The sequence below is a fragment of the Hibiscus syriacus genome, unplaced genomic scaffold, assembly GCF_006381635.1.
Source record: "Hibiscus syriacus cultivar Baekdansim isolate YM2019G1 unplaced genomic scaffold, ASM638163v2 tig00111088_pilon, whole genome shotgun sequence".
Classification (NCBI taxonomy): domain Eukaryota; kingdom Viridiplantae; phylum Streptophyta; class Magnoliopsida; order Malvales; family Malvaceae; genus Hibiscus; species Hibiscus syriacus.
In genome coordinates this window covers 1114102-1221858 of record NW_024062978.1, presented here as the reverse complement: position 1 = coordinate 1221858, position 107757 = coordinate 1114102, and the positions used below count along the sequence as shown (strand labels likewise).

The 107757-nt window shown below is 35.5% G+C and overlaps 15 protein-coding genes and 2 pseudogenes across 18 annotated transcripts; 10 read left to right on the top strand and 7 right to left on the bottom strand.

Moving 5' to 3' along the window:
- Positions 1 to 27152: 27152 nt before the first annotated feature.
- Positions 27153 to 28673, top strand: LOC120152174 (naringenin,2-oxoglutarate 3-dioxygenase). The gene is made up of 3 exons (XM_039164443.1): positions 27153 to 27603; positions 27681 to 28109; positions 28175 to 28673. The coding sequence occupies exons 1-3, from the start codon at positions 27244 to 27246 to the stop codon at positions 28484 to 28486; spliced, it is 1101 nt and encodes a 366-aa protein (XP_039020374.1). The 5' UTR covers positions 27153 to 27243; the 3' UTR covers positions 28487 to 28673.
- Positions 28674 to 30723: 2050 nt separating this feature from the next.
- LOC120152187 lies at positions 30724 to 32933 on the top strand (annotated as a pseudogene).
- Positions 32934 to 34227: 1294 nt separating this feature from the next.
- LOC120152177 (ferredoxin--NADP reductase, leaf isozyme, chloroplastic) lies at positions 34228 to 46808 on the top strand. 2 transcript variants are annotated; one of them, XM_039164447.1, is made up of 10 exons: positions 34314 to 34415; positions 34489 to 34723; positions 35011 to 35144; positions 35264 to 35342; positions 35582 to 35673; positions 35807 to 35884; positions 35992 to 36054; positions 36138 to 36372; positions 36479 to 36647; positions 46795 to 46808. In XM_039164447.1, exons 1-9 carry the CDS (start codon positions 34314 to 34316, stop codon positions 36544 to 36546), a joined length of 1086 nt encoding a protein of 361 aa, XP_039020378.1. In that variant the 3' UTR covers positions 36547 to 36647; positions 46795 to 46808. The 2 variants fall into 2 exon arrangements, with proteins under 2 accessions (XP_039020379.1, XP_039020378.1); XM_039164448.1 differs by lacking the exon at positions 46795 to 46808 and having other exon boundaries at positions 34228 to 34415; positions 36479 to 36546.
- LOC120152362 (NEP1-interacting protein 1-like) lies at positions 41913 to 45981 on the bottom strand. The gene is made up of 6 exons (XM_039164595.1): positions 45698 to 45981; positions 45066 to 45244; positions 44533 to 44616; positions 44292 to 44453; positions 42547 to 42691; positions 41913 to 42001 (listed from the first exon to the last, which is right to left on the bottom strand). The coding sequence occupies exons 2-6, from the start codon at positions 45222 to 45224 to the stop codon at positions 41913 to 41915; spliced, it is 639 nt and encodes a 212-aa protein (XP_039020526.1). The 5' UTR covers positions 45225 to 45244; positions 45698 to 45981.
- Positions 46809 to 51512: 4704 nt separating the features above from the next.
- LOC120152178 (probable prolyl 4-hydroxylase 10) lies at positions 51513 to 52708 on the bottom strand. Its single transcript, XM_039164449.1, has 4 exons — positions 52535 to 52708; positions 52243 to 52430; positions 52020 to 52115; positions 51513 to 51654 (listed from the first exon to the last, which is right to left on the bottom strand). The coding sequence occupies exons 1-3, from the start codon at positions 52555 to 52557 to the stop codon at positions 52042 to 52044; spliced, it is 285 nt and encodes a 94-aa protein (XP_039020380.1). The 5' UTR covers positions 52558 to 52708; the 3' UTR covers positions 51513 to 51654; positions 52020 to 52041.
- A 6788-nt stretch (positions 52709 to 59496) lies between these two features.
- Positions 59497 to 61079, bottom strand: LOC120152462 (phosphoserine aminotransferase 2, chloroplastic-like). Its single transcript, XM_039164681.1, has one exon. It carries the CDS (start codon positions 61032 to 61034, stop codon positions 59772 to 59774), a length of 1263 nt encoding a protein of 420 aa, XP_039020612.1. The 5' UTR covers positions 61035 to 61079; the 3' UTR covers positions 59497 to 59771.
- A 797-nt stretch (positions 61080 to 61876) lies between these two features.
- LOC120152203 lies at positions 61877 to 66046 on the bottom strand. The gene is made up of 10 exons (XM_039164473.1): positions 65912 to 66046; positions 65661 to 65797; positions 65429 to 65501; positions 65291 to 65336; positions 65069 to 65178; positions 64727 to 64834; positions 64586 to 64636; positions 63963 to 64024; positions 62969 to 63281; positions 61877 to 62751 (listed from the first exon to the last, which is right to left on the bottom strand). The coding sequence occupies exons 1-10, from the start codon at positions 66029 to 66031 to the stop codon at positions 61909 to 61911; spliced, it is 1863 nt and encodes a 620-aa protein (XP_039020404.1). The 5' UTR covers positions 66032 to 66046; the 3' UTR covers positions 61877 to 61908.
- Position 66047: 1 nt separating this feature from the next.
- LOC120152204 (poly(A) polymerase I-like) lies at positions 66048 to 66948 on the bottom strand. 2 transcript variants are annotated; one of them, XM_039164474.1, is made up of 4 exons: positions 66801 to 66948; positions 66605 to 66692; positions 66407 to 66511; positions 66048 to 66196 (listed from the first exon to the last, which is right to left on the bottom strand). In XM_039164474.1, the coding sequence occupies exons 1-4, from the start codon at positions 66864 to 66866 to the stop codon at positions 66066 to 66068; spliced, it is 390 nt and encodes a 129-aa protein (XP_039020405.1). In that variant the 5' UTR covers positions 66867 to 66948; the 3' UTR covers positions 66048 to 66065. The 2 variants fall into 2 exon arrangements, with proteins under 2 accessions (XP_039020405.1, XP_039020406.1); XM_039164475.1 differs by having other exon boundaries at positions 66407 to 66521; positions 66627 to 66692.
- Positions 66949 to 68673: 1725 nt separating this feature from the next.
- LOC120152360 lies at positions 68674 to 69474 on the top strand. The gene has a single exon (XM_039164594.1). The coding sequence runs from the start codon at positions 68674 to 68676 to the stop codon at positions 69472 to 69474; it is 801 nt and encodes a 266-aa protein (XP_039020525.1).
- Positions 69475 to 70845: 1371 nt separating this feature from the next.
- Positions 70846 to 71696, top strand: LOC120152359 (annotated as a pseudogene).
- Positions 71697 to 71868: 172 nt separating this feature from the next.
- LOC120152455 (rab escort protein 1-like) lies at positions 71869 to 76544 on the bottom strand. The gene is made up of 9 exons (XM_039164674.1): positions 75804 to 76544; positions 75566 to 75688; positions 75339 to 75438; positions 73977 to 74015; positions 73618 to 73864; positions 73457 to 73532; positions 72841 to 73078; positions 72460 to 72540; positions 71869 to 72267 (listed from the first exon to the last, which is right to left on the bottom strand). The coding sequence occupies exons 1-9, from the start codon at positions 76487 to 76489 to the stop codon at positions 72169 to 72171; spliced, it is 1689 nt and encodes a 562-aa protein (XP_039020605.1). The 5' UTR covers positions 76490 to 76544; the 3' UTR covers positions 71869 to 72168.
- A 7200-nt stretch (positions 76545 to 83744) lies between these two features.
- LOC120152233 (HMG1/2-like protein) lies at positions 83745 to 85122 on the top strand. Its single transcript, XM_039164498.1, has 7 exons — positions 83745 to 83926; positions 84057 to 84155; positions 84261 to 84318; positions 84426 to 84470; positions 84608 to 84688; positions 84777 to 84854; positions 84959 to 85122. The coding sequence occupies exons 1-7, from the start codon at positions 83880 to 83882 to the stop codon at positions 84971 to 84973; spliced, it is 423 nt and encodes a 140-aa protein (XP_039020429.1). The 5' UTR covers positions 83745 to 83879; the 3' UTR covers positions 84974 to 85122.
- Positions 85123 to 86632: 1510 nt separating this feature from the next.
- Positions 86633 to 88292, top strand: LOC120152229 (cancer-related nucleoside-triphosphatase-like). The gene is made up of 5 exons (XM_039164495.1): positions 86633 to 86731; positions 86835 to 87013; positions 87400 to 87484; positions 87752 to 87908; positions 88077 to 88292. The coding sequence occupies exons 1-5, from the start codon at positions 86690 to 86692 to the stop codon at positions 88193 to 88195; spliced, it is 582 nt and encodes a 193-aa protein (XP_039020426.1). The 5' UTR covers positions 86633 to 86689; the 3' UTR covers positions 88196 to 88292.
- A 3352-nt stretch (positions 88293 to 91644) lies between these two features.
- Positions 91645 to 93304, top strand: LOC120152289 (WUSCHEL-related homeobox 13-like). Its single transcript, XM_039164545.1, has 3 exons — positions 91645 to 92036; positions 92393 to 92848; positions 92932 to 93304. Exons 1-3 carry the CDS (start codon positions 91829 to 91831, stop codon positions 93015 to 93017), a joined length of 750 nt encoding a protein of 249 aa, XP_039020476.1. The 5' UTR covers positions 91645 to 91828; the 3' UTR covers positions 93018 to 93304.
- A 330-nt stretch (positions 93305 to 93634) lies between these two features.
- Positions 93635 to 95606, top strand: LOC120152276. 2 transcript variants are annotated; one of them, XM_039164531.1, is made up of 3 exons: positions 93635 to 93838; positions 94267 to 95253; positions 95326 to 95606. In XM_039164531.1, the coding sequence occupies exons 2-3, from the start codon at positions 94353 to 94355 to the stop codon at positions 95397 to 95399; spliced, it is 975 nt and encodes a 324-aa protein (XP_039020462.1). In that variant the 5' UTR covers positions 93635 to 93838; positions 94267 to 94352; the 3' UTR covers positions 95400 to 95606. The 2 variants fall into 2 exon arrangements, with proteins under 2 accessions (XP_039020462.1, XP_039020464.1); XM_039164533.1 differs by having other exon boundaries at positions 94207 to 95253.
- A 2461-nt stretch (positions 95607 to 98067) lies between these two features.
- LOC120152358 lies at positions 98068 to 98679 on the bottom strand. The gene has a single exon (XM_039164593.1). It carries the CDS (start codon positions 98677 to 98679, stop codon positions 98068 to 98070), a length of 612 nt encoding a protein of 203 aa, XP_039020524.1.
- An 89-nt stretch (positions 98680 to 98768) lies between these two features.
- Positions 98769 to 100147, top strand: LOC120152268 (exosome complex exonuclease RRP44 homolog A-like). The gene is made up of 3 exons (XM_039164524.1): positions 98769 to 98880; positions 98986 to 99085; positions 99649 to 100147. The coding sequence occupies exons 1-3, from the start codon at positions 98833 to 98835 to the stop codon at positions 99810 to 99812; spliced, it is 312 nt and encodes a 103-aa protein (XP_039020455.1). The 5' UTR covers positions 98769 to 98832; the 3' UTR covers positions 99813 to 100147.
- Positions 100148 to 107757: the final 7610 nt, after the last annotated feature.

Below are 107757 nucleotides of genomic sequence, written 5' to 3'. Positions count from 1 at the left end.
ATGCCTTCTACTACTTTTGTATGCCGGCTTTTTAGGCAGAGAGGCCAGACAACCTATTCCTCAGGAGCTAATATTATTGGTAGAGGACCTAAATGCATGGAATCTGTTTCCGTGGGGTTCGTATATATGGAAAGCTACCTGGACTAAGTTGTCGTCTGCCTTTGATGACCGCAAAAGTTTGCGGGGCGATGGGTCGAAATACACTTTGTCAGGCTTTGTTTGGGCCTTTAAGGTAAGAATTTCTATATAATGTTTTCAAAATTATAATTAATTATTTAACAATTACTAATGTTTGTTATTATATTGTTTGTAGATTTGGATATTCGAGGCTTTCCCCAGCATGCGGACATATGCATTAAAATCCTCAGATGATATTCCTAGGGCCATTTCCTGGAAGAGGAAACGTATGTTGGATTGGGAAGACTTAATACCATATGCGACAATAAATAATGTAAGTTAACACAAATACTATCATATAAACAAGTTATTAATAGTAGACGTTTAACTTTGTTTTAGTTTTATATTTTTAGGAGGCCAACACTCCATTAATGAGACTGACACCCACGGAGGCTGAGCTTGCCACTGATTGGTGGCAAGCTAGTCAACGTTTTTTTAATGGCACGAATGATGAGCAGCCTCCACTTCCTCCACTTCGAGAGCCATCACCTCACCCAGAGCCATCACCTGATCGACCCGACTATACACCTCTACAACGAGAGCCATCACCTATCCCGTCACATCATCGAGTCTCTTCTCCACCATCACCTCATGATAGGCGACCGACAAAGATGCCACGACTTCTATCTCCCTGTTCTCCACCTCCACGGGATGAGTCAAGGGAGTTACGTGATGAGGTCAATGCCTTGCGTGAGGAGATCGGTACTCTACGCGATAACGATGGTGCATGGCGTGTGGAGGTGTCTACTTTACGTGGTGAGGTTGCCGCTCTACGTGAGATGGTAGTATCGTTGCAGAATGAGGTTCATACTCTACGCAACGAGGTAAGTTTAAGATTTTCCATATTTAACTTGATGATAAATTTACTCGTAATTTCACTTAAATTAACCATTTCACTTAGATTGCTTAGTAAATTTATTCGGTTGCTGCCAAAACTGCTAAACTTTTTACTTTAACACTGTGAAGTTAGTATTTGTCTTTGTTTTGTCTTTTGGTTGAAAGTTTGAAATATATTTATCTTTGTTTTCACTGTTTAAATATCATGTCTGTTTATTTACTGATATTTGTATTTTTATTTAGCGGACCGATAAGGTGGATGCTTTACGTCGGGTTTTTCTTGCACGACAGAGTTCACGCATCAGACGACGTGCACGTGCTATTAAGTCTCCGTATACCCCAATAGTGCGAAGACACCGCAAGAAAAAGCCCGACTCGTCTATCATCCCTCAAGAGTCCACTTCTATCGTTGAAGAGGCCCCTATCATTCCTCGAGAGTCCCCTCCCACCGTTCAAGAGGCCACTGTCATCGTTGAAGAGGTCCCTCCCACCATTCAAGAGCCCGATTCACATGGCGTCATATGTAGGATTCTTGAGAAACCCTCTGATGTGCCGGACATGATGGATTCAAGTTGGCTCTCGTATGAGTTACCGGCCAGTACCATACCGGTATCTGAAGAGGAGAGGAAACAACTACCGGACACAATTCTGGATAACACCCTTTGGGCTAAGACCGCAGTTGATTTTTATCTACATGAGCGAAGCCAGGGGTGTTTCACTGACATATGCAAGCTCAATGATGATATCTATTTGTTGCTTGACCGGTCTTGGTGGGGCGTATTATTAGGGGTCGAAGACAATGGCTATTTTGATGGAGGGGTAAGTCTTATATTTTTCTTATATTTTCATTTGATTATTTTTTTTTGTAAATTTATGTAAGTTACTAATATATGTATTTTTTGTAAAACAGCATATTGATGCGTGGGTGTCACGTCTTCTAATAATTAGGAAGCTTAAGGAAAATAAAAGAAATACACGGTATACAATTATGCCGACGTCTTTTAACGCCGTTCACTTGAAGAATCAACGAGATGAATCATTTGCGTTGGGCAATGGACAAGCTAAACTTTATCCTGCATGGTGGGAGGTCGATAAGGTTAGTGTTTATTTTAGATTGAGTTTAAAGGTATTCATAAAATAAGTGTGCAAATGAATGAATTATTACTTATGATTGCAGGTGTTTATCCCTGTTTTGGAACGTAACCATTGGCTTCTCGTCGAGCTTCAGATCCCATCCCTTAAGGCAATAGTATATGACAGCATGATAAATTACATATCATTGGCTGATTTAAGAGATATTATTAAGGGATGGAGCTCTTATTTGGCTAAATACTTGGATGCGATAAATTATTGGACTCGTTCTGGAAACAAGAAGCCAAAGAAGCTCAATATTACAGTTAGCAGAGACGAGACCGCACCACAACAAACGAAAGGACCCAGAGGGGATTGTGGTCCTCTCGTATGCTTGGCGTTGGACCGTTTGATCACAGGAAGTATAAAAGTATCTACCTCCCACCGATATAGATAGAGCTGCAGTAGGCTTGTGGTTTCGACATTATATGGCTAGATCGATATATACGAGACGCTGCCTACCTGCATTCGCGTTATAAAAATGTCCATAAACAATTGGTATGTTTATAGGCTTGTGGTTTGAAAATGTTTGGTTAAGTACCTAGAATTCAATAATTTGCTGTTTGTAGGTTTTAGATGTGTAGAAAGTGTTGTTTGAGCAAATGTTTGGTTTATGCAGGTTAATCTCAGAAGTGAGCTGCGTGAAAATGATGTATGACTGCAAAAGTTGATTCAATAGTAGAAGTGTTATTTTCTCTAATAATTATTGCTTATTTTTTGATTGTTTAATTGATTTGTAAAAGGTGATTTGTAAAAGTTGATTTGTTTAATTGATGTTAACATAATTCTTATTTGTGCTTGTTTAATTGATTGAAATGTAATGGTTGATTTTGTTGATTTCAATCTGCATTATGTTGAAGGCAAAAAGTACTATCGCAATTCGAAATGAAAATCGCAACGAGAGAATCGCAACGCGAAATTAAATTTGCGTTGCGATTTTCATTTCGCATTGCGATTCCCTCGTTGCGATTTTCATTTCGCATTGCGAAATTAGCGTTGCGATTTTCATTTCGCATTGCGAAATTAGCGTTGTGATTTTCATTTCGCATTGCGATTCTCTCGTTGCGATTTTCATTTCTCATTGCGATAGTAATTTCCGCGTTGCGATGGACATTAAGATGATTGCCTATTAAGTGATAACAAATGGAACAGATCATAGCAATTTTCAAACTCAAGTTACTAATACATGCCTAACTGAAAATGTTAAAAGTTCACACATAAAATCTACATAATACAACGTTTGCATTTAAAAATCACCTAAGTTAACAGTCCCAAAAGGTGAAGCCAGTTGTTATTGGGATTTTAAAGATGATTGCGATTTTGATTGCCTTTTTCTTGACACCATATGAGCTTTGGATTTTGATGATGATCCATATTTTGGTAGAGGAAAAGATGATTGTGATGGCACTGGGGATCCACATGTCAACCTTGTATGACCACTTTCCTTGCACCGACTACATGTCGATCTCTTCTTCTCTTCACCCTTAGACGGTATACGATCGTGACTTTTTGGTCGGCCAGGTAGCCTTCTGTCCATGGCTGGTGGCAAAACTGTTTGTAAGTCATCTGGTATGTCCCACTCAGAAGGATGTGAAATAGGGTAGACAATCTCGGCATATGTCTGTCGATATACTTCTATAGTGTAGCAATCCATAGCGTATGTGCTTGAATCATCTTGGTTTGGATGAAGAGCAACTTTTATAACATGGCCACATGGATAACCAGATGTTTGCCATTTCATACAACTACACGTCCTTGCATTTAGATCGACAAGCCCATTTAAGTTATTATCCAGTACTTCAAACAAAGTGTTTGAACATAGTTCAACTCTCCATGACGTTGACTTCACAACACGTTTCGTTATCTTTTTTTCAGTCCATGGTGTAACACGATGTTCCAATGTTCCTGTAAATTTAAATAAATAATACTTAGTAAAATATATGATAAGTTACGAATTCAAAGAAATAATACCTGCATGGTTTCTTTTCTTGTAGTACCACTGTTGAATAGAGGCTCGAAAAAACTCCATTAACATAGTAATGGGTAATTTCCGGGAATGACGACTTAGAGCGTTAATTGATTCTGCACTATTAGACGTCATGAAACCATATCTTGCTCCAAGTTGATGTACTCTTGACCATCTTTCAAACCCGACATCTTCTAGTGTTTGAGCACACTGAGGCAAAACACGTCTTAAACAGTTTATATGCTTATTGAAATCCACTTCCCGATAAGCCTTTACAGCCTTCCAGTATGTCCATTTGTGCTTTTTTATACCAGCAGACCTTGATTTTAGATTTCTATACAAATGAACACCACAAAGTCCATGAAAAGCATCTGGGAAACACCTTCTAACAGCGTTGTCAATTGAGTTTGCCCTATCGGATATGATTGTCAGATTGCTAATAGGACCTATGCAATCCCTAAGATGCCCCATAAACCATGTCCATGAATCAGAGGTTTCAGATTTGCCAACCCCGTAAGCTATTGGCAATATCCCATTGTTAGCATCCATGGCTACTGCTAATAAGTTTACTCCAAGGTATCGACCTTTCAAATGTGCTCCGTCAACTATAATAACTGGGCGCATGCAAGTAATAAACGAACGAATCTACAAAATAATATACACAAAAAATATAATCATTTAAATGTGAAATGCATGTAACTAACAGAAATGAGTCAACAGAATTATATTGATTTACTAACCGCAGCACCAATGGCGATAAACAACAACTCAAAGCGTCCATCTCTATCTGTTTTGATATGAGTTACCGACCCAGGATTTTTCAGCTTTAAATTGTGACAATAAGCCGGCAGTTGGGCAAACGATGCTTCTGGCGACCCCCTCAACAATTCCAAGGCATAACATTTGGCTCTCCAAGCTTGAGAATATGATATACTAATCTTGAACCGAGCATTCATGTCAGTCATAATTTCATGTCCCCGATATACCCTGCCATTCAAAAACATTAACTCAGCCAGAAAACCACCCAACACCTTTTTGTTTGCCTGTCTATGGTGAGGAAAAACTTGGGTTCTTGAACATGTATGTTTATCAATAAAAGTCCTAACTTGAAACATTGCGCAATCTTTTATCCTCTTTGCAATCATACGCCACGTACAGTTTTTATCAATCGTACACCTTGTTTCGAAACGATCTTTGCTTGATTTGTTAACTTTTAGTTGATAGCCATCTTCCACACATTTCGTATACAAAGCTATCTTCAAGTCTTCCTTTGTATCAAAACAATCATCTTTCTTGATACGAATAACTTTTGTGTAACAATCAACTGCTTTCTTTGCCAACTCTTCTTCCGGTAACTGAAGTAATTTTGGCATATTCCAGTTATACTCCCGTGGCATTTTCTTTTCTTCGGGGACTTTTTCTTCTTCTTTTTCTTCTTCAGGATTATATGAATTACAGAATGGATGTTCAACATGTTCATTCACAGTCGTAACTTCCTCCTCATTATCATCAACAACATCTTCCTCGGCAACGGGTGTTTCATCATCAAAATTCGGGTATTGACCAATATCAAAATCATTACACGCAGGGTCTGTTTCTTCTTCTGAAACATCATCAAAATCCGTGTATTGACCAATATCAAAGTCCGGGTATTGACCAAGATCAAATTTCGAATACTGACTAGTACTCACAATTTTTTCTCTTGGCTCATCATCGTCTAATTGGTCAATACGAAAACCGGAATTTGGTGCTGAAAGTTGATTTGGATTTGGATTAGAGAAAGGCTGTGGGTTTTGAGACCCACTTAGTTGATTACTACCCGCTACTGACCCAACAATACTACTTCTAGGTTCAACAACATACAATGTAACATCATCACTTGAAACATTAATGTAAGCAATGAATCGTTCAACATCTTCATTGTCGGTTAACAAATAAACTTTACCATTTCTCTGATAAGATAGCCTAAATCCACTTAGGGGCTCTAAATTCAATTTCTTTGAAACACGTAACATTAGGGTTGCATAAGTTAACTTCTTTAATGACAGTTTTAGTTGAAGATTCATGGGTAAAGGCATATATTGTAAAACACCATGAACATTCACCCATGACCCTCCAAAACACAAATCTATCCAAACATGATCAACATTAGATGATTTCATGGTTGTAACTAAACAAACGAGATGCGAAACTAAGACCTGTTGCCGGATGGGGAAGGATGTCGTTGGATATTGGAACGGATGTCGCCGGAGAGAGTGATAGATGGAGATGGAATGAGTTACGATTTAGGGATTTAGGTTATGAGTTGTTGCTGCTGCGTATATATACATACACAAAAAATTTGGCTTGCGAAACTAAAACCTGTTGTGAACTTTGAAACTCGCATTGCGATTCTGTATTATCTCGTTGCGAAAGTCAGAATCGCGTTGCGAAAGGCAATCATTTGACCATCGCAATGCGAAATGCAAATCGCAACGATAGAATCGCAATGCGAAATGAAAAAGGCAACAAGGATTAACATGCATAAACTTTTAACAATTATTATTGAATTCTAGGTACTTAACCAAACATTTTCAAACCAAAAGGAGTATATATGTTAACAAAACTTGCATTATGTGTATTTTATGTGTGCACTTTTAACATTTTCAGTTAGGCATGTATTAGTAACTTGAGTTTGAACATTGCTATGATCTGTTCAGTTGTTATCACTTATTAGACATTCATTTGACTATCGCAACGCGAAAATGGCTATCGCAACGCGAAAATGGCTATCGCAACGAGAAAATCGCAATGCGAAATGAAAATCGCATTGCGATTTTCTCGTTGCGATTTTCATTTCGAATTGCGATTTTCATTTCGCATTGCGATTTTCTCGTTGCGATAGCCATTTCGCGTTGCGATAGTCTGTTTTGCCTTCAACATAAAGCAGATTGAAAATCAACAAATCAACTATTACATTTCAACACAAATTATGTACACATCAATTAAACAAATCAACATTTACAAATCATCTTTTACAAATCAATTAAACAATCAAAAAATAATAATAATTCTTATTTCTTCATCAATTATTGAATCAATGAATCAACAACTTTGTGACCCCGTACATCCATTTCACGCAGCTCACTTAAGGATTAACCTGCAGAAACCAAACATTTGCTCAAACAAGACTTCCTACACATCTAAAACCTACAAACAGCAAATTATTGAATTCTAGGTACTTAACCAAACATTTTCAAACCAAAAGGAGTATATATGTTAACAAAACTTGCATTTGACTTACCAATTAACAATGGACACTTTCATAACGCGGATGCAAGTAGGCAGCGTCTCGAATATATTGCTCTAGCCATATAATGCCGAAACCACAAGCCTACTGCAGCTCTATCTCTATCGGTGGGAGGTAAAAACTCTGTGCTTCCCGTCGTCAAACGCGCCAAGCAAAGGCATACAAGAGGACCACAATCCCCTCTGGCTCCCGGCGATTGCTGTGGCGCGGTCTCGTCTCTGACAACTGTGACATTGAACTTCTTTGGCTTCTTGTGTCCAGAATGACTCTAATACTTAATCCCATCCAAGAATTTAGCCAAATGAGAGCTCCATCCCTTGAAAATATCTCTCAAATCAGACAGTGATATGTAATTGATTATGCTGTCATACACTATTATCTTCAGGGATGGGAGCTGAAGTTGGACGAGAAGCCAGAGACGACGTTCCAAAACAGGGATAAACACCTGCGATCATAAGTAATAATTCATTTATTTGTGCACTTATTTATGAACACCTTTAAAAAATTTAAAAAATAAACACTAACCTTATCGACCTCCCACCATGCAGGATAAAGTTTAGCTTGTCCATTGCCCAACAAAAATGATTCATCTCGTTGATTCTTCAAGTGAACTGCGTGAAAAGCCATCGGCATTATTGTATATAGCGAATTTTTTTTATTTTTCCTAAGCTTCCTTATTATTAGTAGACGTGACACCCACACATCGATATGCTGTTTTACAAAAAAATACATATATTAGTGAATTACATTAATTTTTAAACAAATTAATCAAAATCATATATAAGACAAATATAAGACTTACCTCCCCATCCAAATAGCCACTGTCTTCAACCCCTAATAGCACACCCCACCAAGACCGATCAAGCAACAAAAACATTTCATCGTTGAGTTTGCTGATGTCAGTGTAACACCCTTGGCTCCGCTCATGTAGATAAAAATCAACTGCGGTCTTAGCCCAAAGGGTATTATCCACAATTGTTTCCGGTAATTGTCTCCTCTCCACTTCAGATACCGGAAGGGTACTAGCCGGTAACTCATACGAGAGCCAACTCTCATCCATCATGTCCGGAACCGGTGGGGGTTTCTCAATACTTCGATATATTACCCCATGTGAATCGGGCTCTGGAATGGTGGGAGGGACCTCTTCAACGATGACAGTGGCCTCTTGAACGGTGGGGGGGGAATCTTGAGGGAGAATAGGGGCCTCTTGAACGATTGGAGGGGACTCTTGAGGGATGACCGGTGAGTCGGGCTTCTTCTTGCGGAGTCTTCGCACCATTGGGGTGAACGGAGACGTAATAGCACGTCCACGCCGTCTGATGCGTGAACTCCGTCGTGCAAGGAAAACCCGACGTAAAGCATCCACCTTATCGGGCCGCTAAAAAAAATTAATACATAAATCAGTAAATAAACAGACATGATATTAAACAAAGACAAATATGTTTCAAACTAGCATTGTATTCACCCAAATCATTATTCTATCATAGTTCACAAAATGCTCAGATAACATTCCAGAAGTAAGCACTTATATAAACATTTAAAAGGACAACATATATAAACATTCCAGAAGAAGAATAGTTTACTTTCGCAACACGAAACTTAAAATCGCAACGCGAAATGACTATCGCAACACGGAAATGGCTATCGCAATGCGAAATGAAAATCGCAACGACAAAATCGCAACGCGAAATGAAATCGCAACGACAAAATCGCAACGCGAAACACAAATCGCATTGCAATTTTCATTTCGCGTTGCGATTTTGTCGTTGCGATTTCATTTCGCATTGCGATTTTGTCGTTGCGATTTTCATTTCGCATTGCGATAGCCATTTCCGCGTTGCGATAGTCATTTTCGTGTTGCGAAAGTAAACTATTCTTCTTCTGCAAATTGAAACTTGAATGGATTGCATTACTTCAACCAAAAGACAAAAACAAAACCAAAAACAAACACTAACAAAAACAGTTTAGCAGTATTGGCAGCAACCGAATGAATTGCGATAGTCATCTCGTTGATTCTTCAAGTGAACTGCGTGAAAAGCCATCGGCATTATTGTATATAGCGAATTTTTTTTATTTTTCCTAAGCTTCCTTATTATTAGTAGACGTGACACCCACACATCGATATGCTGTTTTACAAAAAATACATATATGATGTTTTACAAAAATACACATCGAGGTAAGTTTAAGATTTTTTATACTCGTAATTCATTCGGTTGCTGCCAATACTGCTAAACTGTTTTTGTTAGTATTTGTTTTTGGTTTTGTTTTTGTCTTTTGGTTGAAGTAATGCAATCCATTCAAGTTTCAATTTGAAGAAGAAGAATAGTTTACTTTCGCAACACGAAAATGACTATCGCAACGCGGAAATGGCTATCGCAATGCGAAATGAAAATCGCAACGACAAAATCGCAATGCGAAATGAAATCGCAACGACAAAATCGCAACGCGAAATGAAAATTGCAATATGATTTGTGTTTCGCGTTGCGATTTTGTCGTTGCGATTTCATTTCGCGTTGCGATTTTGTCGTTGCGATTTTCATTTCGCATTGCGATAGCCATTTCCGTGTTGCGATAGCCATTTCCGTGTTGCGATTTTAAGTTTCGTGTTGCGAAAGTAAACTATTCTTCTTCTGGAATGTTTATATATGTTGTCCTTTTAAATGTTTATATAAGTGCTTACTTCTGGAATGTTATCTGAGCATTTTGTGAACTATGATAGAATAATGATTTGGGTGAATACAATGCTAGTTTGAAACATATTTGTCTTTGTTTAATATCATGTCTGTTTATTTACTGATTTATGTATTAATTTTTTTTAGCGGCCCGATAAGGTGGATGCTTTACGTCGGGTTTTCCTTGCACGACGGAGTTCACGCATCAGACGGCGTGGACGTGCTATTACGTCTCCGTTCACCCCAATGGTGCGAAGACTCCGCAAGAAGAAGCCCGACTCACCGGTCATCCCTCAAGAGTCTCCTCCAATCGTTCAAGAGGCCCCTATTCTCCCTCAAGATTCCCCCCCCACCGTTCAAGAGGCCACTGTCATCGTTGAAGAGGTCCCTCCCACCATTCCAGAGCCCGATTCACATGGGGTAATATATCGAAGTATTGAGAAACCCCCACCGGTTCCGGACATGATGGATGAGAGTTGGCTCTCGTATGAGTTACCGGCTAGTACCCTTCCGGTATCTGAAGTGGAGAGGAGACAACTACCGGAAACAATTGTGGATAATACCCTTTGGGCTAAGACCGCAGTTGATTTTTATCTACATGAGCGGAGCCAAGGGTGTTACACTGACATCAGCAAACTCAACGATGAAATATTTTTGTTGTTTGATCGGTCTTGGTGGGGTGTGCTATTAGGGGTTGAAGACAGTGGCTATTCGGATGGGGAGGTAAGTCTTATATTTGTCTTATATATGATTTTGATTAATTTGTTTAAAAATTAATGTAATTCACTAATATATGTATTTTTTTTGTAAAACAGCATATCGATGTGTGGGTGTCACGTCTACTAATAATAAGGAAGCTTAGGAAAAATAAAAAAAATTCGCTATATACAATAATGCCGATGGCTTTTCACGCAGTTCACTTGAAGAATCAACGAGATGACTATCGCAATTCATTCGGTTGCTGCCAATACTGCTAAACTGTTTTTGTTAGTGTTTGTTTTTGGTTTTGTTTTTGTCTTTTGGTTGAAGTAATGCAATCCATTCAAGTTTCAATTTGCAGAAGAAGAATAGTTTACTTTCGCAACACGAAAATGACTATCGCAACGCGGAAATGGCTATCGCAATGCGAAATGAAAATCGCAACGACAAAATCGCAATGCGAAATGAAATCGCAACGACAAAATCGCAACGCGAAATGAAAATTGCAATGCGATTTGTGTTTCGCGTTGCGATTTTGTCGTTGCGATTTCATTTCGCGTTGCGATTTTGTCGTTGCGATTTTCATTTCGCATTGCGATAGCCATTTCCGTGTTGCGATAGTCATTTCGCGTTGCGATTTTAAGTTTCGTGTTGCGAAAGTAAACTATTCTTCTTCTGGAATGTTTATATATGTTGTCCTTTTAAATGTTTATATAAGTGCTTACTTCTGGAATGTTATCTGAGCATTTTGTGAACTATGATAGAATAATGATTTGGGTGAATACAATGCTAGTTTGAAACATATTTGTCTTTGTTTAATATCATGTCTGTTTATTTACTGATTTATGTATTAATTTTTTTTAGCGGCCCGATAAGGTGGATGCTTTACGTCGGGTTTTCCTTGCACGACGGAGTTCACGCATCAGACGGCGTGGACGTGCTATTACGTCTCCGTTCACCCCAATGGTACGAAGACTCCGCAAGAAGAAGCCCGACTCACCGGTCATCCCTCAAGAGTCCCCTCCAATCGTTCAAGAGGCCCCTATTCTCCCTCAAGATTCCCCCCCACCGTTCAAGAGGCCACTGTCATCGTTGAAGAGGTCCCTCCCACCATTCCAGAGCCCGATTCACATGGGGTAATATATCGAAGTATTGAGAAACCCCCACCGGTTCCGGACATGATGGATGAGAGTTGGCTCTCGTATGAGTTACTGGCTAGTACCCTTCCGGTATCTGAAGTGGAGAGGAGACAATTACCGGAAACAATTGTGGATAATACCCTTTGGGCTAAGACCGCAGTTGATTTTTATCTACATGAGCGGAGCCAAGGGTGTTACACTGACATCAGCAAACTCAACGATGAAATGTTTTGTTGCTTGATCGGTCTTGGTGGGGTGTGCTATTAGGGGTTGAAGACAGTGGCTATTTGGATGGGGAGGTAAGTCTTATATTTGTCTTATATATGATTTTGATTAATTTGTTTAAAAATTAATGTAATTCACTAATATATGTATTTTTTTGTAAAACAGCATATCGATGTGTGGGTGTCACGTCTACTAATAATAAGGAAGCTTAGGAAAAATAAAAAAAATTCGCTATATACAATAATGCCGATGGCTTTTCACGCAGTTCACTTGAAGAATCAACGAGATGAATCATTTTTGTTGGGCAATGGACAAGCTAAACCTTATCCTGCATGGTGGGAGGTCGATAAGGTTAGTGTTTATTTTTTAAATTTTTTAAAGGTGTTCATAAATAAGTGCGCAAATAAATGAATTATTACTTATGATCGCAGGTGTTTATCCCTGTTTTGGAACGTCGTCACTGGCTTCTCGTCCAACTTCAGCTCCCATCCCTGAAGATAATAGTGTATGACAGCATGATCAATTACATATCACTGTCTGATTTGAGAGATATTTTCAAGGGATGGAGCTCTCATTTGGCTAAATTCTTGGATGGGATTAAGTATTGGAGTCATTCTGGACACAAGAAGCCAAAGAAGTTCAATGTCACAGTTGTCAGAGACGAGACCGCGCCACAGCAATCGCCGGGAGCCAGAGGGGATTGTGGTCCTCTCGTATGCCTTTGCTTGGCGCGTTTGACGACGGGAAGCACAGAGTTTTTACCTCCCACCGATAGAGATAGAGCTGCAGTAGGCTTGTGGTTTTGGCATTATATGGCTAGAGCAATATATTCGAGACGCTGCCTACCTGCATCCGCGTTATGAAAGTGTCCATTGTTAATTGGTAAGTCAAATGCAAGTTTTGTTAACATATATACTCCTTTTGGTTTGAAAATGTTTGGTTAAGTACCTAGAATTCAATAATTTGCTGTTTGTAGGTTTTAGATGTGTAGGAAGTCTTGTTTGAGCAAATGTTTGGTTTCTGCAGGTTAATCCTTAAGTGAGCTGCGTGAAATGGATGTACGGGGTCACAAAGTTGTTGATTCATTGATTCAATAATTGATGAAGAAATAAGAATTATTATTATTTTTTGATTGTTTAATTGATTTGTAAAAGATGATTTGTAAATGTTGATTTGTTTAATTGATGTGTACATAATTTGTGTTGAAATGTAATAGTTGATTTGTTGATTTTCAATCTGCTTTATGTTAAAGGAAAAATAGACTATCGCAACGCGAAATGGCTATCGCAACGAGAAAATCGCAATGCGAAATGAAAATCGCAACGAGAAAATCGCAATGCTATTTTCATTTCGCATTGCGATTTTCTCGTTGCGATAGCCATTTTCGCGTTGCGATAGCCATTTTCGCATTGCGATAGCCATTTTCGCATTGCGATAGCCATTTTCGCGTTGCGATAGTCAAATGAATGTCTAATAAGTGATAACAACTGAACAGATCATAGCAATGTTCAAACTCAAGTTACTAATACATGCCTAACTGAAAATGTTAAAAGTGCACACATAAAATACACATAATGCAAGTTTTGTTAACATATATACTCCTTTTGGTTTGAAAATGTTTGGTTAAGTACCTAGAATTCAATAATAATTGTTAAAAGTTTATGCATGTTAATCCTCATTGCCTTTTTCATTTCGCATTGCGATTCTATCGTTGCGATTTGCATTTCGCATTGCGATGGTCAAATGATTGCCTTTCGCAACGCGATTCTGACTTTCGCAACGAGATAATACAGAATCGCAATGCGAGTTTCAAAGTTCGCAACAGGTTTTAGTTTCGCAAGCCAAATTTTTTGTGTATGTATATATACGCAGCAGCAACAACTCATAACCTAAATCCCTAAATCGCAACTCATTCCATCTCCATCTATCACTCTCTCCGGCGACATCCGTTCCAATATCCAACGACATCCTTCCCCATCCGATAACAGGTCTTAGTTTCGCATCTCGTTTGTTTAGTTACAACCATGAAATCATCTAATGTTGATCATGTTTGGATAGATTTGTATTTTGGAGGGTCATGGGAGAATGTTCATGGTGTTTTACAATATATGCCTTTACCCATGAATCTTCAACTAAAACTGTCATTAAAGAAGTTAACTTATGAAACCCTAATGTTACGTGTTTCAAAGAAATTGAATTTAGAGCCCCTAAGTGGATTTAGGCTATCTTATCAGAGAAATGGTAAAGTTTATTTGTTAACCGACAATGAAGATGTTGAACGATTCATTGCTTACATTAATGTTTCAAGTGATGATGTTACATTGTATGTTGTTGAACCTAGAAGTAGTATTGTTGGGTCAGTAGCGGGTAGTAATCAACTAAGTGGGTCTCAAAACCCACAGCCTTTCTCTAATCCAAATCCAAATCAACTTTCAGCACCAAATTCCGGTTTTCGTATTGACCAATTAGACGATGATGAGCCAAGAGAAAAAATTGTGAGTACTAGTCAGTATTCGAAATTTGATCTTGGTCAATACCCGGACTTTGATATTGGTCAATACACGGATTTTGATGATGTTTCAGAAGAAGAAACAGACCCTGCGTGTAATGATTTTGATATTGGTCAATACCCGAATTTTGATGATGAAACACCCGTTGCCGAGGAAGATGTTGTTGATGATAATGAGGAGGAAGTTACGACTGTGAATGAACATGTTGAACATCCATTCTGTAATTCATATAATCCTGAAGAAGAAAAAGAAGAAGAAAAAGTCCCCGAAGAAAAGAAAATGCCACGGGAGTATAACTGGAATATGCCAGAATTACTTCAGCTACCGGAAGAAGAGTTGGCAAAGAAAACAGTTGATTGATACACAAAAGTTATTCGTATCAAGAAAGATGATTGTTTTGATACAAAGGAAGACTTGAAGATAGCTTTGTATACGAAATGTGTGGAAGATGGCTATCAACTAAAAGTTAACAAATCAAGCAAAGATCGTTTCGAAACAAGGTGTACGATTGACAAAAATTGTACGTGGCGTATGATTGCAAAGAGGATAAAAGATTGCGCAATGTTTCAAGTTAGGACTTTTATTGATAAACATACATGTTCAAGAACCCAAGTTTTTCCTCACCATAGACAGGCAAACAAAAAGGTGTTGGGTGGTTTTCTGGCTGAGTTAATGTTTTTGAATGGCAGGGTATATCGGGGACATGAAATTATGACTGACATGAATGCTCGGTTCAAGATTAGTATATCATATTCTCAAGCTTGGAGAGCCAAATGTTATGCCTTGGAATTGTTGAGGGGGTCTCCAGAAGCATCGTTTGCCCAACTGCCGGCTTATTGTCACAATTTAAAGCTGAAAAATCCTGGGTCGGTAACTCATATCAAAACAGATAAAGATGGACGCTTTGAGTTGTTGTTTATCGCCATTGGTGCTGCGGTTAGTAAATCAATATAATTCTGTTGACTCATTTCTGTTAGTTACATGCATTTCACATTTAAATGATTATATTTCTTGTGTATATTATTTTGTAGATTCGTTCGTTTATTACTTGCATGCGCCCAGTTATTATAGTTGACGGAGCACATTTGAAAGGTCGATACCTTGGAGTAAACTTATTAGCAGTAGCCATGGATGCTAACAATGGGATATTGCCAATAGCTTACGGGGTTGGCAAATCTGAAACCTCTGCTTCATGGACATGGTTTATGGGGCATCTTAGGGATTGCATAGGTCCTATTAGCAATCTGACAATCATATCTGATAGGGCAAACTCAATTGACAACGCTGTTAGAAGGTGTTTCCCAGATGCTTTTCATGGACTTTGTGGTGTTCATTTGTATAAAAATCTAAAATCAAGGTCTGCTGGTATAAAAAAGCACAAATGGACATACTGGAAGGCTGTAAAGGCTTATCGGGAAGTGGATTTCAATAAGCATATAAACTGTTTAAGACGTGTTTTGCCTCAGTGTGCTCAAACACTAGAAGATGTCGGGTTTGAAAGATGGTCAAGAGTACATCAACTTGGAGCAAGATATGGTTTCATGACGTCTAATAGTGCAGAATCAATTAACGCTCTAAGTCGTCATTCCCGGAAATTACCCATTACTATGTTAATGGAGTTTTTTTGAGCCTCTATTCAACAGTGGTACTACAAGAAAAGAAACCATGCATGTATTATTTCTTTGAATTTGTAACTTATCATATATTTTACTAAGTACTATTTATTTAAATTTACAGGAACATTGGAACATCGTGTTACACCATGGACTGAAAAAAAGATAACGAAACGTGTTGTGAAGTCAACGTCATGGAGAGTTGAACCATGTTCAAACACTTTGTTTGAAGTACTGGATAATAACTTAAATGGGCTTGTCGATCTAAATGCAAGGACGTGTAGTTGTATGAAATGGCAAACATCTGGTTATCCATGTGGCCATGTTATAAAAGTTGCTCTTCATCTAAACCAAGATGATTCAAGCACATACGCTATGGATTGCTACACTACAGAAGTATATCGACAGACTTATGCCGAGATTGTCTACCCTATTTCACATCCTTCTGAGTGGGACATACCAGATGACTTACAAACAGTTTTGCCACCAGCCATGGACAGAAGGCTACCTGGCCGACCAAAAAGTCACGATCGTATACCGTCTAAGGGTGAAGAGAAGAAGAGATCGACATGTAGTCGGTTCAAGGAAAGTGGTCATACAAGGTTGACATGTGGATCACCAGTGCCATCACAATCATCTTTTCCTCTACCAAAATATGGATCACCATCAAAATCCAAAGCTCATATGGTGTCAAGAAAAAGGCAATCAAAATCGCAATCATCTTTAAAATCCCAATCACAACTGGCTTCACCTTTTGGGACTATTAACTTAGGTGATTTTTAAATGCAAACGTTGTATTATGTAGATTTTATGTGTGAACTTTTAACATTTTCAGTTAGGCATGTATTAGTAACTTGAGTTTGAAAATTGCTATGATCTGTTCCAGTTGTTATCACTTAATAGGCAATCATCTTAATGTCCATCGCAACGCGGAAATTACTATCGCAATGCGAAATGAAAATCGCAACGAGAGAATCGCAATGCGAAATGAAAATCGCAACGCTAATTTCGCATTGCGATAGTACTTTTTGCCTTCAACATAATGCAGATTGAAATCAACAAAATCAACCATTACATTTCAATCAATTAAACAAGCACAAATAAGAATTATGTTAACATCAATTAAACAAATCAACTTTTACAAATCACCTTTTACAAATCAATTAAACAATCAAAAAATAAGCAATAATTATTAGAGAAAATAACACTTCTACTATTGAATCAACTTTTGCAGCCATACATCATTTTCACGCATCTCACTTCTGAGATTAACCTGCATAAACCAAACATTTGCTCAAACAACACTTTCTACACATCTAAAACCTACAAACAGCAAATTATTGAATTCTAGGTACTTAACCAAACATTTTCAAACCACAAGCCTATAAACATACCAATTGTTTATGGACATTTTTATAACGCGGATGCAGGTAGGCAGCGTCTCGTATATATCGATCTAGCCATATAATGTCGAAACCACAAGCCTACTGCAGCTCTATCTATATCGGTGGGAGGTAGATACTTTATACTTCCTGTGATCAAACGGTCCAACGCCAAGCATACGAGAGGACCACAATCCCCTCTGGGTCCTTTCGTTTGTTGTGGTGCGGTCTCGTCTCTGCTAACTGTAATATTGAGCTTCTTTGGCTTCTTGTTTCCAGAACGAGTCCAATAATTTATCGCATCCAAGTATTTAGCCAAATAAGAGCTTCATCCCTTAATAATATCTCTTAAATCAGCCAATGATATGTAATTTATCATGCTGTCATATACTATTGCCTTAAGGGATGGGATCTGAAGCTCGATGAGAAGCCAATGGTTACGTTCCAAAACAGGGATAAACACCTGCAATCATAAGTAATAATTCATTCATTTGCGCACTTATTTATGAATACCTTTAAACTCAATCTAAAATAAACACTAACCTTATCGACCTCCCACCATGCAGGATAAAGTTTAGCTTGTCCATTGCCCAACGCAAATGATTCATCTCGTTGATTCTTCAAGTGAACGACGTTAAAAGACATCGGCATAATTGTATACCGTGTATTTCTTTTATTTTTCTTAAGTTTCCTAATTATTAGAAGACGTGACACCCACGCATCAATATGCTGTTTTACAAAAAAATACATATATTAGTAACTTACATAAATTTACAAAAAAAATAATCAAATGAAAATATAAGAAAAATATAAGACTTACCCCTCCATCGAAATAGCCATTGTCTTCGACCCCTAATAATACGCCCCACCAAGACCGATCAAGCAACAAATAGATATCATCATTGAGCTTGCATATGTCAGTGAAACACCCCTGGCTTCGCTCATGTAGATAAAAATCAACTGCGGTCTTAGCCCAAAGGGTGTTATCCAGAATTGTGTCCGGTAGTTGTTTCCTCTCCTCTTCAGATACCGGTATGGTACTGGCCGGTAACTCATACGAGAGCCAACTTGAATCCATCATGTCCGGCACGTCAGAGGGTTTCTCAAGAATCCTACATATGACGCCATGTGAATCGGGCTCTTGAATGGTGGGAGGGACCTCTTCAACGATGACAATGGCCTCTTGAACGGTGGGAGGGGACTCTCGAGGAATGATAGGGGCCTCTTCAACGATAGGAGTGGACTCTTGAGGGATGATAGGCGAGTCAGACTTCTTTTTGCGGTGTCTTCGCACTATTGGGGTATACGGAGACTTAATAGCACGTGCACGCCGTCTGATGCGTGAACACTGTCGTGCAAGAAAAACCCGACGTAAAGCATCCACCTTATCGGTCCGCTAAATAAAAATACAAATATCAGTAAATAAACAGACATGATATTTAAACAGTGAAAACAAAGATAAATATATTTCAAACTTTCAACCAAAAGACAAAACAAAGACAAATACTAACTTCACAGTGTTAAAGTAAAAAGTTTAGCAGTTTTGGCAGCAACCGAATAAATTTACTAAGCAATCTAAGTGAAATGGTTAATTTAAGTGAAATTACGAGTAAATTTATCATCAAGTTAAATATGGAAAATCTTAAACTTACCTCGTTGCGTAGAGTATGAACCTCATTCTGCAACGATACTACCATCTCACGTAGAGCGGCAACCTCACCACGTAAAGTAGACACCTCCACACGCCATGCACCATCGTTATCGCGTAGAGTACCGATCTCCTCACGCAAGGCATTGACCTCATCACGGGATAGGTGATGGCTCTCGTTGTAGAGGTGTATAGTCGGGTCGATCAGGTGATGGCTCTGGGTGAGGTGATGGCTCTCGAAGTGGAGGAAGTGGAGGCTGCTCATCATTCGTGCCATCAAAAAAACGCTGACTAGCTTGCCACCAATCAGTGGCAAGCTCAGCCTCCGTGGGTGTCAGTCTCATTAATGGAGTGTTGGCCTCCTAAAAATATAAAAACTAAAACAAAGTTAAACGTCTACTATTAATAACTTGTTTATATATGATAGTATTTGTGTTAACTTACATTATTTATTGTCGCATATGGTATTAAGTCTTCCCAATCCAACATACGTTTCCTCTTCCAGGAAATGGCCCTAGGAATATCATCTGAGGATTTTAATGCATATGTCCGCATGCTGGGGAAAGCCTCGAATATCCAAATCTACAAACAATATAATAACAAACATTAGTAATTGTTAAATAATTAATTATAATTTTGAAAACATTATATAGAAATTCTTACCTTAAAGGCCCAAACAAAGCCTGACAAAGTGTATTTCGACCCATCGCCCCGCAAACTTTTGCGGTCATCAAAGGCAGACGACAACTTAGTCCAGGTAGCTTTCCATATATACGAACCCCACGGAAATAGATTCCATGCATTTAGGTCCTCTACCAATAATATTAGCTCCTGAGGAATAGGTTGTCTGGCCTCTCTGCCTAAAAAGCCGGCATACAAAAGTAGTAGAAGGCATACTCGGACAACATCGACGTCATTCATCTGAGTAAAACTATCTTTCTTATTAAACAATTTCTTCATGTCGTCGACGTGTAAGTTCGGCTTCTTTATTGACTCATCAGGAAAAACCCTGGATAACCATGATGGGCGGGTGATATGACGAGTGTACCGGCCTACATCATCGTGTCCGAATCGTAGACCAGTGATTAAGTAGAACTCCTTCCGCCCAAAACAAGTATACGCCGGTGGAAAATGAAACCATATCTCTTCCTCACCACGTTGTATACTGTCGGGTAGATCGCTAGTCATGGTCTGAAGCCACAAATGGGTCAAACTAGCATCTCCACCCGGATGCTGTACTCTCAGCCATGGCCCGAAGCAGGTTTCTTCAAACAATTTTCTTTGTGCAGGTGAAAGCTTCGAAGCAATTGTAGTGGCTACGCTAACTTTATTCCTTAATGTCAATGAAGCCGAAAAAAATTTCTACAAAAAAACAATAAACATACCAAGTTAGATATACCAAAAATTACACTGTCAAGATATACCAAAAACAAAACAATAAACATAAATAGTAGTTTATTCTTGAAACTAAAATTTGCAACATTGTTTTTGTCTTTTGGTTGAAATGAAAATCGCAACGAGATAATGAGAATCGCAACGCGGAAATGACTATCGCAACGAGAGAATCGCAACGCGAAATGACTATCGCGACCAGACAATCGCAACGCGAAATGAAAATCGCAACCGCGAAATAAAAATCGCAACGCGAAATGAAAATCGCAATGCGATTTTGGTTATTTCCGCGTTGCGATTTTCATTCTCGAAACTATTCTTCTTCTGCATTACTTCAACCAAAAGACAAAGCAAAGACAAATACTAACTTCACAGGCTAAACAGTTTAGCAGTATTGGCAGCAATCGAATGAATTTAATAAGAAATCTAAGTGAAATGGTTAATCTATTATTGAAATTACCAGTAAACTTATCATCAATCTCAATATGAAAAACCTAAAATAATGCAAAAATTTCAAAATAAAAATAAAAAAAACTAACCCTCGGAGGTTGATTTTCCATTTCTGAATGATTGTGAGGGATTTTTGACTGTGAATGGTTGTGAGGGATTTCGCCGGCGATGGGGACGGAAATCTTCGGAGATGGGGACGGATTTCGCCGTAGAGAGTGAGAGATGGAGATGGGACTGAGTGTTGTGTTTTTGGGTTTGAGGTTATGAGTTGCGATTACTGTGGACGGTTCAGTTTCCGATTTATTAAGAAAAAATTCGTGTTTGGAATTTGAAAAAAAAAATACGCGTTAATACGAATGACGCTATGTAAATCGCGTTGCGAAAGTCAGTATCTCGTTGCGATTTTGTATTATCGCATTGCGATAGTAAGTATCGCATTGCGATAGTCAGTATCGCATTGCGATTTTCCCAATTCGCGTTGCGATTTACTTATTTGCATTGCGAATTGGGAAAATCGCAACGACATTGTATACCATCGCAACGCGATTTCCAACTATCGCAACGCGAAATGCAACGCGAATTTGCGATAATGGAGATCGCGTTGCGAATTAGCGATCGCATTGCGATTTTGTTGGTCATTTTGGCAAATCCGGAAAAAGTTGGTTAAAATCGTATATTATATGGGATTTTTGGTCACTGAGGTTATTTTCTCTAATAGAAATATAAGTGTATGAACTTTGTCTTGAAAAATGTTTTAGTGTTTAAAGAAATTTTCGTTAAAAATAGGTGTTTAACGTTTTCTCCGTGACCGTCGTTATTTTTCGTCGTTTCTAGTTGATCCCGACATCCATAAGCCACGTCGTCACCACCATTCGAACCACCACGCGATTCCACTCAAAACCCATCCTCGTCGGTGCTCCTCTGGCATTCCATCGTGGAGATTAAGATTTTAAAGTTTTAGGAATTTGGATAGTGGGGATTTTAGAGATATAGGGGATTTGGGTGACGATAAGGGTGAAGATTGATTGATGGGTGGACGGTGATGGGTGGGTGACTGTTCGACGATGACGATGGTGGTCGGAGATGGCCATCGACAGTTGGTAACCATGTTGAAATGAGAGATTTTATTTTTTTAGAGTTTTTTTTTTATAATTTCATTAAAATTTTGAGTTTCTTTTGTAAATAAATTAAGTTTTTTTAATTTTTCTTTTCTTATTAAAAATACTTAAGAAATGTCTTAAAACAAAGTAGATATATCATAAACATGTATCGATACAAACACAAATAATTAAAATCAAAAGAAATCGGGCTATCGTGAGCTGATCCAATGGGTTTGGCTTTATGTGAATATCATAAATTACGCATTATAGTTTATCGTAAATACTTTTAAGTTATAGTCTCATGATAATTCGACAGAGCCCATAACATTCCCAATATTTTACCTTCAAACTCATAGATTCGTGTTATATTTTCTTTAAATGCAGTAAAAAAAAATATAACATATTATTCATAAATATAACATATTTATTATAAGACAACTCTTCGAAAAAAGAAATAATAATAACAACAACAAATAAATAAATTCCCAGTAAAGAAAACGCTGGAAAAATGTATTCTTCGTTGATGAGCTAATAAAATAGTGCATTATTTTGGTGGGGGGATAGCAACATGAAACTTGTACAAGTGGAACATATTCATGGACACTTGGGAACATTGTTGTGTGTTCTTAAGTTGGCATAGCAAGGGCAGGCTTGATGGTTGCCAGCAGTCCCCGGGGGAACACAGAGGCACCTCGCACAGCAACTCCCACACGACCTTTTGCACAGATTCTTCCTCTTCGACAATCTGCATCTTCCTTCACATGCTACTCCGCAATCTGAATAAACAATGCCAATTCCAAATTATAATGCCAAATTCAAGTTCCATTTAGTAGTTTATTTATACCAATTGGTTGTGCCATTGGTGAAGGGCTTGGAGCTCCATCAAAGCTCATCTGCACAACATAACAGATCATATATATATATATAGTTTCAACAACAGATATAGCTAGCTAACTCTTAAATGTTTACCGGTTCTTCGGCTTGAGCGAAATGGAGCAGCAAAAGATAGAAAAGAAACAGTGAAGCAACAGTCATGTTTCTGGAAACACTGTTTCTGGAAAGAGACATTTGATTTGACTAAGATTTGCAAAGAGCGATGTTAAGTGAGACATGGATGTAGCTTGAGAAAAAAGGGTATATTTATATTGCGGAGAAAAGGGACATTGTCTGCAACTTGCTTTTAAAACACTTTATTAAGAAGCTATCCAGCTATGGCGTCGGGCTGTATCATGATTAGCATCTTATGAAAAAAAAAACACCATGTGAATTGTCAATTTGGAAGTATTGGGGGATGTCCCAGTTCTCATGTTATCGAGATCGATAATCGATTTTTAATGTCACTAATTTGACTAGTTTTTTCAATGGAAGATGAAACAGCAGACTGGAATCAGTTCCCATATTTATTTTTAAATAACATCTTAGTAGTTACAACTCAATGTGGTCCAAGCCAGCTGGGCTTTAATCAGTGAATTGGTTCTTGAGACGTTCTTTCTCTCTTTGTTGGTGTAATTTGAGTGCAATCAATTTCACATTACTTACGTATATCAAAACCGAATAATATAATCACATATGATTTGATGTTAATTACACTCACCTCAATTAAATACAATTTAGGGTAAACTACTTAAATGACCACCCAACTATGGCTTTGGTCTAAAATTACCATCATTTTCAAATTTGCATGAATATGATCACTAAATGTCACATGCCGTTAAAATTTAACATAAATTTGCACGACTATGTAAATTTACGTATTCGTGGCGATGACACTCTATTTTATTTTCTTTCATTTTGGTCACTACTTGTGACACATAATTTATTATGTAAAGTTACATAATTTATTAAATTAAATTAATTAAATTTAAATAAAAAATAAAAAATCATCTAATCAAACTGTGACACATAATCTTGGTGCTCAAATTAATTAATTTTAAAATATAGGGATTTAATCTATAAATTTAATACATGGCTAGAATAAAAGATTTTTAAAGTTAATGCTCAAATTAAGGCATTAGACAAATTAAAAACATAACCAGGATCAAATTGCATTAAATGAAAATCTAAGGAAACAAATCATATACAAGTAGTGACCAAAATGGAAGAAAACAAAGTAGGCACCGCGAATACATAACTTTACAAGGACTCGTTCCCTAATTATACTAATTTTGTTAACCGCCACGTAAACAATTTTGTTAAATGTTAAGGACAGATGGCTATATTGAAATCATTTAAATAACTCAGTGGTCAAATTGATGTAAATTTGAAAATAGTTGTCATTTCGAAACCAAACTCAATTTAATGATCTAACTCAGGTTATTCTCCAGTTCTTAGAGGTTTTCACCATATTCAAGTTTCAAAATATGTGTAAACACATTACTATAACAATATCAATAATTATATTTTAACTATGCATGTAATTAACATTTAGAGGTTGAATAAGTTGTTACTCAACTTAAATTTTGAAATCAAAAGCACTCCTTGATAGCTTAAGATTGAAACTTCAATAATTTGACCATAAAATTATATTCCACTAACTTATTTGAGATAATTTCTAACACTCTCTCTCTAGATTTTTAAGGGTTCATAAAGGATACTAAAGAAAACTGGAAGGAAATGTCTCTCTCTAATTCCCCTCTTCAATCCGATATTTAGGGAGAAATTAATAGAAATGGTGTTTTCCCCGCTTATTTCTCACTACTATTACTATTATTATTATTAGGCTTAATGGCCACATTTGTTCTGTAATAGATTCAATTTATCACTTTTGTCCATATCTTATTTTTGCATCAATTTAGTTATTGAAGTTGCTCAATTGTATTATTCTATGTCCTACCATTGACTTAAAACCCTAAATTATAAACCCTAAGTGATGATTTATGTGCTTTAAGATTAAAGGAAAAATGGGTATACAAACTTTAATATTTATATTATTTCAATTTAGTCCCTGAATTTTCAATTAACACTTTTTGATTTTAATCGAGTCTCAAATTGAATCGTGTTTTAATCCAACTAAAATTCGTACTTTAGACCAATCCAAAGGTTTATGTTTAACAAATTAATCTTCAAAAATTAATTTCTGATCATATGAATCGATTTTTTATTATAAAATTAAATTATTTATCCCATAATTGAATAATCTCATTATTATTTTTATTTGTTTAATATTATAAATAGCTATATATTTCTATACTGGGCTTGGGCCAGGGGAGTTGAAATGGAGCGAAGGTAACAAAAATATATAGTGGTTGGCAGGTTGGGTGTTTCTTTATGTTATAATTTTAATGGGATGTGATTATTTTTTTTATAAAAGTTGTTAGTTATATTAAAAAGATAAAATATTTTGGATTATAATGAAATTTATAATTATATTATAATTAAATATATAATTAAAATATTTTTGTAATTATACAAGAAATTAACCATTTAATATTATATTTGTCAAATTTATAATGGAAAACGATATATATTTTATTTTAATAATTAAATTTAAACATCAGATAATAAGAGACAATAAGACAATGAAAGTAAATTTCAACTGTATTATTTTTAAGTAATAATCAAATTTTAAATTTATTTAAATCAATACTTTGTTTATGTAGTTTTTAGTGCATTGATTAGCTTCTTAATCCCATACAGTAAAGAAAATTGCCTTCTTCTCCTCCCAGAACAATTGAATGCAAATAAATTAAATTAAATAATAAATATATTACCTGAATTAATGAAGTATGAAAAAAAAAGACTGTTAGGCACATCTATATCATAAATAATAAGGTACGTTAGGTGAAGGCATGTGACAGAGAGACTTGCAACAATGTGCAGACCAAACCAACCTAACCCTTCTTTGATTATATACACATGATTTTAATAAGATTAATTTAAATAAGAGTCAGCAACCTCCAGTTTGAGCAAAACTTCGTATTTTAATATGATTTTGGCAAGACTATGCCTTATACGTACCATGAAAGTCAGTCAAAAGTCACCACTTCGTAGGCACGCACTAAAGGTGGGGCAGACATAGATTTAGTAATCTTAAGTAGACGTTGCTCCTTATAGATATATACAAGGACAATTGCTTCTGAATACGGGTAGTGACTTGAACTATGACCCGAAAAAGTTATAACTTGGGTTTGAATCTGCTTGGCTTCTAGAGGGCAATTGTGAATTAAAAGTAAAGACTCTATGGGAGAATTCAACGGGGGAAATTCCATATCGTCTCAGGCAGGTTCTCACTGACCTCGATTGCTGGTACAAACGAATCAGAAAAGAGAAAATCATTGTGCAAGGGCTCCAAGAGAAAATCAAGCAATGAAACAATCTAAACCTTTCAGATGATGTCTTGTGAGAATAGTTATAAACTAAAGTGGCTTTAAACCTTAAGATTGGTAGAGAAGAACTATACTAGGATCAATAGATTAATTATGATATTTTTGAGGTGGTGGCAATCAATGATTTTTGAGGTGTTAGGATCAATCGATATGCCCCAAGAATCATCCATTTACTTTTAGATCCACCAATTTTAATGGTTTTGATCATAAAGTATTTACAATAAAATCTAGTTAATTTTAATTTGAATATCGAAAGCAATAACCAAAATAAGTTGAATTCAAGATGACTTGAATAAACAATACAACATAATTTTACTTGAAAATGTAACTAAAAATGAATAATTTAAATCTAAATTCTTAAAAAGAAATAAAAGGCAAACAAATTTGGTCTAAATTTAACATGATACAGAACCAAAAACGTAACACAATCCCCCAATGGTAGAAGCGAGAAGAGGAAAGATCGGTAGCTGACAGTGCGGTCACCCACGAGTCACGAGGCGAGAGAGGTAGTTAGAGCTGCTCAACGAGGATTGAGGAGCCGAGTTTTCACCTTCTTCCATTTTTATATAAACCCTCCATATTGTTTCCCAAACGTATACGACCGTTCTAAAACAAAACTTAAAAACACTCGTTTAACGCTCTCTTTTTAAGCAAAGGGGACACGTTACTCAAATCTCATCAAACATCAATGGCCCCTTCAACTCTCACGGCTCTTGTGGAAGAGAAAACCTTACAGGCAAGCTTCATTCGCGACGAAGATGAGCGTCCTAAGGTCGCTTACAACCAATTCAGCGACGCAATCCCCGTGATCTCCCTTGCCGGCATCGATGATGTCGACGGAAAGAGGGCTGAGATATGCAAGAAAATCGTCGAGGCTTGTGAGGATTGGGGTGTATTCCAGATTGTCGATCATGGTGTCGATGCTAAACTCGTTTCCGATATGACGCGTCTTGCTAAAGAGTTCTTCGCTTTGCCTGCCGAAGACAAGCTTCGGTTTGACATGTCTGGTGGTAAGAAAGGGGGTTTCATCGTCTCCAGCCACCTTCAGGTAAATTGCCTTTTAATATAACAAGTTTTCATAATCATACCCATTGCGTAAAATGATTGATATGTATGTACTTGCAGGGAGAAGTAGTGCAAGATTGGCGGGAGATTGTGACCTACTTTTCATACCCATTGAAGAACAGGGACTATTCAAGGTGGCCTGATAAGCCAGAGGGTTGGATTGAGGTGACAAAGGAGTACAGCGAGAAGCTGATGGGTTTAGCATGCAAGCTTCTTGAGGTGCTGTCGGAGGCCATGGGTTTAGAGAAGGAGGCTTTGACCAAGGCGTGTGTGGATATGGATCAGAAAGTGGTGGTTAATTTCTACCCGAAATGCCCACAACCAGACCTCACTCTCGGACTCAAGCGCCACACCGACCCGGGGACCATCACCCTGTTGCTTCAGGACCAAGTCGGTGGACTTCAGGCCACCAGGGACAATGGCAAGACTTGGATCACCGTTCAACCTGTTGAAGGCGCCTTTGTGGTCAACCTAGGAGATCACGGCCATGTAAGTTCAAACTGATCAACTCCATTTTGTCCATCTTATCCATGTCTTATTGATGTCTTGTGCAGTATCTGAGCAATGGGAGGTTCAAGAACGCTGACCACCAAGCAGTGGTGAACTCGGACTTCAGTAGGTTGTCAATAGCAACGTTCCAAAACCCAGCACCCGACGCGACTGTGTATCCATTGAAGATCAGAGAGGGAGAGAAACCGATTCTGGAGGAGCCCATCACCTTTGCCGAGATGTACAGGAGGAAGATGAGCAAAGATCTCGAGCTTGCCAGGCTGAAGAAGCTGGCCAAGGAGCAGCAACAGTTGCAGGAGATTGAGAAGTCCAACTCCAAGCTCGAAGCCAAGCCCCTCGACCAAATCCTTGCATAATCTTCGTTGTTTCTGTTAGCATCGTGTTGGTAATTGCTAAACTTTATCGTGGTGGTGCCCGTTTCGTCCTTTTCTTTTTTACTTTTTGTCATGTCATGTTTCCCACATTCAAGCTTGTTGTTTATATATGCTGAAGTATCTGGCAGTAGAGGAAGAATAAATTTCCAGAGCCTCGCTTCTAATTTTATTTTTACTTATTTGTTGTGTGTACTTTTTATCTATTTTATACAGAACAAAACACATCATAAAATTATTATCTTAATCCAGGACGAATTTAGTACATGTAATTAATATACAATACTAATATTAAGATATACCGTAATAAATATTTTTTAAACAAAATCAAATTCATCTTTAACGAGAAATAAAATAATTAAATGGTTGTGTAAAAATTAACGACATTGTTGTGGTGGGTGTTGTTGCTTGGACCATAAGGGTCGGGTTTTGGGTGGACTTACCTAAACTACAAGTGTGGTGTCCGATCCTATTTTAGTCGAGGTTCACGCGTTCATTGTTGTAATGAATTTCGCCATATAGAACAAGGTTTGATTAATATTCATTTGGAATTTGATTATACTGTCATGGTTAATAAGTTCCTTCGCGACGAGGAGGATATATTTACACCGACGGTGTATCTCCAGCAAACCAAAGATCGTTTTAAATCTTTCCCGATTTTCATATTTCTTTAGTTCAGTATTTTACTAATGTGCTTGCTGTTGCTAATTGTTTAGTTAAATGGAAAACAACACGGTTTGTCCCGAGATTGTCTCTTCAGAAGCTTTGAACGATGTAATATTTATTTAATTTAATCTAACTTGAGCACTCTTTTCCTCTCATAAGACCAACACTTTGATATTAAGTAGGAGAAATTTTTAACTAAGTCTATTTTCTTAAAAAAAAGTAACATAACTTACTAAAATACACTTACGATGTACAAAAATACATTAGAAAAGAAACTCGTTCAATGTCAAATTAATTTCTTTTTTACCCATGTACTTTGATTGGTTAAAAATATTCACGCTAGTTAAAGGAAAATTATTTCATGATACTGGTTCACCATATCATTCATGATTTGAATGAATTACATCTATTAATTTTAAAAATAAATTTTAAATAACTACTTATTCTTTATTTACACGTAAGAAATATATAAAAATTCACCTTAAAATATGAGATGAAAAAAATATTATTGGATGAGACCACAATTAATCAGATCCATCTAATAATTTATTTGAGTTCTGCGCATAATTAAATATAGTTATGACTTAAGAGAATGTAAATATTATTTTTACTTATTTCTTTATTGTGGAATTTAAATTTGAATTAATTTTTAAATTAGGATAAATAATTTTAAAATTTATGATAATGGATATATTTCAACCTGTGGGCCCAATCATAAATCTCATAGGTAGTGTCAATTGGTTTCCTTTCCCCACTTAAAAATTGAAGTTTAAAACATAAGCAGCTTCTCGAAGAATACGATACCTATAACCTATTAATAGCGTAATACATGTTTCAGTTAATTATGTTTTATTTTTTTTCTTTGTTTTTATTTTTCGAGCATGATTTTTTTTGTATTGTTACTATTAATAGCAATGAATGCTAGTTTTGGTTAATGCATATGACATATTTTTATAAATAAATATTAAGTACAAATTAGGTTATCTCGATAATAAATGAATTGATCTTATTAATTAAGAATTTAGGTTTAAATACTATAGATGTTAGGGAGTAAATGTTTAATAATAAAAAATTAAGATTTTTTTTAAATAGATATTTATTTATTTATTTCAGATTAATTAAAAAAATATTAAGGTTTAAAGTAGGGGAATCTTTGGATGCAATTTCCATAAAAATATAGAATCATTCCGTAAGTAAAGTTCGAAATGGGTTTTCAATAATAAAAAAAAAAAAACTGAAATTCAAACCCTAAAAGTTTAAATAAGAATGAGAGCGACATTTCTATTTGTGAATTCAACACTGTCCCATCTCTTCAATTAAGAAAAGAAATCGATCTAATTTTATATTTTGATATTACAACAGCAACAGCAAGAATCGTGAAGGCTATTTCCACCTAGAAAAATGTCACATAGACAAGAAGATGAAAGCGCGTTTGACCTTGTAAAACTCGTCTGCCATGAACGGCGGTTGACCCTTTACAGCCAAAAGGCCGAATTCCCCCGTAGCATGATAGCATCTAAAAGCAGCAGTTAACTCTGCTAAATCTTCTTTCCGTGTCCGCCGCTCGTCAAGCCGTTTGCAAGAAATTTCCCGTGGGAAAAAACCAAACGAAGATCAACCCTTTTCTCTTCAATTTAGTTTATTTATATTTTGATCCCATCAAGTTTGCGTTTGTTTTTGTTTTTGTTGGGCTGTTGTGATGGCGGATATGGTGAAGCAAATATTGGCAAGGCCCATTCAGTTAGCAGACCAAGTAACGAAAGCGGCGGATGAGGCAAGTTCGTTCAAGCAAGAGTGTTTGGAGCTTAAGTAGAAGACGGAGAAACTTGCTGGCTTGCTCCGACAAGCGGCCCGTGCGAGTTCCGACCTTTACGAACGCCCTACGCGCCGCATAATCGATGATACCGAACAGGTCCTCGATAAAGCTCTATCTTTGGTCTTCAAATGCCGTGCCAACGGCTTCATGAAGCGCGTGTTCACAATCATCCCTGCCGCCGCGTTCCGTAAAATGTATTCTCTGCTTGAGAGCTCGGTCGGCGATGTTTCTTGGCTTCTCCGTGTTTCGACCTCCGCCGACTATCGCGACGATGAGTACTTAGGCCTTCCTCCGATCGCTGCAAACGAGCCGATTTTGTGTTTAATTTGGGAACAAATCGCGACTCTTTACACCGGTTCACTCGAAGACCGGTCCGACGCAGCGGCTTCGCTTGTATCTTTAGCCATAGACAATGACCGGTACGGGAAACTGATTATCGAAGAAGGAGGCGTTGGTCCGTTATCGAAATTAGTCAAAGAAGGGAACATGGAAGGTCAAGAAAATGCCGCCAGAGCAATTGGCCTTCTGGGTCGGGACCCGGAAATCGTGGAGCACTTGATCCACGCTGGTGTTTGCACATTGTTTGTGAAAATCCTCAAAGAAGGTCCGATGAAAGTTCAAGCCGTGAAGGCGTGGGCGGTGTCGGAACTGGCGGCTAATCACCCAAAACCCCAAGATTTGTTTGCTCAGCATAACATAATCCGGTTACTCGTCAGTCATTTGGCGTTTGAAACCATTCAAGAACACAGCAAATATGCAATTGCTAGTAACAAGGTGACGTCAATCCACACGGTGGTTATGGCGAGCAGTAATAATTCAAACATGAATAATATTGTCGATGACGATCATCTGAAACCGATTCCACATCCGATGGGGAAGCAAATGCCAAATCAGATGCATAATGTGGTTACCAATACCATGGCAATGAACAGAATGGTGAAAGCGCCACAAAAGCCGAGTAATAATCATGTTAGGAGTAACAGATAGGGTAATGCCAAGCAATTCCATCAAATTTATCATCAACAACAGCACCAGAATGGTTCGATGTCCGGGGCTAATTTGAAGGGAAGGGAAGCAGAAGACACTGCTACCAAGGCTAATATGAAGGCCATGGCAGCTAGAGCTTTATGGCATCTAGCCAGGGGAAATTCAACCATATGTTGGAGTATCACCGAGTCTAGAGCGCTGTTATGTTTTGCCGTTTTGTTAGAAAAAGGAAGCGATGAAGTTCAGTTTAATTCGGCTATGGTACTGATGGAGATTACCGCTGTAGCAGAGCAGGATACAGATTTGAGAAGGTCTGCTTTTAGGCCGAACTCTCATGCTTGTACGCTCGTTGTAGATCAGCTGTTCAAGATAATCGAGGAGGCCGATTCGGAACTGCTAATTCCTTGTATCAAGGCTATCGGTAATCTGGCAAGGACGTTTCGAGCAACAGAAACAAGGATGATTTCCCCATTGGTTAAACTTCTTGACGAAAGCGAAGCCGAAGTTTCCAATGAAGCTGCCATTGCTCTTACCAAATTCGCCTGCACCAACAACTACCTACACCTCGATCACTCCAAGTCAATCATAAGTGCAGGAGGTGCAAAGCATTTGATTCAGCTCGTGTATTTCGGGGAACAAATTGTTCAACACTCAGCATTAGTTCTCCTATGCTACATTGCGCTCCATGTACCGGATAGCGAAGAACTCGCCCAAGCTGAAGTGCTAACGGTGCTGGAATGGGCATCCAAGCAATCCAACATGACCCAAGATGAAACAGTGGACAAAATTCTACCAGAAGCCAAAAGTAGATTGGAGCTCTATCAGTCTAGAGGTTCAAGGGCATTTCATTGACTCAATCGTTTTTCCCATCATGGCTCCTTGCTTCGGAACAACATCCCATCATTTTTCTTTCGAAATTCATCATTCTAATGTGGTGTACAAACAGTTAGCAGTATTCTTCCGTGGCTGTTGTAAGGCCAGAATGTAGTTAGTTCTGTTAGAGGAATATCATGTTTTCCTCATTTTCTTTATGTTTCTTTCGAATGAATCACAACTGTATGTTGATTTATAAATTAAATTTATTCGTTGTATATTTCTAGCAACAAAAAAAGAATGATCCGGCCTCATAAACGAGGGGTTTGGACTCTTGCAAGCCAGTTGCCTTAACTTACTAGTACTACTTTTCATGGTTTATGTCAGCTCAGCCGATTCCATCAGCAAACTAGAAACGGCCTGCCTAGGTTGTCACCCACAAGGAAGGTCAGTCTTGTTCTGTTCTGCCATGCATTTTCCCTAACCCCCACTGCAAATCTGACTGCATTTATACCTCTTAGGAGCAAGTGGTTTATGAGCAAATAAAAGTAGGTCAAATTTGTGATCACGTCCTTTTCTACTGTATTATTCAAAATGCTTTCCGCAGTCAAATAAGAGTGGCTCTACTGTATTATTGGCCTCTTTTCATTCTTTGGTTCAACCCAAGGAAAATGGAAGAATGAATATATAGAGCACACATTAAAGCATCCTAGCATGGACTGTTCCAATAAGCCTGATAAGCTATTGGTCAAAATTTCTCAGTTCCAAAACATATTTATCCCATTAAGAATCCCCACCTTTTTTATTGGCTAAAATTCAATCAGATTTTCCACCTATCAAGCTTGAATTTTGTTTCATGTTGCTTTTCCTACATGAAATTAAGCAGCAGTTGATAATTGGTGAAGACAACAAAATGAGTAAATAAAGGTATTAGTGGAGTGCTGAATGAAAACTTCTAAAGTGGGCTGAAGATTTGTCCATAGATTTCTTATGTGGACTCATATAAGTTAACCCAAAGTCATATTTGGATCCCCTATTTCATCTTCCATTTTCATAGAGATTAAATATGTGTGTCATGGACAAAGGAGGGTCTTTCACTAAAATTTTAAATTTTTATATATTTTAAATAATATATTGATATTTTTTTTATTAATAATTTGTTCTCATCTTTTAAAATTTTATAAATTTATCTTTTTAAAATATTATATGTTCATCAATCCTAACATAAAATTTTGTATCGATGCATGTGGAGTATATATATATATATATATATATGTGTGTGTGTGTGTGTGTGTGTGACAGAGAGAGAGAGACGTACATTGTACACATAGACTTATCCTCATAGAGGCCACTGCATTAGCCTTCAAATCTCCTCCACTCAATTCATCATCCAAACCCAATCGAATTGAGAAAAAAAACCAACCACATCCTTTTAGATTTCCTCATCTCATCTAACTACTTCACCAACAACTTGTACCCATCGAATAACATTTCCTCCTCTACTTCATTCTTTCCTCGTCATCAATAGCCATGGCTGCTGTAACTGCTGCAGTCTCCTTTCCATCTACCAAGCCCACTTCTCTTACGACTCGAACATCTATCGTTTCTCCTGAAAAAATTACGTTCAAGAAGGTAATAATAACTTCTCGTGTTTCTATTGTAAAACTTCACACATGTAGTTGGTGACCTTTTCTTTTTCCTTTAGGTTTCGTTTAACTACAGAGATGTGCCAAGTGGAGGGAGATTGGTTTCGGTTCGAGCCCAGGTTACGACTGAAGCTCCTGCAAAAGTTGTGAAGGAATCCAAGAAGGCTGATGAAGGTATTGTAGTTAACAAGTTCAAGCCAAAGGAGCCTTACATTGGCAGATGCCTCTTAAACACTAAGATCACTGGTGATGATGCCCCTGGAGAGACTTGGCATATGGTCTTCAGCACCGAGGGTATGCTATACTGCTAAAATTAAATCCTTGAACATATTTTCATGTATGTCTATGTGAAAAGAAGAAGAAGAAGAGAGAACGTTGGATGATGTTTTCTTTTGTTCCATGTAGTAGATAAAGGGATCCAATGCTAATGGAGACTTGGATAGCTATGAAATCATATACATAAGTACTATGCTCATTTACCAACTTTCATGTTAAGTTTTGGTGATGAAAGGTTTCCCTTTGTGTTTAGTTAAAAAATAACTCTTTTCTTCTTCGCTGATTGGCTGGTTTGATTGGATCAGGAGAGCTTCCTTACAGAGAAGGGCAATCCATTGGGGTGATTCCGGATGGCGTCGACAAGAACGGGAAGCCTCACAAGCTGAGATTATACTCTATTGCTAGCAGTGCTCTTGGTGATTTTGGGGACTCTAAAACTGTGTGTTTGCCTTTAAATCTTAATTTTCTTTTCAGATGAAGATGCAAATCAAGTGCAGCTCTTCTGGTTTTTGTTTGCTTTTTCGTTGTGTTGTTTATGATCTCATTGTACTATTGCAGGTATCCCTATGTGTGAAACGTCTGGTATACACCAACGACCAAGGAGAAATTGTTAAAGGAGTCTGCTCAAATTTCTTGTGTAAGAATGCAATACCTTTCATGTTTCATCATGATATGTTACTATTGTTTTCAACAGCTCATGTCAAATGATGAACCTGGAGCTTAGTTCAATTAGTTAACGCAGTCATTCTTAAGAGATGATATCCAGTAGATTTCGAAGTTCAAAAGATTTTAACACCCATTACAGTTACGGAGGATTTTGTAATTGATTTACAGTACTGAACTACTGATGCTATACGTTTTAATGTTCATCTTCAGGTGACTTGAAACCTGGGGCAGAAGTTAAAATCACAGGACCTGTTGGAAAGGAAATGCTTATGCCGAAAGATCCGAATGCTACAATCATCATGGTTTGTATATTACCAAGCTGTTAAAACACTACTAAATCTGATTATCATTCATTCATTGCAGAATGCATAATCCATTATATTGATCAACTGCTGCTCCAAAACAGCAATTTTACACTCAGTTGCTTCATTGCAGCTTGCCACCGGAACTGGAATCGCTCCCTTCCGAGGGTTTTTGTGGAAAATGTTCTTCGAAAAGCATGACGACTACAAGGTAAAAAGGAAACAATCGCGCTATCTTCATATTAATGCCTGTTATAACCTGTGACATTAACTCAATAGCATGTTTGGTATACTAACGAGTGACTTGAAAACATGTAGTTCAACGGTTTGGCATGGCTCTTCCTCGGTGTTCCTACAAGTAGCTCATTGTTGTACAAGGAGGTAAGCATTGAAGCTAGAAAAAAACCCTGATGGTTTTGCATATTTTAAGTTGGATGACATGTCCAAATGCTGTTGTTTAACAGGAATTTGAGAAAATGAAGGAGAAAAATCCAGACAACTTCAGGCTGGACTTTGCTGTGAGCAGAGAACAAACAAATGAAAAAGGAGAAAAAATGTACATTCAGACCCGGATGGCTGAATATGCAAAAGAGCTATGGGAGTTACTCAAGAAAGATAACACCTTTGTTTACATGTGTGGGTTGAAAGGCATGGAGCAGGGGATTGATGACATAATGGTCGCACTTGCTGCTGCAGATGGTAAAAGAAACCAGAACCCAGTTTTTCCTATCACATCAATAGCTAATGAAACTTCATGGATTATATATATAACTATGATCTAATGCTGTATTGGAAATGATTTCAGGTATTGATTGGACTGAATATAAAAGGCAGTTGAAGAAATCTGAGCAATGGAATGTGGAAGTCTACTAACTGTGGATTGCATGTACAAATCAACCCCTAATTCTTCCTCCTTTTTCTTCTTCTCTTTTTTTGAGCACCCACATAGGATTTCCACTGCGTTATGTAGAGTGGTTTTTTTTATGTCATATCAATGAAATAAATGGTATTTTATAGCCAAAAACCTACAAATCTTATGGGTGTGGAGTAATAAATGAATCTTATTATCATATCATAGATGGACGCATGATTTTATATTAAAAAATAAATATATAAAATTTATATGATCTTATATTAAGAGAAAAGTATGTAAAGTTTTAGAAAATGAAATAAATTATCAATAAAAAATATAAGAATTTAATTTTTTTTGGATAAGTAAGAATTTATTATCCAGAAGAAGAGTACAACAAATCGTCCCAAAAGAGAGTATAAACACTATTTACAACAAAATATTGGTTAGTCTATACCCCAATTACAACATATGTTATAATTAATATAATCATTTCTATTGGTTTTTTTCCACTAAGCTGAATCCGGGCAATATCATTGATGGTTGACAGTAGATGTGCAACTTCTCTAGCTCTTTGCTTGAAGATTCTTCTATTCCTCTCCTCCCAAATCGAATAGATGTAGGAAGTCCATGCAATTTTCAATAAGATGGAGATTAAATATTTACCCCTCCATTCAACACAAACCCATTCTATCATTTATTCCCAAGATAAATGAGGTTTATACAAATGTGCCAAGTTTAAGATAGAATTCCACAGAGATTTGGCAAAGATGCAGTCAGCAAAAAGATGTTCCTAGATTCAGTAGCTTCATTGCAAATAACACATTTAGCATCAATGACTATGCCCATCCTTGACAGTTTATCCCTAGTTGGAAGTCTGTCTAGGATGGCCATCCAAGCAATCATACTAAACTTAGGAATATGCATAGGGAACCAAATGATTTTATGCCAAGATACCTTACTCTTTCTATCACGGACTGCTTCCCAAATATCTTTAGTGTAATTCGTTCCTGAATTTAGAATGGGAAGAGCACTATGTTTCAATTTCAGAAGCTTTTTGATGCTCCAGCTGTGAGCATTACTTGCAACCATGTCACAGTGGGTATTATTCTTGAAAACATAACAGTTCAACCAAGCTACCCAAAGGGATCATTCTCCCGCCAGAATATTCTGAATTAGCTGAATCAAGAAAGCAATGTTCCAGGATTTTAAGTTCTTTAGACCTAATCCACCTTCTGATTTAGGGCAGCAAATACTTGACCAGCTGACTCGTGCCCCAGAAGCTGCCTGATCGGTTCCTTTCCAAAGGAAACAAGAGCAAAGTTGATCAATATGGTTAATAATAGATTGGGGGAGCATGAATTGTCTACACCAGTAATTGGCCACGCTGAAAAGAACTGTTTTGATTAACTCAAGTCTACCAGTGTAACTTAGAAGCTTACTTGACCAATGGTACAACTTTAATTTGATTTTATCCAGAAGAGGCTTGCAGTCAAGTTCAGACAGCTTTTTGGTGACTAATGGAACCCCTAAATACCTGACAGTAAGCTGACCATGCTTAAAGCCTGAAATGCTTTGGAAAATTTCAAGATTTCTAGCTGAAATACTAGCAGTAAAGAGTTCTGTCTTGCTAACATTAAGCTAGATTCCAGACAGATAATAGAATTGGTTTAAAACATAAATGATTCCAGCAATAGATTCAAGATTTCCTTTGCAGAAAATAAGGAGGTCATCAGCAAAAGAGAGATGGGTTAGCCCATTTTTTTTGCATTTAGGGTGATACCCAAAGATCCCTTTAGAAGCTGCAAGATTAAGGATTTTGGAGAGTATGTTCATAGCAAGCACAAATAAGATAGGGGATAAAAGGTCACCTTGTCTGATCCATCTTTGACCTTTAAAATAACCAACTAAGCTATCATTAAAGGATATAGAATATTTGGCTTCTTTGAAACACACCTCAATCCAATTTAAGAAGATACTTGGAAGACCAATGGCCTTGAGAGTAACAGAGATGAAATCCCAATGGAGAGAGTCAAAAGCCTTTTGAAGATCGATTTTAAGAGCTAATCTTGGACAGATTTACTTCCTTCCATAACCTTTTACAAGTTCCTGAGCTAGGAGAGTGTTGTCGATAATAGATCTTCCACGAATAAAACCAGACTGGTTAGGAGTAATAATAGCAGGCAGCAGTGTGGTCAGCCTTTTAACAAGGATTCTGGAGATGATTTTGTACACCACATAGCAATATGAGATAGGTCTATAATCATTGACAGTGCTAGGATTATTAAGCTTAGGGATTAAGGCTATAATCATGGAATTAAAAGCAGGTAGGATGAAAGCTTCTTAAAAGAAAAATCTGATTGCTTTGGTAACATCTTCTCCTACCACAGGCCAAGCTTTTTTGAAAAATAGAGGAGTAAAGCCATCTGGGCCAGGAGATTTGTCATTTCCTTGGCTGAAAATGGCATCTTTAATCTCATCATTGGTGACCTTTCTAATTAAGTCTGAAGAAATGTCAGTAAGCATGTCGAATTGAAGGAGATTTTTCAAGAAATAAGGATCAATTTGCTGTAAATTAGGATCAATAGAACCTAGTTGTTGCTTGAAGTAATTTAAGACTTCAGAAGACATATCTTCGAAAGATTCCATCATTTTACCTTGAGCATTAATAAGGACCCTAATGGTGTCATTTTTATTTTTAGTTACAATAACATAATGAAAGTATTTAGTACACTTGTCTCCCTCTTTAAGCCACTTGGCTTTAGATTTTTGCCTTAAAAACATATTTTTAGCTTCCTCTAGTGCAACAAGTTCATTTTGAACAGATAGTTCATTCTCAAGAGGACTGGTACCTTTAAGAGTAGAGATTTGGACTTGCTCTAGCTCTGCTTTCTTGAGTTTGACTCTATCAGATAGATTATTGTAGAAGTTCTTGTTCAAGGCTTGTAAACAAGGCTTAAGTCTTTTAAGTTCGAGAAAAAGAGCTTGCATAGGGTTACCATGAATAGATTGCTGCCATGATTGACTCACTTCATCAAGAAAAGAAGGATGGTTGGACAAAAATTGAAGAACTTAAAAGGTTTGGGTCTGTTGGTATGGGCTTCTTTGTTCAACCATGTTAGAGCCATACAATGATCTAAAGGGCTAGGGGCAAAAAATTCAACATAAGACTTATTGAAGGAATTGACCCAATGAGAGTTTATGAGAACTCTATCAAGTTTCCTTGCAATGAAGGCTTCTTTTTGTTTGTTACTCTATGTAAAGGTAGGGCCAAAAAATGGATGGTCGTGAAGGAGGAGGTCTTGGACCACTTCAGTGAAGTCATTCATATCAGTGGAGAGATAATGACCTAATAGGTCAGAGTTAGAGCTTTCGTGGTAGTGGAGGTAAGTGTTAAAATCTCCTCCGAGAATCCAAGGGAGATAATGAAACTGAGAATTAAGACTTCTAAGATTATGCCATATATGGCAGTGAGTAAGAAAGGGGTACTATTGAAGTGGCACTTGACAGAGATACTTTGGTCAGAAGAATTACAGAAGCTGATATCAATTCCTTTTTTCCAGAGCAGCCAAATTCTTCCATTATAGGCAAAATCATAATTGGTTAAAGCATTCCAGCTCCCAAACTTGGAGTGTAAGATGTTGACAGAATCATCAGACTTTATACGAGTCTTCATTAAGCAAATAATATCAACTTTATAAAGCTGGGCTCTTTGGAGAACTTTTATTTGCTTAAGAGGATTGTTTAATCCTCTGATGTTCAAAAAACAAATAATCATTGGGAAAAAGGTTTTGAGGTTTCCCCTTTTTCTTTGTTGAAAGGGGTTTTTACTTTAACAAGTTGTTCCTTATTTTTTGCTTTAAGTTCCTTAAGAAGATTAGCTACTCCAGAAGCTGCTGGTCTTGTTTTCTTAACTTGAACCTCAACAATTGGTGAGTCTTCATCAACAGCACTAAGGATTTCAAATCTGTTAGCTGATCCCTTAAGAGCTATTTTAGATTTGAACTTAATTGGCCTACCTCTACATCTTTTAGGGATAGAGGTAGGCTCTGGATCCTTATGAGAATGAGAGAGAGGCAAAGAAAGATTGTTATCTTTGTCAGATTTTCCACTGTGGAGTATTGTTGAGGACTGATTTCCTTCACTAGCAGAAATGAAAGGAGGAATTGAAGAATCATCTTTTGGGGAATGCTCTGTTAGGAAAATTTGAGTAACTAAAGCCTCTCCAGAGTGAGTGTCCTTAGGGACAGGTTGTTCCTTTAAGGGAGGAAGTTCATGTTTTAAGTTCTGGAATTCTTCATGACTAACCGAAGTGTTAGCTTCTGAGTTAGTACTAGAGACAACCTTTTTCCTCCACATTTTCATTATTGGAGAATCTGTTGATTGTTTATAAGGGAAATTCTTATCAGAGTGTCCAAAAGAGACACATTTACTACAACTGCTCGGAATCTAGAGAACTTCAACATAGATGAGAGTACTTTGTCCGTTAGCTAGTTCCACTTTAATAGTTTTAGGAATTTTCTCCTTGGCTCCAATCTCAACACAAACTTTAGCAAAGTGAAGTCTGGTTTTAGAAGAAGTTATATAATCCATAGAAATTGGAGTTCCTAGAGCACTAGAGATGTAGCTGAGACCAGCTTGAGTATATAATTCAATAGGAACATTAAAAAGATGAATCCAAATAGGCAATCGGGCTAAGTCAAAATCTAATCGTTGCATATTAGGTTCCCATTTTCTTAAAATTAGAGGCTTGTTGAGGATGTGCCATGGCCCGTTTTCAAGGACCCAGTCTCTATCAGCATCAGAATTGAAGGAAAACACATAAAGATTGTTACTAGCGAGACTGACCTGGACTTGTGCCTTTCGAATGGTTGTTCCACATATTAGCAACGATCCTTTGCAAAACAGAGAAATTTGGCGCGACCCCAAGGAACTGACCTATTAGAGATGATTTCCAGTTAGCAATACCTGCCTCGAAGACCTCTGGTGGCGAGCGGACAGTCGGGGAATCATCAGACGATTTGGGAGGAAAATAGGTTAACTTTTGATCTTCTTGGCATTTGAATAGCTTCCTCCAATCCATGATGAAAGATGAAATATTGAACAAATAAGAGAACATATAGAAGAGAATGAATGAATGACATTAAGAACTCCGACGATTCGACGAGAAACTCAGGCTCCATCAGACCTGCTAACGTGAGCCTTGAGAGCGTCGAAAGCGTGCGCCATTACCTTTATAACATGTCCAGAATTTAAAATTTTTGGAGACTCAATAAATTATCAATAAATGATTTTTCCTTTATTTTTGATGGAAAATAGAAAACTAACAAGAACGAATTGAAACTAAATTAAAATATATATATAAAAAGAACATAAAAACGATGAATCTTCACGAACTAGCTTCTTTGGGTATCTTGGCGGTGTATGCTTGCAAGATGAAGAAAAACCAAGTGATTCTCTCCAAGAATCGTCCCAAATCTGATATCAATTGATAGAGATGCGGAAACAAAAGAATGAATGTTTCTCTTGTCGAATAATCAAACCTAGAAAGTTCTAAACTCGATTAAATAATGAGAGGATGAGAATGGATGGTGTCAGACGCAATTAAGGTTTAAGGGAGCTTAGGTTTGATGAAAAATTGGATAAAAAAGTAAGATGAAGACAATAAAGATAATGAATAAAACAAAGACAACGAATGTAATAAGATATGAATAACTTAGTCAAAATTAGGGTTTTAGTGGTGATAGACAATAATGGTGATTTTATGATGAAGATGTTGATGGTGATGATGATAATCGATGGATAATTTTTCTATGAACCTCCTAATTGTAATTGACTAGGTAAACTCAATGATCTTCAATCTCAAATCTTTATTTTTTTTCTCTCAATAACAAGCAATATTTCGATTCTAAATCCCTATGAATCATCGTTAATCCTTGTGGACTGCGTGATTTGTCGCACCACCACCACCGTGTCAGCGTCAGAGTACCTCATTTCCAAAACGACCAAATAAAAACACTCACCATCAGAGCAGAGCTCAAATTCTAAGTGAACGTCACTTTGATTTCGTAAATGTCGTGGAGGTCGATCACGTTCGGATGCGACGAAACGTTCTCGACGATCTTTCACGAGGATTTCGTTGGTCAACAACGTGTCAGAAATGGAAACCTAGTATTGTGTCGTCAATAACGTCAACATTGAAGAAGTTCTAGTTTTCTCAGCTCGAGAAAGCGACGTTGTCATGGTGGTGAATCTTTTCAAAGTTTTAATGACAAATTCTTTACATTTTCCACAATCTTCATTATTTCTTTTTTATACATTTTCTTACAACTGAGAACCCACCTAATTTGACTTCATATAATTACAACTAATACTTAGAAATAAGAAGGCTAAGAGAAGAAGCCGGGATAAGATGAGTAATATTGGGGTTGGGGAGAAAAAATATTTAAAAAATGGGTAAACTGAAATGTTGTCCATAAACTAATTTGAATGTACAAAAAGGCTCATAATCAATATTTTATCTAAAATTTAGGGGTTAAAATAAATATGAATTCATTTTAATAACGGGTCACGTCATTAAACTAACAACATTCAACGTCTAAGTGACCAAAATTTAATAAAACAATATCTTAAGTAATCAAAACTTAATAAAACGATAACGTAAGTAACTAAAATTTATGTTTTTTTAAGGAAAATCACCAAAATTCAATCCGCGTATTATCTTCATAGAAATGATCTAATTTTAATTTTATATATTTACTGCGTCTCATCATCAAACCGTTAAAGGTTTAATAACCGTTAACATTGAGTGACCACATCTTAATTAAAACAAAACAAAATTGACCAAATTATATGTTTTTTAAATTCGATAAAATAATTTATAAAACGCAAACAAAAATGATTATTTTTATAGTTTACGCTAAAAGAAAATTAATGTCTCACCTGATCCAACTTGGAAAACAAAACTTCTAACGCAACGCACACGGCAAAAGTTATATGTCGATAATAAGTAAAAAAAACACAGTTATATAAACTGAACTAATTCAATACATGCTCTGACAGATAAGATTGATGTCCAAATTTTTTCCCCAATAATTAACATATTAAAATTTAAATTTAAAATAAAATTCCGAAATCAATGAAGTTAGATCTAAGAAGAAGAAGAAAACCCGACCATGTCTAGTGGCCATATAATTCAATACACTGTTTTTACTAATCTGATGTTCAGGCAACAGCTTCCATACATATATTTATTGCAACACCCCGCAATTTCATAAATGAGACCCAGAATTAGATCTCGTCATACTTTAGTATCTCATCTAACCTTTGCATGATTGATATCCGCACGCCGTCGGCGGCCGATTAACCAATAAAGCAACACTATCAAAGAACAAGCAGATCATATATGCAGGCACTGTAAATCTATTCAAGATTGAAGTTCCTGAATTGTGAATCAAAAAACTTGTACAAAGGGCTGATTCGACTAAGAAGCATGCCCCGTCGAGTAGCATCGGTATGACATAAACTATGAGGAACTATTCTAATTGTATAATTTACAAAAAAATAGCGAGATTACAGGTCTCTTCTGCACAATGGACAAGAACCATGACTAATAAGCCACTTATCTATGCAAGACAAGTGGAACATGTGATGGCACTGTGGCAAGCTCCGGACCATTTCTCCGAGCTGAAAGTCCTGCATAAAGGTTCAATCTGGTAAGCTTCTTATGCAACTAGTTTTACGAAAAACGGGTACCGTATGTTTATACCTGAAGGCTAACGGAACATGAAACTTTCTCCCCGTCGGCATTGTTATTGTTTTTGATTTTGATCTTTGGGATCTTTTCAACCAAATCTCCATCCAATCCTTTGGTACCACCGATGTTGAATATGTTCTGGAAATCCTCAAAAGTTGTTTCAGCAGCTCCCATCTGGTAGCAGAAACTGAAAATCATTAGCGAATTGCTGTTTGATGAAAGTGATATCAATTTGCAGTTCAATTCTTCTTACCTGGCTTTGGACCGCGCTCAGCATCGCGGGACCAATTCGTTCTCGGACAAGCCTCCCACTTATAAGGATTGCAATGACATCAATCTGGAAATTTGCAGTAAAACAAAATTGATTTAGATTACATAGAAGAATTACTACAACCGAAGTAAATTTATGCAAATGCTTCCAGGACTCGCCGAGCCGAGGTTAAACAAGTCCAAAGTCTGGGTATGCACAGGTCTCATAGAAGGCTAATTGTTACTATTCAAACTAGGTTCAAGACATGCCACAGGCATCGAATTATGATACTTGCCAATACGTTAACGAGTACTCAAGTTCCTGAACCATTTTTCCATATCCCTTCTTAGAAAGTAGCAACTAAACACATGGATCAACCAACGGGACTGGCGGCGAAGGTCGCCCTGAAAATTTTAAATTTTATTATATTTTCTATTGATAATTTGTTTCCATTCTATTAAAATTTTATAAATTCGCTCTCTAACGTAGTCGCTGACTAAACATATAAAACCAGGGCAATAAACAGGAATGCTCACCAAGTAAAGCAAGCAACCGATCCTGGATTCATCAGACTGCCAAAGAACCAGAGACGACTCGAAGACTTCGATCGAGAAAACTGCCCCGGAGATGGCCCCAACTGCAGCGCCCCGAACGAACCCACTCTCTATTTCTTGTCCTATCAAAGCCCCCGTCATGGCCCCTAGCAAGGTGCCCACTGCAGATGAATTTCATTAGCAAAATTCTAGTGTAAAAAGGCTTAAAGAATTCTAAGAATCCAAACAAGAAGTCTTTAACTCAAGGTGTATTTTGGTCATAAATGTAAGACAAATTACTTCCGGAGTGCTTTGTCGAATTGTCGGCACGCAAAATCATTTTTCCATCCATTGCAATCCACCAAAAATGGAACAGAATCTAAATTCGATTCATCTTTTGTGCATATAATAACAATGAGGAAATGATAATAATTACTATAAAAGAACGATAGTAAAAATTCAATAGAAGCTGAATTCAATTTATAGCAAGCAATGAATAGAACAAGAACCAAATGAGGTTCCAATGAAAATAGTTCTAAATTATATCATCAACGAAAAGTCCAAAAAGAAAAAGGAAAGAAGCTTTTGAGGAAACAATGAAGCATAACATAGGACAAGAGAGAAAAGGAACCAACCTAATGCAAAGAAGAAGGTTAAGATCGCAGAGAAAAACTTCCCAATGATGACAGAAACAGCGAAATTGCAAGAAAATTTGATCTTTTCAATGAAATCTCCAAACAAAGACGATGAAGACACTGAAAAACGAGATGGGTATGCGTAACATCCATTCCTTTTTCCCTTTAAATTTTTGAAATCAAACGAGAAACGAAATGAAAAAGGCTTTCTGGTGATCAACTAATCACGGGGTTTAAGAAGAAGCTTATATATAGTGAAAAAAATAGGGAAAAAAGAGAGAGGTAGGTTGGGTATGCTTAGTGCCCATGAGAGGAAAATCAACCAACTCGCATTTAAAGCTTCAATATTTTTATGATGTACGAGGGATTCAAATTGCGGTCATGATTGTGTTTTTAGTTGCGTTATGTTTATCACGGTCGTAGATATAACGGATGTTATTGTGGTCACTGCGGGTATCATGAACGTGAATTTATTTTTTAATTTGCACAACTTATTACAAAATATAATAAATTATAATTATAATTATAAAAAATCAATTTTAATGATATTTAGAGTGTTTTCTAACACTTATGAACTAAAAACTTGTATTAATATATGATCATAATTTTTACCATCATTAATTATTCTTATATTTATTTATAAATTTCTTAAAAAATATTATACAAGATACATACAATTAAAATTAGAATTTATAAATATAAAACAATCCATTACTTCTATTATCAATAATATAATACAAAATATAATAAACATTTACTAACACTAAAGAAACGTAAGTTTATTGCATAAATTAATAAATAATAAAAATAATTTAAGTATATAAAATTTAAATTTAACATTCAATCTCTTAAAATAAAATAATCACTTAAAAAATTAACTCATAAAATTATCTATTATTATTCACTTACCAAAAACAACATATTAAAATTTAAAACTCACAAAATTAAAATAAACCCAACAAAAAAAACCCATAACATAGTAACCCAAATCTTATTAATTTATTGAGATTTCTCTTGGTCCAAACCCAAAATATTAAAACTAAAAAAATATTTAAAATCTAAAACATAAATAAAATAAAAAAATTTAAATCCCCAAGCCTCTTCTTCTTCTCTCTCGTGAGAGAAGGGAGGCAGAGATACACAACAAAATCAGGTATGAGTTCCCATGCTCTTTCTTTGTTGAAAATATCAATTGGAACATCGGGTGTTTGGGTGTCGCTAGATCGCTGCTATCATCAATTGAAAATCAAGTATGGATTCCTCTGCTCTTTCTTTGTTGAAAATCATCAATTGAAACATCATGTTCCCATGTTTTTCTCTCTTTGTTGTCCAAAAAACAGGTATGGGTCTGGTCATTTTCCTTCTTTTTTTTCTTTCTTCCAAGCTTTACTCTTCCCCCTGAAAACCTAGAAAATTTGTGTGAGTTTTAGTAATTGATTTGGTGTAACGGGAATAGTGGTTCGTTATCACCGTGATCGGCTGTTACCCATTAAGTTACGACCGCAATCGACCGCTATCAGTGTGATTCTGCTTCATACTGGTATTTTGGATAATAGCGGTATCAGACGACGGTGCTACCACGAAATAGCGGCCGCTATCACGTTTGCGCTCCGCTATTTAAAATACTGATGCATATCTCATTTTCTCTCTCTACCTACTTTAGTTGAAACATGAAAATTTCTGTCTTTGTGGACGAAAGAAAATATCTTCCCTATTTTCTCTCTCTATGTTTTAAGTTTTTTTTATTAAATGGGTGATTATAAATTTTAATTTATTTTAAATATTTTTAATCATTTAATAATAATAATACTCAATCATTCTATTATAATTATTGATGTTTAAATTTAAAACGTTTAAATATAATAATTTTTTTATGTTTTTATTTAACAATTTACTTTCGATCTCCTATAATTTTATAATTTTTTTCTTCTAAAAATTTTAAAAATTTGTTCCTTAGTATAAGATTTTGCGTCTGTCTAGACTGAGAAGGAAGATATATGATTTTTCTCGTTGCATGGAAGAACGAAATTAGAAAATAAATATGAACAAATATAAATATTAATGAATTAAAATCTAGTCATAAATTTAAAATCTAAAATGAAACTAGTAGAATTTAATTTATTTAGTTTTAAAATTATAGATATTTAATAAAAATAACTCAAATCAAAGCTACAACTTTATTTTGATCCAATCTACAAGTGTTTTTTGGTGTTTCAATGTGTAATCAAAATATATTATTTTTTTCTTCTTGTTCTCTTTAACATTTAAATTTGAAAGAAAATACTTTAACATCGGTGAATTGAGTCGAGTCCAAAAAAATATAAACTAATAGGAAAATGTAGAGTTCTTTTACATAAATTTAAAAAAAAAATGCACTAAAGACTTAAAGATCGAATAACCTAAAAAACGAAATCCAAAAGTAAAAATAATAAAGTTGGAAATTTTAAAGCTTACATAGACTAAACATATAGTACTTTATATATATTCAATTTAATTATTCGATAAGATTAAAAATTCGAAATTTCATGGTCTGCGTGTTTTCATGTGAAACCACAATCAAGTATAGTACTATACCACCAAACATTTTAATTATGTATGATTTGCAGTTCAATATAATATTTTTATACATTTTCCTCTACGTCCAGAACTATCAGAAATGAAATTGAAAACCACAATTGGACTACCAACAGCTTGGGGAGTTGGTGGAAAGATTACAAAGATATTCATTGTTAAGAGCATAATTAATAAATTATATTTATATATAGTGGGTTACGTATTGGCAAATAAGCATTGCATCGGCCATGCATGCAGGTCATTATTTAGCTTACCCACCAACCAAAATTAATAAGCTTACCGATTACGTTATAAAAGGGATTCGATTATTGTATAGTCACGATCGCTAGATTTTCATTGGAAGGAAGCAGACTTTTGAAGAAAAAGAGAGAACCCTTGCATCAGCAGATCTTCTCATTGTCCATAATCAACCCTATCTTCGTGCTTTACTTTAATTTGATATTAACAACTTGATTAAAGAAATAGTGAGAATTAATTGATTATTAATTCTATCAAGTTCCAGAAATCTGGATTTTCTTTTTGACAGGTTAATAGATTTCTGATTTTGCATTACAGCAGATGGAATCATCACATGGCTTCAGGAACTCTCGAGCCTTATTGACGACTATATTTTCTTATCTCTTTCATTGTTTGTCTGCATTATTACTAATTTCCATCAACGGCATCGCCATCTTAATTTTAAAGACGTGCAAGCTTTTAGTAGTTGTGTTTCGTTTTCTATATGATAATGTTCATGGTACATATATTCATATAAATTCTTATTTCTTTATATTATATGGCTTCATGATTTCTAATACTTTCAAACTTTTTGAAAAAAATAATTTAACATTTAATATTTAAGTAAGTTTTTGAATCTAGAAAACTAATCAATGTGATCTTTGATCGACGAAAATCGTCGTTTATTGATACAACGTTGATGTGATAATATACGACGTTGATTGATAATCCATAATGTTGATGCGTGTTGAAAGTCAAAAATAAAATGACAACATTAATGGGGCGGCTGATTTTCTCCAAGATGGCAGCATTAATGGGGCGGCTGATTTGCTCCAACTTGGCAGCATGATTTTGTTGAAATTGGTAAGGGAAAATTATCAAATTTAGTCCTATACTTTAGTGTATTTATAAGATTAGTCCTTAAGATTCAACTATAAATACTCTAACCCATTTTGCTTCAAAATCACCCCAAATCATTATAGCTTTCTCCCAATATTAGAGAATTTAGAGAGTTTTCTTGAGAGTTGTTTTCTCCTTTTTATCAAGAGAGAATTGTTATTGTTTTCTCCTTGTTAGATCGAGAGAAATTGTAATTCCTATTTTCTCATAGTGAAATTCTTCTATCTTTGTCCGTGGTTTTTACCCTATATTATTTAGGGGTTTCCATGCAAAATTTGTGTCTTCTTTATCTTCATTTTTTATTTTCTCAAATTATTAGTTGCGATTTTGCTCTGTTCGATAGCCATATTCCGCAACAATTGGCATCAGAGCCAGATTTGAGTGTGTAATATCTACTTATTGTCTTTGTGGTTGCTACCACAAGGTGGATCATCTAACATAAGAAAGTAAGAAGGTATTACCCATTCTTTGAAGGTTCCAGAGAACTATTCACGATAGTGAAATAGTGAGAGCTATCCGTAATACAAGCTATGACAACGAAATTTGATATTGAAAAGTTCAATGGGAGAAATTTCTCATTGTGGAAATTGAAGGTGAAGGTCATCCTGAGGAAAGACGGTTGTCTAGCAGCTATCAGTGAAAGGCCGGTAGATTTCACAGATGACAACAAATGGATCGAAATAGACAGGAATGTTATGGCAAACTTTCATCTAACATTAGCAGATGAAGTATTGTTAAGCATCAAGGAGAAGAAGACAACTAATTAAATATAGGATCATCTCACCAAACTGTACGAGGTCACATCGTTGCACAATAAAAAAATTTTTAAGAGGAAATTGTACACTCTCCGGATGACATAATCTACTTTAGTGACGGAGCACTTAAACACACTGAACACTTTAACACACTGAACACTTTGTTTTCTCAAGTTACATCCTTAAGATGTACAATAGGAGAACAAGAACGTGCTTAACTTCTACTTCAAAGTCTATCTAATTCGTATGATCAACTCATCATCAACTTGACAAATAGTAATGTTACCAGTCTAGTCTTCGATGATGTTGCAGTTGTTGTTCTACAAGATGAAAATCAGCGCAAGAACAAGGAAGACATACAAGTAAATCTTCAACAAGCAGAAGCGTTGACAACGATGAGAGGGAGATCAACAGAACGTGGCCAAAGCAGCCGTCACAAACATGATAGATCAAATTCGATTAGCAAGAAGAATTTAAAGTGCTACAACTGTGGAAAGAAGGGTCACTTGAAGAAGGATTGTTGGAGTCTAGGTAAAAACTCCGATCCACAAGGCAATACCGCAAACACTTCAGATGATGGATATACTCTATATTGTGAAGCGTCAACCACCGTGGAAGGTAAAAAAAGATTTGCAGATATATGACTCATTGATTCAGGAGCAACATATCACATGACCTCAAGAAGAGAATGGTTTCATCATTATGAACCTGTCTCAGGAGGATCTGTGTATAGTTGCAATGATCATGCCTTAGAGATCATTGGCGTGAGAATCATCAAATTGAAGATGTATGATGGAACAATTAAAGTTGTTCGAGATGTGCGGCACGTGAAAGGCCTGAAGAAAAATTTATTATCCTACGGATTGTTGGATAATAATGCAAGCAAGATTGAAACACGGAAAGGAATCATGAAGGTGTTCCGTGGAGCGCTTGTGGTGATAAAAGGTGAAAAGATAGCAGTAAACTTGTACATGCTGAAGGGAGAGACTTTGCTAGAAGCAGAAGCCTCTGTTGCCTCATATAGTTTAGATTCTTCAATGCTATGGCATCAGAAACTTGGACACATGTCAGAACAATGAATGAAAGGCTTAATTGATTCTTTTAAAAATAAGGTCTTATTTTTATACACTTTACCATGTGTATATTTTCAATTAAAATATATTACGGTTAATTGCTCTAACATCTCTAAATTACTTTTATATGATTTTTTTAACAATATCTACCTCAAGGAGAGGGAAGGAAAATTTTTGCTCTTAGTGAGTATTGAATTCACATGCTAGGAGTGATGAAACGCGTCAACTGAAAACTTAATTATTTTGACATCATTTTTTTTAATCATTGAATAAGATTAAAATTACAATTGTTACTAGCACTACTACCACTACATGAAAAAAGGAGGGAGGAAAGGAACAGGTTGCGCTCCACCCTTGGAACACAAGGGTGGTGGAGCTCTCGGTTTAACTTTCCAAAGCATCATCCAGGATAGTAAGTAATCTAAGTAAACCCTGCCGACTATGAACAAAAAAATGACCATAAAAGATAATGTGCAGGCAAGACTAGCATGAACGAGTCCGAAGAAAAACAACGGGGATCTTGGTCAATGCAGGAGCAGGTTTTTGTGGGGTTCTTTATTCCCTCTCTCAACGAAGAAGAAATCATGTCCCTCCAGCAATCTGAATCTCTTTTGAACTTCTTGTTTAATGCAGACTGAATCTCTTTTGAAGATCCATACCAACGTAGCATATGGTATAAATTAATAATCATAATCAAATACCTAATTTAAGAGTTCTAGATCAAAATGGACAGTCCTCAATTGATGAACATACCCCTTTATATAAATGATTTTGGTAACTCAAATACTAGATAGAGAAGGTTACCTTCATGATGAATAATTATTGTTCAAATCTTGTATTCTTGGACACGCATCCATTTTGTAGACGACCACTTATTTCCTCGAATCACGGGGCAGCCTCCTGGATAAGTTAAAACAGTAAGTTCTAAATTATCCTAAAAAAGAAAAGGAAACAAAAGAAGAGAAATTGTCCAGGATAATTTGAAGCACACACCTAAGAAGAAATTTAATCAGTGACTAGAACTAACCATGCAGACTTGAAGGATCCAGAGTGGCATCAAGTATCATGCTCCAGAAAAGTAATGCATCACCCATCTTTGGTTTTACAGAAAGTCCTCCTTTTCCACATTCAGATAATTCATTCCACCAACGCACAGCACTAACGTTCCCCTTTGCCGAAGGAAACACCGTCTCTCCGCCTTCTTCAACATGCGAGCTGTAAAACGGTTAAAAGAAAGTAAAAAAGAAGCAAATGTGAGCTTTCACATAATGCACCAGAATAATAAAAGTGAAAGTACGTTATTTGGTCATCTTACTTACAGATACATAAGTACAGCAGCCATGCGCTGGCCCCCATTCCGAGTATTGAATTCATCCGTGAAGTAGTCATGGTGGGGTTCATATTTTTGGCAACGTCGCAGTGGAGAACTTGAAGTCCTTCCCCGTGCTCTGCATATTATTGTGTTGCCATGAGTAACTTTACAACCATGGGCACCAAAAAGGAAACCGACCCAAAGCAGAGTCCGAGGAAGGAAGCATGATAAAGAAATTACACCAGTGAAGGTAATAAAAACTAAAAAAATATCTTCGGTCTTGCCAGTTTTACTATCAACAACGGTTGACCTTTTCATATGAGGCTTGGCAAGATTAATCAGGTATTCACATTCCTTTGCGGACTGCCAAATATCAGATAAAGAACTTCTATCATCAGGTACAAAATTTGTTAACTAAAAATTACTTTTTAGGATTAGCTGAAAACACCCATATTCGTAGAATCAGCTGCTACTAGTGAGCAACAGTACATGAACCCATTTATTATTCTACTCAAAGTAATTTCATTTGCAACAATGTTACGGTTAGGAGTTAAAAATAAAATTGGAGCGAAGAAAACAAATGAAGTTTTAGGCAAAACTTTCGAGATAATGTTCTGGAAAAAATTAATTCACGAGATAAAGCACTCCCAAGATTAATTGTTCAAATAAGGTGAAATCCACAGTGTTGGCCGTAGGTTTCATGCCTTCTGGGCGACCTACTAGGTCGCCATGTCTTCCCGGCGAGCTACAAGAGATAGCATGTGCCATGCACGTCCCAACACGCTGGGCATCCGAGGCCATCCGACCGAGGCTATCCAAGAGCATCCGAGGCCATCCGAACGAGCTATGCGAGGGCATCCGAGGGCAGCCGAGCGAGCTATGCGAGGGAATCCGAAGGCACCCGAACGAGCTATGCGAGGGAATCCGAGGGCAGTCGAGCGAGGGTAGGTCGCCCGGAGTGCATGGCGACCTACAAGGTCGCCCGGAGGGCATGTCGACCTATGTGTTGGGACGTGCATGTGCCATGCAACACGTTCATTCTCTCTGTTTGGGCAAGGGTAGGTCGCCCGGAGTGCATGGCGACCTACAAGGTCGCCCGGAAGGCATGGCGACCTATGGCCAACAATGTGGATTTCACTCTATTTGAGCAATTAATCTTGAGAGTGCATTAGCTCGTGAATTAATTTCTTTCTAAGCCAAAATTTTGTGAAACTGACCAGGAAATTATGGTAGATAGAAGCTCTAGGCTTCAGGAGATGACTCGGTGTTTAACAACCGAGTCCGGTTGTTAAATATTTTTCAAGTTTTATGTTTGCGTTGAGATTGGTGGGTTCAGTATCGGTATGTAATTGTCATTGGGTGAACTTTGAAACTGTTCTCCTGCTTCTTTCATTGCATTTTCATCTTTCTCATTCTGTTTTGCACTTTTCTCCTGTACGTGTTATCTTATTCATAACACTTAATATCTACTTTAACCCTTTCATTTTAGTATTTTTATCCTCAATTTGGTCTTTCAAATTTCATTTTATCAGTATAGTTAATCTTTTTTTTTAACTTTAACCATGCATTCATTAATCGAAGATAACATCGGTAATAGCAGCGTTTGAAATACAAGTAGGATAAACATAATCGCAATACAAAGCTATATCAGAGCTAGAGACATGAGCGGTAAACAAGTGAGCAGTAGTATTCGCCTCAAGACGAACATGACTGAGGATTAGAATCCAACAACTGACGAACTTCAGCCAAGTAAAACTGTGTCACCGATCAATCAGTGTCATGGTCTCCAGTTGGCGCACCACATTCAGAGAATCGGTTTCAACAATGATATTTGACTGTTCCACATCAACTGCCTTGCGAACATCATGGCAAAGGGCTTGAGCCTCAACAATGTTGACGTCACGAGGGCCAGATAACGGGAGAGCCCGACCTGCTATTACTACGCCATCACTGTCACGGAGAATGATACCGACCGCCGAGGATCCAACTCCCATCGGACACGCACCATTAACGTTAATTTTCCAGGCCCAGTTGGAGGTTTCTGCCATCGACATGTTGTGAAAACCGATGAACAGGCCGTATATGGGCCTGGGCAGGAGGGGTACTGCTCAGGGCCTAGAATTTTTATTATATATTATACTTGTGAAAAAATAGTTTTATATCAGTTATGTGACCCATTATTTTAATATTTGTTATAAAGTGTTTAATTTTTTCCCAACATTTATTATTATGGACTTAATTTTTCTAATATTTATTATTAGGGGCCTACTTATAATTTTTCAAAAATTGGGGCTCAATTTTTTCCAATATTTTTTTCTAACATTCGTTATTAAAGGCTTAACTATTCAATACTTATTGTTATGGCCCATTTTTTAATATCTGTTATTAGTGACATATTTTTAAATTTTAATTTCTTTTCTAATATTTATTTTTTATTATGAGTCTAATTTTTTCAGTACTTTTATTAGAGATTTAATTTTTTTTGTATTTGTTAATATGAACATACTCTCAAAATTTATTTTTTTAATATTTTTATTATGGACTCATTTTTTAATACTTGTTATTATGGAGTTGTCCTTAAAATTTATTTTTTAACACTTATTACTAGGAACAATTACTTAAATAACATTATGTAACCACAACGATGACCGTTATGCAATGATAACAACATCGTCCAAAATCACAATATTCATAATCTTTATGTCCACACTTGCCTATGTTATTAAAAATTCACAGCCACGATACTTGCAATAACCACGGTATCATGCATTATGTTCGCAATAGCGATAAACGCAATGCAACAGAAGACAAATACAAATTGTAACTTAAATCTTGATGAGGGGCTTTTTTTTTGTTTGCCCGAAGGCAACCAAAATCTCAGAAATGGGCCTGCCGATGAAGTTGATAAAAATGGATCTCTAGCAGCATTAATATATGAAGATAGCAAAACTCCAGATGATGCAAGCAAATGCCAACCCGGAAGCAACTGGTTGTCATGTAGAAACAGGTTGCGACGATACCAAATTTACCAAACTAAGATGAGGAGTAACACAAACATGGAAGGAGGAAGAGTATTCATTTGATGTTCCAGCCACGATCCAAAAGAAGATGAGCAATGAGCAGGAACAACAGTTGAAAATCCAGCAATAACATAAATTGGTTGCACTTCCAAACGATCACGCAACGTATGTGAGACTGTCTCTTCCAAATCTCCACATAAACAACAATGACCAGCATCTAAACCAGCAAGAAATAATCGTCGACCAACAAGAAGAGCTTCATGGGCAGCTCGCCAGCCAAAAATGCGTACTTGCGGCAGAATAGGCAGACGAAATAGACAGAGTCAGAGCTTTGACACAGGAATAGTAGTGTTATGGCGTCGCCAAAGCCAATTCCAATTACACCCGGATCGGATAGAATATATGCCAGAAGAATGACCACTCCATAGAAGGATATTAACATTTACCGACGAAATAATGCAGTTGAGAATAGCCTGTGCATCCGAAGATGAGAACACCTGAGTAACCAGCGGAGCATTCCAACATGGAACATCGAGAACCTTGAAATCCCCACATCTGATCTGAAGAGGGGCTATCAAGTTAGTGTGATTCCAGGCGAGCGGGTGAGTTATCGCCCCCAAACAGCTTGGTGCATACAAACTGAACTGTTAATGTCGACACGCTAATGAAACTCGGGCCTCAACTGCTGAATAGCCGAATGAAGGCTTCTCCATGCAAACGAGGGGTGATCACCAAGACTAGCAGAAAAAATATCACTAGAGGAAGTATTTGGCAGAGAAGATGTGCGCCACAAGACTATCCGGAGAATTAAGAAAACGCCAAAGTTGCTTACCAACCATAGCAATATTGAAGAGTCGAAAATCCTGAAAGCCAAGACCGCCTAATCGTTTCGGATGGCACAAAATATCCCAAGCAAGAAGAGGCCACCGGTGTTCCTTTGGGTCACCGAACCACCAATAACACAGAAAAACTGCGATCATATCTGAAATCACCCCATCCGACAACAAATAACATCCCATAACATATGTTAACAAAGCTTGCCCCACAGCTTTAATGTACACTACTCTACCAGCAATAGGAGATTAAATTCTTAGTACAGCCTCGAACACGTGATACTACCTTGTCTCGCACAAATCCAAACACTTGATTTTTATAACGGCCAACGGTCAAAGGCATACCCAAATACATTTTGGGTTCTGTAACATATGAAACCCCACCAAAGAGCACAGATGCTCACAAATCGTCGGAGTTGTGGATGGACTGAAATACAAGCTTGATTTAGCATAATTAACCTTTTGTCCTGAAAGCTGTTCATAGAAATCAAGAACCACTCGAATCCGTTGGAACTTAGCTGCTGAGCTTGGATGATAGAGATCCCAGAATTCGTGTATGATCATGATGAAGACTTGGAGTACCGTCCGATGATGGACTATGGATTGGAGAGTAATCATCCAAGGGTCCACGGTGCACCCGCCCTTGACTCCGTTTCTCCTTCCGTCTCCATCTCTACTCAATGAGGTGCGTCTCATAGATCATATTAATATGGTAATCTTTTACATACTAATACAACTGCTATAAAATTCCTTATTCATTTTGCTCTTTGTTTTCCTTCGATATTGATCTGTAAATATGTAGTATTGTGTAGTTCTAAACGGGGCGCGCGGGGGGGAAGAAGTGGAGGGACAGATTGTGGAGGGGAGGCAGCGTTTGAAGTGTGTTTTAATCATGTTTTCATCTTTTTTATGCATGTAATAATAATCTCTCTCCATGCATTTTAATTAATTTCAGTTTGTATTTAAATCCCCATTAATTGAGAAGAAATTGTGAAGATATATATGCTAATAGGAAAATTCATGATTAGATCAGAGAGAAGATAGAATTTTAGGAAAATTAACGAGGATAGTATAGTCAAGGGGTGCCCAACAAGTTGAGCAGCTCGAACTCTACTCGGTCAAAGTTCGGTAAATGTTCGAACTGGAATTGGCTCGATTCGAACCCGAACTCGACTCGAAACCTTAGCGAGCTAAGCCGAGTAAAGTCTAACTCGACTGATAAGTTCGCAAGTAACTTGTTAATTTTTTTAAAATATATTTTTAGTAATTACTTCAAAATTATTTCATTCAAAAAATAAATCTAAAAAAATAAATATTAATTTATTAATAAAAAATAAAAAATAATAAGTTAACTACTCTATTATTTTTTTAATAAATAATAAAATATTATTAATTAATAATATTATTTTAATACAAAAAAACCCAACCCTAATATCCTCATGCAGTATCAGTAAATTTTATTTTTAGTTAAAAAATAAAATAAATTTTTAGTGAGCTTAACGAGCAACGAGTCGAGTTGAGCAACAAATTTTTTTAACGAGTACGAATCGAGCACAATTTTAACGAGCAACGAGTCGAACAGTAAAATTTTTTAACGAACACGAGTCGAGCACTACTCAACTCGTGATCGACTTGCTCGATAATCACCCCTACTATAGCCATAAGAGGATGGAAATGGACAAAGACAAGGAAGTTTCTTATTTATGTTTTTTTTTCAAGTCCCTACTTTGGTCTGTCTGCTATGGGTGAAGTTTCTGTCAGGTACCTCTATTATAGGGACTGTATTAATTAGTGCACCTATTATTGAATGGATAAATTTAATTTCTTTGTTGTATAGCTTGTTTCCAATCAATTCTTTTATTATTGAGATTGGTTCAAAATACCTATTTCGTTGTAGCTATTGATTCAAATGACCATCTATTATTACATACCTATAAAAAGAATCAAATAAGCACAAATGGTTTACATCATTAAGATTTATTATCTACAAAATATCAATTATAGAGTTAACATTTTTATTGGTTCTACAAATGAAGTATAATGAAGTACACAAAAAAAGTTAAACACTACAATTCAAATTTAAAATTATTCTGAATTAAAAAAAATCTAAAATCCTAGGAAACACTGATGTTGCTGTTGCACATACCATAACTCCAAAGGAGTGTTTCCCACAAAAAACACAACAGGGCCAATTCGATGAACAGGTTAAGATATTCCATCAGTTGATGTGTTTAAACGCATATTTCTCTTCAAGGTGTTAAAAGTTTAATGTAATATCTAGAAAAACAGAAGGATTTATGTTTTCATGGGAACTAAGACTGTAATTTTTCGGGAAAGAAGTGACCTGGAGGCAGGCTTAGTTAAGTTAATGAAACAGTAGATAGTAGAGCTCCCTGAAACAGGTACAAAAATTCACAATCACACAGGCAGGACTTAATTGAATTTACTTGCTTTATACACTTCAAATATGATGCACATAATGATTTGGAACCAATGTTGGTTCTTCAAATACGTGAAGTGGGAGATCTACTTCCTGTTATAGTTATGCTTCTTCAGTTTAGTTCTGAAGAGGGTGTGAAATCAATTCACCGTCTGATGTTTAAAGTTGTGGCTTATACTTTGCTTATAATGCTATAGCATATACCACGATATTAGGCAAGTCTTCCTACCTACTACCGCATGTAACATATATATCACAACATATTCTTATATCTGGCATATGAATCTTAGTTCGTGGCATCATTGACCCTCTATATCTGCAACCAGAGATACTCATGTACAACAAGCCCATGGCACACATCGATCTAAGTTTTTCTCTTTAATCAAGATTTTCATTTTCGTATATATAGGATTCTTCAGATGAATTTAGAAACGAAACTTAACATGATGCAGATGCAATCCTAGGTATACAACATTGGTCGTTTGTTGAATCTCACCTAAATTTTACTCCGAGGTTGCTCCTATTTGCATGTACTGCCTAAGAAGGAGTTTCTTCTTGATTCTTTGTGTTGAGGTCCGCAAAAATACTCGGATTCGGTTGAGGGAATGTAAAATTCTGGACATATACCACAATTCAAATGTGCAGTGCAATTAATTATGGATCACATAAACATCAGAATTCAAGAGATTTATTATAAATATCCAACATTGTGCACCTAAGAATCTGAATGGGAAATGAAAGAAGCAAACCATGTCTTTAATCTACTACAAAAATCTTGCTAAACTTTCCCTGCTTGGTAACTTTCAGCATTTTCCCAGATAAAAACACATGATAGCTAGCAATTTATCATCAACAGTACTTAAGCCGTACCGACATAAAACCAATGCGAAAACATAAAGAGTGAACACAGACATAAGAGAACAATAGCACTTGTATAGAAAGAGCCATGAATCAAGCATGCTTTGCCTGGAAAACCTTCATGAAAGAAACCAACTTCTCAACTCCAGCCAAAGGCATAGCATTGTAAATGGAAGCTCGCATGCCACCGACCGACCTATGTCCCTTAAGCTGCACCATCTTCTCCTTCTCGGCTTGCTTCAAAAACTCGGCCTCCAACTCCGACTTCTCCAATGTAAACGGAACATTCATCAGGGACCTCACCGATTTCTCGACAGGACACCTGTAGAACCCTTTGCTTTCATCAATGGCATTGTATAAAATACCAGCTTTCTTTTCATTCTTCTTCTCAACCTCCTTCAATCCTCCCTGCTCCAAAAGATCTTCAAACACCAGCCCGCACATATAGATCCCGAAACAAGGCGGCGTATTATACAAAGAGTTGTTGTCAGCGTGGATCTTGTAATCAAGCATCACTGGGGTGATCTCTTGTGCATTCCCTATAAGATCTTTCCTCACGATCACGATGCAAACCCCTGATGGCCCAACATTCTTCTGCGCACCAGCATAAATTAACCCAAACTTGGTTACATCAACAGGCTTGGAACAGAAATTGGAAGACAAGTCAGCTACAAGGACCCCGTTTGGATTGCCGGGAACCGGGTAGTTCTTGAACTCAACCCCATAAATAGTTTCATTGGCACATATATGCAAATACTTGGCATCCGGGCTTAGTTCCAAACCATCAAACGAGGGAACCCTCACGTAATTCTCCGATTTCCCATTCCAAGCGACTTTCGGCTTGCAGTATTTCTTAGCTTCTTTGAAAGCCTTATCACCCCACGAACCGGTAACAAGATAATCAACGGTGTCATCAGGCTCACAGAGATTCAAAGGGACAGAAGCGAACTGAGTGGTCGCCCCGCCTTGGAGGAACAAAACGGCGTAGTCTTCGGAGATGTTGAGAAGGGCACGTAGATCGGCCTCTGCTTTCTCGATAATTGAACGGAAATCTTTCCCGCGGTGACTCATTTCCATGACGCTCATGCCAGATCCGCGCCAGTTGTAGAGCTCGGTCTGGGCCTTGAGGAGGACGTTCTCGGGCAAGGTGGCGGGACCGGCGGCAAAGTTAAAGACACGATCTTGAGACCGGGATTGGAGGGAGGGACGATCTTGGATGGTCGATGAACAAGAAACGGAGAAGGGCTTGCATGAGGTTCGATAATGGAAGGCGGTATTGGGTTTGAGAAAGGAATGGCTTTGGTGGGTTTCCTGAAGGAGAGGAGTGTGTGGGGTGGTTAAGGGTGTTGCAGCCATGGAATTAGATTTTCGTTTGGGGGCAGGTTAACAAGCTGGTGGGAAAGATCTGAAAGCAAGTGGAGAGTACTTACAGAAAAAAGTGTTCTTTTGAATGATATTTGCTTTCACTAAGAGGGTTGGTGAGAAGTGGACAAACACAACGGTGTCGTTTAGGAATTGCTTGAGTTTAGGTTTCCTTTGGGTAGTTGGATCTTTCTTTTATTCGTATTTTGTTTATCTTAATAATAAACTGAAATGGAAAGGTACTGGTACGCTAATCGAATTCTAATCCGTGGGATGCAAGAAATAAATAATATGTTTATTTTTTAAAATATTTTAGTTTAATAATAGTTGAGAATAATAACATGTTTAACTTTAAAGAGTTGGAAATCTAATTTGAACTCTTTATTTCGATATAATTAAAAATTTCGTTTTTCTAATAATAATTATAAAATTTGTTAAATTAAATATTTTAATGACATCTCAATTATTAAAGGAAAATATTAAAGCTCGGTCGTGTATTATCAATTAATTAAAATTATTTTGACAAATATTAATACGTATAAGATCTCAGATTATTTAAAAAAATAAAAAAAAAAAACTTATTCATATAACTACGTACATTCTCCAATTCTAAAATTAAAATATTTTTAGACATCACAATATTGTTGTATAAAAATATATTTGGAACATTTGGAAAATCATTGTATAATTAAATTAAGTGTATTTAATATAACTATATATTATATTTAAAACGTGTAATACAATTCCATAAATTCAGTGATAATACCTCTCCTCTCTGTTCTCTATCCATGGCATCATGTGTTAACAGAACATTGGTACACAGCATTTGCTGTTCATAAAGAGATTGTAGCATGCAAACGCATCATAATCAAAGTGGTCTCGTGAAGAGACTAGAAAGTGAAGTTGCACCATTTCTCTCCTTCCCTGCTGTTTCTTTCTGTTCTGTTTTTCCCTTTGCTGCATCTGGTGGAAAATGATGCTTCAACTTCTCTGCTACTAACTTCGTATGCTCCTTAGATTTCTTTGCCTTACCCTTCTTGCTTTTCGATTCCTTTACCACTGTATTTTCCTGACCCCGCAAATGACCTATTTCCTTCTCCGATATACTGAGTTCATCTTTTGCAACTGCTTTCCGGTTCTTTATGGCAGTATGTAGCTCGGAAGGATTCTGGTTCCACTCATCCAATTTTTGCTTCTTCGGCATTCTTCCCTTGTCAGGGTTTGATAATGACGGGACACGGTTTTTATCCTTCATTGGAGATTTATTATTGGTCAACATTTCCTCCATTGCCTTTAGTATGCCTTTCTCATCAGCAACCGCTTTCCGCTTCTTTGTAGCAGTATGTAGCTCGGAAGGATTCTGGTTGCTCTCAACCAATTTTTGATTCTTCGGTAACAATGGGGTACATTTTTTATCCTTCTTCACTGGAGATTTATTATTGGTTGGAATCTCCTCGATGGCCTTTGGTTGTAGGCGGTCGTTCTCATCGGTGGCTATTTCTGCTGCATTTCCACAGGGACCAGCCTTCATTGTTTCTAAGATAATTTTGCCAAGCACATATCTCGTCTCACACGGATCCCCTATCCCAAGCAGGTGATAGTTAATCTCAGAACTTATTCTCCCTCTTCCTTTTATGAAAGATTTAATATCTTCTACTATCAGGGCAAATAGTTTAGCAGTTTTATTTGCAATGCTCTTTGGTATAAACACCTGGAAAAAGAAAAACTATTTACTAAAAGAAGATACGTATACAGTTCATGTACTAGAACAATGTCAATTATTAGTAAGAAACCAAAAGCATATCAAGGCATGATATAGAGGCATTTCTGATGACAAGTTATTTTATCTTCAGTATGAAAAACATGAACATGTCTTTCTGATTAGAAAGCTAAAAAAATTCAATGGGGTGGATGTCAAAGGCACTTACCAATCCAGAGCAAGGAGAAAATGGATATTTGGACATTGATTCAAGTAGATTGCTAGTCTCTGTTAAGGCCCATACAGAATTTTGCACTGAAGATGCAAACTGGGCAACTTCTTTGGCAAGATCTTCATCTGATTTAGTTTCTGAAAATCCTGAGATTTCAGGAACGAATTTAACATCCAATTTAGTATGTTCTCTTGCAAATTCAACACCTTCCTTCCAATTTCCATGATATAGAACAGAAGCAAAGGTCCAGACGACAAGAGCATCTTGAGGGTTGTTTACCAATGCCAGGTGAAACATCAACATTCCAACCCTGTTCCATGCAGGAAAAATGATAAGGACTACTCAGATGCTGAAATAATGACAAAAAAAATCCACTTCATACCATCCACCAGTTCCTTTAGTTTACATATTGTGATAATTCCTCTTAATATGAACCATCATATGCAGTGTTAAAATACTCCCACATACATTTAAGCTCATTCTTCTCAGAAATAATATTTTCAACCCAATCTTTTTTTTTTGATAAGAATAGGAGGCCTCATTAAAAACCTCCCTCATAGTTGCCTCTTGAACAGAGGCAGCTGACAAAGGAGGAAAAGAGTACCCCATTATATTAATAACCCAACTAACATAAGATTACATAAAACAAAACACCACCAGAAAAAAAACACCAAAGTAAAAGACTACTAAAACCTATCAACCAATCCCCTCCTTGGCTAATTTGTCAGCCTCCCAATTACAAGACCTAGGAATCTGCCTAACCAAAATATCTCTAACAGAAACTAAAGCACCAATCTCCCCAACTAGAGACGAATTTTCAACCCAATCTGAGAAAGGTTAAAATAGAGATCGCCAAAATTTCCAGTAAACTAAAAGAAAGTCTAACTACTCTTTACAATAGCCAAGAGATTATTGCTAATGACAACGATAAAGAAGAAGTCTTAAGATATTCTATGCCTGAGAACAAAAACAAAACAGACAAATGGCTCACCATAGATTGCTATCAGCAGGATGATCACAAGAAACCAACTTATCCAGATTGAAGAATAGTTTCTGCCAAAAAGACGAAGGACGACAATTCAGGAAGTCAAACAATCAAGCCTAAATTCTTGTGTCTCAAAGACCTTATTAAAAATCATATGTATGCAAGCCAGTAGAAAGTATTTCAGTTCCTTGAAAATATCATATTGACTGGAATAATATTTTGAAAATTTGTCAAAATTTATGTAAAAAATATATCAAATTTTCAAGCATGCCAAACCAGATAACCACAATGATGGTTGTATTTTGCAGAAGATAAATAATTATCAATTTATTATCGTAAGTTTGAAACTCAAAAAGCATTCAGATTACACTTTCTATAAGATATACCTTAACTTTCAAGGCAAGTATTAATATACACGGAGTGAGAATATCAAGAGGGTGCACTAATATCTATAAATCGCTTTGAATTCCAAATACTTTTAATACTGAGTATTCATATTGTCCCAAAGCAGTCTTGAGAAAGTCAACTTGAAATGCATAGCAAACAAAACTTTCATAATTCCTTCATGCTACAAATAAGGACTTCTTTATCAACAATATTAGAAATACAGAACATAGAACCAAGCTCACCATCAGCATCATTGAATTCTTGGCAGATCTCTGTTGATCAATGTACGCTGCCTGCGAAGCAAACAAGCCTCGGCTAACCTCTATAATGACTAAATTCAATAAATTAAATTATGGACAACCATAAGCTAAAAATGTGTGGACCTGAAATGGAAGTAAAATGTTCAGCAGGTTAAATCTCTGGAGCAAGCAGATGGAAGGCACAGCAGCTCCATATGACAGCATGTAGTTTATTTCCAACATTAACCTGAACTGGATAAATGTAGAACATTATGATGGTAAGTATTAGGTAAATATTGATAATGTCACCTTAATTTTACACCAAAAAAGAAAAGGGTCCAAAGGCAAAAGGTTGTAAATTAGACACAATACGGTTGAGGCAAGAAAAGACTCCCAGAGTCGCAAATGGAGAGACAGATCAAGAGCGAGTGAGAGAAGAGCCACTATCTACACAACAGGAATGTTCTCGACTGATTACTGAACTACCTTATCTAATCCCCCAATGGAGGCAGAAAGATCGTGCATTGCCCTCTCTATATCCCTTGAAAATGACAAGCATAGACGAGCTGCAATTCTTAAGCCCCGGAGAATTCTTGCTAGGTCAGATAAATTGCAGAAAATTTCCATTAATGCCCCATAATGTAGAAGTTGTTCCATCCAAAAAAAAAAATTTAAGAGATTGCACTCAGTAAAGCTAAAATCACCTACCACAGTCCTCTTGAAATGACACATGAGCAGGGATTAACGTCCGTAGCTGAGACCAAACAGAAGGGTCAGAGGGTAAATATTAGAGCATGTTATGAAACACATAAAATTGTTATTGGCAGAGGTGGAGAATGAAATCACCTTTAACAATTTCAAATCTGACATTCCATCATTGTAATCATAGATGTTACTTGTAAAAGGGTCAAAAAATAAGCTGCACCCAAAATTCAAACAAACTTTTTATCAACTAGACGGCATCAAACTCAAGCTTAATCACGGAGAAGATGGGAAAATGGGATCTTAACAAGCTAATATATGGACAATAATAGCTCTTTCCAAGGAATAAACAAAATAAACATATGAGAACTAATACCTGTTAATAGTGAAGTCCCGATTCCTGCTATTTCTCCAGCGGATTAAGTCTTTTTCATCACATCTGTTTGGTACTAAAGATGGTAAAGTTTTTTCTTTTTCTTCATCATGTTTTGCAACTGTCTCAAAACTTGAAACCTATTGAAACATTCAAAATCAATATTACATATTAAGAAACTTCCCGCAACTGAGGCAATTCTCATCCAGAAGTAACATAAAAAGTTACCCATAGTAATGAACCCAGAAATTGACCTCAATTATAGATCCTTTGATCTGTACTCTGCATATTGGAAACCTTCGTCCAATAATCACAGCTCGATGAAATCTACTTCTTATCTGTAGCAAAATATTACGAATAACAATAGAAAACATTTAATGTCAACCCACATTACCCTATAAATTCTAACTAAGAAGAATACCAAGAAAATTGTGACCAAACTTGTTTCAGATTTGCAGTGGTAATCACATCAAAATCTTTAGGTATTCTATTTAGTAGTAAATCTCTGACACAGCCTCCAACTAAATAGGCTTCAAACCCTGAAATACTCAAGGAAAATATAACCATGGGGAAAAGCAAGTAGCATTGCTTTCGATACAAAAATCTGTCCAAATGAGTAAATAGTATGAACAAAACAAACTAAGTCAAAAGATTCAACTTGCAATTTTTAGCTTAAAGAACTACATTAACGAGGCTTTGGGAACAGGAAACATTTAATAAAACAAACGGGTAATGTAACAGATGATTACCTCCTTTATGAAGAATATTCAATACAACCCAGGACGGATGCGAAATCATAGAAGCAGATATTCCCACCTTGCTTGCTTGGATCTTCTTCCATTTTGAGGTGTCAACTGCATCCATTTTAATAAAATTCGAGAGTTTAAATTCCCAGATAATGACTGAAAAATGCTAAACAGGACGTTAAATTAAATAAAGCATGATACTTTGTTGAAGCGCGGGATTAGGCGCTGGAACCATTTCAGAATATAATTCACCTTGCAAACTTCTTTCACCTAACGTGTGGTTCCACCTCTAAGCAAAAAAAAAAAGGTCATAGTTGGTTTTATGTCGAAAAGATATTCGACAAAATGCTACAAACAAAATAAAAAGACAAGTGTAAAAGAAAAAACATGGAGAGACCTGAAACCGAGTAAAGGATCTGAGAGAAGTGGAGAATAACTTTTTTGCTCTCATGAAAATCGCCATGGATATCTGTGTTAGGTCATGTTATGTTTTGTTGCTGGTACGCTCCTTGCTGCCCGGCCGGCTCCCATGACAAGGTGCTGGTACGCTCCTTCCTTGCTGGTACGCTCCTTGCTGCCCGGCCGGCTCTAAACTTTCGCGGTGAGCAGCCAATTTGTTTGGTACTTCTTTAGATTTGAGAAACGTCTTTGGGCTGCGGCCATATGGGCTCCGCTCGTAAACCATTTTTCTGTGATTAAAAACTTTGTCATAGCCCATGTCGGATTGGCTCCATATGCCTAACTATTAAGCTTTGTTTTGTATAAGGTCTGTTTTGTATAAGGTTTTGTTTTGTAATAGGTTTACCATGACTCATTTTAGCTAGCCAGCTACAATTGTCCATGAATGTGTCCTTCTAAAGCAGTAAAAAGATGTTGAATAAAACGTAACATTTATGTAATTATACAATAAAAATATGTTCAAAACTCAAGTTTCTAATGAATATGTTATAACTTAGCATTCAACCTACGTTGTTGAAAACTTATATAAACATTCTTTACAAAGAAATGTATGTGTTGTTGGTATTCATCTAAGAAATCTATAGCTAGAATTTAATTCGATATAATAAATATGTTTAAATTTAAATATATATGTTTAAACTCAATCAATTGAATCGTCTAATATATAAATATTCGTTATAAAGAAATGTACATGTGTCATTAATTTAATCGATTTATGCAATTATCTAATAAAAATATGTTTAAAAGTCAAGTATTTAATGAATATGTTCTAACTTAGCATTTGACCTCCTTTATTGAAAACTTAACATTTGACCTCTTTTATTGAAACCTTATATAAGCATTCTTTATAAAGTAGCGTATATGTGTTGCTCGAATTAATAAATATGTTTAAATCTTTTAACATATATGTATAAACTCATGGATCGAAGCATCTAATATATAAACATTCTTTATAAAACAATGCATATTTCTAAACTCGATCGACCGAATCATCTAATATATAAACATTCTTTGTAAAAGAATGCACGTATCTAAACTCGATCGATCTAAAACATTCTTTATGAAAGAGTGTACGTGTCTGAACTCAATCGACCGAATAATCTAATATATAAACGTTGTTTATAAAAATACGTGTGTGACGTTAGTTTAATCGATTTTCACAATTATTTAATAAAAATGTATTCAAATTTTAACGACTGAACTCCATTATTGAAAACACCTATACATGGGTCCTTGTCTTTGGCACCAATCCGTGCCTATCAATTAATGCATTCTCAACTCTTAATCATGTACATTAAGCGAAGGTTAATGAGCTATGAAGTCACATAAATGCTAAAGCCAGTCATTAATGAATTAAAGCTAACAAATCTTCATTAATATATATAAGGAAAGTTTAGGAGATTCTATCTGCGTGCCTGGATTTTCAAATTCATATTTGCTGTCTAATTTCATGCACCCCCACCCCTTAATCCACTTATATGGATATCACATAATTGTTTTCACATTTAAAGAAAAACAGTACCAAAAAAGCTTCATTTTTTTACTAATTTCCGGTAACAAACACGACGTTCTAATAATAGTTAATAATCCGCTCACTGAAATCTGATTTGCTATCCTCACCGTACGTTGAGCGATATGTATACATGCAAAGAGAGATGTAACATGTCAAGATGAACAGTGTCCTACTGGTATATGGAGTTAACGGGAAGTAACCGCCACTGAGTTCAAAAAAACAATATAAAAAAACAAGCGAAGCCCAGCGTTTTCTGATCTGTAAACAGTCATTTCCTTGATTTCTCCGAATATTGAACATGGCGGGCCCGAATGATCAACCACCGCAAGAGAAATCCGAGTCCTTTAAGCAGCAATCATCACAGGAAAATGACTGTCCGAATGAGAAAAGTGATGGGGACAATGAGGGTGGCGGTGGTGAAGGGCAAAATAAGACTGATGGTGTTGCTGCTGCTGTTGGTAGTGGTAGTAGTGGTGGTGAAGGGCAAAATAAGACTGATGGTGTTGCTGCTGCTGTAGGTGGTGGTGGTGGTGGTGGTGAAGGGCAAAATAAGACTGATGATGCTGCTGCTGCTGCTGCTGGTTCTTCCTCTTCACCGCCGATATCCACCAGAAAAAGAGGGAGGACTGATGCTGATGGTGTGGATGTCGGGTCCATCAGTGACAATGGAAGAGTTTCGAAAGAGACGAAGAAAGGGGACTTGGACGTTCCCAGTGTTGAACCTACATGTTACGTGTGTAAGAAAAGGTTCGGATCCTGGAAGGTGGTGTTTGGACATTTGAAATCCCATCCAAGGGGAACTCCGGGAGCGTTTCCTCATCCGTCGTTTACTCCTCCCGAGGGGTCACCGGAAAGGAACAATAATGATGAGAAGGCCCTCAAGGATCAACTAGCTCCCACGCTGTTGAACCTGGCTTATGAAACCATGCACAAGATGAGCCAAGAAGAGGATGCTTCTTTTTCCATGGGAGGAAGAGGGTGGGGCTTGGATATTGATCTCAATGAGCCTGGAACCAGTTTTCTATTGGATCTGAATAACCCTCCACCACCGGAGAAAAATGATGATGATGGTGATGGTGATGATGATGGCAAAAGTTAAGGCATGCAACTTCTCATGGTGTTGCAGAACAAATAAGATCCGTGATTTTCTTCAGAAAATAAAACATGTTTGCTTTTAGTTTCAAATAGTATCTGCCATTTCATCAATTCCCTGTATGATGCAACATCAAGTTTCAGAATGTTAAAGTTTGTGTTATCCGATGAAATTATCATCTAAATGCTCATCATCATATGTTTTCGTCTTTCAATGTTTCTTGCAAGGAATTGGTCATATGTCTATACAGATTGATGATATAATCAAATTGGTTTGCCCGCCTTGTTAAATTGGCTTGAGATTGAGTGTCGATTGGTGTTGATATTGCAACTAGAACGTCTAGTCTGGCTAGCAAAACGACTAGTGGCTTTGGGGTCCGAAGCACCTGACCAGGTCTTTTAGATTTAGGTTGACGTATATGTTATGGTGGATGATTCCTTCAAATGCAGACTACTTACATGTACATATTAAGTTTAACAAGTTATTTATATCCCTTTTCTCAGGTCACTACTTCATTGACATACTACACAAGATTAGATTTTTCTCCCTCTTGCATCACATAATCATTCAACGTCTTTGGTTACTCTTTTAACACATAACTCTCTTTACATCTAACGATAATCTTTTATATGATCTTTTTGGATTGATAAATTCACTTTCCTACATTAATAAATATATATACACATATTACATTAGAAAAAATTTGACATTGTACAAGTGTGTGTAATTTTATAGTTATGCATTTTAGGGTTTTTGAGAATAGTGATTGCACGAAGTTTAAATTTTTTCTAAAACCCTAAAATTTAATGTAAAAAATTGACATATTTACGTATAACCGTTACTTCTCGAAAACCCTAAAATTCAATGTAAAAAATTGACACATTTACGTATGATTGTTATTTCTCGAAAACCCTAAAATTTAATGCATAGATATCATATTAAACACACTTCATGGCATATCAAACGAAACACGCCTAGCAGGAAAAAAATTTCAATAACATGTATATATAATTATATACATATATAAATGTAGAAGAGTTAAATTAATTATACATCTTGTATGTGAATCTATATAAATTCAAATTTTTAAAGAAAATAACATTTTCTTATTACTAAAATCACTCGATAGGTTTATCCTGAAATCACAAAATGTGGGATAAGTTCATCTCACCGTGGCCTGTTTTTTTTTTCAGTTTATGTTCTCTTCTTTTTCTTATTGTTTCTCATAATCCAGAAGTTGCTTAAAGCAAAGGTCTAAACCAATCTTAAATATGTCATAATCAAATTATAGTACTGCTTCATGATATATCCTAACAAAGAAGCTTCTAAGTACTGTATATATATATATACAAATCACTGAAATCAGAACACAAACAAGCCCGGAGTTTCCTTCGCTCTTCACTCTTCACTCTTACTTCCTCTCTCTCTTATCATGGATCCTTACAAGGTACAAAACTGCATCTTCATTGCTGAATCTGATTTTTCTTTCTTAATTTCTCTGTCTTTCGAATTTCGGTTGATTTCTAGGGAAAAAATTAAGAACAAAAAGTATGTTGATAGTTGAAAGTTGAAACTTTAGAACAAAATTCAGAAGAAATAAAGCTAATATCGTTTTCTCTTTTGTCCCCCCAGCTACCAAGTTCAGTTTAGTATTTGTTTTCAGCTGATCTTACAGTATCTTCTGATAAAACTAAGTCCACTAGTTTATCTTGTAATCTTTATTTATCTTCTTATTGGAGCTATTTTTGGATGCAGCATCTTCCCTCAAATGCCTTCAATTCCCCATTCTGGACCACCAACTCGGGGACTCCAGTTTGGAACAATAACTCATCACTCACCGTGGGAGCAAGAGGTAATTAATATGTTACTTGTGCCTTTTACATTCATTCATTGTACCATTTTCACAAGATCTGGAGATGCTACACCATCGAGGACAAGGATTGAAGCTTTGGGTCAATTATTAGCAAAACATAGGACAGGAACCTGAAGTACACTTTTTTCTGCAGGTCCGATTCTCCTGGAAGACTATCATCTGTTCATGCATGAGGAGCCAGTGCAAAAGGGTCACTCACAGCATATCTCACCTTACATGTGCTGATTTCCTTCAAGCCCCTCGAGTCCAGACACCACTGATCGTCCGATTTTCCATTGTTATCCATGAATGTGGTAGGCCTGAAACTCTGAGAGAACCTCGAGGTTTTGCTGCCGAATTTACACGCCGGAGGTAACTAGATTTTGAAATGCTGTAAAAGGAACATAAAGGATACTACTAATTGTTTTTCGGGAGGCATTTTCAACCTTTATATTTTATTCGAAGAATGTGTGTAAATTAAACATTCAACAAATGCAAGCAACGGAAAACACCTCGTAACTGTCACTTCACGGGGGAAACGTTATTTTTTTACTGTTACATCAGGAATATAAAGGTAGCAAAATGATCTTGCCAAAATACAACTGGTAAAAGATGGATAGAACAAAAGTTTATACAAAGGGAAACCAAGTCAACAGTGGTTTAGCTATCCGAAAAATCACCATGTTTTGGAATTGTAAAATGTGTATCAAACTCCACTCCCTTTTTCCTTCGCCTCTTCAAATATATAATTAGATAGAAGCATCCCCCGATCATTGAGCACAATTTTGGAGAAGGATCATGATTGTTTGATGCTCCATTAAAGTGAGGATATCTCATTCCGCAAATCTTTAGGTCTCCGGTGAAACATCACCATCACCATCATCCTCATGATTCTCTGAGGATGTCTGTGGAAAGAATTCAGCCTCAGGGTAAATCTCCTTAAATAACTGTCATATTCCACAACCAGTATTACTTTCCGATTAGCAATCAGAAATGTTCAACATTCCGTAACTCAGTACAGTAGGAAAGTTCATCCCAAAGAACAAAGTACATGAAAAGCTCAAACAAAGCAACCCCAACAACAGGCAATTGTGTGTGTGTAGAATATTAAAATTTATAAACACCAGCAAATTATGTACCTTAACAGTAGCATCTATGAGATTATCGTAGTTCAGTTTACCATCTGGCATGGGAGTTGAACAGATAAAATCAACTTGACCCTGAAAATAAAACATAACTCTGTTGAAAGGGCGAACAATCAACCATATATTGACATCAACACAACACATTAACAAAACTCCAAGTTCTGACAACTGTTAGGCAAATTTAGTGATCCCATTAAAACCCTGTCCCAAGTGTAAAGCATTTTTGGAAAAAGTGATAATTATTCTGAAAAAAGAAGGCAGCACAGCACACTTATCCAAAAAAAAAAAAAAAGAAGGCAGCACAACAAAATAGAGGCCCATCGCTGCAATACCAAAACATTAACACACAAGAAAAAGTGACCATAAGAAACATACCAAAGTGAGCTCCTGGCTATACAAAGCACTCCAAAGTAAAGTAGGTTTTCCTTCTCCAGGACTTTCTGCAGTCCCATCTTGAACTACACAACCACTTTCTACAGTCTCACTTTGAACTGCAGCATTACTTTCAGAATTTATAGGAGGGGGAACTGTAAGAAAGGTGTTAATGACTGCATGAACTAACTTCTTCCCTTGATCATCGTCATTACATAATGCTGAGATATATAACACAAACCTGAATAAAACAGAGAGAAGCTTTTAGACTTTTGCATTAAGCAGATAAATTACACTTACTCCATTTTAGGTATGCATAAGATCTGAAACATTAACCAAGGTAAAAATAATAATAACGGTCAAGTTGTTCTGTTCACTTCATTATCAATAAAAACTTATATTTGAATTTTTTTAATGTCCAAAAGACAATACGACTAAATGCCAGGTAGACAATTCTCACTTCCCACAAAATTGATCACAAATGATAGTTACGTACAAAGCTAATTATGAAAAAAGCAGCTCAACAAGGAAGCTAAAAGACGGCAGTTGATAAAATTCACCATCACAAAACAACCGGAAGAAAATAAAACCTATCCTATTCAGGAACTAACAAACTTACATGCCCGGTGGACAAACAGCCAAATTGCTAGCTATTTGGAGAAGTCTGATTGAAGTAACCTGCTCAGGAAACAATGCTAGGGAAAAAAAGGAAAGCCGACAGTTATTGGTTTTTTATCTTAGTGTACAATCTTTAACAAAAGAAAAGGAAATTGTTCTTACATCTTGGAGGATATACAACCAAAAAGTTAGACATATCAGGCTTCAAAGAAGTCTTTGTGATGCATATTCCCCTCACAATCTTTCCTCTATCATCCTTCGGGCTGAAAAATGGAAGCTTTGCTTGAAGTGGAGGTGATGGGGATGAGCCTGTTGGCAATGTTACCTTAAAGGTTGGATCAAGGATCAATTTCTGGCTGAATATATCCTGACCTGAAGCTAATTTAACACCCTTGTAACACCCAGTATCCTGAGAAGTTTTCAAAGGAAAAAATATGAAGATCATTTACCTTAACATCATAACAGTCTGCTCAGCATAACAAAATATCTAACATGATTTACTCTGGCTTATGCTTCAATACCTTGTCTACAAGCAATGCAGTAACTGGCATACGCAATACCTGTGTCAGATATATTCAAATGGATTAGCATAATCTAACAGCTAAAACATAATAATTTCTTGAAAAATCAGGTTGTTTGGTGTTGGGCATCTCAAAGATATGAAATGACTGCAACCAACTCATAGAGGAAATGAATATAGCTAAGGAGAACTAAAGCAGATAAACTCCATTTACATCTCTCTAATTTCTTCAATTTGGAGTACACTCGGATGAATTGTACTTGGTAGTGGGTAGCCTGAAATGATTGGTAACTCAAGGCACCATTCCTATACAGTTTTATTTAAAAAACAATTGTAACTTTCTTCTGGAATTTTTCTACAGAATAACACTGATTTGATTGATTAAGGTTTCCCTTGGCATAAAGTAGTCGACAACCAAGCATTCAAACATCAAGCAACTGAACCCACTCAATTCACATGAAAGCATTTGTAAAAAATACCACATCAGCAGGGGTGGAGATAGAAATTTCATAATATGGTGTCATAATTTTAAATTATGATGTTTAAATAAAATCAAATAAATTAATATATAATATCAACATTCGATAAATTAATGTAAAATATAGCTAAACTAATAAAAAAAACTATTACAAAGCTATTAAAACAATAATCAAAAGAAAATATACATGCATACTAGGGGTGTTCATTTTTTGGTTTTAATCGAATTTATCGACTGAACTGAATTAATTCGGTGAAAACGACCAGCCACTAAATTAGTTTGGTTGTGGAACAATTATTTTTTCAATATTTAACAGTTAATTCGATTTGAAAGCAGTTAATTAACTAAATTAATCAAATTAGCCAAAATATTAAATACATATTTTAAGCTCAAATCTATTAAGAATTAAGACCAAATTATTTTTTAATCACTTTAGATCCATTAAATTATCAAGATATAATTAAAATTTGACCCAAATAAAAAATATCTATATTAAATTTAAATTAATCTAGTTAAAAAATATATTAAAACATTTGATTAATTCCATCATCGATCGAATTAATCAAACTTTATTCAATTCGATTAGATTAATAGATAAAGAAAAAAATGATTAATTCGATTAATAAAAATTTAGTTCAATCGGTGACTGAGTTAAACAAATGAACCCCTTAATACATACTGTGTCAAAACTTTTTAAGAAAGGGTGTTGTTTTCTTAATTTTATATTATATACAAATGTATATATAAAAATATGAAAAACAAATTGACACCCCTCAATAACAACAGGCTCCGCCAGTGCACATCAGGATAAAGAAGATAAAAGAAATGTAAACACAAATGATAAATACACGGGCAAGCACAAGAATTATCTCCTCTTCAACTTACATAGATGCAACCTTTGACAGCAGCACGACGGCAAAAAGCTTGGGATAGTTCTCCTTGCCCATAGATAGGATATAACAAAGCCCCAGATGCATTTTGAAACCTAGAGACAGGACATTATACATAAATATAGACTGAATCTGCTATAACAAGTTCCTGTCCAAATTTCAACATGGAATTGAAATTTTTTAGTTGAAGGTTTGACTTGCATAATGAACATAAAAGTTAACCTGCCAATGGATGCATTATACAGAGCCAGCCGATCGATCCCATCTTTTGTCTTCAGCAAATCTCCACAAACTCCAGTATCTTCTTGATCATAATCCGCCATTGCGATCGCATACAGTATAAACCTGCAAAGACGGGGGGGTCGCATGCGGTTGAGAATCACGCCCATGATTTGAAGCAATGAGGAGGACAACTAGAGATGGGAAAAACAAAAAAAATGAAAATTTGTGACTAACAGACGATTTAATTTTGTGCGGCAATCCCATTTTATTCAAGAAATCAACAAACGGGCTCAACAAATCCTCGTCGGAAATCTTGAGGTCTTCTTCGCCAGCCAAGTGTCCCTGCACCAGCTTGAAGAACCTCATTAACAGATTCTTCTCCATGAGTCCCAGGCTCTTGTCTTTGAATATGGAAGCTCTGGAATCCGGCACATTCAAGAGATTCCCCTTGTTGTCCCCTACAAAAGTGGCGTCAATACTCTTGAACTCCATGTACTGATTAGCTCCGTTATTTAGTATCAATTCGATAGATTTATCGGCACAAAAGAAAACTCGAGGTCCGGCCACATCGAGGTTGAATTTTCTGGAGTATTGATCGAGGTCAGTGGAAAAACTGGAGATACCGATGGAGGAGTAGAGAGGACGAGTAGATAAATCTAAAAAAGAAAAATGGTGATGTTCGTCTGAAGAGGCTGAGGGCGGTGGCGATGATGAGGTTGAGTGGGAGAAGAGGAATGAGGGGAGATCGGCGAGAGGGAGAGAAGAGAAGTGGGAGCCGTAAAAGGGATTGGGATCGAGGTGGAGAACGGATTTAGAGGCGGTGGAGGCGGCGGCGGCTATGATGGATTCGGGAAGGCCCGTGCCTATGACGATGAGGTCGAAGGTGGTTGGATCGATTGGAGGGTAGGGTGGAATGTCGTCCATGGCGGAGCGAAGGCAGAAAAATCGTAAGAATCTAAAGATAAAGGAGCCTGCAGTTTATGGGTTTCTTTTTCGACACAATTACGGTTATTGTAATTTTAAATAGGGTAAATTATATAAATAATCACTAATTATTAAATATATTTTTTTACTCATTAAAATTTAAAAAATAATAAATTGATTATTAATGTTATCGATTTGTAATAAATTAATTATTTTACGTTAATAGTTGTTCACGTGAGTGATGAAAAGCTGAGTTGAACCGTTAATTGCTTACTTAGCTCATTGATCAGTCATCTCTTGAACTTTTAATAAAAACCCAAAGTGAAGCCACAGTCTCTCCAACTTTAAATAAAAAAGAGCAGTTCAATGCCTTTTTCCCCATGCCTCTGTGAGCGTCTCGTTGTTCTTGAGCCTAGCAATGTCGGGATTATGAACCAAAGACAGTATGCTCCGTCAGAGAAAATCAAGGTCAGGTCTGAAATCGGCATCGATAATGACCACATATTCATAGTGTTCCATGTTAAGCTTATCCCTTTGCTCGCCAATATTTGGCACTCTTACTCCACTAGTATTTGCTTTCAAGAATCCAACTATGTTTAATGCATTTCACAGCTAAAACAATGGTGATCTGTTAGCGACTAGTTTACCTTGATTGTAGGGTTGGTCGAATTATTGAGCACTTGATGTTGAGACGATCCGTTGGCTATGAAACCACAAGTCGTTCCAATCGAGATTTTGTAATCTTGTTTTGATTCAAACAAGCACATCATCATCAGAAGTAACCCAAAAAAGCAGAAAGAACATTGGAGCGGAAGAATGGTGAGAAACCGACCACTTTTTCATTGAACATTTAGATTTGGACTTAGACAACGGGAAAATTCGAGCTGTCGAGTTCCTCGTCGTCTTGCATGGGCTGGTATCATTCCTCCGATTTTTTCCAAAAGAACTTGACGAGGATGGTGACGATACCCATGTAAACACGCTCCATGAAGAGCATGAGCGACACTTGAATATTCAAAACCGAAGGGAAATTTCAGTCATCATCCCCGTGATGATTAAAGCAGAGATGAACTCGTATCTGTAAGGTTCCACCAGTTTCTCCTCTTTTTCAAATGAATATGCAAACTTTGTAGTAAATACAAATGATTAAAGCTTCCCAAACTTATCTCCAAGAGCAGCAAATTTCAGTCAGAATCAGGGAAGAGCACTAAGCTCAGCTACGTGCATGAACGTGGATCATAAACCGATTTTTTTCCTTAAGAACTTCACGAGGATGATGACGATACCTATGTAAACAAGTTTGGATGGACCCATTGTTAAAAATGTAAAACCAGAAAAAATGAAAAATTACTTCTCATATCCACATTAACACATAAACTTACAATTTGTTCACAATATATACAAGTATCAACTCTAACTACCTAACGAATTCAAAACTGCTTTTAACTAACTAATAACAGAAAACTAATTGTAATCTTAATACTCCCCTCAAGTTGGATGTTAAAAACTTTTTAACTCCTAACTTGGATAACAAATAACTGTGTTGCTGGCTTCCCAAGGCTTTTGTTATGATTTTTTGCATGCTGCTCACGTGTTGAAACATATTCGGTTTGAATCATTCCCTTCTGAATTTTTTCTCTCACAAAATGACAGTCAATCTCAATATGCTTTCTCATTTCATGATACGCAGGATTAGCAGCTATTTGAAGAGCATCCTTATTGTCACAATAGAACTTTATTGGTTTCAAGCCTTTTATACCAAGTTCTGCAAGTAACCCTTGTAACCATACTAACTCAGAAGTAACTACTGCCATAGCTCTATATTCTGCTTCTGCTGAAGATCTTGCTACAACATTTTGCTTCTTTGATTTCCATGAAACCAGTGAATCGCCAATCTTAATATAAAACCCTGTAACAGACTTTCTTATCATTGGACATGACCCCCAATCTAAATCACAATAGGCTGAAATTTGACAATATGTAGAAGTTATCAACAAAACTCCATGTCCTGGTTTTTTCTTTACATACTTGACTATTCTTAAAGCTGCCTCCATATGAGACCTCTTAGATTGCTGCATGAATTGACTGAGAAAATTCATTGCATATGTAATGTCATACTTTGTATATGTCAAATAAATCAATCTCCCAATAAGTCTTTGGTAAATTTATTTATCTTCAACCAGATCATACTTATCTTCAACATTATGTTGCACAACTTTATCATAATCCAAAGAAGTCAATTTCAAATTTTGTTCTAATGGAGTGGCAACAGACTTGGCCTCTTCCAAACCAGTATCTTTGATTAACTCAAGTACATTCTTTGATTCAAAAGTATACCTTCCTTTGATCTTAATACTTCAATTCCTAAAATAAATACTTCAATTCAAAAAATCATTCATCTTAAAATGATTATTCAAGATTTGCTTCAATTCAGTAATCAACACACTTACTATCACCTATTATTACTAAATCATCAACATATACTAACAACAAAGACATTTTAACTTGTTGCCTCTTGATGAACAAAGAATAATCATACTTGCTCTTAACATAGCCAGTTGAAATCAAGGCTTCTGTAAGTTTCAGATTCCATTGTATGGAAGCTTGCTTAAGGCCATACAATGATTTTTGCAGTCGACATACAATCCTCTACCCCTAACTGCAAAAACCTTCTGGTAACTGCATATAAACTTCCTCATAAAGATATCCTTGTAAAAAAGCATTGAAGACATCCATCTGCAATAATGTCCAATTGAAGGCAGAAACAAAAGCTAAAATGGTTCGAATAGTAACCATTTTGACCACAGGAAAGAACGTATCAACAAAATCAATTCCCTCATATTGATTATAACCTTTAGAAACCAAACGAGCTTTATACCTCTCAACTTCACCTGATGCTTTGTACTTAACCCTGTAAACCCACTTACATCCAATAGGAACTTTTCTTGGTGGTAATGGAACAAGGGACCATGTTCTATTAGATTCCAATGCATGAATTTCCTCTTGCATTGCTTGAACCCAAAGGGGATTTTGAACAGCCTCAAAATAAGATTGAGGCTCAGAAATTTGAGAATGGAAGACAAAAAAACTTGAGTATGAGTGGGAAAATGAGAGTAAGAAAGATAACTAGAGCTTAAACCTGGTGAAGAAGATTGACAAGAACAGACAAAATTATTTAACCAAGAAGGAGGCTTAGACACTCTAGAAGACTTTATAAAAGGGACATGTGCACTTATTGAAGTAGAAAATTGGACTGGAACCTGAGAATCATGTTCATTATCAGCAGAAACCTGCTCAGTATAAACATTATTTTTGAGGAACAAAAGTATGAGAACTTGGAGAGGTTAATACTAAAAAATCACCATTAGGAACAAAAGGAATAGATGGGAAAAACAAAAATAGAATCATAAAAGGAATAAAAATGATGAAAAGGAAACTGATCTTCATGAAATTTAACATCTCTGCTAATGAACAATTTTTTTGAATCGATATTAAACAACAAATAACCCTTTTGAGTTGGAGAATATCCCAAACAACAGAAGCAAAAGCACGAGAATCAAACTTATCACGATGAGTGAGATTTGTTGCAAAACATAAGAATCCAAACACTCTAAAATGATCCTAAGTAGGTGGTTTATGATATAAAAGTTCAAAAGGAGTTTTCCAAGACAAGACTGAAGAAGGCAACCTATTAATAATATAACAGGCAGCTAACACACACTCTCCCCAGAATTTGAAAGGAACTTGAGATTGAAAACAAAAAGCTCGAGCAACTTCCAAAAGATGCCTATGTTTACGTTCTACAACCCCATTCTGCTGAGGAGTATACACACAAGAACTTTGATGGATAATTCCCAAGGATTCAAACAAGGGAGAACATTCAGAATTAAAAAAACTCACGACCATTGTCACTACGTATGACTTTAACTAAGACATAAAATTGAGTTTGAACCATCAAGATAAAGTTTTGAAGACAAGAAACAACATCATTCTTAAGCTTTAATAAGTACACTCAAGACATTTTAGTATAGTCATCAACAATAGTAAAAAAAACGTTGACCAGCATGAGTTGAAATACGATAAGGTCCCCACAAATCAATGTGAATCAATCTGAAAGGATTAATAGTTCTAGAACTACTAATTGGGAATGTAAACCTAGACTGTCTAGCTAAAGGACAAATAGAGCAATTATGAACATAATCATAGTGTAAAGCAGTGTTATGATGTCGTCTCGACACATTTGAAATGATTTTGGAATTAAAAGCTTGGGTGAGAATTGAACCACCTTTAATTTCTACTTCACAAAAGAGAGGGGAACAAGGCTTAAAAATGAATTTTTTTTACTGTTTCTGCTTAACAATGTGGGGGAAATGTGGGTTTTTTTCATTTGTAAATAGAGAAAATTGGGAACAAGGCTTAAAAATGTACTTTGAATTATTTTTGAAAACTTTGAATAAATTCAATTCAAGTCCAAAAATATTTTACCTTAATTTGTTATATCAAAATATTATAAAACATGATTCAACATCTTGAAAATATTTTATGAAAAATTATTTATAGAATCGCAAAATACAAATCTTAACAACTTAATATATTTAAAAAAATCATATTATATCAAAATCAAAGATAAATTTAAAGTAAGATATGGATTTAAATATGATGATATACATGACATTTTGACCCAAAAATCACTCTAAAAATAAAATATTTTCGATCATTTATCATTTCTCAAATATTTCTCAATCTAACATCCTTTTGGAAGAGAGAGAAGATAATTATCAGATTTCCCCTTGAAGGCGCATCACTTGGGGAGAGCTTTACCCGGGTTTTGGATTCCCTGGAAGGTGCATCCCTTAGAGCGTGCCTTCCTCATTTTTTATTATTTTATTAAGTAATTTTTGTATTCAATAATTTTTTATTATTTTATTATTTAATTGTAAATTTATTTGGTTTATATATATTATTTGAAGTTAAAAATGACATGTGGGATGTTGTGATTGGATGCTAATCATCATTTTGTCAATACAATAAAAATATGAAATTATATTCTTTTTAAATTTTTAAATATTAGGAAATCGATCATATATTATTTAAATTGTTAGAATTTATTATTAGAATTACAAGATATCTGATTATTCATTTATAAGAAAGTTGATGTAGAGGTATGTACGCTTTTTAATTTTAATTTTTTGTTTAATTATCTTTATATAATTAAACAAAAACATTAATAAAATTATTGAATAAAAAATTAATTAATAAAAAAATAGGGAAGGCGCGTCTCAGGGAGGTACCTTCCAGGGAATCCAAAATCGGAAATATTTTATTTTTATAGTGATTTTTTTTGGGTCAAAACGTCGATATACATTCTAAAGTCGACGAGTCCCGTTCAAATGAAACCGTATCATCAATAAGAAAGGCGACAGTTGATTAACTACATTAGCAACATCACACTCTATAATAATTGCAAGTCAATCTAATTCACTCGTCAAACGAATGCCAATGGTAAGAACGTGGGCTTCAACCACACTTGCATCCATCAAGTTAGCTATCGATTGAGCGTTACCAACAATAATCGTACCTGGAAAATTGTATTAAAGAATTTTAATATCTAATATCAGCGTGAGGCAATGGATGGCACGAATAAACAATAAATACAACAAGCGCTTTGAATGCAGATTGTAAGAAACGAACAATGTAAGAATTACCCAATAGACATCCCTGATACAAGTAAAAGTTTGGTCTGTTCTAAATGCTTCACGAAATAACAATAAAATAAGTGAAATGATGAGAATAAAATAGATACATTATAAACATGTATATTTTTAATGATTAAATATATTTTAAAATATTATATATATATATATATATATTCTATCACACTATAAATTATTAATTATCAACACTTAAAATTATAAATTTAAATATTATATAATTAATCAAGTTATGATTTGAAATTTTTAATGTTTATAAATTATAATATTATATATAAATTATTGAAAATAATTATTAATTGATAAAAAATAAACACATGTATACATATAAAATACGTATAGAAAACTATAAATGAATCGTACGAAAACAAAAATATATGAATATATAAAAACAATAATTATGTTTAAAAATCGTATAGGATTTCTTTTCATATATTTGTACTTTTTATAAGTACCTTGCAATTTATTCTCATAATTTTTAATCAAATTACATATACTAAAAGAGATTTTAAATATAATATCTAACCCATGAATAACGCACATTTATTATCTTTAATTTCCATACAATTGTTTAACAAAAAACTTTGTAGGAACAAAAATATTTTTTTTTGGACAAAAGGTCATCATGATCTTTGTACTTTTGAAGAAAAAAAAAATAATGTGATAATTGTATTATTTTTTTTTCTCTTGATGTGATAAGAATCAATGACGAGACAGGAAAGATTTACTTTTTTAAACTCCCGTCTAAACGCGGGCTCCAATATTTTTCGTTATTCGATTTTAACTTTTTATATACTTCCTCTTTAGTACAAAATCCCTTTGGATGCGTTTAGTTCACGTAATGGAAGATTACCAGTGAGAATGTAAGATTACCAGGGAATAGGATTACTGGGAATGTTGTATTTTGTGTTTGGTTGGCTTAGCAGAAATATAAGATTACCGTGTTTGGTTAAAAAAATAAAAGATTATTGGAATGTATATTTGACCAAATTGTCCTTATTATATATTTGTTTTTTAAACAAGTTGAAAAATATTTATATATTTTTTTAAAAAATTTAAATTCATAAAATTTATATAATTTTTTTACAAAATTAAAAATATAAAAAGGTTTAATGAAAGGGTAAAATTTTATTTTAACCCCTGAACTTCATATAAAATTTTAATTATAGAATTTTTTTGTAAATCTAAAATAGTTAAGGATATTTGTAATTTAACATTCATATAATTTTTATTATTTAATGATAGAAAAATGACATTTAAAAAAAATTAAGGGCATTTTAGTCCAAAACGCCAGGAATCCAACAATACCTAAAAAAATAGAGGTAATGACATTCCTGATAATATACCTTAAAAAATACACTATTGGTAATCTTACATTACCGGGAATGAGATTCCCGGATTAACCAAACGGGAAATATAAATTCCATTCCCATGAGAATCTCACATTCCCCATCCAAACACCCCTTTAGTTTTAGGCAAATCCCATTCCCCCACACTCCTAACCGCTCTAAAGTACAAATCTGAAAAGAACTCTCTCCTGTATCTCTTCGCCTACTTATTTCCCAAGGCAAAGCCTTCAGGTTACTCAGGGCACCGACTCAATCCCCTATTAAACTGGTTCTGACCGAAACCTGAGTGTTCCTTTTTGTTTTTTTTGCCGATTTTTCTTAGGATTCATCATGAAAAGTGGTCAAACGAAGTCTGATTCGAGGAAAACTGGCAACAAGTAATTTTGCACTGTTCTATTCGATTAATTTGTGTTTTGCTTCCTAATTATTTTTATATCAACCATGAGGGACGTAAGATCTGCCGAGTTCGTCACTGAATTTATTTCTGTATTCGATTTTTTTTGATAGACTGAAAAGCAAAGGCGCTGGCGTTGGAAAGCGTGCGAAGAAGGCCGCCAAAGATCCAAACAAGCCAAAAAGGCCTCCCAGTGCTTTCTTCGTTTTCATGTATTATATATATATATATATATATATATTCCCATAACGACTTATTTTGCCGCGTGTTGATTATTTTTCCTTATTATTCATTACACAATTGATTGATCAATTAAGGGAGGAGTTCAGGAAGCAGTACAAAGAGGAGAATCCTGAAAACAAATCCGTCGCTGCTGTGAGTCATCATTGTTAGCAAAAATCCTTAGTCTCTTTAGTTTCTCTCTTCAATTTGATAATTAGAATTTGGATTCAAGATCTTATTTGTTAAATTTTTGTATTCAGGTTGGCAAAGCTGGTGGCGCGAAGTGGAAGAGCTTGACAGATGCTGTGAGTACTATTCTTTTCTTTTTGCCTATTTTGGTGAAAATCATATAACGCTAGTACTAGTACTATATTTTAGATTTTAGTTACTTGATAGACTTGTATTTTTCAGAAGAATTTTCTAATATCTTTCGGAATTTCAGGAGAAGGCTCCTTATGTTGACAAGGCAGAGAAGCGCAAAACTGAGTACAACAAGAACATCCAGGCATATAACCTGAAACTGGTAAATAATAATATTTATTTTTCATTATTATTTGTTGTTAGTTTATGCAATTAATACCATAGATTTAATTTTGATTTTACGTTTGTAGGCTGGTGGTGGAGGAAACGAAGATGAATCTGATAAGTCAAAGTCTGAAGTTAACGATGATGAAGGGGGGAGCGGAGAGGTTGGTTCTAATTCAACTTACTCTATCTGGAGATTAATAAACAAATGTGATTTACTGTTTTCTAGATTGGATTTTAATTTGTTTAATCTTCTGTGTTATTGCAGGATGAAGATGAATAATTTGCTGATTAGATCTGGTTAGATTTATTCTGGATAGCTTGCCCTTCTTAGATATGAACAGTTAACTTGATATTAATAGATAATAACCAAGAATGGAATTTTAGATTAGATAACAGATGGATATGATGGACTAGCTGCAGCGGTAACTTCATGGATATTAAATATCAATAAGTTTGTGGTTGACCTTTCTGTGTTTTTACTTAGAAATCAGTGTTTAAAGTTTTAAGCTTAACCCTTGTGAAGTGGTAGTTTTTGCGTATTTTCTTCATCATTATTAAACATATCCATCCCTCTCGAGTCTCTCCCCATCTCACCTACCGTCTCATATATTTTCTTGTACCGATTATGGGATATATTGGCGTAATTGGCATCTATGCTTGAGTTTACCATTTGTATGGCAAACATTTATCAGTTTTTTGCTCAAATCTTTTATACGATCATTATACCATATTTTGATTTTAAAAATAAATCACAATAAATATTTTTTGTTTTATATGATCCTTAAATCTTATTTATTTTAATTATAGGATAAAATATGTAATTATGAAAATTTAACAATAATATCACTTGATAAAACAATATTTAAAATTCTAATTAATTTTGTAATGAAATCTCTCAAAACATACAAATACGTTTTTTTAGCATTCATACTATCCTGTATTATATAACAAGAATTCCAAGTACATATAATAATGTCAACTAAAGAAATTAAAGTATCAAAATGGTGAGTTCAATATATAAGGATGGGTATTCTATTCGGATTTGAGGGTTTTAACTTGACTCGATTTAGTTGGATTCATGTTTAATTTAAAAAAAATTGAGTTTAGGTTGTGTTGTGTCAATTTTTTAAGGGTTAGGTTAAGTTCATATTTATGGTGAAAATTTTTGATTTGATTTGATATAATATTATAATTATCCCTTAACTATTTAAGAATAATTGTAATAATATTCCTTTCTATATTAATTTTTTAATTAGATATTGAGTCGGATGGAGTCCTATTGAATACAAATCAGATTGAATGCAAGTGAAGGAGTTTGATATTCGGATTTTGTCTGAATGAGTAAAAAAATTGACTCAACTTGAAATATAATTATCCCTAAATATATATATCTAATAATATGTATTGTAGCTGAATTTATTTCTTATTGTATATAAAACATTATTTGAACGTAATTCTGAATTTATTTTAAAATTATTCAATTAATTAAACAAACCATTGGTGTAATAACAAATGAATTTCGTTGTATCAAATAGTACTATAATGATCCCAAATTTGAATCCTTTCTTGAAAAAGTATCTAACTTATTTCTTACTGATCAACAAGGTAATGACATGTGTTGTAATATTTATTATAAAATATTAGTCTATCAAAGAAACTGACATGGGTATGTCTCATAAACTCTGTTAATGATAGTGACTCTAAGTCTCTAATGAATGTTTTTATTTTGACGACAATAGTGTAATTCCTCTAAACGTTTAGTGACTACTTCTGTGATTTGGCCATAGTTTTTCAAAAGGATGAGCACTGTTAAAATACCGACTTGCGGATCGTACCTGGGCACTTGACCAATGGTCTGAGGCCCAAAAACTCTAGAAATTGAGTGAATCCATGACTTGCCAGAAAACTGTGTATCCGTCCATTTGTATATGCTAAATACTAATAGCAATGGAAGTGGGTTCTGTATCTACCGCGTAGTCCCGTAGAGAGTGGAACGATGTCAGGTGTTGGGAAATGCTTCCTCGTTACTGGCCCTCCGGTAAGTAATGCTATTGCTTTCACTTTTTACTGTAAATATTAAGAACGAATTTCCCGTTTTCGCAATATTCAGAAATTCGGGATTGAGATTATTAAACGTGCAGGGTGTTGGTAAAACCACTCTGATTATGAGAATTTGCGAAACCCTGAAGCTCTCCAATCCCAACATCAAGCTTCAGGGTTTCTACTCTCAAGAGATTCGGCAGGGAGGTGAAAGGGTTGGGTTTGAAGTCGTCACCTTGGATGGTCGCAGAGGTCGACTCGCCAGCTCCACCATTTCGAGGTTCCCCCCTCAATCTTTTGATTATTTTTTCCTTACTTTAGTAATTTGGGATTAGTGTAAGCAAACGCGGTGCTTGCCGCAATCAAATTCTAACTGGAATGCAGATTGACAAATGTTATAATTGAGACTGATTCTTACTTGTGGTGACGAAAATGAATAAGGGAGAATTTTTTAGGTTTTGTGATTGATCCTAGGGAAGCTCATGCCTAAAATAACCAATTTGTCCATGTTCTAGTTTTCCTGTGAATGTGTTTGGCAATCTGTTTCTCATAGCTTAGCTGTCTTTTTGAATTGATTGTAATGATTCTGACTATAAATTAATAATAAAGTTTCTTTTATTATCGGGAAAAAAGAGTCCGGCTAAGTCTCTCTTTGCTATTTGACAGTCCAGAAGCTCACCGGTGGCCGGCTGTTGGGAAATACAAAGTGGATATAGCATCGTTTGAATCATTGGTATTGCCTGAATTGAAGGTGGCTGTTTGCTTGATGCTTTGTGGGTTTTATGGTTATGCTCCCTTGACCCTTATTCCCCTCCCCCCTTATCCATAAAATCATCTTTCCCAATAAATTTTATCATCTTTTTATACGTCAAACTAATATTGTAATGTACTAGTTTTATGGTCTAATCTTCTGGGTTAGGAATTTGGCGTTGACTGTTTTAAGTTATGCATGTGCATGCTCATTTCATTTGTGTGTATAAAAATTGTTTGAAGGCTAAACTATACTGTCTGTTGTTAGATCAGAGAAGATACCGATCTCTTCATTATTGATGAAGTTGGTAAAATGGAGTTGTTCAGTTCATACTTCTTTCCAGCCATTCTAAACATTCTTCAATCCAATATTCCTCTTCTCGCCACTGTCCCAATACCAAATTTTGGCAAGGATTTGCCTGCGGGTAAATATTTCTGTAGTGATTGTGTACCTTTTCTTTTTTTAATCCTGTTCCCACTTAATTTGATATAAAACCATGAAAGACTGAGACTTTTATTATTGCTTAAGGTGAATCTGCATCCCTTTTGTTTTTCATTGCTAAATTTGTATAGCTCTGTGTAAATTTGTGCAGTTGTAAGGTTGAAGAATCATCTAGGTGCAACCATTTTCACGTTGGATAAAAGCAACAGGGATGTGACGAAAGAACAAATCTACTCTCAGTTGGTCGGTATGCTTCATAAACCTAGATAAAGAACTAGGTTACAGATTAAAACTTGTCTCTGATGATGTATCTGGTGCACCCTATGAGTAATGGATAGTATGCCATGTATTGAACCTTTTTTTTTAATCTTTTCTGTACATTTCGTATATGCTGGCTTTGGCTTACAATATATAATTCTTTTTCCTCTCCAATTGGTTTCTTCAGCTGTATATTCTGTGTTTTCCTATGGGCACCTAGCTCTACCATAGAATATACATGTATATTAATATATTATGCTTAAGATATATAATGCTTTTCAACACATTTTTAGTTGTTGTCTTGGCTTTGGGAAGATGAAAGGAAACAAAGTGAATATGCATTCATGCAGGCTAGTTATCATTGCATAAGCGTGAAGCTTGCTTTCTTCCATTTTAGCCTAAACTGGTATTTATTCTGTCTTGGTTTAAAAAATTGGGGTATTTTCTAAACCAGTATGATCACAAATCATCCATCCAAATTTCCTGACCAATTCATTCCTGGTGCTCGGAAGATGAACTACAAAGCATATTTTGTGGTGATCCATGGCATCACATATGACTACGTTTTCATTTTTTTGGTTTAGATTTGATTTTCCATTTTGTTTATTTGTCAATCTTTACTCGTTAGTGCTGTTTTAGAAGAAAGTAAACGCCACCTCACGAACACAACTAATAAAGAGTTGTAGCTCTACTACTATTAAAAGAGTATTTGAAGCCTATGTACCTCAGCCATGGCCGTACTCATTGTGGCCTAATGACTATGGATTCTTATTGATGTTGGGTGTTAATAAGAAACGTGCAAGCCCAGGTTCAAACACATAGGGTGTGTTGAACTGTTGGTCCGCCCATGTAATTGGTTTCACAAGTCATAATTTCAAATTATAGGGTTAAGTATGTAAATGAACATCAAACTCTATTAAAATGATCCTTTTAGCCATTGAAGTTTTGGAAGATATAAAATGCTCATTAAAGTTAAAAAAGAGTATTTGAAGCCTATGTACCTCAGCCATGGCCGTACTCATTGTGGCCTAATGACTATGGATTCTTATTGATGTTGGGTGTTAATAAGAAACGTGCAAGCCCGGGTTCAAACACACAGGGTGTGTTGAACTGTTGGTCCGCCCATGTAATTGGTTTCACAAGTCATAATTTCAAATTATAGGGTTAAGTATGTAAATGATCATCAAACTCTATTAAAATGATCCTTTTAGCCATTGAAGTTTTGGAAGATATAAAATGCTCATTAAAGTTAAAAAAGATTAACGGTGATATTGATGTATCATTATAAAATAATGTCGTGTCATCATTAAAACATAAAAATATCACGTTGTCATCATCGTTAATAAATTAACGGCGGATGATAAAAATAAAATCAAAATACAAAGTCACGCATAATTTAGAAAGAAAGAAAAATTATAATAGTTGAATGACTAAAATAAAAATTAAGTAATAGGTAGGTGATCAAATAGATAGTTTACCCAAACTTTAAATAATAAGTGATAGTGCATAATTAGTGGTTGCAAATTGGTTTAATTAATACTTAGTGGTGTCAAAGAAACCATTTACAGCTGATTTATTCACAATCCTAACACACCATTATTAATCTAGGGCTTTGCTTAGGCCTTGCACAATATATATAATATTATATGTTTGTATTACATTACTATTAGTTGTAGCATCATTTCATTTGAGGGTGGGACCGGTGGGCTACACCTCCAATCAAATCTGTCTTTTAATTGTCCCACTTTTTTTTTAATAAAGGAAAGAGCTTAGCTCCAGTTACAAGAGAACTGGTCGTCTACGACTAATCTCATGGGATTCGTCATGAAGTGCTCGCAGAAATAGTGAAGACCTCTGAGGAGAGTAAGAAGGAATAATATATAATGTCTTATTTAAGTAAAGGAATCACATTATAAATGTCTATTTAATACAATATTACTTGTATAAATCTATGTATTAATAGGGTAAAGTATGTCCCTGATTATAGAAAATTATTTTATTAAGTCACTCGACTATTAAAAGTTATAAAATAATATCTTAATTATAGGACATTACTTTTTTTTAGTCCACCAACTATCAGAAGTTATAAAATGGTCATTCGATTATTTATTATATTCCAAACTCGTAGTTTTTTTATTAAAAATCGATAGCGGTTTGAGCATAACTTTAACTTGCCGATTGATCATTTTGTAACTTTTAATAGTTAAGGGACTTAAAAAGCAATGAGTTATAGTTAGGAAACTATTTTGTAACTTTTAATAATCAGATGACTCAATAAAATAACACTTTATAGTCAGGGGATCATTTACGTACTTTGCCCATATTTAGAAGTGAATGGAATATTATATTTTAGGAAGTAAATGGAATATTAGTTCCTTGTAAAGTTGTTTAAGGAAAAAAACCAATTAACTTTTCAAATCTTAATTCAATTTTAAACCTACATCAAATATAAAACCTTAACTCACTAAGTAAGTAACTCGCTAAACTACTAAGCCTCTAACTTAAAAAATATATAATTTTTAATTATTTATTGTGTGTAAATAGTTAAATATATATAAAATATAGTAAAAGTATAAAATTTGTTGCATAAAATTGCAAAATATAAAATTTAAATATAATTTTTCTATCAAAATAAGTTTTATGTTTATATTCAGATATTTGAATATACTATTCAAAATTTTGAATATCCAAAAAAGTTGAATATCTATTTTTTTTAAATTGAACACGAATAACAAGTTTAGTATTCGAATTTTTCGATATGAAACTTTAAATTGAATAATATATGATATTTGAAAATTCACATCCCTGACGGATATACTTTTGGATATCCATTATCCAAATATGTGTTATTTATGTTGATGTATATTCAAATATTTGAATCTAAATTTATATTACTAAATGAAAAATATGTTTAGAAATTCAAGTTTGATCATCTAAAATGTTGGTAGATATATAAAGTATTATAGATTCAAATATTCAATGTATAATTTAAAATTTAAATACTTGATAAATAATAATATTGAATTTAAATGTATATTTAAAAATAAAACTCATATGATTTATAACTATTAAGTATTTTGATTAAGACGATTTTAAAAAATATATAGATATTTGATCTATTGCTATTCTTGTTCTTATGATTCAACTATTCAAAAATAATATGACTGAATTAAAAAATCTAAATGATCAAAAATTAAAAACATGAATTAAATTTATAATTTATACATAATATAATGACTGATAGTATAATTTAATTTAATCAATTTAGAGTGCCTATATTAAATTTGCATATAGTATAGGAACTAATGTAAGAATTTAACGATATAAGATAAAAAAAATGTCCTAGTCAAAGTAAAAGAAAAAAACTGCCTTTTTGCTAACATACTCCAGGTTGCGCATTAAGCACCGTCAATCGCCAACATCCTACAGTTTTTTGTCTCTGTTTGTCCATTTCTACGCTACTTTTCAAAGTTTTCTCCTTTCTCCTTTCACCTTTTCTTTTTCCTTTTATTTTTTTTCTTGTTCTTTTGCTTTGGTGAGCACCGAGCAACCACTTGACTTTCCTTTCCTCCAAACAAAGACATGACAGAGAAATCAAGATTGACTTGTTATGAAACGAGCGAAAATTAAAAGAAGACCAAAATCATGATAACGGAATTGGAAGGCCATCAAGAGAATCAAACCCAGAGAGATATGGTGAATGTAAATGTGAACAATGGTGGAGTGATGTATGTCAAAGTGATGACCGATGAGCAGTTGGAGACTCTGAGGAGCCAAATTGCTGTTTATGCCTCCATTTGTGAGCAGCTCGTTGAGATGCATAAGAACCTCACCGCCCAGCAAGATCTTGCAGGCATCTCTCTCTCTCTCTCTCTCTATTTCTCTCCTTATATATGCTTTCATATTGTCTTTCATTTATGGCTTCTCTCATTTCTTATCATGCTCTTTTTCTCTTCCTTTTTGTCATTATTTAAAAGGGTCTTCTTTTTTTACCAACATAGGTCTTGTTACTGATTTGAATAAGTTACAAATACCCATTTAATGCTTTGTTTGTGAAGAAATATGATTCTTAAGATATTATAGGCCAAACCCAAACTTTTTTTGGGTACTTTGGGTATTATATTTTAGCTGGATTCTTTGTTTGTGTTGTATGTGACTGAAACAAGATACTTGATGCTGTTAAAACCAGATACTTGAAATTGTTTACAGGTGGTAGGCTGGGGAACCTCTATTGTGACCCTTTGATGGCATCTGCTGGGCACAAAATTACTGCCAGGCAGCGGTGGACGCCGTCCGCTGTGCAGCTTCAGATTCTGGAACGTATCTTTGATCAGGGGACTGGAACTCCGAGCAAGCAAAAGATCAAAGAGATAGCCTCGGAACTGAGCCAGCATGGCCAAATTTCTGAAAATAATGTCTATAACTGGTTCCAAAACAGACGGGCTCGGTCTAAGAGGAAGCAACTGGGGTCATCATCCAACAATGCTGAATCAGAACAGGAGACGGAAGTCGAGTCGCCGAATGAAACGAAGACGACTAAACCTGAGAATCTTCTCTCTCAGCAGAATCCTGCACTTAGAGCTCAAGATCTCTGCTTCCAAAACCCTGAGATATCCTCTGAATTGCATTTCTTGAGTGTAATGTCCAATCCAAATGCATACAATGGTAAGCATTTTCTTTTCAGGAAGGTGTGTTAGAATCGATATTCGGAAAATCTGAACGATCAAATGCCTATTTAATCGATGCAGGAGATGAACATATGTCTGGAAAAATGGGAATTCCGGGGACTTACAACATTTACGACCAGGCTGAAGATTACGGCATGGCGGGTTGAGACATTAGAGTTGGTTGTGCAAACATGCCATCCAAGACTCTGGTTTTTGGACCTATGGAGACGAAAGAATTTGGTTTAATCATGGAACAATAGCATGATTAACATAGTAGTGAAGCTAATTACTTATAGTTTGAACATGAAACGAGGCAAGTTGAGTTGGAAATAGATTTCCTAGTATGATTGTGCCACTGTGATTTGGCTTTGTTTTCTTGGTTGTTTCGTTAATAGAAGGAACCCCATGAATGTTTTGGCGAGTTCTTCGTTGAAATTATGACGGTGCTTGATTTTGTTGTTGTTGGTGATCTATGGTCTGAGTTTGGCAGTTAAACTATGGACATTTTAACATATGTAACAACATGGATCTTAATCTGAAATTAATATGCACCTTTTCTTATTAGTCTTAAGTGATTAGAAGGTATTATTTATTTGAAATTCTCTAAATTAATTGATAATTTCTAAAGTATTACAATATTAATATTATTAACTGAACTAAGATTTATTTGATTATATAAATTAATGTTTAACTTGTAAAATTTCTGAAAATTTTAATTGAAAAATAGAGATGTAAACCCAACAATCTTATGCTCAAATTACATCAAGCCTATGTATCTCCGATTCCTTTCTCATTCTCATCCCTCTCCCTCCATTGGGTCGGGAACCATTTTTATCCAGAACCTTGAAATACCATTAATCCTCTTTGGGGTATTTCAAATTCCCCCACACAAAAGCAAACCCTAATTGTAATCTTCTCAACTCTATCTTTCTCTACAATCCTAAGACAAAACACTTGCTTTCTTTTCCGGTTATACACATGTAATCAGGTGTTCGATCAAAATTCAATCATTTTTCATTCCTAATTGTCATCTTTTTCATTATTGTTACATCCTAACCATCCCTTTACAATCTCTGAATTTACGTTGTTTGCCTTTGTTTTAATCGATCAGCCCTCCTCTTTCAATTTGGCTATTCATTTTACTTGCAAGATCATCTAATTTTCCATTGGTTTTACTAGTAGTTCTACAACAGAAACTGCATATAGCCTATAGGGTTTTCAGGCTTTCATTCTTTATGTCATTGACGACGAATGAATCATCTTTCAATGATCACCTGTATGCATTTATGCTATTTCCAAAGTGGGGTTTTTTGTATCTGAGATTCCCTTTGTTTGTTATTTTGCCTTATGATTCAGATTTTCCCTTTGGGTTTTGTTTACCATTTAACACTGAATCTATGATTGTTGATGATATGGAATCGATGTGAATTGGAGCGGTTGGGTTCTCCTTGTAAAGAATTTACTCATTCTCTGGTGCTTTGGATTATAATAAGCTGGATTTAATGGATGCTAACGTTTGTGACATCAATCACTTGGATGCCGATGTCCTTTTGCCTCCTCGGAAGCGCCTGTTAGCTGGTTTTAAGAAACGAGCTTCGGATGCAAATGGTGCTTCAGATCAGCGAATAGCTGCTGCTTCAACTTCCTCTCCTTCACCATCACCTGCTACTTCATCAAGTGATGTTGATGCTCATCTTAATAACTTATTGAGTTCACGTTTCAATAACCCTAACCTTTCTCCAGAGGAGGTTTATGAGGCCTCAAGAGCAGCCGCTATTGCCGCTGCTAAGGCTGCTAAAGCTGCCAGAGCTGCAGCAGAGGAGAAGGCTGCAATTGCAGCTAAATCTATCGCCGCAGCTAAGAGTGCATTGGAGATGGTAGCAACATTTTCTGAAGATGTTGGGGGTAAGGATAGATACCTCAAAAAGAATAAGCCCAAGAAGCATGTCCCGGTTCAAGTTTTATACAAAAAACACCAACCAATTGAGAGTTCTAGGGTAGATGAAGATTTAGCCCAAAGGTTGCACCGAGCAATCAATAGTTCTCCAAGAATCTCAAAAGATTCACCAATATATGAATGTAAAGGGCATCAACAGAAAAGGTCCAAGAACTTGCCAACTCTGGAGAACACAAAGGTTCTCAATGGGGGTATTGTGTTGAGAGGAAGCCCGTCTTCTACCCGCAATGGAGGTATGATGGCAGAATCAGGGGAGTCGGTGTTGGATAATGGTGAAGCAGAATCAAAGGAAAAAGCTTGCGAAGATACATATCCTACTGGAAAAAGGAGGGGAAGAATAAAGCTAAAGAAGTTGCCCTTGAGCGTTTGTTCCTATAGGGATCGAGTGAATGCCAAGGAAGATATGATTAATAAGAACTCTCCATTGATGGACAAGAAGAACATGGGTAATCCGACTACTGTTGTTAAGCCTGTGTTTTTCTCTGGAACCATCTGCTGATGTTTTATTTCTATTGAAGGTACACCTGTGTGGAAATGTCAGGATTTCAAGACCCCTTCATGTATAGAACAAAACAAAGTCACGCAAATGTAATGTTCGGTTCTGTTCTCGTTGCAGGCGACTTCAATGTTGGAGAGACAATAGTTGAGGTAGGATTCACAAATCTCTTTTGATAGAGACGAGTTTTACTCCACTTCATCTTTATTTGCTCATCTCTGGTTTTGTAAGGAAGATGGATTTGACGGTGTACATTTGAATGTTTCAATTGCTTGCCTCTAAACTAGAATAACACCAATAATTGAATGCAATGCAATAAATATTAGGGAGTTCTTTCCTTGTTTAACTTGTTCATACTCATCTGATCCATAGATGTACTAAAACATCAATGCCTTTGGTAATGCTTTTTCAGCAATTGAATTATATTATCTTCTTGAACGGTTCTCGTCTGATTTGAGGTATGAGATTCCATATTGATGTTTATTGGATGGATGCACAAACAATTCATAATCTAATCGAGTGTCTGTGATAGTATTCAAAGGTTTCTTCATCCACTCCAAATATCAATTAGTCTTCAAATTTTAAATGATTCACATCACTTTTGTCCGAAAAGTTATAATCGGTATCTGATTTTTTGGGTTAGATATTGAATGAATATGATCAATTAACAATCAAAAATCAAAAATTAAAAAAATAATAATATTTAGTTAATTCAATTTATACTGAATTCTGTTTTTCTATATATATGAGTTTTGTTTTGCTTTTTTCTAACAACATAAGAAATGACTATTCAAAACCAAAATTAATCCGGCAGTCGATAGCATCTCTACTCTACATCATTTTTATCTCTACTATAAAGATGAAACAGTAATTCATCTCCAGCACTATCTCTACATTACTACCAACTCTACTTTATTCACAATATTTAACTATTAGTATGTTTATTTATCTAATTTCAATGTATTTTTATCTATCTTGTAATTTAATCTACTTGAATTTATTATATTATGTTTAATTTTTATTTTATTGTGTAGAAATTACAATAAAAAAACATAAAAAGATATAATAAGAGAAAATAATGTAACAAAGAAAAGGAAAAGAAAAAGAAAATAACAAAAGAAAGTAAAAAAAACTAAAAATTATAAAAATAACAAAATAATAATATGTAGTGTAGCTACAGTGCAACTCTATATGTAGAGTGTCACTGTAGCTTTTCTCTACTCTAGCGTTGAAAGTGGAGATGGGCTGAAGTTGAAATTCATCTCCAAAATGGAGATTTTCTCTACCCTAGCGACGCGCTGGAGATGTTCTTACAGCTTAATCCAACGCAAATTACTCGGGCAGCGAACTAATATAAATGTTTATTACATTTTTAAAAGGAAAGTGGTAATTAGTTTGTTTTGTTGGTTAAGTATCTCACATGCCTTCAAAGGTTTTTAAAAGAGTTTTTATGCAGTAAATTTAAATGATTAAATCACCATTAAATATTATTTAATAATTTTTTATTTTTCTATATTTTTAAAATTAAATTAAGGGTTAAGGGTCACATTTGTCCTGTGATAGGCCTAATTTATCATTTTCGTCCTTATTATTTTCGCATCAATTTAGCCCTTAAAGTTGCTCAATTGCATCATTATATACCCTACCCCTAAATTAAAACCCAAAATTATAAACTTGAGTTAGGATTTAGATATTAGAGTTTAGAGGTTATGTGGTTATGCATTTAGGGTTTGAGTTTATAATTTAAGGTTTTAAGTTAGGGATAGGGTATAAAATGATGCAATTGAGCAACTTCGAGGGCAAAATTGATATGAACATACGATAGGGACGAAAGTGATGAATTGGGTCCACTACAGGGGAAAAAGTTACCCTTTTACCTTTGTAATATCTCAAATTTTGGACTAGTGACTAAAATATAAAATTAAAAAAATTAGAGACCAAAATGTAAAGCTGTAAAAGTTTAGAGATTAAAAATGTAAATTTTCAAAAGTTTCTCGATTTGTTCTCTCTTTTTTTTTCCTTTTTTTTTTTCTGAACATTGAAAGATCATCATCTGATATTATTCCATAGGAAAAACTTACCATGCCATATAACTCAAATTTCTTCACTGATTAAACTATTGTTTTGAGTGTAACAGTCTGAAGCAGGAAACCTAGCCAATGGAGTGAAAAAGGACTATTCTCTTTAGGATGTTAAGTTTGGATCTTACAAGCTGTTAGTTTACTTATTTGCGATTGAGATCCTATTGTTTTGCTTGAAATAGTGAGCATGCTGGTTTCTATGGTTTTGGCTATGTAAGGTTGATAACTGTCATTAAGAGGATGCTTGAAATAGTTCCGAGGATGATCCTTAAGAGGATGTTTTGTGTCGTTATTTTGTCATTAAGAGGTTTTATAACAAGACCTGCGTGCTTTCTTCGGTATCGACAAAACTTTTATCTTTCAAAAAAAAAAAAAGTTGATAGCTGTCTAAGTTTATCAACTGTTATTTGCTATTATTCTTCTGTGGTTATTTTGGTGAAAGTATGATCTATTACACACTTGGTTACTTATTCCCTTGCACTGTCAGCTACTCCAGGCAAAAGAACTTTTGCCATTTCCTTTCTTGCTCATCGGTTAAAAAAATGTTAATACAATCTGTGAAAGTTTTTTTTTTGAATAAATCGAATTTTATTACCCAAAAGAGCAGAGTTCTGCTACAAAAACAATCAACCAATCATAACAAAAGAATTAAAAACAGCCTACTTACAAAAGACAAAGATTGGTTAATCTAAATCCCAAGCAATACAAAGGTTATAGTTAGTTCTATCAGTTCTATTTATATTTCTACCCTTTAGTTGAATTCGCACAGCTTCAATAATGACCTTAAGTAAGTTCTCGGTTGATCTGTGTCGACCTTTGAAAATTCTGCAATTCCTTTCCTCCCATAATATGTAGACATAGGCAGTCCATGCGATCTTTAAGATTGTAGTGAGCAAGGATTTCCCTTTCCATGTTGATGATGCCCGAGTAACCATTTCATCCCATGTTGAGGTTGCATTCTTCAAGCCATTCAGCGACAGTATGGAATTCCACAGTCGGACAGCAAGGGGACAATGGCAGAAGAGGTGGTTTCTTGTCTCCATATCATTGTTGCAGTTTACACAGGTCCCTTCCGTGGTAATTCCCATTTTGAGTAGACGATTTCTTGTTGGTAATCTGTTCAACAAAGTCATCCAAGCAATCAAACTAAATTTAGGAATGTGCAATGGAAACCAGATAAGATTGTGCCAGAGTACTTTCTCCCTTTGGCTTCGAATTGAATCCCAAATGCCTCTAAGATTAATAGAACCAGAAGTAGAGAAGATGGAGAGAGCAGTAGAACGCAATTTTAGCATATTCACACACTTCTTTCTATTTCTTACTACTATATACTTTTCATTTATATTCTGCTGGGGATATCTGGTTTCTTATATTCCAGTAGAATAAAATCTTGTGGTTTATCTGGCGCATGAGCATTCTGATTGATTTTGTTCTTTTGCAGTCGATTGATGGACCCGTTAACTACAGATTTGAGAAATATGAATACTTTGGCTAAGGTCTGTTATTAAAGAGTCTGTTTCTACTCATAATCGCATTACATTGGGTTTAATTTGCCTTCAATTTTGTTTACTCCATGTCTATTGTCACATGTGAAACTGCAGATAATGAGGCAAAGACGGATCGTCAAAGGAGCCTTGACTCTTGCTTCTGCTGAAGTCAAATTTCAAATTGATACTGAGACTCATGATCCTCTTGATATTGGTCTGTTGCCTAATTCTTTTTTTAAACTCTTAATCTGGAAAATGAATCAAAGATATTTTAGCAGCAATTCAAAAAAAAAAAAAAAACTCAGTGCATCTACAAATTTTTTAGTAATTAGACATGAACATAAAGCCAGTATGTTTCATTTGCGGTTCATTAAGATTTCACAGTTTCTTATAAAAACAAACAAAAAGGTAATCTCAAAAATTGCTGCAAGCTGAATATGTTCAGCATATTATATGTTATGTTATGGGAAGTGGGAACCATTTGATAATAGAACCTTTTAAAACTTTATCTGCAAGAATCATTTTGTTGAATTAAAAGATTTACACACACTGGTCTTTTTCTATTAGTTCAGTGTTTTTGCCCATTCGGTTTTGTCCTATGCATTGGACATTTTCATCATTTGTCCAATGGTGGACGTCTGGATGGTAGTAATTAATAATTATGATTTATGATTAAGTCAATGCCGATTAAATTAAATGGTCTTGAGATTCCAGAAAGAATATGTTCATATTTGCTCATGCTTTCATTTATGTCTGATATCTGAGTTATTTATTCAGGCATGTATCAGATTCGAGAAGCGACCCAAATGGTTGAAGAATTTATGCTGGCTGCCAATGTTTCAGTTGCCAAACAAATCCGTGAATGTTTCCTACCTGTTCGCTACTACGGTAAACTTGTTTTTTACGTACCACTTTGCTATCCCAAAATCCAGACTCGTTAAGGTTTATCACCTCAGAAAAATTATTATGTTTTCTGTAAATGCCAGAGAAGTCCAAACCAGTTGATGATCCTGTGTAAATTTGTCACTGGAGTTATTTATCGTGGGATAAATTAAACTGCATGATAGTATATTTGACACAAATCACTTGGTCCAAGATGTTAAATCATAAAATGCATTAACAGGTGATATTTGTGAATATTGTACACCATCACATCTCTTCATGAATTCGGAATACTTTTAAGGTTCATAATTACGGGAAAATTAGTTTACCATCTAATACTGGCACCTTTTATGGAAAAATTCTGGAGTTGTGGCTAGTTCTTGATAATGACATTGCTGTTTGTGAGCACCATTTTCTTATTTTAATTAAAATCGATGCCCCCACGTGAATAACACCATTCCACTCACCCACTTACAAACAAACTCCACTCAAACTTTACCTAAACCATCACCAAAGTCAATAAATCTAACAAATCTGACCTAACCCATCAACATCTGACCAAAACATAAGAAAAAAAAAGAAAGGGACAAGGGGATTCGGTAAGGATGGCAACCATAAAGGAGGAGGGGGATCCATGAAGAGGGGAGGCATTCACGAACAGGGGGAGAACATAAAAAAAAACACTCATCAAGGAAAAAAAAAACAAAAACAAGAAGCAAGGGGAGAGGACTTACAGTGGAGGTTCAAAGACATCGGAAGCTATAAAGGCGGCCGTGGAACCTCGAAAGTTGTCGTGTTCTTCATTTCTTTTGAAGGTAATCTCTAGATCTACTTTCCTATGGTTGATTTTAGGTGAAACTAAGTAGATATTCGAGTTGTGGGGAAGAAATAGAACGATTTGAGGTCGGTTTTATTTTTCCGGCAACCGTGCTCTGCCGTTAACTCCACCGTTGGAGCCTCCAGTCACCGTGGAACCTTTCTGTGCTTGAGAGAATTCTCTGGAACTCTCTCTCTTTTATTTGTGTGATGAGAAAATGAGGGAAGAATGAGAATAATAGCCCGCTTTGGGTTTTAAATATATTGTACAAAATGACGTAGTTTTAACGAAGGGGCAATCTGTAATTTCGCATGGGATATGCGCCAATAAGATCATTCTTAGTTTGTAATTTTCTATTATGGTCATTAGTATAACTTTTTAACTTGAGCTACTATTTTAATTTATTTTACATTTTAATCCTATTTTTATATGTTACGTATTATTGTAAATATTTGACATTGGTCACTATATGTTTAATTATTATATTATAGTCACTGATCGTATATTATATTTTATATTTAAATTTGATCTTAAAATTTATTATTCTTTTGTTTTTAGTCACCTAATTATTTAATTTGTTAGTCTTTGTTATTTCATGTTGTAAAGTAGCATTTAAGTCATGTTAATATTTATATTAATTTGAATATATATATAACATTAATTTAAACTTATTTGATTTCGTTCTAAACCTATAAAGTAGTTTCAATTATATTTACTTAGTAAATTTATTTGTCATTAAAGCTTTAATGTTATTTAATTTATTATGTAAATCAATTTCTTTGTTATTTATTATATTTTCAAAATCTTGTGTATTCATAATATATATTTTATTAACTTTTAGCAAACGCCATTTTAATTGGTTTTGAAATCTTTGTTAACATTAAATATTAAATATATAATGGAATACAATAATGAAATTCAAAATGACGTGAGATTTCATTGTCCTTATTTTCAAAAGATTTTGCAAGTGGAGCTCCCCTTATCATATAAAATTCTTCTTTAAACAATTTAATTTTATGGGTCAAGGTGATGGAAAATTACTTTACGGCAGGTGTGTGTTTTATAAAATATATTGTATTATTTTATTAATTGTGTTGTTCTCACATTATATAGTGTTTAAAATTATATTCTTATTTTCAAAAACTTTTGAATATCACGTGATTGAAAATGTCGTAAGATTCTTATCCTATTTTTATATATAAAAAGAAAACTTTTGCAAGTGGAGCTCCTATTATATATTGCTTAAAATTATGTTGTTCTCACATTACAAATTATATTAATTATTTTCAAATATTTTTTTCTTACTTATTATTTTATTTCATCTTTAAGGATTAAAATATTATTATTATAAATATTTTATTATATTTTCTTAAAAAATTTATTATATTATTTCATGCAAAAATTGATATTTAAATTATATTCGATTCGAATTTAAAAAAAATCAAGGAGAATGAAATTTTTGAATTTGAATAAGAAATAGATGAAATAGCTTTCTCGACGGAGGATTGTTAATGTCGAGATTTCTTTTCAAAATTAAATAATTTTTTTTCTAATTAATTAATTTTATTGAAGAAAATTAATCAATATTATATAAAAGGATCATATTTTAATTTTATATTCGATTCAGGGTTTCCACTATTACGACAACATGTAAACGACACAGTACCAATTTTGGGCGCTGTGGGGGTGCTAATCCTTCCTCACGCGTAACCGACTCCTGAACCCGTTTTAATCAAATCTTTGGTAAACGCAGACCAACTTGTTTCTTAAAAAAATGATTTTTCTTAAAATTGTTTTTAAAAGACGGTTTTAGGTATTCAACCTACCTAACCCAAAGGTTGATGGCAACTCTATCTAAATTATTCCAAATCAATTCAAATCACTTCATTTTCCAAAATTAAAAGTCGTAACTATTGTTTTTAAACAATTAAACTATTATTCCTGCCGAAAAACAATTACGACAGCTTGGCGACTCTGCTGGGGATCGTTTGTTTTCAGAAAGTCAGGCTGTAAGTCGTTTACACATTGTCGTTTGGTGGAAATTATGAGTTCGAGTCTTTAGTTAACTTATGATCCTTTTATTGAAGTTTTTAATTGCTTCATTTTATTATTATCTTATTAACATTTTTATCTTTGTTTTCAGATTTGTCCAAAGTTTTGTTTGTCGAGTGGTTTCGTTAAAGGACTGAATGTTCCTCCTCACACACATCATGTTCATTTGCATACCATAAGTTCACTTACGAGCTTTGTCCCTTTTAAGTTGAGATGAAAGCTTAACCTACGTGAGATAATTTGTTTCTCCGCACGGGTTTTATCAAGTAATCTTTGGGGTTCATATACCTTATGTCTACGTGAGATAAATTGTTTCTCTGCATGGACATAAGTGAATGTATCCTCTCGAATTGAACTCGATCCATACGAGCCTGTAGTGGGCTAGGATTGAGGGTTTGGTAACCCAAGGGGACACCGACATCAATGATAATTCGAGTACCTTTTCCTAATAGAGCCGAAATTATGCATATAGTGAACCATAGAACAATCACCCTAGGTATAGACATACTGAACCTCTGTATGTCAATATGTACCCAAATTAAGTATACACAAAGGAGAAGCATTTCAGAATCTTTCTTTTTGCTTTAAATTTTATTTTCTAATAAAAACATGCGAACTAGATATCATGCGGTTAATATCATTTCTTGAAATAATCATTTTTGGGGAAGAAAACATGTTCGGGTATAATTATTTTCTATTTAACGAATGCTCGGGTAGGTTTTATATTTATTTTTAGATAGCATATTTTAATTCTATTGATTATCTTGCTATTACTAATTCATTGTTTCCTCTTTTGTTTGTAATTCTAATTTATTTTGTTTGCTTGCATTGGCATTTTTGCATAATCATCATGAATAAAAGAAAGGTGTTGATTAACCAAGTAATCATCAGATTAGAAGAGTGATCATTGCAATGGAAAAAAGTTTTCATAACAAGGAATAACTCAATCCAGCTGTACGAGCTTGGCCGGAGGAAATGCAAAAAGTAAAAGGAGATAGTTTGCCTGAAGGTTATGCATCGCAGCTATCCACGGATGTCAATGATAATCTCAAGCAGAACGATTTACGAGAATTGATAGAGATTTGGGAAAGTTGGAGAACATCCACCAAAAAGAGGTTTTACAAGAAATATGGTGACGTAGCGCAACTTCTTTATGTAAAGATGGATGAATCATTTCTCAAGGCTCTAGTCCGATTCTGGAATCCTACGTACAACTGTTTTACTTTTAACAAGCAGGATTTGACACCAGCGGTCGAGGAGTATACAACTCTGTTTAATTTCGAAAACATCCAGGTGGATAAAGTTTATTCCAGACCTCCGAAAGTTCAATCCTTCAAGAATAAACTAGTAAAGATTACCGGTACAGGTGAAAATTGGATAGTACAACACATTCAATAAAAAGGAGAAAGTGAATGTTTTCCTTGGCATTGTCTCAAGAAGGTGATACTCGAGCATATAGATAAAGATAAGAGATTGGACACATTTGCTCTTGCCATATATGGTCTAGTAATATTTCCAAAGACTTTGTTCCATGTGGATAGTGTTGTTGCAGATTTCTTTGACAGATTGGAGAAGGGTATAAATCCAGCACCAGCAGTTTTGGCAGAAACTTTTTGATCCCTAAATAATTGTCGAAGATTGGAAGGGGGTCGATTTGTAGGATGTGCTCAATTACTCACTGTATGGATTCGCAGTCACTTCTGGAAAGAAGACAAGACATCATACCATCATTTTTCTATGATGCACTCTCATTTGAAATAATTTCTAAACAAAGAGTGGCCAGAAGGGTTACCAAGGAATAAATGGATAACAACTTTCAGTAATTTACAAGACCGAGATATTGCTTGGTGTGTTCCCTGGCTTAGATATACTGATATTTTATTTAGATGTGGGATCTTGACCATATCCCTTTACTGAGATTATGAGGATGAGTCAGCTATGCCCCATTAATAGTTCTCAGACAATATAGAGCTCGGCAATTTGTTCCAGTAACAAGTGGCTTAAAGGAATATGAAATAACTTATCGTGGAGACCATTATAAGAAGAAATCACGGGATCTATCTCTCCCATGGAAAAGAACCTATAGAACAAGAGTTGTGTCTGGAGATGTTATGTATACACCTGACTATGAGGCTAAGAGATTTACAAGGACGAATGAAAATGTCCCTTTGCCAGATCCAGGAGGAGATATCCCTTGGGAAGAACTTATCAAGGTGGTACCTTCACAGGTTGAGATTCTTACTGCCGAGTTTGAAGCTGAAAGGAAAAAATGGGACAAAGCAATGGAAAGAAGCAAGACAAGAAAAGTTCATGATAGATCTTGATAAGGGTCTCCATGTTAAACAATGTGATTTATTAAAGAAAGATAAAGAGAAAGTCGATCTCAAGCTGGCTGATTTAAAAAGGGAATACAGCAATCTACAAAAGAAAAAAAAATGGGTCTAGCAAGATATCACAGCAATGGGATAAAGAGTTGGCAATTGAGAGGCAACGAGTTCAAAGTCTGGAGGTTGAGAACAAATGCCAACTTAGGAGAATTGAAGCTGAGAAGAAATTGCGGGACAAATATAAAGCTGAGAAAATAAAAGTGACTAAGCAACTTAAGATTGGAAGCCGTAGAGTCGAGAAATTGAAGACTGAGAAGGAAGCTGTATTGAATGAGTGGGAAGCAGAAAAAAATCGAGTCAGTGGTTTGGAAGCTGAGATGAATAATATACTCGAGGAACTTGAGGTTAGAGATCAGAAGATTCATGAATTAGAGAAAGAAAAAGAATAAAAGAAAAAGGAAATGTGGACTGAGTGACAGGGATGAAACCGAATTCTTGAAAGAAAACAGGCCGAAATTGGGTCTTGGATGCAAAGATTTCAAACAAAGAGCAGGATAGTGGGACAATTAACCGAAGAAATTGAAGGTTTACAGACCAGTTATGAAGAGGAGTTGAATCGGTCTCGATCTATGAATGGTGAGCTAAGAGATCATATCTCACATCTTGAGGAGTCCTTACTTCAAATGCAAGTGCCACCTGAATGGATGAACTTAAGGCTTACCCGTGAGGAGAATAACTCTTTACGAGAGCAAGTCAGAGGACTAGAGATTAAGTTTTAACGCTGTCAAGTACACATTACCAATCTCAAAAGGGAAATTACTCAAGTTAAGGAGGGATGGAAGGATACATATGAATACCACCGGATGTTGGTTGAGGAACGTGAACGCATGATGGGCGAAGCAATAACACAAATGAGTGAGGTGGCCCATTATACACAAGAACTAGCCAACAGGGCTGAAATTATTCTGTTTTGTACTAGTTTATCATCTGAATATGGGGAGAAGGTCGCAGGGATCATGAATGAAATCATGGAATTAAACAACAGAGCCAAATCGTATTTGTAGAATTGATCTTTCTTGTAAAGATGAAAGCTCTTTTGTAAGAATGAAACTTTTCTAAGAATAGTTACTTTTGGAAATCGATACCTTTTGCATTTGCATCTTTGCATAATATAGTCTTATATCATGCATTTGTATTTTGTTTTAAACTATTTTACATGCATTCATTAAAATACCAAAAATAATATAAAATATAATTTGCAATCATTGTAGTTATTCTGGCATTCACTTCACACCCATACGGTACTCGAAATACAACGAAGAAAATGGAAGCAAGAATGATCCAACTTGAACAATAACAAAAACAAGCTCAAGAAGAAATGAGAGAGATATTAAATAAGATGGAAGCAGAGATAACAAATTCGCAAACCGGTCTACTACAAAGGATGGAAGAAATGTTTAAGAAACATGCTATAGGTAGAAGGATCGCGGATGACCAACTATCATCCGAGCAAGATCTATCGCATCCTTTAGGGTTTGTACCAGGAGCATCAGATCCTGCGGGGCTTACTTCTTACCCCCAGCACCCACCAGGGTTTACACTAGAATCCGGTCCTCCTCCTGGTTTCACACCTATACACATCTCTGCTCACCCTTCGGTACCTCAAGAAGCACGACCTCATGTATATGTCAGCAATAAGAATCAACAACACCACATGGGATCTGCATTCCCAAACAATTATCAGCCTGTTACTGAACACTTAACTCTAGATCTAAATGAGTTAGCCGAAAATGAAAAAGCCAATGAACAAATAACTCAACAGTTGAAGAAATTGGAAGAAATGGTAAAATCAGTAGAAATGATTGAACCGTTCTATGGGTCTGATGCTAGAGAGCTGAGCTTGGTCCCAGACTTAATCATCCCTATGAAATTCAAGGTTCCTAAATTCGAAAAATATAATGGAACCACTTGCCCTTCATCTCATATTACCATGTTTTTCCAGAGGATGGTTGGTTATGTGAATGATGAAAAGCTGTTGATTCACTATTTTCAAGACAGTTTAACAGGTTCTGCCGCCAAGTGGTATAACCAATTAACTAGGGCTCACATCAAATCATGGAAAGACTTGGCAAAAGCATTCCTAGAACAGTACTGACATGTTACAGATATGGTTCCTGATCGGTGGATTCTTCAGAATATGGAAAAAAGAAGCAATGAGACTTTCCGACAATATGCCCAAAGGTGGCGTGATGTTACTGCACAGGTCCAACCCCTTTTACTAAAAAAGGAAGCTACTGTATTTTTTGTCAACACTTTGAAAGCTCCAAACTTGGGGCATTTGCTTGGAAATGCCATAAAATATTTTGTTGATTTGATCATCTCTGGTGAGCTCATCGAAAGTGCCACAAGAATACTGCAAATAGTGTCGCAATAACCCAATCAAGGGTGGAGATGAATGACATGAACACCGCCAGAAATGATTTCAGGGGACCTTGCAAGGAGAGAGAAAAAGTATCATTCACACCACTACCCGTACCCTATTCAGAGATACACGCCTCATTATTAAAAGAGATGTGGTACGCCCCTACCGTTTGACTCCTTTTCAACCACCGTACCCTCATTGGTATGACGCAAATGCAAATTGTGATTTCCACGATGAAATTACTGGCCATTCTATTGAGAATTATTTTGCCTTCAAAAAGATAGTGCAAAATCTGATTAACACAGGAGGATTACAATTTGACTCACCAGATGTATCAATACACCCACTATCAAATCATGGAGGTAAAGGGGTAAATGCAATCCATG

Bases quoted from the DNA above. Each gene is read 5' to 3' on its own strand.
- LOC120152174 (XM_039164443.1), top strand. From the start codon at position 27,244: ATGGCCCCTTCAACTCTCACGGCTCTTGTGGAAGAGAAAACCTTACAG. The intron at 27,604-27,680 runs GTAAATTGCCTT...ATGTACTTGCAG, and splicing joins TCGTCTCCAGCCACCTTCAG to GGAGAAGTAGTGCAAGATTG. The intron at 28,110-28,174 runs GTAAGTTCAAAC...TGTCTTGTGCAG, and splicing joins ACCTAGGAGATCACGGCCAT to TATCTGAGCAATGGGAGGTT.
- LOC120152177 (XM_039164447.1), top strand. From the start codon at position 34,314: ATGGCTGCTGTAACTGCTGCAGTCTCCTTTCCATCTACCAAGCCCACT. The intron at 34,724-35,010 runs GTATGCTATACT...TGATTGGATCAG, and splicing joins TATGGTCTTCAGCACCGAGG to GAGAGCTTCCTTACAGAGAA. The intron at 36,055-36,137 runs GTAAGCATTGAA...GTTGTTTAACAG, and splicing joins GCTCATTGTTGTACAAGGAG to GAATTTGAGAAAATGAAGGA.
- LOC120152362 (XM_039164595.1), bottom strand. From the start codon at position 45,224: ATGACGGGGGCTTTGATAGGACAAGAAATAGAGAGTGGGTTCGTTCGG. The intron at 44,454-44,532 runs GTAAGAAGAATT...TTCTGCTACCAG, and splicing joins TGAGCGCGGTCCAAAGCCAG to ATGGGAGCTGCTGAAACAAC. The intron at 42,692-44,291 runs GTATAAACATAC...ACACAATACTAG, and splicing joins CATGTTCCGTTAGCCTTCAG to GTTTCCATTTCTGACACGTT.
- LOC120152178 (XM_039164449.1), bottom strand. From the start codon at position 52,557: ATGGCTGCTGTACTTATGTATCT. The intron at 52,431-52,534 runs GTAAGTAAGATG...ACCGTTTTACAG, and splicing joins GCTGCTGTACTTATGTATCT to CTCGCATGTTGAAGAAGGCG. The intron at 52,116-52,242 runs GTTAGTTCTAGT...TAACTTATCCAG, and splicing joins GGATCCTTCAAGTCTGCATG to GAGGCTGCCCCGTGATTCGA.
- LOC120152462 (XM_039164681.1), bottom strand. From the start codon at position 61,034: ATGGCTGCAACACCCTTAACCACCCCACACACTCCTCTCCTTCAGGAA.
- LOC120152203 (XM_039164473.1), bottom strand. From the start codon at position 66,031: ATGTTTTCTATTGTTATTCGTAATATTTTGCTACAGATAAGAAGTAGA. The intron at 65,502-65,660 runs GTATTAGTTCTC...TTTTGGGTGCAG, and splicing joins CGGGACTTCACTATTAACAG to CTTATTTTTTGACCCTTTTA. The intron at 65,179-65,290 runs GTAGGTGATTTT...TATCTGACCTAG, and splicing joins GTCATTTCAAGAGGACTGTG to CAAGAATTCTCCGGGGCTTA.
- LOC120152204 (XM_039164474.1), bottom strand. From the start codon at position 66,866: ATGGCGATTTTCATGAGAGCAAAAAAGTTATTCTCCACTTCTCTCAGA. The intron at 66,512-66,604 runs GTATCATGCTTT...AAATGGATGCAG, and splicing joins TAATCCCGCGCTTCAACAAA to TTGACACCTCAAAATGGAAG. The intron at 66,197-66,406 runs GTAATCATCTGT...TGAGTATTTCAG, and splicing joins GAATATTCTTCATAAAGGAG to GGTTTGAAGCCTATTTAGTT.
- LOC120152360 (XM_039164594.1), top strand. From the start codon at position 68,674: ATGGCGGGCCCGAATGATCAACCACCGCAAGAGAAATCCGAGTCCTTT.
- LOC120152455 (XM_039164674.1), bottom strand. From the start codon at position 76,489: ATGGACGACATTCCACCCTACCCTCCAATCGATCCAACCACCTTCGAC. The intron at 75,439-75,565 runs GTTAACTTTTAT...TCCTGTCTCTAG, and splicing joins TATAATGCATCCATTGGCAG to GTTTCAAAATGCATCTGGGG. The intron at 72,268-72,459 runs GTACATAATTTG...GGAATATGACAG, and splicing joins TCATAGATGCTACTGTTAAG to TTATTTAAGGAGATTTACCC.
- LOC120152233 (XM_039164498.1), top strand. From the start codon at position 83,880: ATGAAAAGTGGTCAAACGAAGTCTGATTCGAGGAAAACTGGCAACAA. The intron at 84,156-84,260 runs GTATTATATATA...TGATCAATTAAG, and splicing joins AGTGCTTTCTTCGTTTTCAT to GGAGGAGTTCAGGAAGCAGT. The intron at 84,471-84,607 runs GTGAGTACTATT...TCGGAATTTCAG, and splicing joins GGAAGAGCTTGACAGATGCT to GAGAAGGCTCCTTATGTTGA.
- LOC120152229 (XM_039164495.1), top strand. From the start codon at position 86,690: ATGTCAGGTGTTGGGAAATGCTTCCTCGTTACTGGCCCTCCG. The intron at 87,485-87,751 runs GTGGCTGTTTGC...GTCTGTTGTTAG, and splicing joins TGGTATTGCCTGAATTGAAG to ATCAGAGAAGATACCGATCT. The intron at 87,909-88,076 runs GTAAATATTTCT...AAATTTGTGCAG, and splicing joins TGGCAAGGATTTGCCTGCGG to TTGTAAGGTTGAAGAATCAT.
- LOC120152289 (XM_039164545.1), top strand. From the start codon at position 91,829: ATGATAACGGAATTGGAAGGCCATCAAGAGAATCAAACCCAGAGAGAT. The intron at 92,037-92,392 runs GCATCTCTCTCT...AATTGTTTACAG, and splicing joins CGCCCAGCAAGATCTTGCAG to GTGGTAGGCTGGGGAACCTC. The intron at 92,849-92,931 runs GTAAGCATTTTC...TAATCGATGCAG, and splicing joins CAATCCAAATGCATACAATG to GAGATGAACATATGTCTGGA.
- LOC120152276 (XM_039164531.1), top strand. From the start codon at position 94,353: ATGGATGCTAACGTTTGTGACATCAATCACTTGGATGCCGATGTCCTT. The intron at 95,254-95,325 runs GTAATCCGACTA...TTTCTATTGAAG, and splicing joins GATGGACAAGAAGAACATGG to GTACACCTGTGTGGAAATGT.
- LOC120152358 (XM_039164593.1), bottom strand. From the start codon at position 98,679: ATGCTAAAATTGCGTTCTACTGCTCTCTCCATCTTCTCTACTTCTGGT.
- LOC120152268 (XM_039164524.1), top strand. From the start codon at position 98,833: ATGGACCCGTTAACTACAGATTTGAGAAATATGAATACTTTGGCTAAG. The intron at 98,881-98,985 runs GTCTGTTATTAA...GTGAAACTGCAG, and splicing joins ATATGAATACTTTGGCTAAG to ATAATGAGGCAAAGACGGAT. The intron at 99,086-99,648 runs GTCTGTTGCCTA...TTATTTATTCAG, and splicing joins TCATGATCCTCTTGATATTG to GCATGTATCAGATTCGAGAA.